The 144,179-nt window shown below is 46.9% G+C and overlaps 1 protein-coding gene, 1 long non-coding RNA gene and 2 pseudogenes across 2 annotated transcripts; all 4 read left to right on the top strand.

Annotated features, from left to right (window-relative positions):
- The first annotated feature begins 64,528 nt into the window (after positions 1 to 64,528).
- On the top strand, positions 64,529 to 113,923 carry LOC140214547 (uncharacterized). The gene is made up of 5 exons (XR_011891484.1): positions 64,529 to 64,626; positions 69,160 to 69,263; positions 80,903 to 81,038; positions 107,293 to 107,577; positions 113,820 to 113,923. It is a non-coding gene; the product is annotated as an uncharacterized lncRNA (long non-coding RNA).
- Positions 78,750 to 80,664, top strand: LOC126516587 (uncharacterized; annotated as a pseudogene).
- LOC140215507 (uncharacterized) lies at positions 101,429 to 103,742 on the top strand (annotated as a pseudogene).
- Positions 113,924 to 124,869: 10,946 nt separating the features above from the next.
- Positions 124,870 to 129,127, top strand: LOC129381214 (uncharacterized). Its single transcript, XM_055063888.2, has 2 exons — positions 124,870 to 124,959; positions 127,070 to 129,127. The coding sequence occupies exon 2, from the start codon at positions 127,244 to 127,246 to the stop codon at positions 129,047 to 129,049; it is 1,806 nt and encodes a 601-aa protein (XP_054919863.1). The 5' UTR covers positions 124,870 to 124,959; positions 127,070 to 127,243; the 3' UTR covers positions 129,050 to 129,127.
- The last annotated feature ends 15,052 nt before the right edge of the window (positions 129,128 to 144,179 follow it).

Genomic DNA, 144,179 nt, shown 5'->3' with positions numbered 1-144,179 from the left:
ATAGGTTATGTCTGTTTAATACAAACATAACTGATCGAAGCATTTGCAGGCTCTTTCACTTAATATTGCAATAGAAATTGTATGAACACTCCAGGTGCATTTTTGCGTAGTCATCGCCGTCGCCGTGATTTTCAGTGTAGACTCCAAAGGCGATAACGCTGCCGCCCCGCACCGTATGCTGTATGTGCGAGTCAAAGCGTGCGAGAGTGAGCCAACGATCACGGCTCAATCTCGCGTGCGCAAGAGGGGAAAGCGGGGAGGAAGCGCGCAGTGTTCTGTAGCGGGCAAGGAACCGGGGGGAGGGGAGGGGGCGGAGGCAGGGGAAGCGTTGTACTTCGGCAGCAGCGCGCGCTGTCGTGTGGACCTTGAAAACTTTGGGGAACTGCAGTCTAGGTGAGCCGACGGCTCGTAAGTTTTCATGTGCTGCGTTTTCGGTGCTCACTTTGCGTTAAGGCGATAGACAGCACGAAGGTCACTTCGCTCGCTGCTGCTGCCGCAGTTCCTCACGCCTGCGTTTTGGCAGCGAGTGTCCACGGTCATCGAGTGTGATGCGTGCGTGTTTGCCTATGCGCACTGACATCATTATTGGTAATTTAGTTAGTAAGCCTGTGTTTACAAGTTTACACACACACACACACACACACATATATATATATATATATATATATGTATATATATATATATATATACAGGCACGTACCCAGGCGGGGGCCCGGGGGGGCCCCGCCCCCCCCGAAATCAAGTGGCATACCCCCCCTGTCCACCCACGCCACCACTCCTCACACATTCCTAAAGCGCCGCCAGATCAATGTTGAGACTTGGCAGCTGTTCATCGGTCAGCATTATGCTGCCTTTTTCACTCCTTTTAGATCGCGGTAGTTATCGGCATCTCTTGTAATGTGAAGGACAGTTTTCTCATAGATTCCGTACCCGCGCGATTAACTCGAGATGCGTTCAATTGTCACCATCTATTCAACCGTCACGCGCATAGCTGCTGCTTTTGTTAGTTCAACCTTCTTTGTTTAGGCTGATCCTGGGACCAGGAGAGGGATGCGGCTGTTACTCAGCTGGTCTGTACTCTCATGGAACGAGTTGCTGCCGGAGAAAACGCCAATTGCGTTTAACTTTTCCCTTTGCTTCATTATTTCCTTGAGTTACGGCTCGCCGCGACGCTGGCAGATGCCCGGAACCATATACACGTGATATGGGTTAGATAAGGTGGGAAATAAAATAATGTGAAAGAGCGTCCATCATGAAACCCTGCAATGACCCTTAAACCCATAAGCAAGATGACTGTCGCCCGTTACCTCGTCTGTTTTTCCCTAATTGTATAGCACTTTTCGTGCAAAATTGGCAACTGGAAACAAAAATCGCAAGGAGTTGAGAAATTAAGCGATCTACTAAGGGAAAGAGCCAAGGCAACAACCAAACTGCAAGCAAAAGCGAATAATAAAAAGTTAACCGTTGTTTAGGAGAATATTTATGGATCAACATCTTTTTATTTAAAAAGGAAGTAGAGAAAACGCCGCCGGAAGCGGAGAACAATTACTTGTTTTGAATGACGCTTCTACAGTTATCGGTCGAACCGCCTCACGTAGCCACTTCTCTGCTCTGCTTATGTGTGTTGTGTCGGCTGGCGCTCATCTTGATAAGAGCACTCTGCGAAGTGCGCATGCGCCATTAAGTGTTAAAAAGCAGAGTGCCCCTTGCTAGCGCCCCTCTCTTTCTTGCCGAGCCTCAACCCACAAGCATGGGTTAATAAACGTCGTTCACCCGGAACTTGTCTGATCCTTTCGACACGCCTAGCGCAAAAACGTAACAAAGTGGGTGTTTTTCTAACCTTTCGCGGTGAGCGCAGTACGTCTAGAATCGCAGAGTCCGGCGCTCTACGCGGTTGTATGGGACTGGCGGCCGCACAGCGTTACGCAATTCGCGGAACTGTCAGAACTGATCAACAAGGCGAAAATAAGTGATATTCGAAACTATAACATGAGAAAGACTGAAGAAGCCGTAAAAAATGAACGCAGCCTGAAATCAGTAAAAAAGAAACCTGGCATAGGACAAACCGTGATGTATGCACTAAAAGATAAGAAGGATAATATCATCAGCAATCTCGAAGATATAGTAAAAGCAGCGGAAAAATTCTAAGCTAACCTGTATACAGTACCCAGAGGAGTCACGATACCTCACTTAGAAACAGTAATGAACAGGATACAGAAACTCCTCCTATAACTAGAGATGAGGTCAGAAGGGCCCTGCAAAACATGAAACGATGAAGAGCGGGAGGAGAAGGTTGAATAACAGTCGATATAATCAAAGATGGAGGACACATAATGCTTGGAAAACTGGCGGCTCTTCATACGAAGTGTCTATCGACTGCAAGGGTCCCAGAAAACTGGAAGAATGCAGACATTATACTAATCCACAAAAAAGGAGACGTTAAAGAATTGAAAAATTATAGAACCATTAGCTTGCTCCCAGTATTATATAACATATTTACCAAAATAATCTCCAATAAAATAAGCGCAACACTGGATTTTGTCAACCAAGGGAACAGGCTGGCTTCAGGAAGAGATACTTTACAATGGATCACATCCATGTCATCAATCAAGTTATCGCGAAATCTGCAGAGTACAATAAGCCTCTCCACGTGGCTTATATAGATTACGAAAATGCATTTGATTCAGTAGAGATACCAGCAATCATAGAGGCACTACGTAATCAAGGAGTACAGAACGCTTACGTAAAAAGCCTGGAAAATATTGCTACATGCGTGTGGTATTTGTTTGTTTAACGAGGCGCGTGGGCGCCATCACTCCAGAAAAGAGGTGGAAGAACGAACTGGGCTCGCGCTGTGAATCTAACCGGTTAGCGCTGCAACCATTGTTGTAAATATAATCTGTAAATAGTTTCTCGTCTTACTGACTCGTCCTTCGCGTAAGAATATCTACAGAGGTTCTACAGCTACCTTAATTCTACACAAGAAAAGCAGGGAGATACCTTAGAGAAAGGGGTCAGACAGGGAGACACAATTTCTCCAAAGCTATTCACTGCGTACTTAGAAGAATTCAAGCTATTAAACTGGGAAGCCTTAGGAGTAAAAATCGACGGCAAATATCTCAGCAACCTTCGGTTTGCCGATGACATTGTTCTATTCAACAACAATGCAGACGAGTTAAAACAAATGATTGGAGACCTTAACAGAAAGAGTGTAAGAGTGGGGTTGAATATTAATATGCAGAAGATGAAGATAATGATAAATAGTCGGACAAAGGAACAAGAGATCAGGATCGCCAGTTGCCCACTAGAGACTGTGAAGGAGTACGTTTACCTAGGTCAATTAATCACAGGGAACCCTGATCATGAGAAGGAAATTCACAGAAGAATAAAAATAGGTTGGATCGCATACGGCAGACATTGCCAGCTCCTGACTGGAAGCTTACCATTATAATTGAAAAGTAAGGTGTGCAATCAGTGCATTTTGCCAGTGCTGACATATGGGGCAGAGACTTGAGAGCAAGTTAAGGACCGCGCAAAGTGCGATCGAACGAATATTGCTAGGCATAACGTTGAGAGAGAGAAAGAGAGCGGTTTGGATCAGAGAGCGAACGGGTATAGATGATATTCTAATTGACATCAAGAGGAAAAAATGTAGCTGGGCAGGTCATGTAATGCGCCGGTTAGATAACCGTTGGACCATTAGGGTTACAGAATGGGTGCCAAGAGAAGGGAAACGCAGTCGAGGACGACAAAACACTAGGTGGAGCGATGAAATTAGGAAATTCGCGGGCGCTAGTTGGAATCGGTTGGCGCAGGACAGGGGTAATTGGAGATCGCAGGAAGAGGCCTTCGTCCTGCAGTGGACATAAAACAGGATGATGATGATGAGGATGATGATGATGATGATGATGATGATGATGATGATGATGATGATGGAGGTGGTGGGCCCCCCCCCGAAAAAAAATCCTGGGTACGTGCCTGTATATATATTGTTACGTGTGGAAAGACACAGACGAGAGATGCTATTTACACGCTATTTACACTGGAACCAGGCAGCCAGGCTGACACTCGCTCGTGCCGAGGGCACCGACCAACTTCGTCGTTCTCGCGGCTGCTCGTCTCTCGCGGAATCATATCGTAATATTACCCCCCGGCGGCAAAAGAACCGTCACGGTGCTGTTAAATATCCAAGGGGCATGGAGAGTTGTAGGGCTTGAGTCGGGCAACGTGGACAATGTCACTGGTTGTCACAGCGGAGGACGTCGTGGGCGTGGCTAGAACGATTTCATAGGTGACATCGGTCACTTTGCGTATCACGCGATATGGGCCTGTGTAACAGAAAAGCAGTTTTTCACAAAGGCCGACTTTACGCGATGGTGACCAAAGCAACACGAGGGCTCCGGGCACAAAATGGACATCACGGTGACGGAGGTCGTAGCGTTGTTTCTGCTTGTCTTGAGACACTTGTAGACGAGCGCGCGCAAGTTGGCGAGCATGGTCAGCATGGGCGATTGCATCACGGGCATAATCGCTAGTTGAAGCTGTGGCGGACGGAAGCACAGTGTCCAGTGGTAGCGTCGGTTCGCGGCCATACAAGAGGTAAAACGGGGAAAAGCCAGCAGTGTCGAGACGGGAAGAGTTATATGCAAAGGTAATGTAAGGTAGTGCCAGGTCCCAGTCACGGTGGTCGTCTGAAACGTATTTGGATAGCATGTCAGTAAGGGTGCGGTTCAAACGCTCAGTGAGGCCGTTCGTTTGGGGGTGGTAGGAGGTGGTAAATTTATGCTGTATTGAGCAGGCGCGCATGATGTCGTCAATGACTTTGGCCAAAAAGGTGCGGCCGCGGTCTGTAAGCAATTGACGCGGAGCACCATGCATCAATATAATATCATGTAGCAGGAAGTCCGCAACATCATTTGCACAACTGGTCGGAAGAGCATAGGTTACGGCGTAGCGGGTCGCGTAGTCCACCGCGACTGCAACCCACTTGTTTCCTGATGTAGATTCCGGAAATGGGCCTAGAAGGTCCAAGCCGATACGATGGAAGGGCTCGGCAGGGATGTCGAGCGGCTGCAGGTAACCAGCGGGGAGCTGGGAAGGCTTCTTGCGTCGTTGGCAAAGTTCACAAGCGGCGACGTAACGTCGTACGGAACGGGCAAGGCCCGGCCAGAAAAAACGGCGACGTATACGGTCATAGGTTCGAGATACGCCGAGGTGTCCTGCCGTTGGTGCGTCGTGAAGCTCTTCTAGAACGGTGGAGCGGAGGTGTTTAGGTACTACAAGCAGGAACTCAGAGCCGTCTGGATGAAGGTTACGACGGTACAGAGTACCGTCGCGGAGGAGGAAGAGGCGTAGAGTAGCATCGGCCGGAGAGTGTTCAAAACGGTCGATGAGCGCTCTGATGTAGGCGTCACGGCGTTGCTCGTCGGCGAAATGAAGCAGCTGGGATACCGAGAATACGCAAGAAGCACTGGCAATATTGGAGGAGTCAGAGTCGTCAACAGGGTAACGCGACAAACTGTCAGCGTCTTGGTGCAGGCGGCCAGACTTGTACACCACGGAATATGAAAATTCCTGTAGCCTCAAAGCCCATCGACCAAGCCGGCCTGTAGGATCCTTTAGCGATGAGAGCCAGCAAAGAGCATGATGGTCAGTGACTACGGAAAAAGGGCGACCGTAAAGGTAAGGACGAAACTTTGCAACCGCCCAGACAACAGCAAGGCATTCGCGTTCCGTAATGGAATAGTTGCGCTCCGATGGTGCTAGGAGGCGGCTCGCATAAGCAATAACGCGATCCTTGCCACGCTGACGCTGGGCTAAGACGGCACCTACGCCATGACCGCTGGCATCTGTACGTAATTCTGTAGGGGCATCAGGGTCGAAGTGGGCGAGAATGGGTGGTGAGGTTAGAAGAGTGACGAGACGAGAGAAGGCGGCGGCTTCTGCAGTACCCCACGAGAATTGTACGCCTTTCTTCAAAAGAGCAGTTAGGGGCCTAGCAATTGTCGCAAAATCTGGAACAAAACGACGAAAGTACGAGCACAGCCCTACAAAACTTCGAACGTCTGCGGCTGTCTTCGGAACCGGAAACTCTCGGACAGCGCGAGTTTTGTCGGGGTCAGGCTGTACTCCGGAAGCGTCAACGAGATGGCCCAGAAGAGTAATTTGTCGGTGGCCAAAACGACATTTCGATGAGTTAAGTTGCAGCTTCGCCTTTCGAAATACATCAAGTATGGTTGTGAGACGCTCAAGGTGAGTGTCGAACGTTGGCGAGAAGACGATGACGTCGTCGAGGTAGCAGAGGCATGTGGACCATTTGAAACCTTGGAGCAAGGAGTCCATCATACGCTCAAAGGTGGCAGGGGCGTTGCATAATCCAAACGGCATTACCTTAAATTGGTATAGGCCATCAGGTGTGATGAACGCGGTTTTTTCTTTGTCCATATCGTCAACAGCAATCTGCCAATATCCCGAACGAAGATCAATAGACGAGAAATATCTGGAACCGTGCAGGCAATCAAGGGCGTCATCTATACGTGGGAGCGGGTAGACGTCCTTTTTTGTAATGCGGTTCAGGTGACGGTAATCAACACAGAAGCGCCACGTGCCGTCCTTCTTCTTAACCAACACCACAGGTGACGCCCAGGGACTCGATGAAGGCTCAATGATGTTTTTATCGAGCATTTTGTTCACTTCATCTTGAATTACTCGGCGTTCCGACACAGAAACTCGATACGGTCGTCGGTGAATAGGCACAGCATCGCCAGTAAGAATGCGATGCTTGACCGCGAGCGTCTGGCCTAAAGGGCGATCGTCAAAGTCGAAAATATCGCGGTAGGACGATAATACTTCGCAAAGGTCTTCAGCCTGCGTAGAGGACAGGTCCGTCGCAACCATTTTCTTTATGTTGGGATCGACGCCCGAGGCTGGCGCGATGGGCATGCTAAGGTCGCGAGAACCATCGGTCGATAACGCTGCCACGTATTGGTCGCCGAGACAATCAATGGTGGCAAGGCAAATACCTTGCGGTAGAATTTGCTTTGCCAATCCAAAGTTGCAGACAGGCATTCGAGTGCGGTCCCCAGTAATATTAAGTATACTGTGAGGCACTGTAACGTCATACCTTATTGGAATGTCGGGCAGAGGAGTGACGAGGTACTCGCCACCAGGAACTGGTGGGAAAGAAAACAGTTCAATGTAGGCTATTGACTTTGGCTGCAGGCGAAGAAAACCGGTGGGACGTAAGCGGCAGTGGGGTGCGTCAGAAGGTTCTGCGAGCATCGGCAACTCAAGGCGAAGGGTACCGGAAGAGCAGTCAATAAGAGCAGAATGTGCGGAGAGAAAATCGAGGCCGAGAATGAGGTCGTGGGGGCAATTAGCAATTACGGTGAAGAGGACAGGAGTGTGGCGGCCGGCGATGCTGACGCGTGCCGTACACATGCCGATGATAGGCACAGTACCGCCATCCGCAACGCGTACGACGCGGGCCGACGCTGGGGTGAGGATCTTTTTGAGTCGTCGTCGGAAGGCAGCACTCATAATCGAAAGATGTGCTCCTGTATCGATGAGTGCCTTGACAGAATAGCCGTCAACGTCAACGTCAAGAAGGTTGCGGTTAGTAGGTAACGTGAGCAGAGGATTTGAGGGCAGGGTCGACAACGCAGCTTCACCTCCAGAAGCTGCAGTGCCTAGTTTTCCGGCTGGGTGCGGGAGGCGACAGGCGGCGAAGAAAAGCGGCGGGGTTGGGGCGAACGAGACTGGTGGCGTCGAGGTGAGGGCGAGCGGCTGTAGCGAAGGTTCGGAGCAGGGACATCAGCAGTAGTAGGTTCATGGCGGGTGGCATAGGGTACAGAAGGTCCAAAGGTGCGGGAATAAGTGGGGGCGTAAGGCCGAGGAGGTGGTGGCCATCGGTTGCGGCAGTGACGGGCGACGTGGCCGATGCGACAGCAGTGGAAGCAGATCGGCCTGTCATCAGGTGTACGCCATTCGGACGGGTTGCGGCGAGATGGGGCAGAAAAGGACTGCCGGGGACGAGGAGGGCCGCTAGATAACTGGGGAACGCTGGGTCGAGACGTGGAACACACGGTGTTCAGACCCATGTTTTCAAATTCCTGTCTGACGACAGCCTGAATCATCGCAATGGTGGTTGCTGGCGGATCGGGATGCGGCGTGGAGAAGGCTGGCAAGGAGGCGGCCTCGAGTTCGCGGCGAACAATGCGGGTGACGTCGTCACAGGTGGTGGTCTGACGTGGTCGACCCTCACATGTCGACGTAGCAGCAGTGTTGGGTAGGCGCGCAATGTGGTTTGAGATACGGCGGCTCTTAGCCTGTTCAAGGCGACGGCATTCTTTTATAATGGCATCGATAGTCGACACGTTGCCGAAAACAAGCAAATTGAAAGCGTCGTCGGCGATGCCTTTTAGCACATGTGCCACTTTATCTCCTTCGGACATATGATCGTCAGCTTTACGGCACAGAGCCAAGACGTCGAGGATGTAGGAAACGTATGGCTCTGTAGGTGACTGAACACGAGATGCAAGAGCCTTTCTCGCGGCAGCCTTGCGCGCAATGGGGTCGCCGAACAGTTCCCGCAGTTTTTCTTTGAAACTGTCCCAACTGGTTATTTCGTCATCATGTGTTTGGTGCCACACGCGTGGGGTGCCGCCGAGATAAAAGATGACATTGGCGAGCATAATCGTTGGGTCCCACCTGTTATTAGCGCTGGCATGTTCATAGAGCTTGATCCAGCCGCCGACATCCTGTCCCTCCAGGCCAGAGAACACACCTGGGTCCCGATGTGGGGCAACCGTGACGACTGGAGCAGTCGGACAAGCCGAAGCCGTTGCGGAGGCGGGTTCGTCACCGGGAAGCATGGTGACAAGCTCGGTGTGCCGACCACTTCGGAGTTCCATGGTGAGGACGGGGATCGCTGACCTCCACCAGAAATGTTACGCGTGAAAAGACACAGACGAGAGATGCTATTTACACGCTATTTACACTGGAGCCAGGCTGCCAGGCTGACACTCGCTCGTGCCGAGGGCACCGACCAACTTCTTCGTCGTTCTCGCGGCTGCTCGTCTCTCGCGGAATCATATCGTAATATTATATATATTGTGAGCGCAACACATGCCTGACTTTTAACTTCATCATCTCCACATATCATCATATATTTCACATCTGCTTCATCTGTATATATCAGCAGGAGCACAGCTTGATCCTCGTGGTAGTAGCACGAGCTCGGCTGGAACAAAGCGGTTCCTTACTACTTACAAGTGGTGGACGGTGCTTTTCGTTCCCCAAGACCTCTCGCACATTCGCACCGGAGCTCCGCTCGGGTCGCCGCATAACAGCACCGGCCATGCTCGCTTCATCGAATCCAGACACGTCCGAGGCCGCTGCTCCACTGCAGCCGTCGCCTTCCCTCGTGACCATCGACAGCCGCCAGCGCGAGCCGCAAGTCTTCGCTGGTCTACGCGTAGATTACGTAGAGGACTAGCTCCGAAACTACGACCTCGCAAGCGACTTCAACAAGTGGGACAGTTCACAGAAATTACGGAACGTCCCGTTCTACCTGCACGATGTCGCGAAAACCTGGTTTTGGAACCATGAGCCCGATCTTCCTGACTGGGCGACATTCTCGCAACAGCTTCGGCAGATTTTCGGTGCCCCAGCTGATCGCGCTTAGGCCACGAAGGACAAGCTCGGTGAGGGCATCCAATTCGCTGTGGAATCGTACACTTCATACATTGAGGATGTTTTTACATTGTGCAAGCGTATGAACGCCACCATGTCCTAAAGCGACCGAATACGCCACATTATTAACGGCATAAACACCGTCGCCTTCAATGCCCTTGCTACGCAAAATCCTGCTACCGTCCAGGATGTGATGACTACTTGCCAGTGACTTGAGGAGCTCCAGTCCCTTCGGCTATGCATCGATATCTCCGACATTCGTCTTCCTTCGTCCATGGACGCACGCTTATTCGCTACATCGTCCGTGAAGAGCTTCACGGGCGGTGCTCTTCCTGTGCTCCGCAATGTATCATCCTTTATTCACCGACCGGCTTGTGCGACACCATTCGGCAAGAGATCACGTCCGCATCTCGGCTACCGTGCTCCGACGGCCCCTGCTCCCGTCAGGTTCCAACGCATGTCGACGCTGCGGCGCTCTCTCCAGCCATCACCGCCCCTTCGCCTGCACCAGGCGACCACCCTCCAGTGGCTTTGATGTCACCGCCAGTGCGTGTACAGCGTTACTACGCTCCGCGTCTTGCCAGGCCCATTTGCTACTACTGTGGCTATCGAGTTCACATCTCCCGATTTTGTAGTAGGCGTCAACAAGATGAGCAGCGTGGCTACGCTCCCGAGGAACGTACAAGCGTCCATCCAGCATTGGGCTATCAGCGCACGTCTTACCGCTCCTCTTATCACCGGTCACCACCTCCTTCCTACCCTACTGATATGCATGTGAATTCTCGTGACAATCGCCGCAGGTCGCCGTTTACACGTCGTCGTTAGGTGTCGCCTCTCCGACCCGCTTCTCATGTCACGAACGCCCTCTCGGAAAACTCCCCCATGCAGTTTTAGGAGAGGAAACTGCATCCATTGAACAGCCTACAATTCCTCCGGAGCGACCGTCCAACTTCTTGTCAGTGTTTGTAGAAGGCGTATTCGTCGAAGCTACCGTTATTACAGGCGCTGCCATTTCGATTATTCTTCCTGACTTTTGATCCCGCCTTCGAAAAGTGACCACGCCTTACTCCGGCCCTTCTCTTCGTGCAGCGACCAACGCTATTTTTCGGCCAATCGCGCAGTGGGTGCCCACAAACGGAATTCGTCACCACATTTTTTTTACGGTATTTCGTGAGTGTACCCACGAACTCATCTTGGAGTGGGAGTTCTGATCTTCCGCGTCCGCTTCTATCTCTTGTCGTCAGCGCCTCATACAACTGGATGCCACCGGCAAATCTCTTCCTAACCATGAAGACCGCGTTCGTCTCGTCACCTCCTCCGATTACGTTCTTTGGCCATCTAGAGAAGATATTATAAGCGTAAACTCCTGCAACATTGTGAATGGCGACGTGCTCATTCTACACTACGGCCCTACCCTATCTCGAGGGATTCTGATTACCCCTGGCCTTATTCATTTCTCTCAGGGGTCTGCATTGCTTACCGCCTTAAACCAAACTCGAGCCCGAACCCCAACTGTTGCCTCGTGGATGAACTGTCACTTGCGCTGTTGACACTCATCCCGCAGCAATTGTCACACTTTCGACAGTGCCACCCGGGTCAAGATCGCCGCCAAGTAATGCCTCTTCCACACCATTGTTGGGAACCATGAGCCCTGACCTAACGTTCTCCCAGAGTCAAGAACTCCTAGCACTATTCAAAAAACACCGCTCCTTTTTCGGCGTGAATTCGCCCTTCCTCGGTATGACTACCGCCGCTACTCACCCGATACAGACTGATGGATCCCGCATTGTTCAGCGGCGCCCATATTGCGTGTCTCTTGCAGAGCGTAAGATCATCGAGGAAAACGTATCAGACATGCTTAGACGAAATATCATACGTCCTTCCTCGACTCCCTGGTCCTCCCCAGTTGTTCTAGTGCAAAAGAAAGACGGCTCAGTGCGTTTTTGCGTCGATTACCGTGCACTGAACAAAATCACCCGCAAAGACGTTTACCCCTGCCACGGATCGACGATGTAATAGATTCGCTCCACGGTGCCGAATATTTTTCCAGCCTTGACCTTAGATCAGTATACTGGCAAATAGGGATGTCCAAATCCGACAAATAAAAAACGGCGTTTGCTACCCCTGATGGACTCTACGAGTTCAATGTGACGCCTTTTGAACTCTACAATACGCCTGCCACCTTCGAACGCATGATCGATAACGTCTTGCGTGGTTTGAAAGTGGAAAACATGTCTGTGCTATCTCGACGACATTGTAGTGTTTTCAATCACGTTTTCACAACATTTGCAACGTCTTGATGAAGTGCTTGCCTGTCTTGAAAACGCTGGCCTGCAGCTCAACAGAAAAAAATGAAGTTCTGCCAGCAAGACCATCAATGTTTTGGGGCACATAGTCAGCAAAGAAGGTATTCGACCGGACTCTGAAAAGCTCGCTGCCGTCCTCGAATTTTGCCGTCCGCTGTGCCAAAAAGACCTGCGCAGTTTTCTCGGTCTTGCTTCTTAGACTTCCGTTGCTTCATACGCAACGTCGCTGCGCTTGCGGCCACGCTGCATCAACTCCTCGCCATTCATGCGCCCTTCGTTTGGTCCGACGAATGTGAACGTGCTTCCCTGGCTAACTTGCTCTGGCGTCCGACCCAGTACTGTGCCACTTCAATCCGAGCGCGCCCACCATCCTTCACACTGACGCTTGCCGTCATGGTCTCGGTCCCATTCTACTGCGACGTGACAACATCTTTCGCGAACGAATAATTGCATACGCTTGTCGTACACTAACCACTGCAGAGAAGAATTACACTATAACCGAGCAGGGGGAGTGCCTTGCTGTTGTTCTGGCAGTGCAAAAATTTCGCCCATATCTTGGTAACTGGACATGGTAACTGCAATGTGCAACAAAATTTTTGCGTTCCTGGTCCAGTTTGAAGCGTTGCAAGTAATAATTGAACCGCCGATACCCGGTGAGATCATGGCGCAGTTCGCTGAAATGTCGGTGTGATAAGTGTTCATTGAAAGGGGAACATTCCAAGTGCATTTGTTGCTTAGCATTGTAACGCTTTCGGTTACGACAAAGGAGGAAACAGAACAGACGGTACGAGCCACGTTTTCAGTCAACAAGAACAACAAGATGATTTTATGAACAGTGTCAACGACTTTGGGAACATCATCACCGTAATGAACGAAACAGGCGGCCCGTAGAACGCGTGTTGTGTCTTTTTCCCCGTTACAATGGCGCAGTCGACTAACAACGGGACTCCCAACACTTGGCCTTGAAACCTGGTGCTCCTAGAAGAGGTCGCCGCCTTCCGGACCAACATTCCCAGCCCTCAATTGTCGCAACGTCCTTGGACAGCATTCAGGTCTCCACAGCGGCATTGGTAAAGGGCGGCCGCAGCGCTGCAGACGGTGACCTTGAACAGACAGTATCCTCCATGACGCAACTAATTCCTTTACTCCACCAGCCGGTCCCGGTGCTTTGCCAACTTCTGCACAGACGCTCACTGATGTTCACGGATTCAAGGATGACTCTTCCATCTTAGTTCACAACGTGGACACTGGCCGTCTCCAATCAACGGACGGTCGCGCAGAAGAGATCCATCGCCGAAGGATGTCTCCATGGAGCTACAGTATCATGGCGTCGTTTTGAAGTACGCCAATACTCGACATGGGCAAACTGGAGCGCAGCGTTGATTTCCCAATTTGAGGAACTTCCGGGGAGCTACGATATTAGATTTATGGGGATGCGATCCTGCTGTCAGAGGGACAATGGGATGTCGCCACAAACATCTACGGGAAATCTTACCTTCTCGAAACTCTCGCCTTGCTTGGGCGTACCCTGCGTTCAGGCAGTATATCACTGGTGGTATCCGAGGTCGAGGTCCCACCCCTGCCGCCCTCCATTTCGTGCAGCCAACGAAACCCAGTCGGCAAGCCTTTGTCCGGCAGGCAGCCGGAGTACAGGATACCGCATGTCGGCGTGTGGCAGCCACAGCCCCTGAGCACACCTCTCCCCAGGTCCTGCTTAGACGGGGATGTTTTCCTTGCGGCCGCGTTGGCCACTGCTACAGGAACTGTTCGCTAGATCCAAGATAGGCCATGCAATATCAAGCCCGCCCACTACCAACAATCCGTGTCCGCGTTGTCGGCATAAATGAGCTCACGGTACTTGTTGACACGTTAGCTGAGCTCGCGGCCCTGCTGCGACGTCACGCCACACACACAGACACTTCAGTCATGGACCGAGCCACCTTTTTGAGGCCTCTGGGTAGCATGCTGCCCACTGCTGCTCTTCACCTGCGACTCCCCACAGACGATGGAAGCAAGTCTCTGGCCGCTGCTCCCGTCTTCAGATAATTACGAGCCGATCTGAACCTAGGAACCGACTACCTCCTGTCCGTTGACGTACATCTCGTCATGGAGGGCGTTGCAGTCCTTCTCCAACCAATAGCCTCGACTTCAACAGCTACTGCAGTCGCTACAGGTGAGTGTGACAGATGTATAAGTGTTTTCACAGTTCTCGAACGCTATGGAGCGATTTTCGCAGACATTACATTGTAGTTACCAGGCACTAACTCACTGGAACATCGCATTCGTATGGAGGAGCACCCACCCATATACATACCATTGCTACGTTACACTGATCGGGAACGTACCGTCATTGCCAAACAAGGGCAGGAAATGCTGGCTGCTAGCGTCATCAAATGATATTGTAGCCCCTTGGCTGCACCTGTCGTCTTTGCTATATACGAAGAACGGCAGTCTCCGGTTTTGTGTTCTTTATTTAGAGTTAAGCAGGCACACCACCTCTGATTCCTACCCACGTACCCGCATTGGCGACGCCACCGACAACTTGCGAAACTCTAGATTCTATTCAACACTTTATCTTCGTTCGGGACACTAGGAAATCAACGTTACTGTGGAAGGCAAGAATAACACAGCGTTGCGAACACCTTCCGGCCTTCACTAGTTTAACCACATGCCTTTTGGGCTGCGAACAGCGGCAAGTGCACTTTAGCGTGCCATGAGTATTTTTGTCGGCACATTGAAAGACCACGCTTGTGTCAGGTTCCTCGGCAACATATTAGTCATGGGCACAACAGAAGAAGAAATCTTTGGAACATGGACGAATTTCTACAACGACTTTTTGAGGCGGGGTTCCGATTAATCCGAGAAAATGCCAATTTCTTTCGAACAACGTGACCACAGAGAACCTCTACCCGAAAGGGTGGCAGCTGTAGCCAGCGACGTGTTTGAAGCAGCTACAGGGATTTCTGGGCCTCGCGTCACGCCTGCTGAAGTTTGTTCCAAGCCTCACATGGACAGCAGCTCCACTCACGAATATGCTTAAGAAATCCTCGAGGTTTGAGTGGGCGCCTTCACAAGACACCGCATTTGAAGCCCTCTAGCACCGCCTCACACGATTTCAAGGACCAGTAAGACAAGCAGGTGGAGCCTGATGCCAGCCAGGTCGGCCTAGGAGTAGTTCTCGTTGAGCGCTATACCGATGGGGCTAAGCAGCTTGTCGCCTGCGTCACTTATAAATTATGATACATGGAGCGCCATTACCCCTTGAACGGCCTGGAGCGCTTGACCCTTGTCTGGAGCGTTCGCGAGAAGATTCGGCACTACATCTTCGGCCTCAAGTTCTCTGTCGCGACGGGCAACGCCGCCATGCATGGGTGTTTGCCAAACAACACGTGGCGCACAAGTTCACCCGCTGGATCATTCGACTGCAAGATTAATTTACGCCTACGACGTAAAGCATCGGGTTGCGACGCGAAACCAGGTTTCTGATGCACTATCGCCAAATCCATGGGAGGAGAGCTCACCTCAAACCGAAGAAGTGTGGATCTGGTTCGCACAACTGGACGTTTCTCTCAACGGTGTGATTCAGATTTGGCATCAATAATAACCTCCCTCGGAGATAGGCAGTGCGATTCCAAATTTGTGCTGTGCCAAAAACTTTGTATCGACCCCAATCGGCCAGCAACCAAGATTAATGTCATCTTCTACTAATCCCCTCGACCATGCATTCTGAAATCCTCCACGCCATTCATGATACCCCGGAAGGTGTACACACACCCTTACGGGCTAATCTTCGTAAGATCCAGGGACGTTATGTGGCCTAGGATGGATAAGAGCATTCCGTCGTACGTCACAAGCTGCGAGATGGGTCAAAAGCATAAGTCTCGCCCGGGATGCCAGGCTATTCCGCTCCCTGACACTATTCGTCACAAAACGAGAACCCGCCGTGGTTGCTCAGTGGCTATGGTGTTGGGCTGCTGAGCACGAGGTCGCGGGATCGAATCCCGGCCACAGCGGCCGCATTTCGATGGGGGCGAAATGCGAAAACACCCGTGTACTTAGATTTAGGTGCACGTTAAAGAACCCCCGGTGGTTTAAATTTCCGGAGTCTCCCACTACGGCGTGCCTCATAATCAGAAAGTGGTTTTGGCACGTAGAACCCCATAATTTATTTTAATTTAACAAAGCGGGAGTGATCACGTCAACCAATTACCAACTACAGCAGGAGGCAAGCGGGACGTGTTAGTCGCAGCGGACTGCTTATCGAAGTTTGTGGAAGTCACTACAGTGCCTTCTCTCGCTGCTAACTTGGTCATAAATTTCTGCAGGACGGCTTTCAATGAAAACATGGCCTGTTCAAGAAATGTGGTTCCAGACAGAGGGCCCTTAAACCGCAGTCATGAACTTTGAACTTACGTCCTGAATGCTGGCGTGGAATACTACTTCACTTTAGCATAGCACCCTCAAGCGAATGGATGAAGTGAGAGTCACAAGCCGACCCCAGAGGCCCGACTCATCGCTTAATGCAAGAACAAGAAACAGAAACGGACTGGGATGAACACCTGGAAGCAGCACCTGCATACGCAAATAATGTGGCGTTTCAATCTTCTTTTGGAACTTCACCTTATGAAGATGTCTACCGACACATTACAAAACTGACCACCGTCAAAGACTTGGACACACATGTAAAAGATGGACGTACCACTACAAGACAAACCATCTGCCTCAACATTCGGGCTGAGGTACGCAAAAGGGCCCCCGACGCGCAAAAGCCTAGAAACGGTACTATGGCCGCTGGCACCGACCAGCGCCGCAAGTGCAGGTCTGGGACGATTTGTTGGTAGAGCAATACGCACAGTCACCACGCAAAAAGTTCTACGCGAACTTGGACTGTCCTTTCCTGATCGCCGAGACACTGAGCGAGAACACGTTACCTGTACGGTAACCGGCTAGTGATACCGGTGTGGACCAACGCAGGAGAAACAATTTTTTGTGCATTTGTCTCGCCTTAAGAAAAGAGACATTCAGCAGAACTGATGAGGTGTGTTAGTTGTTTGCTTATCTGTCTCCATTACAAGATATTTCTATACAAAATGAGAGTCTGCCGGGATCCGATAGTGGAAGAGGCACTTGTACGTTGAGGATGCACGTACGAAAAAAACAACGCTTCATTCCCTACATTTCGGCAGCTGACCGGCGTTGACTAAGGCCGGACCCTTGTCGAACCGTAGGAGTAAAGCATCGCTTTTCGCGAACGTGCATCCTCAACCTGCAAGCGCCCATATATATATATATATATATATATATATATATATATATATATATATATATATATATATATATATATATATATATATATATATATATATATATATTGTCGCTAGAGGGCTGTTTTTTCCTTATGTCGCAGTGAGACCGGGCACCCTGAGCGTGCGAATCAAAACCAAATGAGCAGCATAATAAGCTGTCACGTGTTCCAAGGATTTTTCTTCCGTGCTTTTGTTCACCCTTTGTTTCGACTACATGCAGTTGTGGACAGCGGCAGACGCTGTGCTTCTAACGCAGACACGTACCGACTGCTTGCCGACTTCGAAAATTATTTGGAGTGCTTAAAGCTTTATGTAAACGTGGCGGAAACTGAACATGGGAGAGTTACAGCTGCCCCTCGTGTCCCATGTGCCTACAGGCTCGGGCGGCAACCTTCCGCTACATTGTAAGCAGCACAGATGGACTGCCTTCTTCAGCAACATGTCAGTCTGTGGGAAGGCGAGGGCGCAGCAGGAAATATAGTTGACAGAAGCCTATCGCATTTCTAAACTTGGCCCCGAAAAGTGCGTAAGCACGACATCGGTGATCCTAACCAAGAATGAGCTTTAATATCTTTAGCCGTGTTGCCGTGCATAGATAATGTGATTACCGTTATCATGATATGTTGTGTCTTGCGCATGTTTAGTGCGGCTTTGGGGAAGTTGTCTTCAAGAATAAAAACAAGTTGTTTGTCCAGCCATCATCCTCTCGACTTTCTCCTTTTTCAAGTTTGCTGGCATTCTGCGACTAGGGCCGTCTACCAACTAGCCCAACAAACCATTTTCACGTTTAACTAATCATCCAAGTCTACCAAGCAACCATACGTTAAATACATAGCACGGACGAACAATGCTGACCTCGTACAAAGCACAGTGACAGTGGAATCACTCCCCCTTTCAAGCTTTATTCGGGCTGTTGTTCTTACAATTACATCCTTAAAAATTATGACTTCGTATTGTACTGTATTGCCAGAAGAACGATGTGTCTGACAGATGCGCCATGTACTATAATTTTTTTTTTTTCGAGTTTAGACACTTGTTAAAATCTTACAGGATCACTTTGTCTGTGGCCATTCTTCAACGTGAGTATATATATGCACCATGTTTTAAAGATTCAACATCGACTGTGGTGCCGCACGCTGTAATAAACCACAATCTTCAATTCAGTTGCCGAAACCACAATCTTCAATGCACACTGACACCGGTGTCGTTTTACGTACAGCTGATCCTTTCAAGTGTCATACACTGCGGACCAAGCACGACCACCCAGAGTGGTTTTGCTTTTCGACGCCACCAGACTCTATGGCGACTTGCATAGGCGCCGACTACGAAGGGGGGGTGGGGGGCTGAGCCTCCTCCGGGTGATGCTGAAGCCCCCCCCCCCCCTCACATAGACACACCTAAAGTGCCATTACCAGAGCTTTGTCACCCACAACATTTGAGGTTTCTTTTGACTTTCCTCGACCATTTCACTCGAAATTTTACTGGGGCTAATAGCTTACTGCATCATTGTTGCCGCGGACGTGCACGGCTTTTAATTCATACTTTCGCTTTATTTCTGCAAATCCTGAAAATAGGAGAGACATACGAATTAGTAGCGCTAGCAGCGGCTGCCTCATCCGTATTTTGTCACTTCAACATTGTTTTAAATTTACACTGTAAATACCATGCACATACACGATATATTTAAATATACACACAGGACAAAGTTTATTACATTTTTGAAAGGGATAGAGCTAGCCAACTAAAAATTATTTCTAATGCTACGGATGGCCTATGCCTAGAGAATGAATATCTTGCTGCTTGTTCGCCACCCTTCATATTGCTTTGCGTGCTTTTTTCACCACGAAAGAAACCTATGTATATATATATATATATATATATATATATTTATATATATATATATTGCGCTAACGTACCCTCCATGAATGCTCAGGAAAGTAAGCAAAAAGCTAACGCGTTTAACACGTACTTTCAGTCCATTTTCACCTCGATAATGGTTCCTTGCACCATTTCGTCCCTAGCCACTGCCAAGAAAGCGTTTTGGGCACCCCAAAAATATCACAAGCTGGCATATTGCCTCTCTTGTTGAATTTAGATGAAAAGAAAAGCAATGGCCCAGATCAAATTCCGAACAGCTTCTTGAAAAGGTACGCAGAACCAGTATGCAAGTTTCTTCATTTATTTTCTTAAAGTAACTCAGTGAGAGCCGCCTTCCTGCAGAGTGGAAGGTTGCAAAAATAGTTACCATACCAAAATCAGGTGACACATCTTGCTTGTCTAACCACGGGCCAATGTCTTTAATATACACGTGCTACAAACTACTAGAGCACATAATCTTGAAACACTTAACAGAATTCACGGAATCAAACAATTTAATCCATCCAAACCAGCACGGTTTTCGAAACGGTTTATCAACAGTCACCCAACTCGTGGAAACCCTTCACGACTTAACTCAAAACATTAATGAGCAACTGCAGGTAGACATAATTTTTATGGATTTCTCTAAAGCGTTTGATCGTGTTTCCCATGTTAAATTGCTTCACAAAGTTAACCGCCTGCTTGGTAACGACCCTCTTGTTCGTTGGATCAATGACTTTCAGTCAAGCCACTCCCAATACGTAGAATACAATGATCACCTTTCTGATGATGTGCCTGTTTTGTCCAGCGTTCCCCAGGGCTCTGTTCTGGCCCAACTTCTATTCTTATTGTACATAGATGGATATAACAAACCAAGTCGACGTCACCATTCGCCTCTTTGCAGACGACTGCATTCTTTATCATACTGTGCGTAACCACGAAGATCAAGCAAAACTGAACAATTCCCTAAATAAGGTAGTGCAGTGGTGTGCAGACTGGCAAATAGTGATCCGACAAAACTGTCTGCATGTCGGTCACAAACAAAAAATCAGGTCTGCAGTTCCCGTACGGTTTCAACGGCACCATTCTCCAAACCGTCACCCAGTATAAATACTGAGGCATAATCATCTCATCCGACCTCAGCTGGAATGCGCACATACAGCACGTAGCTAAAAAAGCCCTGAACGAACTGTTCTACCTCAAACGCACCTTATCGCATTCCACCAGCCAGACAAAGCAGCTTGCTTACGTCAGCCTTAACAGACCAGCACTCGAATATGCCAACATAGTGTGGTTTCCACATTCCAAAAACCGCATTCATAGGCTGGAACGCATACAAAGAAAAGCTGCCCGATTTATCTATAATTGTTTTAAACGCACAGATTCACCAACCGAACTTCTTATTCGCGCAGGTCTCGCTACCCTCGAAATTCGAGCTAAGCTTCAACGACTAAAGTTCCTATACTTAGTATTACACAGTGCGCTGAAGTTGGATTCCGCCGCTTTCCTAAAGTACAAACACACCAGACCGACTCGGCATAAGCACGCTTTCACGCTAGAAGAATTTCTTTGTAACAACAATACTTTTTTTCTTTTCATTCTTTCCGCGAGCTGTCCTAGAGTTGAACTGCCTAAACCCTGCTATTACTGCCCAGCCCGCATTAGAAACATTTGCAAGAAACATACTTTGCAAGAAACATACTCACCAAAGAGCATTTCCAACACGAGGAGATCCTAAGACTTTGCCTTCGTTCGCGTCGAAAGCACTGCTCGCACCAGCATAGTTTGCTTCTTCAAGAGGCCGGCTCTTCGCAATCGGCTCGTACATGTAGGGAGTAACGCCGAACTCCTCAGATAAACGCAGTCTCTCGAAATTTTTCATGACCGTCTCAGAAAAACAGCACCAAACTACCTGGCACCGCGCTTCATGTGTAGCGGCAGCGGTCGGTTACTAGTGTTGACGTCACGAGGCGCCCGACCAATCACAGGCGGAAACGAGACGCGGGAGCTGGGCGTGTCCGCTGCTGCACTTTTCGTCAAAATAAAATATATTTGCGCTTTCTTTCGCTCAATTTCGATAAGATATTCGAATTCGGAGGGTTGAAAACCATTATTTACAGATGTTCACTCATTTTTTCTGGAAACCCTGTTATTACTGCCCAGCCCACATTTGAAACATTTACAAATCATTTAGAAGAAACAGTCGCGATCACAACTTAGTGTTTTATTTATTTATCTTAAGTTCTTTTTTTTTTTCAAGAGCAATTTTGTGAAGACCAATGTGTTACTCAATAAATGTAAGTGCCCATGTTTCTCTATGCTAACTCCTTGTTTGTTCATTGTTTGCTCATATTGTACTTCTTTGATAACCATGTGCCCACTCCTGTAATAACCCCTATCGGGATTGACAGTATTGTGAAATAAATAAAAATCAAAATATGTCAGTCATGAAAGTGAGGCGGTAGACCAAACGCATCGACTATGATCAGAAATTATGAAACCCTGTGACAAACCGGCAGCTTTAAGAAACAGCGGCGGAGGAGTCCATCTTTGAGTCCTAGCATATGCACGGGTGTTCAAGCATTTATTGCCTCAAACCCTCAAGCTAGCGTGCGGGATGTGGCCGCCGAGGTACCAATTTCCAAGTCGTCAGTTTGGAAGGTTTTAAATGACTTGGCCTTTCACCCGTACCACCTTAAACAGCACCAATGCTTAGAAGATATGGACCAGTAGAAACGTCTAGATTTCTCGAATTGTGTCTTCACAAAAGCCGATGAGTCACCTTAAATTTTGCGTAACATCATTTGCACAGATGAAGCCAATTTTCGCAGAAACGACTAGATAAATTTGTATAATGCACACTATTGACTGGACTCCAATCTACACTGGGTAAAGCGCAATCGGCACCAGTACCAGTGGTCCCTCAATGCGTGTTTCGGAATTTCCGCCGGTGCTATAATCAGTCCCATCTACATTGATCACACAGTAACTGGACAGCGTTACGTGAACGAAACCCTTGAAGGAGTAGTGGACGAGTTTCTCATCGAAATCCCGCTGTACGTCACGTCTTCCACTTCTGTGGAACCAGCGAGATGGGGCGCCCGCACACCGCAGCAGCCGAGCACGAAACTGGCTGGATGCGACTTTTCATGCGCAATAGATTGGAACGCACAGGCCTGTAATTTGGCCTGCTAGGTCACCTGACTTCTTTCCACTCGATTTCTTTCTTTGGGGTTTCGCGAAGGATCGTACTTTGATGATCGAGACGGACGTCAGATTAGTTCAAGGCAAGGGTAACGGATGTCAGCCGTAGAGTTCCAGCGTCGGTCATCAAGAAACCCACTCAAGGTGTGATAAAGCGGACACAGTACTGCGTAGCTGCAAAAGAAGACCTATTCGAACATGTCTTCTAGGCTCGTGTTCAACGGAGCGCCTGCGTTGCTGTTCGGTTCATACTGGGACACTCTACACTTTGCCGTTGTTTTACTTTATTCCGTGTGGCCTATCATCTTGCTATTTCTCTGCTTTCGTTTTGTTTTCCTACGCTTATCGCACACGCCCAGTGTGAGAGATCAGCCAAGATGCAGATGGTGCTAGGGGAATTCGCAGCTAGTCCTGAAAGAAGTGAAAATTCTCATGAGGAAATGAATAAAATAACCTATGAACAACTAAAAAATATCCACGAAACAACTACAATTTTCCCCTCCTTCCTGAAGAGTAGGCAGGCGTTCGGCGCCTCTCGATGGCAGTGGCCAGCCTGCCTTCGCAACATTAAATTTCCATCTTTGTGGAGTGCATATGCGTTCCCACATCGAATAATAATAATAATAATAATAATAATAATAATAATAATAATAATAATAATAATAATAATAATAATAATAATAATCCTCAGGAGTGTTCAGAAGATATGTCCTCTGTTATATCGTGCATATTACTCAGTACGACAGCAATCGAGGCATTACTCATTCTCTGCCTTTATTCCATCCTCTTTTTCCTCCACCTTGGGCGGCTTCAAGCGCGCGCCTTCTCATGGCGCTGCGGTAGGCAGCGACGCCTTATATAACATCCTCGAATGCGTTCTATGCGCGTGAGTAGAAGAAAAAGAAGAACGCAGCCTGCCTCGTGCATTGCGCAGCCGCCTCCATTCTGTGGGAGCAACTAGGCGCTTTCGTGCCGCAGTGCTTCATCTGAATAATCCGGCGAGGTTTCTTGGACGCCGACCAGCGGGAACTCCTGCTTTTCCGTCGAGCGATACTCCTGCGACGCCTCCTGCCAATCAAGATGCAACGGCCTCAGTCCGACGCCACGACTTCGCACCAGGATGCAAAGACGACTGGCCACGGATTTCGCCACGTTGCTCAACAAGACGACGACTGCGGCCGCGTCCAGGCATCAGCGACGGTGTCCGCACACGGCGACCCTCGGTTTCAACCTTCTCGTGGGTGGACGAAACGCGGCATGCATCCCGGGGTCTTCCCTTCTGGCGGCCGCCACGTGTCGGCGTTCCATTTGCCCGGAGGCGCTTGCCCGCGCGTCTATAACGGAACAGCAGACAGGTGAATATTCTTAGATGTTCTCTCAGCCAAACCATAGCATTTCTGAGAGAGACAGTTTAAACGTATCCTTCATGCAGTGCTCTGGCGAGAGATCGCACTCGTGTCGGTGGCACCGTACACCAAGGCCCGCGGCAATTGTCGGGCCAAGCAATTTTAAGGCTATTTCGAATACGTCTTCTCACGTAGCGCTAATCCCAATAGAAACGTGCATGTCCTTCGTACATTGGGTGCGCAGGCTCCTTTAACCTGTTAAGCGGGCATGTCGAAACTTGCATAAATGTTTTTCATGCGCAGTAGAAGGCCAAACACAAAGAGAACACATGCGACACTGCGCTCACCTCGTGTAGACGTGTTCTCATTGTGGCAGCCTTGTTTTACTGACTGTAATCAGCAGCGAAAGTAAGGAGATACCTTTTGGTTGTAACTGGTTGTTTGGCATTGGCAGGTTGTTTCTGCTTCGTAAAACGTCGAAAATCACGTTTGGGTGACATTTGCTCTTGTGAACACTTCTAGCTTAATGAAATTTATTTTGTGTAAGCGCCCAGGAGCTAAATGCATGTTATTCGATTAGGCCTTTAATGAAATATTAAGAAAATATAAATTTCACTTAATACTATATTGTTATTTGAGCGTTTAGAATTGAAAGTAATTATGCGATAGAAAAATATTACAGAAGAGGACAAACAAACTGTGACGAACTTTTTAGGCGCAGTGATGCAAATATTCCGATTTATTGCAAAATCTTAATGTTTCAGCGGAAAGCACCACCAACGAGTCAACCCAAGAAATTCTGGTCGCGGATCTGCTGGTGCAATCTCGGCGTGGCTTCTCACTCCAGCTTCAGCAACCAAGACGACGGTTCACAGGAGGCGGAACGAGCTCGCAGCCGGTACAGCGTGTCATCCCGGGCGATCTCCACACCAGCGCCGCGTTGTCGAATCCTCCGCCCACCGTCTGACCATCGCACGGGCACCGCGCAGTCCTAGCCCCTGTTCCAGCGGTGGGGCTTGGCGCAAGGGCGACGCGTCTCGCTTCGAGTGCACCCACAGCTTTTGCGTGGCTGGAACGGCTCGTGGCGTCGAGAACCCCGCCGTCATCGCCTTCGACGCGCTGCCCTGTCCCACGTCGAGCACCACGAGACCTTCAACATACATGCGGGCAGTTGCAGTTCCGCGAGGTCGAGCACTCCGCCGCCATTCTGACTGTGGTGGAGCAGCTTTCGAAGATACTTTTCAAGCAGTACAAGGACGTCCGGGCTGTTCGTTCGGATGTTATAGGCTTCCATGAAATCGGCTCTGCAATCGCCGAGCTGGAATCCTGGCTGCCCTCGGGCAATTTTTCCGATGACGCGCCTCGAGAGAATTCGACGGATGACGCAGCGCTCCGTTGAGGCGGACATTTCTTAGTTCTTTTTTTCGTAGGGATCTGCGGTAAACTCGTACGGCGCTTTTACCTAATTATGGCGAGATCTTCAATTTCCGTCTATTTTGTAAAATATATTGTCACCTACGCAATGTTTGTAGTTGGCCTGAATATTAACTTTTTGGGGTGCATCGTCATTGCATTATCGGAATTTAAGGATTCCTTGTTATGATAACAGGCATGAGCTGGCATATCTCGACTTCATATATGCCTAAGTCACAATGAACAAAGCGATTAAAAGGAGAAGAGGGGACACATGAACCGCTGGGACCTTTGTATCCTCTTCGCTCTGTATTGTCGTCTTTGTTTTTCGTCCGCTACGTACGGGAAGTCAAGATTTAGTAACTCGCTAAAATAGCTACACCCTTCAGTTTGATTACTCATTATCTGGTAGGTGTACCATGAGAATTTATGGCTTCTAACTATATCTGCTGATTATTTTTCAGTTAGGATGTCTCATATCTGACTTGAGGAAATAGTGCAGGCTGTACACTTTTAAGGTGGTCAGTCAGATGGTCAGTCCGCCTGCAATATTTTCTGAAGTGAGACTGATTAGGCTTCCTAGAGTTGCCGCTTAAGGATTCGATTTCAATTTCTATATCTTATAAAAAATAACCCATTTCCCAGGTTGGGTCTCTAAAATATTTGGAAATTATGTATGGCAGAAAACAACGATATACATACAAAGTGTAGCGTCTAAGGCACAACGTGCTTTAGGTAAGCGCCGCTGAATGAGTAACCGACAATGTGGATTTAGTAGAGATTCCCTAACGATTTAAAAAACGTATATGCGCCCAATGTTGTAATTCGTGTGTGTATTGTTGTCAGGCGGCCCTGCTCACAAAACAAAGCCTGTGGTTCTTTTGGAGCGTGAAGCCCTGCGGCTGTGTGTGGGACTTGGTAGATTTATGGCCGATGACGTCATCTATCAAGAAGCGCGCCTACCAACATTGCCCTGCGGATTTCGCATCCTAACAATTCAAACATTTCTGAGATTTTACAGCTTGCCACTTAGACGATCTGAATACGCCTTTATTAATGATCCAAATACCTTTCTTCTTGCTAATTGGCCTCGTTTCCACACTCACAGATTGTATTTGTACAAAAACATTTAGATTGTCTAAATGTGAACATTCCAGAGGTAATTCGACCAACTGAATCGAATCACAATATTCAGATAGCATTTGATGACAATTTCCCGCGAAACCCTCAGTTGCAATCAGTGTCGTTCTTAATAAGCTGCTGCAAGATTACCTAGAACACGTACAAACTAATAACATAATAGCTACAGACGCTTCAGTGAACAACGAAAAGGCGGGGGTAGGCATTTCCTCGCTTTCGCTTGGCTGTTCATTTCCTTTGGGACTGCAAGATTTCACTCCTGTTTTTGAAGTCGAGCTTGAAGCAATGATTTTAGCGCTTCGGACATTCCCTTCGAACGCATTAAGTGCGCTTCTTATAACACGTTTCCCTTCTGTCTGTACTTCGCTTACAGCTTCATGCAATTCGTCTAATCTAAACACGTTTCTAACATTAGTTCCTTCACAGTTGAATTCTCTAAAACTAGTATAGGTACCAAGTCACTGTGGATTACATTTAAATGAAATGGCACACTCATTAGCGCGAGCATGCCTGAGTGGACCTATAATGCCGGTTCTTCTAGTAGTGGCGCACATGACAGCAATATTATATCGAAAATATTCAATTCATAGAGACGTCACTGAATCAATAATAACATGGACAGAATTTCAGCACCTAAAATTTGCGTGGAAAATCCAGTGGTGGGGGGGGGGGGGGGGGTTCATCAAGAACCCCAGAAGTACTTATCACGAGATTACGCTGCCGTGTTACTCCATTAAACTTACACAGGACACGTCTGACGTTTTTGTATGCCTTTTTTTCTTGTTTTAATCGAATATGTAGTGCTTCAAAAGGTAGTGCTTCAATATGTAGTGCTTCAAAATACTCCAGTGTCGGTATGAGCCATAATATGGGGCCATCATTACAGCCCTGGTGTTCTGATACGCGAGCACCAGCGATTACTCTGGAACCTTCGATGGCTCATGAATAAAAGCCGACGCGCTTGACCATGCCTGACCGGCAGATCAGAATTCGACGATCGCCGACCGTTTTCGCCGATATCGCTGTGTTTTGAGTGTAACTTGCTTTTGTGGGCACAAGTTCGCCCAATAAAAAGTTAGTTTCGCCATTCACAGTTTTCCCACTGTATTATTCACCGTCACTACTACGAGTGTATATATATATATATATATATATATATATATATATATATATATATATATATTCGCAACTTTTTAACGTATGCGATATAGTTAATAGAAACTGAAACGTTTGTTCCTCGGGAGAAACAGCTTCGCTGGAAATCGGGTTGTCATTCTCTGAAGTCCCACACATCTGCTGTCGTTCTTGTGAATATTGCACGTAACTTAGGTTGATTATACTTCGTTGCGTATAACCTCGACAATGCTATTACCTAGACTAGCGATACGTTTATGCTGCGAAGTTAAACACCGAGTACACTTCTTTTGTTTAGTAAATAAAATTGTTTGTCGCAAATGAGCATTGTTCATGTGCGCTGTACTGCTGCTACTGGGCGGGATCCGGGACGTCTGTGGGGCACTCATTGCTTTTTGTCCCTGTATCACCTTGCGATTTCATATAGTTGCAAGAAATAAATGCAAATTAAAATAATTTTTTGGGCCCCCGTGGCCCTATGTGTATTGATAAATAGGTTATGTCTGGTTAATACAAACATAACTGATCGAAGCATTTCCAGGCTCTTTCACTTAATATTGCGATAGAAATTATATGAACACTCCAGGTGCATTTTTGCGTAGTCATCGCCGTCGCCGTGATTTTCAGTATAAACTCCAAAGGCGATAACGCTGCCGCCCTGCACCGTATGCTGTATGTGCGAGTGAAAGCGCGCGAGAGTGAGCCAACGATCACGGTTGAATCTCGCGTGCGCAAGAGGGGAAAGCGGGGAGTAAGCTCACGTGGTGCGCTGGCCTCTGTACTCGCATGTGCCTGTGCGCTAGATCGACATAGAGCGACAAGGAAGCGCGCAGTGTTCTGTAGCATGCAAGGAACCGGGGGGGGGGGAGGGGGTTGCGGAGGCAGGGGAAGCGTTGTACTGCGGCAGCAACGCGCGCTTTCGTGTGGACCTTGAAAGCTTTGGGGCACTGCAGTCTAGGTAAGCCGACGGCTCGTAACTTTTCGTGTGCTGCGTTTTCGGTGCTCACTTTGCGTTAAGGCGATAGACAGCACGAAGGTCACTTCGCTCGCTGCTGCTGCCGCGGTTCCTCACGCTTGCGTTTTGGCAGCGAGTGTCCACGGTCGAAAAAAGGGCAGCAGTGGGTTTAAGCCACACCTGACGTGGTTCGCTCGGCTCCCGCTTTTTGCCATCGTTTGCGGATGTTTTTCGAGTGTGTACCCCTGAACTTTCCACATTTCCGGATCTGTGAAGTCACGAGGAACACGCCGATACCCGACTTTTGTGGGTGGGTGTACTTTTGTGACATTTCTTCCCGTTTTTCTTTCGACTACGCCATCACTGTGTGCTGAGCCTAACCGTGTTAGGGTTCGCGAGGCGAGGCATCGCTCGCCCACCTCTTCTCGTCAGAGGCTTTTTCCACGGAATTTGTGATGGAGTGTGAGGTGGAAGGGGAGTTTTTATCCCCCGAGGACTTCACTAAAGACTCCGGGTGGCAGCTCGTTGCCGCCAGACGTTCTTTAGGGAGCAAGAGAAATGCGGCCAATGGCAGTGCGGCCGACGTTCAGCATAACGCCGGTTCCAACGCTCGGCGTCCCGCCGACCGCGTGGGCATTAAAAGCAAGATAATTCGAGGGGCCAGGATGCCTCCGCTGCCCAAAGAAGAGGCAAAGATCGTCGTGCGGCCCAGGGGAGGCCTGTGTATCAGCAAGTGTGGACCTACCGCAGTCGCCGACGCCATATGACAGGCTGCCGGGCTCGATCCGGCGTCGCGAGACACGGACACGATGTGTCCCAACTTTCAACAAAACATAATGGTGATCAGCACACCAAACCGGGACAACGCTGCACGCTACGTCGGCATCGAAGGCATCTCCGTCGCCGGTCAACGTTTCGAGGTGAGCGCCTACGAGGCCGCCCCCCACTACACGTGCAAGGGCGTCATCCGAGGCGTCTCCCTTACCGACGGGCCCGCGGTGCTCGACAAAAAACTCGTAAACCCAAGAAATCCCACTGCGCTGGGCGCCAAAAGAATCAAGAACACCGGCACCGTGGTGGTCCTGTTCGAGGGGTACCGAGTGCCAAACTTTGTCTCCTACGGCGGCACTATCGTCAGGTGCACTTTATTTCGCAAGCAAATGGACGTGTGTTACAGCTGCGGCAGGCTCGGGCACCGCTCCGACGTCTGCCCTTCGCCTAACGACGCCATCTGCAGAGGATGCGGAGAAGCAAACCCTGACGCCCAGCATAGGTGCGATCCCAAATGCAAGCTGTGCGGTGGCGACCACCTTACCGCCGCCAAGGAGTGCAAGCGACGATTTCAGACGCCATATCTCGTCAGGCGCAGACGGGGGGAACGCTCCCGCGCCCTCAACGCCGAACATTTCCCGCCCATGGAGGGCGCGAATCAAGCCCGGCAAGCATCGCCTGAACGCCAATACGGTCGCAGCCGCTCCCGGTCCAGGGGGAGATCCAAGTCTCGTGGCCGCTCCAGGGGTCACACCAGGAGCCGCTCCGTCTCCAGGGCCAGGTCGATGTCAAGATCCCGAGTCCGATCACAATCCAGATCCGGCTCCAGGGGCCACCCAGGTTGCAGAACCCAGCCAGCATCTGGACCTCAGCCGGCCTCCACACGTTTGGGAAAGCAGCCGACCCTCCTTTGGGCCGATCTGGCACGTCCCAAGCCCGGTGCCAATATAGAAGCTGCTCAGGCACCTCGTAACGACCCACACCCAGAGCGAGCTAGGGACGCGGAAGTCATTCGCTTACGAAAAGAGAACGACGACCTCAAGAACATGATCAAGAGGCTAGTTAACGAAATGGCAGAGATTCGGAAACTCGTTACGAATGCGTCTGATAACGGTGCGCCAGGCAGGGCCACAGAGACTCCAATCCCAGCCCCAGTAGACGGTACTGCGACGTCCTCCAAACGCAGAGCAGTAGTAAAACAAACAGGTGAATCGGGAGCGATGTCCTCAGAAGTCAGCGAGATTAAGCAATCTCTCATTGGGCTGGCAGATGGCCTCAAACAGGTCACTGCTAGCGTCAATTGTCTCACCGATAACGTTCGTCAAATTCAGCTTGCACTCGGAGACCCCAACAGGGGCCTCGGAGCTCTCGCTCATCGCATAGACGCCATTGAGGCGCGAATGGCTACACCCGCCTCCGTCGTACAACCGCTCACCGTTCCCGCCATACTAAAGGAAGCTAGACTTCAATATCCAACCAGGGCGGCGTCAGGAGGTCCCAGTCTTTGCACAGCCCTAACTGCCCCGTTAGGTGGTAGTCCATCCGGTCCGCCATAATGGATAGGTCCAAAGAGAGTTTTCGCATTTGGCAATGGAACTGCAGGGGATATACTCACAAAAGAGCCCCTCTGCAACAGTTCTTCAGGTCCTTCGCTGTCAAACCTCAAGTCATTGCTCTCCAGGAAACATTAGTCTCCGCCGCCTCGCTCCAGGGCTACAGGGCCGTGTCGGGCCTGCCCGGGGGGGCGGGAGATTTGCACCTTGATTGATAAAAGGCTGACTCATCTCACCCACGACCTCAAGCTGGGGTGTGGTAGAATTGAATATGTCATGGTTGAGATCCTGCTCGACGTACCACACCAGAATCAGCGCAGAAACAGCGTGTTCGTCCTCAATATCTACAGCAACCCCAGGGACTCGCGCCAGCAGTTCAAGACCATCCTCAAGAAAGCGACCGACTTGGCCGGCCCTCGACCCTTGGTCGTCGTCGGTGGCTTCAACGCACCGTACGGCATCTGGGGTTACGTCTACGACACTACCAAGGGGCGCAACCTGTGGCAAGACGCCAACGAGATGGACCTCACTCTGGTCACTGACAAGAATTTTCCTACTCGCATCGGCAACTCCGTCACCCGGGACTCGACACCTGACCTAGCGTTCGTCAGGAACGTTGAGGACGTGGGCTGGGAGAACACCGCCATGGAGTTCGGCAGCGACCACTACATTCTCGAGACCAACTTCAAGGTGTCTCGGAGTAGGATCAAGGAATTCACGTTCATCGATTGGGACCACTTTCGCAAGATTCGCGAAGAACCCAGCAGAGCCAGGGCACCCGCCACCCTCGAAGAATGGTGCGAAGGCGTTCGGAACGACGCTTCCGCGGCTACCAAGAAAGTGGAAACCGATCTCGACGTCGAGCGGATGGACAGCAGACTTGCCCACCTGATCGAGGGCAAAAACGCCCTGCTCCGCCGATGGAAGGGTCAAAGGCTCAATCGCAGACTCCGAAAAAAGATCTCGGAGCTCAACAAGGTCATCGATGACCACTGCAAGGCGCTATGCCAGCAGCAGTGGGATGAGCTCTGCGAATCCATCGACGGACAGATGCGCAACGGCAAATCCTGGGGCATGCTGAAGCACCTTCTCGACGAAAGCGGCTCAAAGTCAAATCAGGCATACGTTGGCCAGGGCCCTTCACGAGGCCACCAGGTCTCACACGGTCGATGAGCTCGTCGCAAAACTGGTACAGAAGTACTTGCCCGTCCGTCGCGACGGAGATCCAGTGACCCAACTCCCAGACTACCGAGGCCCTCCACGCCCCGAGCTCGACGAAGACTTCTCCATTGCCGAGGTTAGACAGGCCATCTTCGCGCTCAACCGCAAGTCTGTGCCGGGTCCAGACGGAGTCACCAACAGAATGTTGAGAAACCTCGAGGACACGTCGATCGTCTTCCTGACCGACAAAATCAACGAGTCCTGGAATAGCGGCGTTGTTCCTGCAGAATGGAAGATGGCCTGCACGGTGCTCATTCCCAAGCCCGGCAAGGCCCCGAACATCGAGAACCTCAGGCCGATTTCTCTAACCTCCTGCGTCGGCAAGGTCATGGAGCGCGTCGTCCTCAACAGGGTCAACGGGTACCTCGAAGACAACGAGGTTTACACGTACAACATGATCGGCTTCCGCGCCGGACTCTCGACGCAGGATGCAATGCGCCTAATAAAGCATCAGATTGTGGATGGCCGTTCCAGAGACGTCAAGGCTTTGCTCGGTCTGGACCTCGAGAAAGCTTTCGACAACGTGCTCCACAGCTTCATCGTAAAGACCATTTCAGATCTGAGTCTCGGCTCCAGATTCCATAGCTACGTCAGTTCTTTCCTAACGGACAGGAAGGCCAAGCTTCACATTGGGGACTTCCGCTCCAACGATGTGCCCCTCGGAGGGCGGGGCACTCCTCAGGGAGCCGTCATCTCACCCACCCTGTTAGACATCTGTATGATTGGTCTTTCCGAGAGGTTGGCACGCGTAGAGGGCGTCAAGCACACCATATACGCCGACGACATCACCTTATGGTGCTCCAGCGGCTGCGAGGGCAGAGTCGAAGAATCCATGCAGGAAGCGATAGACGTGATCGAGGAGTATCTCCGCCCCACCGGACTTCGATGCTCCCCCGCCAAGTCGGAGCTTCTGCTTTACAGAAAAGAGAAGGGAGGCAGACCCAAAGATTGGAAGCCAGTCTCCGAAAGCAGCATCAGTCTTCACACTTGTGACGGGGGGGTGATACCCAGGGTTGACGTTATTCGGGTACTGGGCATGTTTGTCGAATTCAACGGCGGGAACGGAACGGCTCTCCGCAAGATCATCGCAAAGACGGACAACGCTTTCCGCCTCGTTCGCAGAATAGCAAACCGGCACCGAGGAATGAAGGAAAACAATCTCCTCAGGCTTATCAATGCATTCGTACTATGTCACTTTACGTACACAATTTCTATGCATAACTGGCTCAGAGCGGAGCGAGACAAACTCAACGCTCTCATCCGCAAAGTGGTCAAGAGGGCTTTCGGGCTACCCATCAGGACCCATACCGAGGATCTCCTTCGGCTGGGGGTGCATGACACTGCCGAGGAGATTGCCGAAGCCCAAGAACGCGCGCAACTCACTCGCTTGAGCACCACAGCGGCAGGTAGACACATCCTCGAAGAGCTGGGTTACCAACCTGCGGGATTCCCCATGGTCAGTACCACGATCCCCAGGTGCATTCGAGACAAGTTCGAAGTGGCCTCTGTGCCCCGAAACGTCCCTCCCGTCCATAACGAGGGCAGACGCAAGGCCAGAGCAGCAGCCATCCTCAAACAGATCAAGCAACGAGACATTAGAGCAGGCTTCGTCGACGCCGCGGAGTACAGCGATGGGAAGACCTTTGCCATCGTTGTGGTCGACTCCAGCGGCAAGATTTCCAACTGCGCCTCCATTCGCACTTCAGACCCCGGTGTCGCCGAGCAAGCCGCCATCGCCCTCGCCCTGCTAGACGGTCGTGGATCCGAGATATATAGCGATTCCAAAACAGCAGTTAGGGCTTTTCAGAAGGGTTGCATCGCCAAGCAAGCTGCTCGTCTTCTTAGCAGCTCGAGTCGAGATGCTCTCACGCATCATTCAATCCACTGGTTTCCAGCTCACGTAGGGTCGGTCGAGGGTGCTCCCCCGAACCTCAATGAGTCTGCTCACGAGGTTGCGCGTGACCTCACCGACCGCGCTTCCTCTACAAGAAGCACCGACTCCCCTCCTCCCTACGGCCACAGGGACGCTCCCGCTACTCACAACGAGATTATTAAATTCTTCTACATGTCTAGAAGGGTCTTTCCACCCCCTCACCCCAAGTTGAATAGGGCGCAAGCTGTTTCGCTTAGGCTTCTGCAGACCAGTACGTATCCGTGTCTGTCCGTTCTCCACGAGGCTTACCCGGACGTGTATCGCAACGACGCCTGCCCCTCCTGCGGGCAGACCTCCACTCTAGCGCACATGCTGTGGGAGTGTGGGTCGACATACCCCAAGTTCATCAAGGAGGAGTGGGACTCGCTTTTGCGTAGCCCCGCTCTAGAAAAGCAAATCCTGGCCGTCCAGCGTGCCCGCGACCGGGCCGGTGGGCTAGACCTGCCGGTCCCGACGTGGGACTAGCCGGGTGCGCGACGAGTTCGCGTCCTCGCCGGACCTACAATAAAGTTTATTCACTCACTCACTCAGTGTCCACGGCCATCGAGTGTGATGCGTGCGTGTTTGCCTATGCGCACTGACATCATTATTGGTAAATTAGTTAGTAAGCCTGTGTTTACAAGTTTACACACAGATACACACACACACACACACACACACACACACACACACACACACACACACACACATATATATATATATATATATATATATATATATATATATATATATATATATACAGGCACGTATATATGCCCCCCGAAATCAAGTGGCATACCCCCCTGTCCACCCACGCCACCACTCCTCACACATTCCTAAAGCGCCGCCAGACCAATGTTGAGACTTGGCAGCTGTTCATCGGTCAGCATTATGCTGCCTTTTTCACTCCTTTTAGATGGCGGTAGTTATCGGCATCACTTGTAATGTGAAGGACAGTTTTCTCATAGATTCCGTACCCGCGCGATTAACTCGAGATGCGTTCAATTGTCACCATCTATTCAACCGTCACGCGCATAGCTGCTGCTTTTGTTAGTTCAACCTTCTTTGTTTAGGCTGATCCTGGGACCAGGAGAGGGATGCGGCTGTTACTCAGCTGGTCTGTACTCTCATGGAACGAGTTGCTGCCGGAGAAAACGCCAATTGCGTTTAACTTTTCCCTTTGCTTCATTATTTCCTTGAGTTACGGCTCGCCGCGACGCTGGCAGATGCCCGGAACCATATACACGTGATATGGGTTAGATAAGGTGGGAAATAAAATAATGTGAAAGAGCGTCCATCATGAAACCCTGCAATGACCCTTAAACCCATAAGCAAGATGACTGTCGCCCGTTACCTCGTCTGTTTTTCCCTAATTGTATAGCACTTTTCGTGCAAAATTGGCAACTGGAAACAAAAATCGCAAGGAGTTGAGAAATTAAGCGATCTACTAAGGGAAAGAGCCAAGGCAACAACCAAACTGCAAGCAAAAGCGAATAATAAAAAGTTAACCGTTGTTTATGAGAATATTTATGGATCAATATCTTTTTATTTAAAAATGAAGTAGAGAAAACGCCGCCGGAAGCGGAGAACAATTACTTGTTTTGAATGACGCTTCTACAGTTATCGGTCGAACCGCCTCACGTAGCCACTTCTCTGCTCTGCTTATGTGGGTGTTTTTCTAACCTTTCGCGGTGAGCGCAGTACGTCTTGAATCGCAGAGCCCTGCGCTCTACGCGGTTGTATGGGACTGGCGGCCGCACAGCGTTACGCAATTCGCGGAACTGTCAGAACTGATCAACAAGGCGAAAATAACTGATATTCGAAACTATAACATGAGAAAGACTGAAGAAGCCGTAAAAAAAGAACGCAGCCTGAAATCAGTAAAAAAGAAACCTGGCATAGGACAAACCGTGATGTATGCACTAAAAGATAAGAAGGATAATATCATCAGCAATCTCGAAGATATAGTAAAAGCAGCGGAAAAATTATAAGCTGACCTGTATACAGTACCCAGAGGAGTCACGATACCTCACTTAGAAACAGTAATGAACAGGATACAGAAACTCCTCCTATAACTAGAGATGAGGTCAGAAGGGCCCTCGAAGACATGAAACGATGAAGAGTGGGAGGAGAAGGTTGAATAACAGTCAATTTAATCAAAGATGGAGGAGACATAATGCTTGGAAAACTGGCGGCTCTTCATACGAAGTGTCTATCGACTGCAAGGGTCCCAGAAAACTGGAAGAATGCAGACATTATACTAATCCACAAAAAAGGAGACTTTAAAGAATTGAAAAATTATAGAACCATTAGCTTGCTCCCAGTATTATGTAACATATTTACCAAAATAATCTCCAATAGAATAAGGGCAACACTGGATTTTGTCAACCAAGGGAACAGGCTGGCTTCAGAAAGAGATACTTTACAATAGATCACATCCATGTCATCAATCACGTTATCGCGAAATCTGCAGAGTATAATAAGCCTCTCCACGTGGCTTATATAGATTACGAAAATGCATTTGATTCAGTAGAGATACCAGCAGTCATAGAGGCACTACGTAATCAAGGAGTACAGAACGCTTACGTAAAAAGCCTGGAAAATATTGCTACATGTGTGTGGTATTTGTTTGTTTGAACGAGGCGCGTGGGCGCCATCACTCCAGAAAAGAGGAGGAAGAACGAACTGGGCTCGCGCTGTGAATCTAACCGGTTAGCGCTGCAACCGTTGTTGTAAATATAATCTGTAAATAGTTTCTCGTCTTACTGACTCGTCCTTCGCGTAAGAATATCTACAGAGGTTCTACAGCTACCTTATTTCTACACAAGAAAAGCAGGGAGATACCTATAGAGAAAGGGGTCAGACAGGGAGACACAATTTCTCCAAAGCTATTCACTGCGTGCTTAGAAGAATTCAAGCTATTAAACTGGGAAGCCTTAGGAGTAAAAATCGACGGCAAATATCTCAGCAACCTTCGGTTTGCCGATGACATTGTTCTATTCAACAACAATGCAGACGAGTTAAAACAAATGATTGGAGACCTTAACAGAAAGAGTGTAAGAGTGGGGTTGAATATTAATATGCAGAAGATGAAGATAATGATAAATAGCCGGACAAAGGAACAAGAGATCAGGATCGCCAGTTGGCCACTAGAGACTGTGAAGGAGTACGTTTACCTAGGTCAATTAATCACAGGGAACCCTGATCATGAGAAGGAAATTCACAGAAGAATAAACATAGGTTGGATCGCATACGGCAGACATTGCCAGCTCCTGACTGGAAGCTTACCAATATAATTGAAAAGTAAGGTGTGCAATCAGTGCATTTTGCCAGTGCTGACATATGGGGCAGAGACTTGAGAGCAAGTTAAGGACCGCGCAAAGTGCGATCGAACGAAGATTGCTAGGCATAACGTTGAGAGAGAGAAAGAGAGCGGTTTGGATCAGAGAGCGAACGGGTATAGATGATATTCTAATTGACATCAAGAGGAAAAAATGTAGCTGGGCAGGTCATGTAATGCGCCGGTTAGATAACCGTTGGACCATTAGGGTTACAGAATGGGTGCCAAGAGAAGGGAAACGCAGTAGAGGACGACAAAACACTAGGTGGAACGATGAAATTAGGAAATTCGCGGGCGCTAGTTGGAATCGGTTGGCGCAGGACAGGGGTAATTGGAGATCGCAGGGAGAGGCCTTCGTCCTGCAGTGGACATAAAACAGGCTGATGATGATGATGATGATGATGATGATGATGATGATGATGATGATGATGATGATGGTGGAGGTGGTGGGCCCCCCCCGAAAAAAAATCCTGGGTACGTGCCTGTATATCTATATATATATATATATATATATATATATGTATTGTGAGCGCAACACATGCCTGACATTTAACTTCATCATCTCCCCATATCATCATATATTGTACATCTGCTTCATCTGTATATATCAGCATCAGCACAGCTTGATCCTCGTGGTAGTAGCACGAGCTCGGCTGGAACAAAGCGGTTCCTTACTACTTACAAGTGGTGGACGGTGCTTTTCGTTCCCCAAGACCTCCCGCACATTCGCACCGGAGCTCTGCTCGGGTCGCCGCATAACAGCACCGGCCACGCTCGCTTCATCGAATCCAGACACGTCCGAGGCCGCTGCTCCACTGCAGCCTTCGCCTTCCCTCGTGACCATCGACAGCCGCCAGCGCGAGCCGCAAGTCTTTGCTGGTCTACGCGTAGATGACGTAGAGGACCAGCTCCGAAACTACGACCTCGCAAGCAACTTCAACAAATGGGACAGTTCACAGAAATTACGGAACGTCCCGTTCTACCTGTATGATGTCGCGAAAACCTGGTTTTGGAACCATGAGCCCGATCTTCCTGACTGGGCGACATTCTCGCAACAGCTTCGGCAGATTTTCGGTGCCCCAGCTGATCGCGCTTAGGCCACGAAGGAGAAGCTCGGTGAGGGCATCCAATTCGCTGTGGAATCGTACACTTCATACATTGAGGATGTTTTTACATTGTGCAAGCGTATGAACGCCACCATGTCCTAAAGCGACCGAATACGCCACATTATTAACGGCATAAACACCGTCGCCTTCAATGCCCTTGCTACGTAAAATCCTGCTACCATCCAGGATGTGATGACTACTTGCCAGGGACTTGAGGAGCTCCAGTCCCTTCGGCTATGCATCGATATCTCCGACATTCGTCTTCCTTCGTCCATGGACGCACGCTTATTCGCGACATCGTCCGGGAAGAGCTTCACGGGCGGTGCTCTTCCTGTGCTCCGCAATGTATCATCCTTTATTCACCGACCGGCTTGTGCGACATCATTCGGCAAGAGATCACGTCCGCATCTCGGCTACCGTGCTCCGACGGCCCCTGCTCCCATCAGGTTCCAACGCATGTCGACGTTGCGGCGCTCTCTCCAGCCATCACCGCCCCTTCGCCTGCACCAGGTGACCACCCTCCAGTGTCTTTGTTGTCGCCGCCAGTGCGTGTACAGCGTTACTACGCTCCGCGTCCTGCCAGGCCCATTTGCTACTACTGTGGCTATCGAGGGCACACCTCCCGATATTGTAGTAGGCGTCAGCAAGATGAGCAACGTGGCTACGCTCCCGAGGAACGTACAAGCGTCCATCCAGCATTGGGCTATCAGCGCACGTCTTACCGCTCCTCTTATCACCGGTCACCACCTCCTTCCTACCCTACTGATATGCATGTGAATTCTCGTGACAATCGCCGCAGGTCGCCGTTTACACGTCGTCGTTAGGTGTCGCCCCTCCGACCCGCTTCTCATGTCACGAACGCCCTCTCGGAAAACTCCCCGATGCAGTTTTAGGAGAGGAAACTGCATCCATTGGACAGCCTACAATTCCTCCAGAGCGACCGTCCAACTTGTTGTCAGTGTTTGTAGAAGGTGTATTCGTCGAAGCTACCGCTATTACAGGCGCTGCCATTTCGATTATTCGTCCTGACTTTTGATCCCGCCTTCGAAAAGTGACCACGCCTTACTCCGGCCCTTCTCTTTGTGCAGCGACCAGCGCTATTATTCGGCCAATCGCGCAGTGGGTGCCCACAAACGGAATTCGTCACCACATTTTTTACGGTATTTCGTGAGTGTACCCACGAACTCATCTTGGAGTGGGAGTTCTTATCTTCCGCCTCCGCTTCTGTCTCTTGTCGTCAGCGCCTCATACAACTGGATGCCACCGGCAAATCTATTCCTAACCATGAAGACCGCGTTCGTCTCGTCACCTCCTCCGATTACGTTCTTTGGCCATATAGAGAAGCTATAAGCGTCAACTCCTGCAACATTGTGAATGGCGACGTGCTCATTCTACTCTACGGCCCTACCCTATCTCGAGAGATTCTGGTTACCCCTGGCCTTATTCATTTCTATCAGGGGTTTGTATTGCTTACCGCCTTAAACCAAACTCGAGCCCGAACCCCAACTGTTGCCTTGTGGATGAACTGTCACTTGCGCTGTCACTCATACCGCTGCAATTGTCACACTTTCGAGAGTGCCACCGGGGTCAAGATCGCCGCCAAGTAATGCCTCTTCCACACCATTTTTGGCAACCATGGGCCCTGACTTAACGTTCGCCCAGAGTCAAGATCTCCTCGCACTATTGAACAAACACCGCTCCTTGTTCGGCGTGAATTCGCCCTTCCTCGGTATCACTACCACCGCTACTCACCCCGTACAGACTGATGGATTTCGCATTGTTCAGCGGCGCCCATATCGCGTGTCTCTTGCAGAGCGTAAGATCATCGAGGTAAACGTATCAGACATGCTTAGACGAAATATCATACGTCCTTCCTCGAGTCCCTGGTCCTCCCCAGTTGTTCTAGTGCAAAAGAAAGACGGGTCAGTGCGTTTTTGCGTCGATTACCGTGCACTGAACAAAATTACCCGCAAAGACGTTTACCCCTGCCACGGATCGATGATGTACTAGATTCGCTCCACGGTGCCGAATATTTTTCCAGCCTTGACCTTAGATCAGTATACTGGCAAATAGGGATGTCCAAATCCGACAAAGAAAAAACGGCGTTTGCTACCCCTGATGGACTCTACGAGTTCAATGTGACATCTTTTGGACTCTACAATACTCCTGCCACCTTCGAACGCATGATCGATAACGTCTTGCGTGGTTTGAAAATGGAAAGCATGTCAGTGCTATCTCGACGATATTGTAGTGTTTTCAACCGCGTTTTCACAACATTTGCAACGTCTTGATGAAGTGCTTGCCTGTCTTGAAAACGCTGGCCTTCAGCTCAACAGAAAAAATGAAGTTCCGCCAGCAAGACCATCAAAGTTCTGGGGCACATAATCAGCAGAGAAGGTATTCGACCGGGCCCTGAAAAGCTCGCTGCCGTCCTCGAATTTTCCCGTCCGCTGCGCCAAAAGACCTGCGCTGTTTTCTCGGACTTGCTTCTTATACTTCCGTTGCTTCATACGCAACGTCGCTGCGCTTGCGGCCCCGCTGCATCAACTCCTCGCCATTCATGCGCCCTTCGTTTGGTCCGACGAATGTGAACGTGCTTTCTTGGCTAACTTGCTCTGGCGTCGGACCCAGTACTGTGCCACTTCAATCCGAGCGCGCGCACCATCCTTCACACTGACGCTGGCAGTCATGGTCTCGGTCCCATTCTACTGCAACGTGACAACATCTTCCGCGAATGAGTAATTGCATACGCTAGTCGTACACGAACCACTGCAGAGAAGAATTACACTATAACCGAGCAGGGGGAGTGCCTTGCTGTTGTTCTGGCAGTGCAAAAATTTCGCCCATTTGTTCACGGCCGCTATTTCACAGTCGTTACCGACCACGACGCACTCTGCTGGCTTTCATCGCTAAAGAATTTATCAGGTCGCCTAGGTCGCTGGGTGCTTCGCCTACAGGAGTACCATTTCGATGTCACCTACAGGGCTGGAAAAAAGCATCAAGACGCCGATGCTCTATCTCGTTACCCTCTGCCAGGATCATGACGATTCACCCTCTCCTCTCCGTACTAGCGTACGTCGCGAGTCCCCTTCATCGGCTTTGCCCATCGCATTTACCCATCGCTTTACCCATTGGCTAAGACCCCACAGCCCATCTGTTCTTGTGTCCCACCAACGTATCGACCCATACTGCTGAACTATTCTCCAACGCATGGAAGGTTCTTCGTCAACTCCGAACGCCCGACTTCGTCGACAATTTGATTGATTCAAGCTGCGCAATGGGGCTTTACATCGCTACATTTATCACGTCGATGGCAACAAATGGGTTTCGATCATACCACGTTCTCTGCAACGTGAGGTGCTCGAAGCTTTTCGCGATCATCCGACGGCTGGTCATCTAGGCTACCACAAGGCTTACGACAGAATACGAAGTCGCTGCTCCTGGCCTGGCCTGTCTTCAGTCGTTGCGAAGTACGTTGAATCCTGCGTTCGTTGTCAAAGCCGCAAACTACTGACAACAGTTCCTTCTGGCTCTTTACAACTTCTGCCTTATCCCCATTCTACTGCAACGTGACAACATCTTCCGCGAACGAGTAATTGCATACGCTAGTCGTACACTAACCACTGCAGAGAAGAATTACACTATAACCGAGCAGGGGGAGTGCCTTGCTGTTGTTCTGGCAGTGCAAAAATTTCGCCCATATCTTGGTAACTGGACATGGTAACTGCAATGTGCAACAAAATTTTTGCGTTCCTGGTCCAGTTTGAAGCGTTGCAAGTAATTACTGAACCGCCGATACCCGGTGAGATCATGGCGCGGTTCGCTGAAATGTCGGTGTGATAAGTGTTCATTGAAAGCGGAACATTCCAAGTGCATTTGTTGCGTAGCATGGTAACGCTTTCGGTTACGACAAACGAGGAAACAGAACAGTTGGTACGAGCCACGTTTTCAGTCAACAAGAACAACAAGATGATTTTATGAACAGTGTCAAGGACTTTAGCAACATCATCACCGTAATGAACGAAACAGGCAGCCCGTAGAACGGGTGTTGTGTCTTTTTCCCCGTTACAATGGCGCAGTCGACTAACAACGGGACTCCCAACACCTGGCCGTGAAACATGGTGCTCCTAGAAGAGGTCGCCGCCTTCCGAACCAACATTCCCAGCCCTCAATTGCCGCAACGCTCTTGGACAGCATTCAGGTCTCCACAGCGGCATTGGTAAAGGGCTGCCGTAGCGCTGCTGACGGTGACCTTGAACAGACAGTCTCCGCGACGCGACTAATTCCTTTACTCCACCAGTCGGTCCCGGTGGTTTGGCAACTTCTGCACAGACGCTCACTGATGTTCACGGGTTCAAGGATGACTCTTCCATCTTAGTTCACAACGTGGACACTTGCCGTCTCCAATCAATGGACGGACGCGCAGAAGAGATCCATCTCCGAAGGATGTCTCCATGGAGCTACAGTATCATGGCGTCGTTTTGAAGTACGCCAATACTCGACATGGGCAAAGTGGAGCGCAGCGTTGATTTCCCAATTTGAGGAACTTCCGGGGAGCTACGATATTAGATTTATGGGGATGCGATCCTGCTGTCAGAGGGACAGTGGGATGTCGCCACAAACATCAACGGGAAATCATACCTTCTCGAAACTCTCCCCTTGCTTGGGCGTACCCTGCGTTCAGGCAGTATATCACTGGTGGTATCCGAGGTCCCACCCCTGCCGCCCTCCATTTCGTGCAGCCAACGAAACCCAGTCGGCAAGCTTTTGTCCGGAATGCAGCCGAAGCACAGGATACCGCAAGTCGGCGTGTGGCAGGCACAGCCCCTGAGCACACCTCTCCCCAGGTCCTGCTTAGACGGGGATGTTTTCCTTGCGGCAGCGTGGGCCACTGCTACAGGAACTGTTCGCTAGATCCAAGATAGACCATGCAATATCAAACCCGCCCACTACCAACACTCCGTGTCCGCGTTGTCGGCATAAATGAGCTCACGGTACTTATTGACACGTTAGCTGAGCGCGCGGCCCTGCTGCGACGTCACGCCACACACTCACACACTTCAGCCATGGACCGAGCCACCTCTTTGAGGCCTCTGGGTAGCGTGCTGCAAACTGCTGCTCTTCACTTGCGACTCCCCACAGACGATGGAAGCAAGTCTCTGGCCGCTGCTCTCGTCTTCAAATAATTACGAGCCGATCTGAACCTAGTAACCGACTACCTCCTGTCCGTTGACGTACATCTCGTCATCGAGGGCGTTGCAGTCCTTCTCCACCCAATAGCCTAGACTTCAACAGCTACTGCAGTCGCTACAGGTGAGCCTGACAGATGTATAACAGTTTTCACCGTTCTCGAACGCTATGGAGCGATTTTCGCAGACATTACATTGTAGTTACCAGGCACTAACTCACTGGAACATCGCATTCGTATGGAGGAGCACCCACCCATATACATACCATTGCTACGTTACACTGATCAGGAACGTACCGTCATTGCCAAACAAGGGCAGAAAATGCTGGCCGCTAGCGTCATCAAATGATCTTGTAGCCCCTTGGCCGCACCTGTAGTCTTTGCAACGAAGAACGGCAGTCTCCGGTTTTGTGTTCATTATTGAGAGTTAAGCAGGCCTACCACCTCTGATTCCTACCCACGTACCCGCATTGACAACGCCACCGACAACTTGCGAAACTCTAGATTCTATTAATGACTTTATCTTCGTTCGGGGCACTAGGAAATCAACGTTACTGTGGAAGGCAAGAATAACACAGCGTTGCGAACACCTTCCGGCCTTCACTAGTTTAACCACATGCCTTTCGGGCTGCGAACAGCGGGAAGTGCATTTTAGCGTGGCATGAGTATTTTTTTTGGCACATTGAAAGACCATGCTTGTGTCAGGCTCCTCTACAACATATTAGTCATGGGCACAACAGACGAAGAAATCTTTGGAACATGGACGAATTTCTACAACGACTTTTTGATGCGGGGTTCCGACTAATCCGAGAAAATGCCAATTTCTTTCGAACAACGTGGCCGCAGGGAACCTCTACCCGAAAGGGTGGCAGCTGTAGCCAGCTTTCCTACTCCGACGTGTTTGAAGCAGCTACAGGCATTTATGGGCCTCGCGTCGTGCCTGCTGAAGTTTGTTCCAAGCCTCACATGGACCGCAGTTCCACTCACGAATATGCTTAAGAAAGCCTCGGGGTTTGAGTGGGCGCCTTCACAAGACACCGCATTTGAAGCCCTCTAGCACCGGCTGACACGATTTCAAGGACCAGTAAGACAAACAGGTGGAGCCTGATGTCAGCCAGGTCGGCCTAGGAGTAGTTCTCGTTGAGCGCTATCCCGATGGGGTTAAGCAGCTTGTCGCCTGCGTCACTTATAAATTATGATACATGGAGCGCCATTACCCCTCGAATGGCCTGGAGGGCTTGGCCGTTGTCTGGAGCGTTCACGAGAAGTTTCGGCACTACATCTTCGGCCGCAAGTTTCCTGTCACGACGGGCAAAGCCGCCATGCATGGGTGTTTGCCAAACAACACCTGAAGCACAAGTTCACCCGCTGGATCATTCGACTGCAAGATTAATTTACGCCTACGACGTAAAGCATCGGGTTGCGACGCGAAACCAGGTTTCTGATGCACTATCGCGAAATCCATGGGAGTAGAGCTCACCTCAAATCGAAGAAGGGTGGATCTGGTTCGCACAACTGGACGTTTCTCTCAACGGTGTGATTCAGATTTGGCATCAATAATAACCTCCCTCGGAGACAGGCAGTGCGATTCCAAATTTGTGCTGTGCCAAAAACTTTGTATCGACCCCAATCGGCCAGCAACCAAGATTAATGTCATGTTCTACTAATCCCCTCGACCATGCGTTCTGAAATCCTCCACGCCATTCATGATACCCCGGAAGGTAGACACACGCCCTTAAGGGCTAATCTTCGTAAGATCCAGGGACGTTATGTGGCCTAGGATGGATAAGAGCATTCCGTCGTACGTCACAAGCTGCGAGATGGGTCAAAAGCATAAGTCTCGCCCGGGATGCCAGGCTATTCCGCTCCCTGACACTATTCGTCACAAAACGAGAACCCGCCGTGGTTGCTCAGTGGCTATGGTGTTGGGCTGCTGAGCACGAGGTCGCGGGATCGAATCCCGGCCACAGCGGCCGCATTTCGATGGGGGCGAAATGCGAAAACACCCGTGTACTTAGATTTAGGTGCACGTTAAAGAACCCCCGGTGGTTTAAATTTCCGGAGTCTCCCACTACGGCGTGCCTCATAATCAGAAAGTGGTTTTGGCACGTAGAACCCCATAATTTAATTTAACAAAACGGGAGTGATCACGTCGACCAATTACCAACTACAGCAGCAGGCATGCGGAACGTGTTAGTCGCAGTGGACTGCTTATCGAAGTTTGTGGAAGTCACTGCAGTGCCTTCTCTCGCTGCTAACTTGGTCATAAATTTCTGCAGGACCGCTTTCAATGAAAGCACGGTCTGCTCAAGAAACGTGGTTCCAGAGAGGGTGCCCTTTAACCGCAGTCGTGAACTTTGAACTTACGTCCTGAATGCTGGCGTGGATTTCTACTTCACTTTAGCATAGCATCCTCAAGCGAACGGATTAACTGAGAGTCACAACCCGACCCTACAGGCCCGACTCATCGCTTAGTGCAAGAACAAGAAACCGAAACGGACTGGGATGACCACCTGGAAGCAGCACTTCCATGCGCAATTAATGCGGCGTTTTAATCTTCTTTTGGAACTTCACCTTATGAAGATGTCTACCGACACATTACAAAACTGACCGCCGTCAAAAGCTTGGACGTATACTACTACAAGACAAACCATCTGCCTCAACATTCGGGCTGAGGTACGCAAAAGGGCCCCCGACGCGCAAAAGCCCAGAAACGGTACTATGGCCGCTGGCACCGACCAGCGCCGCAAGTGCAGGTCTGGGACGAGTTGTTGGTAGAGCAATACGCACAGTCACCACGCAAGAAGTTGTACGCAAAGTTGGACTCTCCTTTCCTGATCGCCGAGACACTCAGTTAGAACACGTGGCCTGTACGGTAACCGGCTAGTGATATCGGTGTGGACCAACGCAGGAGAAACAATTTTTTGTGCTTTGTCTCGCCTTAATAAAAGATACTTTCAGCAGAACTGATGAGGTGCGTTTGTTGTTTGCTTATCTGTCTCCATTACAATATATATCTATACAAAATGAGAGTGTGCCGAGATCCGATAGTGGAAGAGGCACTTGTACATTGAGGATGCACGTACGAAAAACACAATGCGTTGTTCCCTACATTTCGGCGACTGACCGGCGCTGACGAAGGCCAGACCCTTGTCGAACCGTAGGAGTAAAGCATCGCTTTTCGCGAACGTGCATCCTCAACCTGCAAGCGCCCATATATATATATATATATATATATATATATATATATATATATATATATATATATATATATATATATATGTATATATAAACGAGAAACAAGGGGGTTAACCAAGTGGCCCGATTTTTATTAGTCATATCATAAGAAGCCAACAAACAATGACACCAACGGCAACATAGAGGAAATTACTTGTGCTTAATAAAGGAAATAAAGAAACGATAAATTAATGGAAATTAAAGCGGCTGACAAAACAACTTGCCGCAGGTGGGAACCGAACCCACAACCTTCACATTTCGCGTGCGATGCTCTACCAATTGAGCTATTTGAAATCCGGCAACATTGATGCCTTCAGGTAGCATATGTGGGTTTATTGACCAGTTGCCTTCACTCAAAAAGATCACGTTCTCGTGACTCCTGCGGCAAAAAGGACGTTCCACGTCCACCGCCAAGGTCTGTGAGTGGTGGCGCTGGCTAACACCCCAGGGTTCTACTAGGACACATAAATACCCAAGAAAGTGAATGGGAAGCGGCGCCGTGGTAGCTCAATTGGTAGAGCATCGCACGCGAAATGCGAAGGTTCTGGGTTCGGTTCCCGCCTGTTGCAAGTTGTTTTTTCATCCACTTTAATTTCTATTCATTTATCGTTTCTTTGTTTCCGTTATTAAGCACAAGTAATTTCCTCTATGTTGTCGTTGGTGTCATTGTTTGTTGGCTTCTTATGATATGACTATATATATATATATATATATACACGCTGATTTGTAGCTAGAGGGCAGTTTTTTCCTTATGTCGCAGTGAGACCGGGCACCCTGAGCGTGCGGATCAAAAACAAATGAGCGGCATAATAAGCTGTCACGTGTCAAGGATTTTTCTTCCGTGCTTTTCTTCACCCTTTGTTTCGACTACATGAAGTTTTCGACAGCGGCAGACGCTGTGCTTCTCACGCAGACACGTACCGACTGCTTGCCGACTTCGAAAATTATTTGGAGTGCTTAAAGCTTTATGTAAACGTGGCGGCAAACTGAACATGGGAGAGCGACAGCTGCCCCTCGTGTCCCGTGTGCCTGCAAGCTCGGGCGGCAACCTTCCGCAACATTGTAAGCAGCACAGATGGACTGCCTTCTTCAGCAACATGTCAGTCTGTGGGAAGGCGAGGACGCAGCAGGAAAGAGAGTTGACAGAAGCCTATCGCATTTCTAAACTTGGCCCCGAAAAGTGCGTAAGCACGACATCGGTGGTCCTAACCAAGAATGAGCTTCAATATCTTTAGCCGTGTTGCCGTGCATAGATAATGTGATTACCGTTATTATGATATGTTGTGCCTTGCGCATGTTTAGTGCGTCTTTGGGGAAGTTGTCTTCAAGAATAAAAACCAGTTGTTTGTCCAACCATCATCCTCTCGACTTTCTCCTTTTTCAAGTTTGCTGGCATTCTGCGACTAGGGCCGTCTACCAACTAGCCCAACAAACCATTTTCACGTTTAACTAATCATCGAAGTCTACCAAGCAACCATACGTTAAATACATAGCACGGACAAACAATGCTGACCTCGTACAAAGCACAGTGACAGTGGAATCACTCCCCCCTTTGAAGTTTTATTCGGGCTGTTGTTCTTACAATTATACTAGTATTATACAATTATACTCCCTGCCACCAGCGAGATTAAAAACATCCTTAAAAATTATGACTTCGTATTGTACTTAGAACGCCAGAAGAACGATGTGTCTGGCAGATGCGCCATGTACTATAACTTTTTCTCTTTTTTTGCGACTTTAGACACTTGTTAAAATCTTGCAGGATCGCTTTGTCTGTGGCCATTCGTCAACGTGAGTATATATATGCACCATGTTTTAAAGATTCAACATCGACTGTGGTGCCGCACGCTGTAATAAACCACAATCTTCTATTCAGTTGCCAAAACCACAATGTTCAATGCACAGTGACACCGGTGTCGTTTTACGTACAGCCGATCCTTTCAAGTGTCGTACACTGCGGACCAAGCACGACCACCCAGAGTGGTTTTGCTTTTCGACGCCACCAGACTCCATGGCGACTTGCATAGGCGCAGACTACGAAGGGGGGGGGGGGGGGGGGCTGAGCCTCCTCCCGGAGATGCTGAAGCCGCCCCCCCCACATAGACACACCTAAAGTGCCATTACCAGAGCTTTGTCACCCACAATATTTGAGGTTTCTTTTAACTTTCCTCGACCATTTCACTCGAAATTTTACTGGGGCTAATAGCTTACTGCATCATTGTTGGCGGGGACGTGCACGGCTTTTAATTCATACTTTCGCTTTATTTCTGCAAATCCTGACAATAGGAGGGACATACGCATTAGTAGCGCTAGCAGCGGCTGCCTCATCCGTATTTTCTCACTTCAACATTGTTTTAAATTTACACTGTAAATACCATACACATACACGATATATTTAAATATACACACAGGACAAAGTTTATTACGTTTTTGAAAGGGATAGAGCTAGCCAACTAAAAATTATTTCTAATGCTACGGATGGCCTATGCCTAGAGAATGAATATATTGCTGTTTGTTCGCCACCCTTCATATTGCTTTGCATGCTTTTTTGACCACGAAAGAAACCTATAGCAATATATATATATATATATATATATATATATATATATTGCGCTAACGTACCCTCCATGAATGCACAGGAAAGTAAGCAAAAAGCTAACGCGTTTAACAAGTACTTTCAATCCATTTTGACCTCGATAATGGTTCCTTGCACCATTTCGTCCCTAGCCACTGCCAGGAAAGCGTTTTGGGCACCCCAAAAATATCACAAGCTGGCATATTACCTCTCTTGTTGAATTTAGACGAAAAGAAAAGCAATGGCGCAGATCAAATTCCGAACAGCTTCTTGAAAAGGTACGCAGAACCAGTATGCAAGTTTCTTCATTTAATTTTCTTGAAGTAACTCAGTGAGAGCCGCCTTCCTGCAGAGTGGAAGGTTGCAAAAATAGTTATCATACCAAAATCAGGTGACACATCTTGCCTGTCTAACCACCGGCCGATGTCTTTAATATGCACGTGCTACAAACTACTACAGCACATAATCTTGAAACACTTAACAGAATTCACGGAATCAAACAATTTAATCCATCCAAACCAGCACGGTTTTCGAAATGGTTTATCAACAGTCACCCAACTCGTGGAAACCCTTCACGACTTAACTCAAAACATTAATGAGCAACTGCAGGTAGACATAATTTTTATGGATTTCTCTAAAGCGTTTGATCGTGTTTCCCATGTTAAATTGCTTCACAAAGTTAACCGCCTGCTTGGTAACGGCCCTCTTGTTCGTTGGATCAATGACTTTCTGTCTAACCGCTCCCAATACGTAGAATACAATGATCACCTTTCTGATGATGTCCCTGTTTTGTCCAGCGTTCCCCAGGGCTCTGTTCTGGCCCTACTTCTATTCTTATTGTACATGGATGGATATAACAAACCAAGTCGACGTCACCATTCGCCTCTTTGCAGACGACTGCATTCTTTATCATACTGTGCGTAACCACGAAGATCAAGCAAAACTGAACAATTCCCTAATCAAGGTAGTGCAGTGGTGTGCAGACTGGCAAATGGTGATAAATTCCGACAAAACTGTCTGCATGTCGGTCACAAACAAAAAATCAAGTCTGCAGTTCCCGTACGGTTTCAACGGCACCATTCTCCAAAGCGTCACCCAGTGTAAGTACTTAGGCATATTCATCTCATCCGACCTCAGCTGGAATGCGCACATACAGTATGTAGCTAAAAAAGCCCTGAACGAACTGTTCTACCTCAAACGCACCTTATCGCATTCCACCAGCCAGACAAAGCAGCTTGCTTACGTCAGCCTTATCAGACCGGCACTCGAATATTCCAACATAGTGTGGTTTCCACATTCCAAAAACCACATTCATAGGCTGGAACGCATACAAAGAAAAGCTGCCCGGTTTATCTATAATTGTTTTAAACGCACAGATTCACCAACCGAACTTCTTTCTCGCGCAGGTCTCGCTACCCTCGAAATTCGAGCTAAGGTTGAACGACTAAAGTTCCTATACTTAGTATTACACAGTGCGCTGAAGTTGGATTCCACCGCCTTTCTAAAGTACAAACACACCAGACCGACTCGGCATAAGCATGCTTTCACGCTAGAAGAATTTCTTTGTAACAACCATACTTTTTTCTTTTCATTCTTACCGCGCGCAGTGCGAGAGTGGAACTGCTTAAAGGGAAGCTGAAGAGTCTGTCGAATTCAATAAGACGCTCATATACGGATGCGGGAACCTTATAAACCATGTAGGTAAAATTTTGGGTTTTTTTTTCAATTAGGAGCGACGTAATCGTCGGTTGAAATTGCGCTGTAGCTCCGCCCCCCGTCGAATGCCGCGCGCTGCTGCTGACGCTGACGCTGACGATGCGAGCGGAGACCGGAAACCGCGGTGTTGTGACGTCAACTCTAGTGTTTCGTTCCTTCGCAGCGTCCGCGACCGTGCCTGACCGCGCTTGTTTCTGCGTGCGTGCCATCGCAATCTGCTTCGATCGACCCTGCATTCCTTTGTTGGTGCGTCCGCGTGTATGTAGAGTGGTAGTCAACGTGCGTGGTAGTCAACGTGAGTGGTAATCAACGTGAGTGGTAGTCAACGTGGTAGTCAACAGATGAAGGTCACTACACGTACTGCATGAACCGGGAAGCTATTCACGCGTTTAAACCGTCTTTGTAGATTGCCGACAGCTTTGGACAGCGCACAAATGCCGACGATCGCATCCCCGCTTACGTTCCACGAGGAGGCATGCAGGAACACAACGCTACAGTTGTTTGACCGGAAACGAGCTCACTAGATCGGCGAAAGATCGGCGAGATCACTAGATCGCTTTGCAAGAAACATACTCACCAAAGAGCATTTCCAACACGAGGAGATCCCAAGACTTTGCTTTCCTTCTCGTCGTAAGCACTGCTCGCACCAGCATCGTTTGCTTCTTCGAGAGGCCGGCTCTTCGCAATCGGCTCGTACATGTAGGTAGTAACGCCGAACTCCTCAGAAAAACGCAGTCTCTCTAAATTTTCCATTACCGTCTCAGAAAAACAGCACCAAACTACCTGGCACCGCGCTTCATGTGTAGCGGCAGCGGTCGGTTACTAGTGTTGACGTCACGAGGCGCCCGACCAATCACAAGCGGAAACGAGACGCGCGAGCTGGGCGTGTCCGCTGCTGCACTTTTCGTCGAAATAAAATATATTTGCGCTTTATTTCTTTCAATTTCGATACGATATTCGAATTCGGAGGGTTGAAAACCATTATGTACAGATGTTCACTGATTTTTTCTGGAAACCCTACTATTACTGCCCTGCCCACATTTGAAACATTTACAAATCATTTAGAAGAAACAGTCGCGATCACAACTTAGTGTTTTATTTATTTATATTAAGTTCTTTTTTTTTTTTGCAAGAGCAATTGTGTGAAGACCAATTTGTTACTCAATAAATGTAAGTGCCCATCTTTCTCTATGCTAACTCCTTCTTTGTTCAGTGTTTACTCATATTGTACTTTTTTGATAACCATGTGCCCACTCCTGTAATAATCCCTATCGGGATTGACAGTATTGTGAAATCAATAAAAATAAAAATATGTCAGTCATGAAAGTGAGACGGTAGACCAAACGCATCGACTATCATCAGAAATTATGAAAACCTGTGACAAACCGGCAGCTTCAAGAAACAGCGGCGGAGGAGTCCATCTTTGAGTCCTAGCATATGCACGGGTGTTCTAGCATTTACTGCCTCCAACCCTCATGCTAGCGTGCGGGATATGGCGGACCAGGTACCAATTTCCAAGTCATGAGTTTGGAAGATGTTAAATCACTCGGCCTTTCACCTGTACCACCTTAAACAGCACCAATGCTTAGAAGATATGGACCAGTAGAATCATCTAGATTTCTCGAATGGTGTCCTCACAAAAGCCGATGAGTCACCTTACTTTTTGCGTAACATCATGTGCACAGATGAAGCCTATTTTCGCAGAAATGCCTAGGCAAATTTGCCTAATGCACACTATTGCAGGGACTCCAATCTACACTGGGCGCAATCGGCGCCAGTACCAGTGGTCCCTCAATGTGTGTTTCGGAATTTACGCCGGTGCTATAATCGGTCCCATCTACTTTGATCACACACTGACTGTACAGCGCTACGTGAACGAAACCCTTGAAGGAGTGGTGGACGAGTGTCTCATCGAAATCCCGCTGTACGGCACGTCTTCCACTTCTGTGGTATCAGCGAGATGGGGCGCCCGCACACCGCAGCAGCCGAGCACGAAACTGGCTGGATGCGACTTTTCATGCGCAATAGACTGGAAGGCACAGGCCTGTAATTTGGCCGGTTAGGTCACCTGACTTCTCTCCACTCGATTTCTTTCTTTGGGGTTACGCGAAAGATCGTACTTGGATGATCGAGACGGACGTCAGATTAGTTCAAGGCAAGGGTAACGGATGTCTGCCGTAGAGTTCCAGCGTCGGTCATCAAGAAACCCACTGAAGGTGTGATAAAGCGGACACAGTACTGCGTAGCTGCAAAAGAAGACCTATTCGAACATGTCTTCTAGGCTGGTGTTCAACGGAGCGCCTGCGTTGCTGTTCTGTTCATACTGGGACACTCTATACATTGCCCTTGCTTAACTTTAGTCCGTGTGGCCGGTCATCTTGCTATTTCTCTGTTTTCGTTTTGTTTTCCTACGCTTATGGCGCACGCCCAGTGTGAGAGATCAGCCAAGATGCAGATGGTGTTAGGGAAATTTGCAGCTACTCCTGAAGAAAGTGAAAATTCTCATGAAGAAATGAATCAAAACAACCTATGAATAACTAAAAAATATCCACGAAACAACTACAATTTTCCCCTCAACTTGATTTGTTTTTCATTTTAAAATTCTTTTTATATTCCCTCCTTCCTGAAGAGTAGGCAGGCGTTCGGCGCCTCTCGATGGCAGTGGCCAGCCTGCCTTCGCAACATTAAATTTCCATCTCTGTGCAGTGCATATGCGTTCCCACATCGAATAATAATAATAATAATAATAATAATAATAATAATAATAATAATAATAATAATAAAAATAATAATAATCCTCTGGAGTGTTCAGAAGATATTTCCTCTGTTATATCGTGCATATTACTCAGTATGACAGCAATGGAGGCATTACTCATTCTCTGCCTTTATTCCATCCTCTTTTTCCTCCACCTTGGGCGGCTTCAAGCGCGCGCCTTCTCATGGCGCTGCGGTAGGCAGCGACGTCTTATATAACATCCTCGAATGCGTTCTATGCGCGTGAGTAGAAGAGAAAGAAGAACGCAGCCTGCCTCATGCATTGCGCACCCGCCTCCATTCTGTGGGAGCTACTAGGCGCTTTCGTACCGCAGTACTTCATCTAAATAATCCGGCGAGGTTTCTTGGACGCCGACCATCGGGAACTCCTGCTTTTCATTCGAGCGATACTGTTGCGACGCCTCCTGCCAATCAAGATGCAACGGCCTCAGTCCGACGCCACGACTTCGCACCAGGATGCAAAGACGACTGGCCACGGATTTCGCCACGTTGCTCAACAAGACGACGACTGCGGCCGCGTCCAGGCATCAGCGACGGTGTCCGCACACGGCGACCCTCGGTTTCAACCTTCTCGTGGGTGGACGAAACGCGGCATGCATCCCGGGGTCTTCCCTTCTGGCGGCCGCCACGTGTCGGCGTTCCATTTGCCCGGAGACGCTTTCCCGCGCGTCTATAACGGAACAGCAGACAGGTGAATATTCTTACGTGTTCTCTCAGCCAAACCATAGCATTTCTGAGAGAGATAGTTTAAACGTATCCTTCATGCAGTGCTCTGGCGAGAGGTCGCACTCCTGTCGGTGGCACCGTACTCCAAGGCCCGCGGCAATTGTCGCGCCAAGCAATTTTAAGGCTATTTCGAATACGTCTTCTCACGTAGCGCTAATGCCAATAGAAACGTGCATGTCCTTCGTACATTGGGTGCGCAGGCTTCTTTAACCTGTTAAGCGGGCATGTTGAAACTTGCATAAATGTTTTTCGTGCACAGCAGAAGGCCAAACACAAAGAGAACACATGCGACAATGCGCTCACCTCGTGTGGACGTGTTCTCATTGTGGCAGCCTTGTTTTATTGACTTTAATCAGCAGCGAAAGTAAGGAGATACCTTTTGATTGTAACTGGTTGTTTGGCATTGGCAGGTTGTTTCTGCTTCGTAAAACGTCGAAAATCACGTTTGGGTGACATTTGCTCTTGTGAACACTTCTAGCTTAATGAAATTTATTTTGTGTAAGCGCCCAGGAGCTAAATGCATGTTATTCGATTAGGCCTTTAATGAAAGATTAATTAAGAAAAGAGAACTTTCACTTGATACTTATTGTTATTTGAGCGTTTAGTATTGAAAGTAACTATGTGTAAGATAAATATTATAGGAGAGGACAAACAAACTGCGACGAACTTTTTAGGCACAGTGATGCAAATATTCTGATTTATTGCAAAAATCTTAATGTTTCAGCGGAAAGCACCACCAACGAGTCAACCCAAGAAATTCTGGTCGCGGATCTGCTGGTGCAATCTCGGCGTGGCTTCTCACTCCAGCTTCAGCAACCAAGACGACGGTTCACAGGAGGCGGAACGAGCTCGCAGCCGGTACAGCGTGTCATCCCGGGCGATCTCCACACCAGCGCCGCGTTGTCGAATCCTCCGCCCACCGTCTGACCATCGCACGGGCACCGCGCAGTCCTAGCCCCTGTTCCAGCGGTGGGGCTTGGCGCAAGGGCGACGCGTCTCGCTTCGAGTGCACCCACAGCTTTTGCGTGGCTGGCTCCGCGCGTGGATTCGAGAACCCCGCCGTCATCGCCTTCGACGCGCTGCCCTGTCCCACGTCGAGCACCACGAGACCTTCAACATACGTGCGGGCAGTTGCAGTTCTGCGAGGGCGAGCACTCCGCCGCCATTCTGACTGCGGCGGAGCAGTTTTCGAAGATACTTTTCAAGCAGTACAAGGACGTCCGGGCTGTTCGTTCGGATTTTATAGGCTTCCATAAAATCGGCTCTGCAATCGCCGAGCTGGAATCCTGGCTGCCCTCTGGCAATTTTTCCGATGACGCGCCTCCAGAGAATTCGGCGGATGCCGCAGCGCTCCGTTCAAGCGGACATTTCTGATTTCTTTTTTTCGTAGGGATCTGCGGTAACTCGTACGGCGCTTTTAGCTAATTACGGCGAGACCTTCCATTTTTTCTATGTTGTAAAAATATATTGTCACCTATGCGATGTTTGTAGTTGGCCTGAATATTTACTTTTTGGGGTGCATCGATCGTCATTGCATTGTCGGAATTTAAGGATTCCTTGTTATGATAACATGCATGAGCTGGCATATCTCGACTTCATATATGCCTAAGTCACAATGAACAAAGCGATTAAAAGGAGAAGAGGAGACATATGAACCGCTGGGACCTTTGTCTCCTCTTCGCTCTGTATTGTCGTCTTTGTTTTTCGTGCGCAACGTGCGGGAAGTCAAGATGTAATAACTCGCTGAAATAGCTACACCCTTCAGTTTGATTACTCATTACCTGGTAGGTGTACCATGAGAATTATTAGTTTTCAGTTAAGACGTCTCATATCTCTGACTTGAGGAAATAGTGCAGGCTGTACACTTTTAAGGTGGTCAGTCAGATGCTCAGTCCGCCTGCAATATTTTCTGAAGTGAGACTGATTAGGCTTCCTAGAGTTTCCGCTTACGGATTCGATTTCAATTTCTATATCTTATAAAAAAGAACCCATTCCCCAGGTTGAGTCTCTAAAATATTTGGGAATTATGTATGGCAGAAAACAACTGGAGTCCACACATAGAAAGTGTAGCGTCTAAGGCACAACGTGCTTTAGGTAAGCGCCGCTGAATGAGTAACCGACAATGTGGACTTAGTAGAGATTCCCTAACGATTTAAAAAACGCATATGCGCCCAATATTGTAATTCGGGTGTGTATTGTTGTCAGGCGGCCCTGCTTACAAAACAAAGCCTGTGGTTCTTTTGGAGCGTGAAGCCCTGCGGCTGTGTGTGGGACTGGGTAGATTTGTGGCTGATAATGTTATCTATCAAGAAGCGCGCCTACCAACATTGCCCTGTGGATTTCGCATCCTAACAATTCAAACATTTCTGAGATTTTACAGCTTGCCACTTAGACGATTTGAATACGCCTTTATTAATGATCCAAATTCCTTTTTTCTTGCTAATTGGCCTCGTTACCACACTCCAAAGATTGTATTTGTACAAAAACATTTAGATTGTCTAAATGTGAACATTCCAGAGGTAATTCGACCAACTGAATCGAATCACAATATTCAGATAGCATTTGATGACAATTTCCCGTGAAACCCTCAGTTGCAATCAGTGTCGTTCTTAATAAGCTGCTGCAAGATTACCTAGAACACGTACAAACTAATAGCATAATAGCTACAGACGCTTCAGTGAACAACGAAAAGGCGGGGGTAGGCATTCATTCCCTCGCTTTCGCTTGGCTGTTCATTCTCCTTGGGACTGCAAGATTTCATTCCTGTTTTTGATGTCGAGCTTGAAGCAATGATTTTAGCGCTCCGGAAATTCCCTTCGAACGCATTAAGTGCGCTTCTTATAACACGTTTCCCTTCTGTCTGTACTTCGCTTACAGCTTCATGCAATTCGTCAAATCTAAACACGTTTCTAACATTAGTTCCTTCAGAGTTGAATTCTCTAAAACTAGTATAGGTACCAAGTCACTGTGGATTAGATTTAAGTGAAATGGCACACTCATTAGCGCGAGCATGCCTGAGTGAACATATAATGCCGGTTCTTCCAGTAGTGGCGCACATAACAGCAATATTATATCGAAAATATTCAATTCATAGAGACGTCACTGAATCAATAACATGGACAGAATTTCAGCACCTAAAATTTCCGTGGAAAATTCAGTGGTGTCCATCAAGACAGTCAGAAGTACTGATCACGAGATTACGCTGCCGTGTTCCTCCATTAAACTTACATTTACACAGGACTCGTCTGACGTTTTTGTATGTCTTTTTTTTTTCTTGTTTTAATCGAATATGTAGTGCTTCAAAAGATTAAGTAAGCGTGTCAGCACACAATTCTTGGCAAATACCCCAGTGTCGGTATGAGGCATATATATGGGGCCATCATTATCGATCTGAAGTTCTGACACCCGGGTTCTGGCTGTCCGGCGTGCCCCCGACCGGGCCGGTGGGCTAGACCTGCCGGTCTCGACGTGGGACTAGCCAGGTGCGCGACGAGTTCGCGCCCTCGCCGGACCTGCAATAAAAGTTGCTTCACTCACTCACTCACTCACTCTGACACGCGGGCACCAGCGATTACTCTGGAACCTTTGATGGCTGCTACGTTTCGCCTACGACGCGCGGTATAGCCGGCGCGGATGCAACGGACGCCGGGGCTTCGTTTAAAGCGGCGGACATTTTGGCCCGTTCGGAGCTCCCGCAAAGCCTCCCCGCCAAGCGCGTCCAGGCGTGTTTCAGTGCCACGTGTCTTCGTGTGTGCGTGTGTGTGTGTGTGCCCACGCTTGTCAAAGCGCGGCAGCCGGGGAGAGGAGCTCCCCAAGTGTGAAGCGAGGAGGTCTGACAGGCGCCGGCTTGGCGGATGCGTCACTACACTCGTCTCAACGTGTCTCTCAGCCTGTCCGTGCCCGCCGTCACGTGGTCTCGACACGAGGCCTTCCTCTTGCCCTCAACTCCGAGAGTATAAGAGCAGCTCCCCCCGGACGCCAAGAGAGAGGCTCCGATTTCTTCTGCTGAGTTACATGCTCTCCCGTCTCTCCACTTCGGTCGACCTGACCGGCCGCTCTTTTGCGATGCTAGAATAAACAAGTTGTTCTGTTACCAGTCGACTCATGCTTTGCCGGGACCTTCGGATGCTTCCAGTTATGCCCCAGGCCGCCAGGCCAACGCTACCCTTGGGGCTTGCGACCCGATTGCAACAACGAGCGTCAGCGCTGAGTTCCCAACAACTCGTGCCAGCGGTGCGATTCCAACAGGCTCATGTATAAAAGCCGACGCGCTTGACCATGCCTGACCGGCAGATCACATTTCGACGATCATCGACTGTTTTCGCCGCTATCGCTGTGTTTTGAGTGTAACTTGCTTTTGTGGGCAGAATTTCGCCCAATAAAAAAGTTTCGTCATTCACAGTTTTCCCACTGTATTATCCACCATCACTACTACGCGACTATATATATATATATATCATGGCAACTTTTTAAAGTATGCGATATAATTAATAGAAACTGAAACGTTCATTCCAAATTGTTCGAGAGAAACAGCTTCGCTGGAAATCGGGTTGTAATTCTGTAAGGTCGCACACATCTGCTGTCTTTCTTGTGAATATTGCAAATAATTTACGTTGATTATACTTCGTTGCGTATAACCTCGACAATGCTATTACCTAGACTAGCGATACGTTTATGCTGCGAAGTTAAACACCGAGTACACTTCTTTTGTTTAATAAATAAAATTGTTTGTCGCAAATGAGCATTGTTCATGTGCGCTGTACTGCTGCTACTGGGCGGGATCCGGGACGTCTGTGGGGCACTCATTGCTTTTTGTCCGTGTATCACCTTGCGATTTCATATAGTTGCAAGAAATAAATGCAAATTAAAATAATTTTTCGGGCCCCCGTGGCCCTATGTGTATTGATAAATAGGTTATGTCTGTTTAATACAAACATAACTGATCGAAGCATTTCCAGGCTCTTTCACTTAATATTGCGATAGAAATTATATGAACACTCCAGGTGCATTTTTGCGCAGTCATCGCCGTCGCCGTGATTTTCAGTATAAACTCCAAAGGCGATAACACTACCGCCCCGCACCGTATGCTGTATGTGCGAGTGAAAGCGTGCGAGAGTGAGCCAACGACCACGGCTCAATCTCGCGTGCGCAAGAGGGGAAAGCGGGGAGGAAGCGCGCAGTGTTCTGTAGCATGCAAGTAAACGGGCCTGGGGAGGGGGGGGGTTTGCGTAGGCAGGGGAAGCGTTGTACTTTGGCAGCAGCGCGCGCTGTCATGGGGACCTTGAAAGCTTTGGGGCACTGCAGTCTAGGTGGGCCGACGGCTCGTAACTTTTCGTGTGGCGCGTTTTCGGCGCTCACTTTGCGTTAAGGCGATAGACAACACGAAGGTCACTTCGCTCGCTGCTGCTGCCGCGGTTACTCACGCCAGGGTTTCGGCAGCGAGTGTCCACGGTCATCGAGTGTGATGCGTGCGTGTTTCCCAATGCGCGCTGACATCATTATTGGTAATTTAATTAGTAAGCCTGTGTTTACAAGTTTACACACACACAGACACACACACACACACACACACATATATATATATATATATATATATATATATATATATATATATATATATATATATATATATGTATATATATATATATATATATATATATATATATATATATATATATATATATATATGTCCTTATGTCGCAGTGAGACCGGGCACCCTGGGCGTGCGAATCAAAACCAAATGAGCAGCATAATAAACTGTCACGTGTTCCAAGGATTTTCGTTGACAACTAAATCAATTGAAGCTGCACAATGGGGCTTTACATCGCTACATTTATTACCTCGATGGTAACAAATGGGTCCCGATCATACTACGTTCTCTGCAACGTGAGGTGCTCGAAGACTTTCACAGTCATCCGACGGCCGGTCGTCTAGGCTAACGAAGTCTAATACGTAGTCGTTGCTCCTGGTCTGGCCTGTCTTGAGCCGTTGCGAAGTACGTTACATCCTGCGTTCATTGTCAAAGCCGCAAACGGCCGACAACAGCTCCTTTTGGCTCTTTACAACCTCTACCTTGTCCCGCTTCGCCTTTCGAAGCAGTTGAAATAGACTTGTACGGTCCTCTTCCCACGACTTCACATGGCAATCGTTGGATTGTAACGGACGTAGACCATCGAACACGCTACGCAGAGACAGCATCTCTACTATCCGGGACTGCTGTTGAAGTCGCCGATTTATTTCTGCACAACATTTTCTTACGCCATGGCCCTCCGCGTGTTCTCCTCAGCGAACGCGGCAGAGTCTTTCTCTCTCCTATCTTTACCGAAGATCTGCGCGCCTCTAACACAATTCACAAGACGACTTCCAGTTACCATCCGCAGACGAACGGCTTGAGGGAGCGTTTTCATCGTACCCTCTCCGACATGATTGCGATGTACTTACATCCGCCCGGCCACACGAATTGGGATGCAATCCTGCCGTTCGTGACATCGCGCCTATAACACGGCTACGCAATGTACCACCGTCGTTTCACATTTTTTCCTCGTCTATGGCCGTTCACCAAATTTCGTTCTTGATGTGTCGTTCCTTCAGACTGCTGTACCCCCAGCGGCTCCTTTCTCGGAACAGCTTCTGTCACGCCTCGCGGACTGCCGTCGCCTCGCCCGCCTTAACACCGGCATATCGCAGGACGGACGCAAGTTTCGTTGCGACTCGACCCACCGTGCGGTGACTTTTTCTCCTGGCGACGAAGTTCTTCTTTGGACTCCTGTGCACGTTCCCGGCTTATGCGAAAAATTTCTCGCGCGATTGATTGGACCTTACAGGTAATTGAGCAGACATCACCTGTCAATTACCGCGCCTCGCCCCTTAGAACGCCATCCGATTCTCGTTGCCGTGGGACAGATAGCACATGTTTCTCGCTTAAAACGCAACCTGCCCTTCTCGACGCATTTCAGAATACTTCCGCGCGGCCAGGCGGCCGCTTACACAGAGAGAGGGAATTAGTGTGAGCACAACACATGCCTGACTTTCAACTTCATCATCTCCACATATCATCATACATTGCACATCATATCATCACCAGTAGCACAGCTTGATCCTGGTGGTAAGCACGAGCTGAGCTGGAATAAAGCGGAATTCCTTACAATATATATATATATATATATATATATATATATATATATATATATATATATATATGCGAAATGTATATATATTGTGTGAAATGCGGAGGTTGTGGGTTCGGTTCTCACCTGCGGCAAGTTGTTTTTTCATGCACTATAATTTCCATTAATTTATCGTTTCTTTAGTTCATTTATTGAGCGCAAGTAATTTCCCCGTCCTTGGTGTCAGTGTTTGTTGGCTTCTTATGATATGATATGATAAGCTTCGCATTGGGGACTTCCGCTCCAACGATGTGCCCCTCGGAGGGCGGGGCACTCCTCAGGGCGCCGTCATCTCACCCACCCTGTTCAACATCTGTATGATTGGCCTTTCCGAGAGGTTGGCACGCGTGGAGCTCGTCAAGCACACCATATACGCCGACGACATCACTTTATGGTGCTCCGAAGGCTGCGAGGGCAGAGTTGAAGAATCCATGCAGGAGGCGATCGACGTGATCGAGGAGTATCTCCGCCCCACCGGACTTCGATGCTCCCCCGCCAAGTCGGAGCTTCTGCTTTACAGAAAAGAGAAGGGAGGCAGACCCAAAGATTGAAAGCCAGACTCCGAAAGCAGCATCAGTCGTCGCACTTGTGACGGGGGGGTGATACCCAGGGTCGACGTTATTCGGGTCCTGGGCATGTTTGTCGAATTCAACGGCGGGAACGGAACGGCTCTCCGCAAGATCATCGCAAAGACGGACAACGCTTTCCGCCTCGTTCGCAGAATAGCAAACCGGCACCGAGGAATGAAGGAAAACAATCTCCTCAGGCTTATCAATGCCTTCGTACTATGTCACTTTACGTACACAATATATATATGCACAACTGGCTCAGAGCGGAGCGAGACAAGCTCAATGCTCTCATCCGCAAAGTGGTCAAGAGGGCTCTCGGGCTACCCATCAGGACCCATACCGAGGATCTCCTCAAGCTGGGGGTGCATAACACTGCCGAGGAGATTGCCGAAGCCCAAGAACGCGCGCAACTCACTCGCCTGAGCACCACAGAGGCAGGTAAACACATCCTCGAAGAGCTGGGTTACCAACCTGCGGGATTCCCGATGGTCACTACCCCGATCCCTAGGTGCATTCGAGACAAGTTCGAAGTGGCCCCTGTGCCCCGAAATGTCCATCCCGTCCATAACGAGGGCAGGCGCAAGGCCAGAGCAGCAGCCATCCTGAAACATATCAAGCAACGAGACATTACAGCAAGCTTCGTCGACGCCGCGGAGTACAGCGATGGGAAGACCTTTGCCATCGTTGTGGTCGACTCTAGCGGCAAGATTTCCAATTGCGCCTCCATTCGCACTTCAGACCCCGGAGTCGCCGAGCAAGCCGCCATCGCCCTCGCCCTGCTAGACGGTCGTGGGTCCGAGATATATAGCGATTCCAAAACGGCAGTTAGGGCTTTTCAGAAGGGTTGCATTGCCAAGCAAGCTGCTCGTCTTCTTAGCAGCTCGAGTCGATATGCTCTCTTATCATTCAATCCACTGGTTTCCAGCTCACGTAGGGTCGGCCGAGGGTGCTCCCCCGAACCTCAATGAGTCTGCTCACGGGGCTGCGCGTGAACTCACCGACCGCGCTTCCTCTGCAAGAAGCACCGACTCCCCTCCTCCCTACGGCCACAGGGACGCTCCCGCTACTCACAACGAGATTATTAAATTCTTCTACATGTCTAGAAGGGTCTTTCCACCCCCTCACCCCAAGCTGAATAGGGCGCAAGCCGTTTCGCTTAGGCTTCTGCAGACCAGTACGTATCTGTGTCTGTCCGTTCTTCACGAGGCTTACCCGGACGTGTATCGCGACGACGCCTGCCCCTCCTGCGGGCAGACCTCCACTCTAGCGCACATGCTGTGGGAGTGCGGGTCGACATACCCCAAGTTCATCAAGGAGGAGTGGGACTCGCTTCTGCGTAGCCTCGCTCTAGAAAAACAAATCCTGGCTGTCCGGCGTGCCCGCGACCGGTCCCGACGTGGGACTAGCCAGGTGCGCGACGAGTTCGCGTCCTCGCCGGACCTGCAATAAAGGTTTCTTCACTCACTTATGATATGACTACATATATATATATATATATATATATATATATATATATATATATATAGAGAGAGAGAGAGAGAGAGAGAGAGAGAGAGATATCAGATCGTTTGCTGTTTTAACACAACCTGCTGCATGGATGGAAACAACTTTATTTTGAATCCGGCAAATTTGACGACCCGGGCTCAGGTCTCCCATGAGGGGACTTCGAGGCCTTGCCTCGTCGCCGCCTCTCGGGCTTGCTGGACAGCCCACTCTTGTGTCTTGAGGTTGGAGCTGCGCAGAGCGGCGGCCCACTTCGACGCAAAAGCCTCCAGAGCTACTGCCATTGTAGCTGATGTAACCCGACACTCCCACAACATGTCTGACAGCGTCGCTCTAGTTTCCTGACATAATTTGCAAAGAGCAGTCGGGTATTGCGCGGGGAAAATGTGCTGCAATCGCACCGGACTGGGGAATGTTTGTGTTTGCAATTGTCGCCTCAAAATACTACGCCGTCACCATCCATGCGATCGGTGGCGGCCTCCAGGGGGCGGCACCAGTAGCGCCGGTAAAATTACAAATGATCTTATTTTCTCATCTTCAGTTATCGCTGCACGTGCGTGCGCTTTAATCCTGTGTACACTGTGCCGAGAAAAAATGTGGTGCATTTAGTGTGCACTGAGGATGACAACACCCTTTGGACCGCGTAATGTAGCTCGCAGTATCTTTCGTGTGGTGCGCCGATGTCGATTATCGTAGTTATGGCCCGTTCACGCTTTCTTTGTGCCCAGCTCATGAAAAGCCTTTGGTACTCTCGCATCGGATCACAGTGCGCGGAAGAATTTGTTGAAAGTTGTGCTATCACGTGCTGCAGTTAATCCGCAATTCAACAGTGTTTACGCCGGAAGGACCGTCGGCGCAGTCGATGTCGCGGCACCTGTGACACGAAGGAACGTTTGCTGAGTACGCCTAGAAAGGTAAGTCCGGTGATTGTGCTCATTCTTCTAGTCTATGGTTCGTGAAGTGTGCGTTGTTGTACGGATCACGAGATAATTAGTAAAGCAACAAAAATTCTAAATTTTCTTTTTGAATGTTCAATGTTCATGTCGCAGTGCCCATTTAGCAGAGTTTCATGAAAATTGCCCAAAAGCGTATTGATGTTGCCAAGAGCTTTCTCTATCGTTTATTAGCTTTCTGCTATGAAGCATGCTAGCACAGGTGATTGTTTGATCTAAATGGGCACAAAAATTCAAGCAAGGAAAATTGCTGTTTGTGTACGTAATTTCTCGGCGAGAAATCGTAGAGGCATTTCTAGGAGTACGTCGATGTGTCGTCTTCACAGCTACGGCTGCCCGAGAGGGCCGATAAACCGATTACTGTGTCTGACGCATGGCCAGATGTTTAGCTTGTATGCAAATTCTTATGTTTATAAGTGTCCTGCGACAGCCTGTGTTAGTGTGCTGTGTGTTTTCGTATATTTGTAAAGGTTTCTGATCTTGCAGAGGCGGCGAGATTACAAGAGCAATGTTACTTTTTAATTGAAAAATCTTTATTATTATTATTATTATTATTATTATTATTATTATCATCATCATCATCATCATAATCACCTCCTGAAAAACAGGTGGTCTGTTGTAATTTTCAGCGCATCGTCCTTTGGGACAGTGCTTTGTTCCACCGCAAAAACAAATTAGGTTTTGGAACGCTTTCCATGTGCCAAGAAATTCATAGTACAATTAACATTTCACTTTCTACAGATGTGTGTTTGTGTGAAGCTTTTGATAGTAGATCCATATTTGCTGCAGTTCCATTTACATGTTATATAACCGCCTGTGATGTAACAATCAGGTAATTGTACAACCAGATGCAGCTTCATGTAGCTGGTTGTACAAGACTTGTCAAAATGTAATGTGATCTTGTTATATCACAAGTTCGCAGTTTCATCATCATCATCAGCCTAGTTACGCCCACTGCAGGGCAAAGGCCTCTCCCATACTTCTCCAACTACCCTGGTCATGTACTAATTGTGGCCATGTTGTCCCTGCAAACGTCTTAATGTCATCCGCCCACCTAACTTTCTGCCGCCCCCTACTACGCTTGCCTTCCCTTGGAATTCAGTCCGTAACCCTTAATGACCATCGGTTATCTTCCCTCCTCATTACATGTCCGGCCCATGCCCATTTCTTTTTCTTGATTTCAACTAAGATGTCATTTACCCGCGTTTGTTCCCTCACCCAATCTGCTCTTTTCTTATCCCTTAACGTTACACCTATCATTCTTCTTTCCATAGCTCGTTGCGTCGTCCTCAATTTCAGCAGAACCCTTTTCGTAAGCCTCCAGGTTTCTGTCCCATACGTGAGTACTGGTAACACACAGCTGTTATACACTTTCCTCTTGAGGGATAGTGGCAACCTGCTGTTCATTATTTCAGAATGCCTGCCAAACGCACCCCAGCCCATTCTTATTCGTCTGGTTATTTCAGTCTCATGATCCGGATCCCTGGTCACTACCTGCCCTAAGTAGATGCATTCCCTTACCACTTCCAGTGCCTAGCTACCTATCGTAAACTGCTGTTCTCTTCCGAGACTGTTAAATATTACTTTAGTTTTCTGTAGATTAATTTTCAGACCCATCCTTCTGCTTTGCCTCTCCAGGTCAGTGAGCATGCATTGCAATTGGTCTCCTGAGTTACTAAGCAAGGCAATATCATCAGCGAATCGCAAGTTGCTAAGGTATTCACCATCAACTTTTATCCCCAATTCTTCCCACTCCAGGTCTCTGAATACCTCCTGTAAACATGCTGTGAATAGCATTGGAGAGATCGTATCTCCCTGTCTGACGCCTTTCTTTATTGGAATTTTGTTGCTTTCTTTGTGGAGGACTACGGTGGCTGTGGAACCGCTATAGATATCTTCCAGTATCTTTACATATGGCTCATCTACACCCTGATTCCATAGTGCCTTCATGACTGCTGAGGTTTCGACTGAATCAAATGCTTTTTCGTAATCAATGAAGGCTATATATAAGGGTTGGTTATATTCCGCACATTTCTCTATCACCTGATTGATAGTGTGAATATGGTCTATTGTTGAGTAGCCTTTACGGAATCCTGCCTGGTCCTTTGATTGACAGAGGTCTAAGGTATTCCTGATTCTATTTGCGATTACCTTAGTAAATACTTTGTAGGCAACGGACAGTAAGCTGATCGGTCTATAATTTTTCAAGTCATTGGCGTCCCCTTTCTTATGAATTAGGATTATGTTAGCGTTCTTCCAAGATTCCGGTACGTTCGACGTCATGAGGCATTGTGTATATAGGGCGGCCAATCTTTCTAGGACAGTGTTCCCTCCATCCTTCAACAAATCTGCTGTTACCTGATCCTCCCCAGCTGCCTTCCCCCCTTGCATAGCTCCCAAGGCGTTCTTTACCTCTTCCGGCGTTACTTGTGGGATTTCAAGTTCCTCTAGACTATTCTCTCTCACCTTATCGTCGTGGGTGTTACTGGTACTGTATAAATCTCTATAAAACTCTTCAGCCACTTGAACTATCTCATCCATATTAGTAACGATATTGCCGGCTTTGTCTCTTAACGCACACATCTGATTCTTGCCTATTCCTAGTTTCTTCTTCACTGCTTTTAGGCTTCCTCCGTTCTTGAGAGCCTGTTCAATTCTATCCATATTATAGTTCCTTATGTCCGCTGTCTTAAGCTTGTTGATTAACTTAGAAAGTTCTGCAAATTCTATTCTAGCTGCAGGGTTAGAGGCTTTCATACATTGGCGTTTCTTGATCAGATCTTTTGTCTCCTGCGATAGCTTACTGGTTTCCTGTTTAACGGCGTTACCATCGACTTCGATTGCGCACTCCTTAATGATGCCCATAAGATTGTCGTTCATTGCTTCAACACTATGGTCCTCTTCCTGGGTTAAAGCCGAATACCTGTTCTGTAGCTTGATCTGGAATTCCTCTAGTTTCCCTCTTACCGCTAATTCATTGATTGGCTTCTTATGTACCAGTTTCTTCCATTCCCTCCTCAAGTCAAGGCTAATTCGAGTTCTTACCATCCTATGGTCACTGCAGCGCACCTTGCCGAGCACGTCTACATCTTGTATGATGTCAGGGTTCGCGCAGAGTATCAAGTCGATTTCATTTCTAGTCTCACCAGTTTCTCACCAGTTTCAGCAGGGATTATAATAAATTGAGCATTTCTTATTGTTTAGAGATGTCACGATTTTGTAAGCCAAAGGCACCTATACACCACATACCTGTGGCATGTCTGCAGCCTAAACAGCACTGCAATGCATCTGATCTGCGTCCTGCGACAAGGTGTGTACAAAGCAGTAACTGCCACTTACACGAGCTGTAGGTTTTGTTGGTATAATTAATACCTAGTGACCCTCCTGAATTTTTCATGAATTTACAAATTTGGGCTCATTCTACAATTTTACGTATGTTGCATTAGAAAGAGAATGAAGTTCTGTTGGTTAAGAAGTTTTAAAGCTGTTGAGAGATCAGTGGCATGACATTGTTAAAGTGCATGTAAAAAAATTAATTGTAACGGTACTTGTACTGCTTTCTTATTAGCAACAAAATATCTCTAACGAGTATACCAGAGGGGCACTTGCTTTAGGAAAGTTGTTCAGATAAATTCCTGAAGCAGCCTAAATCTGCAGCACCAAAAGCACTAAAAAAGCTCTGTGATCTAAAGAACAATGTGGTCAGCTCTGTGTACTGCTTGTCAAGTTAAACTGGTTAATAATGTATGTATGTATTAACAATGTGGGGGCTGAGAGCAGGCTTTAGAAATATGTGAGCTATCTCTCCAACAAAGAATTTGGTGTCTGCAGCATTTTTACAAAATATAAAGTTCACAGGTTGGCAAGTGTGACGTAATGTACAACACTTTTGCTGTAGATGCCATATTCGTAACTTACATTTTCGGTTTACTTGAATCATATATTTAGAACCTGGCCCACCTATATAACTTGATTTGATTAGTTATGTAGGTAGCCTCCTCTGGGTTAAGTATAATTTGGGGCTATTGTAGATATGCATCATATACTTACTGAGTGTATTGTGACAGGTATTTTTTAGGGTCTGTGTTGTGAGGCATGCATATCCTTTAATGTCTTGCTATGAATTGCCTGACAAAAGCGGACGGGCTTTAGTTACCTTCAATATTAGAGAGTTTTAGTTTAGGGGACGCAAGCGGCTTGCATTCCCTAAACTAAAACTCTATTATGCTTCCTTGTAGACTTCTAACATCCATGCCCGCACAGATTCTGTGTTCTTAATTATATTTTCCTAAGTAGTCATTACTGTGTATTACATATTTTCCTTTGGAGGGAGGGGGGTTATTCATTTCTATTATACTACAGAGAAAGGGGCCTCAAAACAAAAAGCCACAAAAGATGGCTTAAAAGTGTTCGAAGCTCGGAATTCAACATTCTGTCTCCTAAAGCACTACTAGTATGAAAACGTTTCTAATTTGAATTTGAATTTATTTTCAGCAAACACCAACAAAAGCAATGCTGCGAGTGACCAGGAAAAAAGCTGTTTATGACAGCCTGAGGAGACCTGGCCACCACAACACTGTGCAGCTCATGGACAATTGGTGAAGAGTGCAATTACTATACAACACACAATACACCTTTCATCTTGCATATTCTAGAATTTAGACATCTGCTTAAATATAGGGAAACAAAAAAGAAAAACAACTTCAAATCAGACATTAGGTTGTAACAGATCCATAAACAGTACAATACCATGGAATACCTAAAAAAATAGTTTATTATTTATTTAAGTAAATACTGCCAGTCTGAATGCTAGATTTTAGGCAGGACTGAGCGATACATTGGAATTAACATAGCACAGAAAATAAAGAACAGAATGAAATGTAGAGCTAATCTTACTGCGGTAGAAAAACAAAAAAGAAGAAAAGGAATAGCCATGTAGAATGAAAGCCCGAATGATACACAAATCAAAACAAAGTTATATAATAATACAGCAATATCAACTAACACCACCTAAGCACCATAGGAGTAGCAACTAGCACTTATGTAACATAATAATAATGGACGAACCGATACACATACCGTACGAAAAACATAATATCCAATAACAAGTAAAAGAACTTCGTACAACCTCGCAGACAAAAGCGACGCACAGGTGCCACAGATAATGCAGCAAATGTTGAGAGCAATAATATAAGCAAACGCAAGCATATTTATTACTAAAGCGACAATAAGTTAAATGGGAATTAAAGCAGTCACTCTGAGTGCATGGGGGTATGAACAAAGTAAACAGTAGAAATAAACCAAAGTAGAATTGTCAGTAAGACGGTGCAGGCAACGCAAGAATGAACGATTTTAGATCAGTGCTTTCGAGAACCTCGGGTGGTAAATTATTCCAGTCGTACGAGCCAAGAACGAATACCCGTGTTCAATGCACACAAAACAGAATTATATCACACGTTAACAGGAATTCACTGCCAGTGGGCTCCTATTTATAAATATGCTTCTCACTTGGCTTAATGAAGTATTAGTCAAGTCGGTGTTCTGTATTGTAGGAAATAAGAACTGCAGACTTTGTTTACCATAATTTGTGTGACATTTTAAAACATTCCACTGTTCCGGTCTTCGTGTATTATATGTGGTTACGTCTTCTACTAGCCTGGATAACTTAATTAAAGCCTGGATAACTTAATTAATGTGTCATCATTGTTTTTTGTTGCAAGTTTGTTCTGTCGGAATAGTTTATAACTGTGAATTGAATGAACCAGAATAAGATTATGCTTCTGAAAATAAGATCATGCTTCTGAAAAAGGCCCGCTGTATGCGCAAGGAAAGGAGCTTTGGTTATTAGGCGGACTATTCTTTTTTTGTAAACGTGTAATTCTATTCAGGTTTTCGCTTGTAGTTCACCAGAAAAGAAGTCAATAGTTAATTTGGGGGCAGAAGAGGGCATTGTATAGCAACATGTTGACTGATATAGGAAAATGAAAAGAGTAGTGACCCACTCTGCCCTTGATTCTAGACAGTTCACTGACAATATAGTACTTAACATGGTCGTCCCAAGTCATGTGTTCGCCAAAGAATACTCCCAGCGTATTTACTGATGGCACTATATCTATCTCGCTATCATTTATCGGAGGGACCTTAACAAATTTGTTGCTTGGACGGAAGAGGATGGCTTTGGTTTTATTCACATTAATTTTTAGGTAATTATGAGTTGCCCAGCCATTTATTTTAGTTAGTGCATTATTAGCTCTTAATACTAAGTCAGCATCTGATTTACCGGCAACAAACAAACTCGTGTTTTCCACGTGTACTATTATATTATGTATTTAGCAGCCGTATCTACATTAGTTATTTCATTTATGTAAAGTGTAAAAAGAAAGGGTACCGAGATACCCTGAGGAATGCACTATGTCACCTCTTTTTTTTTTTTACTTTCACCTGCAGTGGTTACAAGTTGTGACCTATTTTGCAAATAAGAATAAATTAAAGAATTTGCTACTACACTTATACCATGATATTCAAGTTTCTTTAATAAAATGCCATGATATTAATAAGGTTAAATGCCTTCGTGAAGTTCAAAAACAACCCAAGTGCCATGTTCTGGGATTCAAAATTTTCCGCTATGTACTACTTTTGTTGTAGGAGAGCAAACTTAGTCTGGTAGTTTTTTACGAAAACAATATTGGGCCAGGATCATGAGATTCTGGCAGCCAACAAAATCTGTCAGACGTCTTAAAATAGCCTTTTCCAAGCCTTTAGAGAAAATAGGCAAAATTGATATTGGCCTGTAGTTAGCTTGGCCATTTTTATCTCCTTATTTATATATTGCTGTCACTTTTGCAATCTCCATATTCCTTGGAAAAATTCCTGTAAGCAAACATAAGTTAAATATGTGCGTGAAAGAAAGTGCTAGAATATCAATGGCGTGTTTCACAGGTTTTATTTGGAATCCTGATGTATCAGTTGCCTTACTATTGCTTGACTCCAGAAATAAGCCATAACTTTGCTTTCTGAAATAGGTTTGAGAAAAACAGTCTGATCAGTACAAGTGTTGATGTAGCTTAAGGCAGCATCAGTGTTTGGACCTGGGCAATTGCCTTTTTATAAGCTAGCTGCTGGATACATAGTCACATTATAAGACAGTATGGTTTTTTCTTCTTTTGTTTGACTTGTTTTGTTAAATGTTCTCCTTTTTAGTTTAGAATTTGTTTTTGTACCACCTCACACAATACTCCAACTGGAGCCTATGAGCTATATGTCTAAATAAATAAGTGAATTCCTGAAGCATGCAACAAACCATGCAGTATAACATTTAAATGGTGCCAGTTTATGATGTTTCCTGAGTGCAGTACAGCATGAAGCTTGAGGCTGATCTCTTCAATGTCACGAAAATTGCAGCTTATGAAAATGTGGTCCCACAAACTGCTGGTTACGCACGTCAGTCATCCTGTTGCAGTGGTCACGAGTGAGAGCGTAACCGAAAGCTGGGCATGATTGGCCCTTCCACATATGACACAGGATAAAGCTTCAACTCTGCTATTGCCCCTCTTACAGCAGGAGCATCCCTCTTGCCTAACCCTCCTTATAATATGCATAACTTATGAAGACTTGGTTATGAGGTTGGCTGCTGAACTTGGCTGATATGTGCCTGAGTATTTATATAGTGGTACCCTTGAAGCCATGCTGTACATTGCATGCATCTTAATATGGTTAACTTAAAATATGCAATTGTCTGTGAAATTATTAGGGAAACAATGTTTTGTGCTGTGAATAATGCGTAAGCAATTCCTTAAAGAGGACCGGAAACAATATTTTCTCACCTAAGAAAAGTGGTTTAGGCACGCAGTGCTCAAGACATGCTTTCTTTAAAAAAATGATAGCGTGTTATGTTGACAAAGCTGCACACTATTAAATATGGCAAACAAAGATCATGTGTGTGACCACCTAACTTCTAGCCTTAGCCCCTTTTGGCATAGACACACCATTGTGGTAAAAGGGAGGTCTTTATCATTAGCTAGCTTCTGGGATAAGTACAGATTGAATAGGCACTTGTTAAGATTTTGATGTACCATAATGAGCCCCATTCGAAGATTTCTTTTTTCTTTTAGGCCTTGATACCACTTTTGTCTTAAAGGGAAAGACAACCATTCAGAACATAAATTGAAATAGCCTCACTGGTGGAAAGCTTGTGTCTCGTATGGTCTGAAACGAGCATTGTTTTTCTCATTAGACGAGGATTTGTATTTTTAATACTTGACAAATAGCGAAAAATGACCTTTGGCACCCTCATGCGGCAAAGGCATGACCAACAGTAGGATGTCCTATTATGTGACCTTCTATTAGTGTGAGCGGCTACTCGGCTTTCTTAAATATTGAAATGTAGTACATTTCTTTTCTAATGTAAGTTCTTTCTGTAACTTGCCATGCTCAGCTAAGTCATCAGTTGTTATGACTAGAAAAATTTTGCCACAGTCTCGGAGGTCGGGTGGTGCACACTTTAGCCCATTCTAGGAGGCCATAGTGGCATTGTGAGAACTTGCACATATCGCTGAAATAGGGCACTGCATTGTCACTAGCTAGCACTAGGAATTGCAGTAACTATTATGGCAGCATTTTATTTTTGGAAAGGGTTTTTGCGGATGGCTAATGAAAGTTTTGCAGCATATCACTAACGTGCATATGCTGCAAAATGATGGAACATATTATTGCATCTCATATTTACCAACATCTAGAATCGAACAACTTCTTTTTTCATAATCAACATGGTTTCAGGAGAGGTTTGTCGTGCGAAACGCAACTGCTTGAATTTACGACAGATTTACATTTTAACATGGACTCAAACCTTCAAACTGACAGCATCTTTCTAGATTTTTCTAAAGCTTTTGACCGCGTAGCTCATTGTCGCCTGTTTTTGAAGTTATCATCATTAAAACTTAATTCACTAACACTATCCTGGCTTCGAAATTTTCTTTCTAACAGGCAGCAGTTTACTTTCGCTAACAGCTTCTCCTCGCCCCTTTCAGATGTTTCATCCGGTGTACCACAAGGAAGCGTTCTTGGTCCCTTACTCTTTCTGATATACAATAATGACATACCCAATAACTTATCATCATGCATGCGCATTTTCGCTGACGACTGCATTATCTATCGTTCTATTAACACCTCCGATGACCACCTGATCCTCCAAAATGATCTTAACGAAATCACTAATTGGTGTGACACCTGGCTAATGACTCTAAACTCATCAAAATGTAAAGTGATGTCCTTCACCCGCAAACGCAATAACTTGGACTATTCTTACTGTATTAAAAATGTCCCATTATCTCGGACCTCATCATTTAAATATCTAGGCGTTAATCTTTCAACAAACCTCTCCTGGACTTCTCACATTACTACCATCTGTGCCAGTGCTTCTCGATCACTGGGTTACCTGCGACGTAACCTTCGGTACTCACCTCCACTTATCCGCAAACTGGCATATCAAACATTTGTTCGCCCTCGACTTGAGTTCGCCGCTCCAATCTGGTCTCCCCATCAAAATTACCTAATTACGATGCTGGAATCAATCCAAAACAGAGCCGCACGTTTCATTTCCCGAAATTATAACTACCGTTCTAGCGTAACTCAAATAAAGATTCACCTATCACTTCAGCTACTAAGTAATCGTCGCGACATAGCCCTTTTGTCATTATTTCATAAATACGCCCACCACACTAACAAACATTCCTTACACCTAGAAACGCCATCGCACACGTCGCACAGATTATACAATCATCATAGCTTCACGCGCATCTATGGTAACACAGAAGCATTTAACTCGTCTGCAATTCCACGTGCCATTCGGCTCTGGAACAACCTCCCCGACAACATAGTTTTGGAAACTGACCGTGATAAATTCAAGAGCTCACTGAACTCGCTTAACCCATGTTAACCATTAATATCACACTCACTGCTCTGTATTATTTCTTGGCCTTTTTCTTGCAGTGTTATACGTTGTTACTAACTTATATTGTTCCTTTTTATTGTAATCATATGCAGCTTTATGTAGCTAATATGTTTCATGACTTTTAGGCTGTGCACTTGGCTGCTGTTTTCATTTGTTATTGTTGTTAATTGTATGTACTTGATTGTATGCCCTCCTTACTCAATCCCCAAGAAGGGGCCTTGTAAGGTATTTTACAAATAAATAAATAAATAATAAATAAATTCCTGCGAAAGCCACCCATCATTCTGCTTTTCCAATTAGTGAGGTAGGCTATAGGCATTGCTCTCACTTCTCGGTGTTGCTGATGTCAGGGCTCCTATTTTGGGGGGAATTGCTGATCACAAAATTTCTACATGCTTTTGGAACCGCTGCAGGTATAACCACTTCCGAGGATGAGCATTTCATTGTACCATAAAGGACTCAGCTCTTTAAAAATCTGTTGTCAGTCCCTTTAAGCCTGTACTGTTGTGTCACACTAGTAGCATCCCGTTTGTTTCTTCCTTTACGGTGACTCCTGTTATTCAGTTTTATGTTGCATGGAATACAAAGGCACTTTAAGTGAAGCCAAGGATAAGTGAATTGAATGTGGATAAGATGACTGGGGTCACATAGCTCGTGAACAGACTTGTAGGCATGGCTTTCGCTCTTTCCCTACCATGGGGAAAATAGGTGTTTTTTGTAGGTTATGCCAGATTTTCTTTCTGGATAAAATACTGCACTAAATATTTTATGTAATACATAGACAAAAAGCAGAATGAATGCACTTTTCACACATAAAGCTTTTATTAACAAGATGTATGTCATAAAAAAGACATAAATTGGCAGAACCAAGGTTGTGGGATGAACTTGAACAAAGTTTGTAAAGACACGCTTGTATCTGTTAAAAAAATATGTAAAAAAAATTTTGAGATATACAAAATGTATTACTATCTAATAGGCACTATCTCCGAAAAAATCAAAATTTCTCATTGAACAGGTATTGCACTACAAAAATTTAACTGAAAGCACTACAGTAGGGCATGCCGGGTTAATGAGGCCCCTAGCAGGCTGTGTCAAAATTCAAGGCATCATGGCGAACTGGTATGGGAATTTCATTTTAGTTTCACCGTCCATCTTTCATTCTTTCTTTTATGGCCTATGAAGCCTCCTCCCTTGGTAACTGTAGTATTTCTTTCTTTTTTTGGTATTGTGGCAGAGCAATTTAATAATGCAGCTCAAATAATTATGTTTCTGTTTAGTGTCCCTTTATAAAGTTTTTGTCTGGATCATATGGCATAAGATGACACTGCCCGAAGGTTCAGTTGCATGTCAGCAGTTTGTGACATTATATAATCGCCATCACTGCCTTTGAGGTGCTCAGAGATGCCGCATCAATTGCTCCTCATTGTAATGATTCCCGAAAAAGCCATTAAGAGGATCTATTTATTATGTCCAGCGGTAAGCTCAATCATACGGGAGCAGTGGCAAACCATTACAGCAGAAAAGCACTGCTCTAAACATTTGCTCTTGAACATTTTTAATTCTTATACGCTGTCTTCTCCAAAACATGTTGAGTGTGTCGGGAAGGTTTCAGCACTTGTTTTTACCTCAGCAGTCATGCAAAGATCAGTTCACCACTTTCACTGTTGCATATTTATACCTAGCCTGATATCTGGAGTTTAGTGTATGCTTATTTTTTACACAAAAGTTAATGCAGTTTTCTCAATACTGCATAACCTCCATTTTGTCAAAATAATTGAACAAATCCCATTTTCTGTAAAGGAAACTTATCTTGCACAGCAAATCTAATAAGCTTCTTTCAGCACAGTGGCAAGTCTAGGATGTTGGTAGAAAACTGCGTTGCATAAAGATGTGCTATATTAGAAGGTATGTTTCTTGCTCATTCTATCCAACGTAGCATTATCTGGTCTCTGTGTTCCTTTCAATTCTATTCACACTTCATACATACTAAAGATATAAAGGACAGACAGATGTGGCGGTCACAGTGCACACATACCAAGGAAATAATGGTCAGGCAGAGAGTGAAAGAGTACAGTGCTCTTTCACGCTGTCTGACAGCGCTCTTTTGCTCTCTGTCTGTCACTTATTTCCTTGGCATGTGTCCATCATGAGCACCATCAAAATGAACTCTTACCAACTGGTCCAAGCTTCAACTCTTGTGCTTGGTGTTTTTTGTCTACAAAATTTCCATATGCAAATCATAGCGCTGGTGATTTTTTAATGTATGAAGAAGGCTTATGCAGTTCCAGAACAATTTCACTTGTTCTAAACATATTATGGAATTTAGCACAGTTTATTATAAAGGCTGAATTGGGTAGGAAGCTATTGTATTCTTTATGGTGCACTGGTACATTAAGCTTGTGCAGTTGCTTAAAGCTTGTACTATGGTGATGAAAATTGGGTTGAAGTTATAGAAGGATAATTGTCAAAGTGTAATGATGGCCTCCGGGTAGACACGCTGAGTTATGCTTCTGGGGACACTTATTATTTAACCTTATCAAGCAATACCATTAGCCTTATGGGTGCTATAATTTTGCAGTACCTGCAGGATGGCCTGCATTACAAATCACGTTAAAATAATTGTACATGTCATGCAATAGTATGAGGATTGGCCCACCAAGTGACAGCCTTTGCTTACACTATGTCTGGGATCAGCCCAGTTTACTCAGCCAGAGAGCCATCCATGCATAGGGGGAGGGGAGTGGCAAAAAAAGGGGCTTTCGATTAATCTTTTTCACATAGATGACTCATACATCACATCTTTCTTACCTTGCATGCTTTGATGCTCAAAGTGAAGTTAGCTATGGACACATTGTCTGCATTTTATTCCTATTTGTGCTTAATGAAGGTTGCTTTGTTCACATTGCCACTTTTTATATTGTTTCCAGGGGTGGAAGTGGTGCGCCATTTGCGCCATCCTGCTCCAAACTGCTTTCCCTGCGCCATCCTGCTCTAAAACACAATTTTGCGCCATAACTCCGCCGCGCCGGCCACTTCGATGTTTTACCGTCAAATTTAGCGAAGCCTATGGGTTATTTTTCCTCTCACTGTGGGCTAGCCGATCTGATCCAATCCGATCCGATACTTCGTGCGAAGCTGTTTGGTGTTGTGTTTGTAAGCTGCTGCCGTTGGATGCTGGTCGCCTGCAAGCCTGGACATGAGCAAAAGTAAGTGTATTGAAGCTACCGAATCTAGAAAATGCTACATTATAGCAGTTATGTAACTTAAATGCTCAGCCTTGAGGGCAGCGCAGACAGGATTGTCTAAAAGCGAAGCTGGGTGGTCATGCTGCAGTGGACGAAAATGTGGTGCCATTGTTTGATTTTTCGTGATATATGGTATGCAGTAGGAAACAAGCTAGTGCCACTTGTATTTGTTGGTCCTCGCTTGTCATCAGGTCAGGTTGTCGAGCATACTAAATTCTCGATTATTTGACCCCCGTTTTCTCATATAATTCGAAATAGCAGCGCAAATGGATCCGACATAGAAAATGGAATGTTGAGAATACGCCCCTGGGCAGTATTTAGCTGTCTCGTGTGCAGTCTAAACTTTCGAGAAAAAAAAAAACCGCTGCAAAGTATTCTACAAACACATTTTAGACATAAATATTTATTCATGATCCTAGTATAGTTGTGGAACTCAAGTGCCTGAAAATTCTTTCGTAGACCACAGTTCCAGGAGCAACTTTTTTTTATCTTTTTCAGAACGATGCACCAAATTCAACGCAGACGTCCTGACCAAAAAGGATGGCAATTGGGAACTCATATCCCTCTGGTGTCGGCCAAGTGCAAAAGGCAGTGATGGCTTTTGTGTGCTTTGTAATGTTACAGTGCACTGCGCGCAACATGGAAGCTCAGCAATAATGCGCCATGCAATGTCTCTTAAGCACATCGAACATGCAAAAAAACATCGGAACAAAGACGGGGTCCTAACCAACAGCACTATCCTCCAAAGCACCCTAGATTTCACGAAGAATGCAGTGTCACTGTCCCTGCAAGGAAATGTTACAAGAGCTGAAACAGTTTTTGCTCTTTCTGTGGTATCCAACTCACTCCCATACACTTTGGGAGATGTGGCAACAGCAACATACCGCAATATGTTCCCTGATTCACAGATAGCAAAAGCCTTCCAATGTGGCCGCAAGAAAGTATCTTACATCATATCTGATGGCTTAGGACCATACTTTAAAGCCAAAGTGCTTTAAGAACTTGCAAAGCCTGGGGTATTCTATACCGTAATGATCGACGAGACCCTAGTGCCCGAGATGAAGGTGCAGCAGCTGGATGTGCTCATCCGGTATTTCTCTGTTAATGCACAAGATGTCGTTGTAGAGCACCTTCAGTCATTTCACATGGGGCATGCCACTGCAGATGAGCTCTTCTCCTGTGTTGAAGATGCACTTAACGAACTTCCAAAAAATAACATGCTCTGCTTCTTCTCTGATGGGCCAAATGTTATGAAGAGCTTGAAGGGTAAAATAAAAGCAGAACTTAGCCCCAACATGATTGACATTGGGGAGTGCAGTCTTCATAAAATGCATAACGCATTTGCCACTGGTCTCAACACTTTCTGCTCTGAGATTGAATGTATTGTCACTGATATCCATCAGTACTTCAGATATGCCACAAGACATGCGGACATCAAGGATCTCCAACAGAAACTTGGATTGGCACAGCTGGAGTTCCTGCGGCACGTAAGCAGCAGGTGGCTGACACTATTACCAAGTATACAGCGTGTGCTTAAGCTGTATGATGCTTTGAAGTCTTTCTTTTCCAAGGCTGCAGAACCAAGAAAATCCTCATCTATAAGGCACAATCGCCTCGCATCTGCATTTTCTGACAACACGCTCCGAGCACGACTCCTTTTTGTTCAGAATGCCGCCCAGCTCTTTGACAAGTCTCAAACCTTGTTTCAGAGCAAAGAGCCTCTTCTTCATTTATTTTATGATGAAATAGTTGCTGTGGTCAAACAGCTGATGGGCAGATTTTTGCGGCAGGAGTCGTTTGTAGATGTAACTGGTTTCCATTTGAAGAATGTTCAAGTTGAATCGCAAGCTAACTGGAAAGTGAAACCTGAGCTTGTCTTAGATACTGAGAAAGAAATGGAGCTTTGGACACCAACTCAGAAAAAGGCTTTCTATGTCAAGACCAGAGCTTTCTATATATCCTGCACAAAGTACCTCGTCTCAAGGTTACCTTTGGACAACAAAGTGCTGTTCCACAGTAGATTTTTGAAGCCTGGTGTAGTAGGAGACCACTACACAACGTCACTGCGCTACATCGCGAATGCCCTGCCACAAGTCATGCCACCCAGCGAAGTATCATCTCTAACTGATGAGTGGTTGCGCCTTTGCTGCGAAATTTCTGACTGGGATGTTTCAACAAATGTTGTTGAACACTGGGTTAATGTGTTTGCACTAAAAATGCCCACTGGCGAACCCAAATACCCAAGACTGGGAAGGCTCGTAAGGGCTGTTCTTTCCTTGCCGCATGGCAACGCAGACTGCGAGAGAGGATTCAGCGAAAACAAGCAGGCGCTTCACCATCGAGCCTCTTTGTCAATAACAAGTGTGTCAAGCCTTCGTCAAACGAAAGCATACTTGAAGCGTTATGGGGGTGACGTCACAAAGGTGCCAATCACTAGAGATCTCCTGAAGTGTGTTGGAAAGTCGTACAGTGGTTATCGCAAACGCGTTGAAATGGAAGAATCAAAATCACGCAAACGGAAATGTGACGAGCCACTGACAGAAAGCAGCGAAGAAAAAAAGCTGAAAGAGGAAAAGGCCACCCTGCAGTGCCGTCTATCCACCCTGAAGGCATTACTTACCAGTGCTGAGGAACTCATCAGCACAGGAGTAAAATCGAAGGACATGGACAAAGTGGAAACTGGAAACGTTTTGCTCGTTGATGTGAATTCCAAATTGCCGGCGGTGCTTGAGCGCATTAGAATGATAGATTCCACGCTGGAATCTAACAAGTAATTCTAACAAGCAAATTGAATGCTGAATAAAATGATTTTATTTGCGTTTTTTTGTATGTCAGTGTGAAGTTGCAATTATTACAAGTACTTTACTCTAGAAACATGCTCCAAAACACAATTTTTGTGCTCCTAAACATAACTTTCGTGCTCCAAAGCTGCTCTGGAATGGCATTATTACTGCTCCATGAGCTGCTCCAAAATGCTCAAGCCTGCTTCCACCCCTGTGTTTCTCTTGTGACACTAAGCTCATTTGTTTTAATGCTGTTATAGGTATGGCTGGGCCTGGAGAAGAAGTGTAAGCAGACCATGCTATGCTGCTGATCGGCGCCGATCTCCACATCCAAGTCGGTCCTGCAACAGTTAGGCACCACTGTACCTTGCTTCATTGACAAGGTGATATAATATGGTGAGCTTGCACCTTAATATTGGTATTGAAATATATGTTAAGGAAAAAAACAAGGGTTGGCCTTTATAATAGATGTACTCATGTTCTTTCTTTTAAGTGCTCGTTTGACACTGTTCTTCATGGACATATTTTCAGAGGATGCTAACATTCCTTTATTGCAAACAGCCATGAAGCTAGTTCATGTGTTAAACTAGCACTCTTTCACTAAGAAAAAGCTTTATTTAACACACAGTTCACAAGGAGGGAAAGGAGGCAGGACAGAGCGCTGCTAACAGTCAAGTTTTATCATTCGCACAGCGATATCGTGCGAAAGATGAAAGGGGGAGAACAGATAAATCTGAATGCATGTTGCTTGCATAAAAATGAAAAGGCCACATAGCATGGCTAGCCTGACACTTGTTTTACAATGATAATAAGCAGACTCACCATCTACTAATCTTCAAGATGGGGAGCTGACACGCTGGTTCCATACATATAAGAAAAACCTCACACATCTCTCCAGCGCTCTGGTCCTTATATTTTGCTACAACCAAGCAGTTTTCAAACTTGGTTGCATGGACACCGAGAGCAGCGCACTACCACTGCCAACTGACCCGCGCATCAAGTCTGTGTGGTCATGTAGCCAATCATTTATACATTGGCCGGTTTAGCTGATGTACAGTAAAAGCTCAGTAATTCACAACTCGTTAATTTGAAATTTAGGATAATTCGAAGTAGCCCCCGCGGTCCATACAACAATGTATTGAAAGCAATATGTAACGCTTCCCGATAATTCACTTTGAAATCAGCACCGATAATTTGAACTTAATGCTATCGTGGATGGGGAGAGTGCTTATGCGCGGGAGCACATTGGCGATGCTGGCGTCACCGCGCAGCTTTGCTCTTTCCATCTGCGGCACTTTGTTTAAGCCTGACTGGGGAGAGACGCGTGTGCGCCAGGCCAGGCATGGCCAACGCCTCGGTTGCAGGTCGGTTCTCTTCCTCTCTAAAGACCTTCAAGATAAAAACGCAGAGGCTGCACTGCACGTTTCTTTTTTTAATTTTCTTCCTTTTCATCTTTCTGTTACATCTTGGAGGCTATGCTCTTTCTCTACAAGTTGTTCTTCTGAGAAGTGGCACCTGGTAATGTCTGAAACATGGCGGCCGTGACATCTCAGTACCAAAAAGCACAGCCTTTGAGATTCATGGCCATTAGCTGTGATACATGTTTGGCCACCGCCAATACATATAGTGGAACTCGGCAGTGTACGGCCGATGCAACTACGAAAGTACAACGGAGACCAGAGTCGCAGCAGGTTGCGATGTGTTTCGCGTGTGCATCTTAGAACGCAGCTCTTGTTTCTGCGGCAAATGTAGGCTGACTCTGCACCATTCTTCCCAGTCACAACAATGTGACAATATTTCTAATTTAGATTTTTCAATTATACTTTGCACGCCTAATTCTTGCATAGTTGGCTGTGCAGTGAGCTACCAAAAATGAAATCGTACAACAATTGATATAACATTGCATGGTCTTGCAGGTGTTTGCAATGTGATCTTGTAGACAGACGGCGATGCGAGCGCAAGTGCTGATGTCGATATTTTGTGCACTATTGTTACTGCAAAGGTAAAAAGAAACCGTTGCTGCAGGCATACATTCATTGATCAAACCCGTTCTTTATATCTAAAAGAGCATACAGATCACTAACCTATTGTTTCAAGCTTAGTTTAGAGCAGGCTGTTTTAGGCCGAACTTTGACATATGAAGATAATATTGTCCAGGAACAGTGCGCCGCAGCCAAGGAGGGAGCGTCGGCGCGCATTAGAGCTTGTGTCCAGTGGTTGTGTGCCCTTTTCCTATTACTTATGTGAAGCGACATGTTCACTGGTTGGCGCGTGCCAAAGCATACCAATGCATGCCAGTGGTTTGGCCTTAAGAGGAAGCTTTAGCTCGGGCCCAACTCCGACGCGGCCTATTCTAATACATGTAAAACGCAAAAACGTTTTTCTGAGATAACCCCTGGACTGATTTTAATGAAATTTGTTGCATTTGAGAGAGAAAGGTAGGTTCTAGTGACTGTTGGTTGCGGAATTTCTATTTAGGCCCTGAATATTGTTAAAAAGATTTTCAAAAATTCGAAAGTTTGAAAAATATAGAAGTACCAAGTTTACAGATTCATAGCTCTGCATAAAAAACAGATATCTCAGTTCTGTAAACATGATCCATTAGATCATTGAAAGCGGACAAATTCGGTACGTCATTTTATATCTTATGTGAATTTATTACGTTTCTTACAAGAGTTCTGCAAAAGCTATATTTCCATATTACTAAATTTTTTGAGATTGATGTGTAACAAATAAATTTTGTCCGCTTTAGATGTACTATTACACGCAATTCACGGAATTGTACTATCAATTTTCGTTGTTGAGTTACAAAGCTGTAAACTTCATAGTTTCATTTCTTTAAAATTTTCAATTTTTGCCAATATTTAATAAAAAATACACGGCCTAAATCAAAAATCCGAAAGCAACAGTCATTAGATTTTAAGTTTTTCTTTTAACTGCAACAAACCTTGTCAAATTTGGTGCGGTGGTTGCCGAGAAAAACGAATTCTCCTTTTACGTGTATTTAGATAGGAGCGCCCGAGCTAAAGCTTCCTCTTAAGTCCGACGTTTCAGGCGTGCATCGCTTGCTGCCAGTCGCGCTTAATGCCCCTAACTCACCCTGCACCACTTGCGCTGCTCCAGCTGAAATACCATCCCATGGAGGGCTTCGACGACGCGCCATCGGCTGCTCTCTTTGGAGCATGCGCAGAACTATCCCCAACCAGCGCGCAGCTTTGAACACTTTGAACGGTTGTTCGTGGCCGTCGGCGAAGCGGCATGAGCACCTTTTTTCTCCGCACCATACATTGCGGGCCGGCACAACAAGCGCACAGATGGAGCAAGAGCCATCTTGACGGCGGTCATTTTGGACCGCGTTGGTCGCATCCGGCTATGTTGGCTGCGCCAGTGCTTCAAGCTATAGACGTTGTTCTCACCAACGTGACGTAGCATGTGCATGCACGCGCTCGTGCTACGTTGTACTATATACCTGCCTTGACCGAGCAATTTCTTTCTTACTTTTATTAGTTCTAATTTTGTATAATTCGAATTTTTGTAGCATCCCCACGGAATTCGAATTAACAAGCTTTTACTGTAGCGTTTATTGCACGATAGTGGTATGTAATAGACACTACACCTGTGTACTCTACATGCTTTTTGCATGCTTTCTTTTTTTCATAGGTAGTGATGCAGGCCTTTTCATTACTTACATGCCTACACAATAAACCAAGCTTGTTCTGTGCCGAAAAAGAGTTGTAGGAAAAGCCAATGTGAGGCAACTTTTCTCGGCATGAAACAAGCTTGGTTTGTTGGTTTCGGTTCATTGGTTTGATGGATTTTGGAGCCCATACAGGTTCCTTGCTCACAATAAGGCAGACAAGCTTGTAGGCGGTGCTTTTGAAATATGTGCAGCACACTGATAGCAAAGGTATAAAGCTGACAGGAATGAAGAGTTATTCTGCACTCTGATACCTTAGGAAAAGAAATTAGGCTAAAAATTAAAGTAGCAAAAGATTCGTTTTTTTTCATCATTGGGAAACAAGCTCTAGCAAAATCCCAAAGAGATGTGGAAGTTTGTTAAGTCAAATGGCAAAGAGGAAGGTTCAATACCAACAATATCAGGTCCCCAAGTGACATCACTGATGATATTGAGAAGGTTAATCATTTCAATGACTTCTTTAAGTCAATATTTTCTGCAGCTATTACCAACGTCCATGCTTTGCCCGATCATAACTTTAACCAGGAAATGCCTGAAATCTCAGTGTCCTATGAAGGCGTGCATAAACTTCTGTGTAACCTAAAGCCAAACTCTGCTACTGGATCTGACCTTATACCACCCTATGTCCTCAAAACATGTGCATCCGTTATTTCTAAATACCTTGTCACTTTGTTTAGATTGTCCCTCTGTTCTGGTGAACTTCCTTGGGACTGGAAGACTTCAAATGTCACACGAGTTCATAAAGCAGGTACCCATAAGCATGCACAAAATTACAGACCCATATCTCTTACTAGTGTGTGTTGCAAAACACTGGAACATGTGTTATACTCGATCATTTTTCACCACTTAGAGGAGAACAACTTTTTCAACAGTACCCAGCATAGATTCGGTGCAGGCTTTTCATGTGTCACCTAGCTGCTTGAATTCTCCCATGATATTTTTTCGTCATTTGATGCTGGAAAGCAAGTGCACTACATATTATTACACTTAAAAAAAACCTTCGATACTGTTCCCCATTCTCTCTTACTCCTTAAGACGTCTTACCTTGGTCTTCCTGATTCCGTGCTTAACTGGGTGCAGAATTATTTGTTGGGTCGCTCACAAAAGGTGGTTATAAATGGCTATGAATCCGAACCTGCTGCTGTCACTTTTGGGGTACCACAAGGGTCTGTTTTAGGGCCGCTTTTATTCCTCATATACATCAATGACATCACCTCGTATGTTACATCGAAAATATGGTTATATGTGGACGATTGCATGGTTTACATGGACATAGACAGTCACGTTGATGCTTTGTCCCTGCAGGGTGACCTTGACCGAATACTTGCTTGGTGCTGTAAATGGCACGTGAACCTCAATCCCAGTAAGTGAAGGGATATTAACTTTAGCAGAAAGCGGGTTAACATTCTCCACAACTATAATTTAGACGTTTTAATCGAAAAAAGTAGATCAGGCAAACTATCTGGGTATTTTCTTTTCTTCAGATCTTTCATGGAATAAACATGTGGACTACATCACCTTAAAAGCCGGACGTGTTCTTAATTTCATTAGAAGGAATTTCAAAAAAGCCCCTCAAGATGTCAAACAACTTCTGTACTTTTCTAATGTTTGGTCAATTCTAGAGTACACTGCAGTGGTCTGGGACCCGAACACTAAAATTCTTTTGAACAAGTTGGAGGCAATACAAAATCATGCTGTGTGGTTTGTTACTAACAAGTATAGTCATGATGTTAGCGTTACAGGTCTTAAGCACACTGTCTCGTGGGACACTCTGAAACACCGGCGCACTTTTTCTAGGTATTTATTTTTGAAACAGATTGTATGTGAAGAGGTGGCAATAAATCTACATGTGTACTTTCAGCCCCCTACGTACATATCCTGACGAAGGGACAACAGGAGGAGGAGGAGGAAAGAACTTTATTGTGTGCCCTCCGAGTTGGTGAGGAGGGCCAAAGGCCCCGCCTAGGTGACGGCCAGGAGTTCGTGGGTCCTGGCGGCATCCTTGGCCCGCTGGACGGCCCATAGTTGATCCTCGAGGGCGGGGCTGAGCAGCGCGGCTTCCCAGCGCTTGCGAAGGCTGCTGCTAGAGGCCGCGTTTTGTTTATTGTTATTTATCCCTCGGCATTCCCATAATATATGCTCCAGAGTGGCTCTGGATTCACATGTTTTGCATTTGTCCGTAGGATACATTCCGGATATATGATGTGCGAGAGCACAGGATTCGGATACGTCCTAGTTTGTAACTGCCGCCATGCGACAGACTGCTTTTTTGTCAATTTTGCGAGGTCACGTGAATGTGCACCTCTGTAACCCATAATATTTTGTAATGTCATTATATGTTGTCATTCTGTCCTCCCACTCCCACTCAGTTACCGCACCGTCACGTCCGGAGGGTGTTGGGGCGTCACTTGCGACTGCGGCTCGGTCAGTAAGCCCTCGAGCCGCATCGTGTGCCGCCTCGTTGTTGCCGTCCTCTGCGAGGGTGTGAGCGGGTGTCCAGGTGATGTATATCTTTCTTTTGTAATTTTGGCCTCCTGCAAGAAGAATGCGCAGTGCCTCCGGGGAGATTCGGCCGTTGGCAAAGTTTCTTATTGCCGTCTGAGAGTCGCTGACTATCACGGTTGCGTTAGTCTGAGCTACTGCGAGCGCTATGGCTACTTCTTCAGCTATCTCGTTACTTGTGGTGTGTATCGTCGCGCACGTCTTGCACCGTTTCTCCCTGTCGATTACGGCTGCCATAAACCCCCGTCTGCGACTGTATCGAGCCGCGTCTACGAACACTGTGTCCTTGTCGCTGCCGAATTTCTTCTGTATTTGCTTCGCTCTGTTCTCTCATCTGTCCTTATTGTGTTCTGGGTGCATGCTCTTTGGTATGGGAGGTATTACCAATCTTTCCTTCATCTCTCTCGGGATGTCCACCTTGACACCGTGCTGTGTTTTGTAACCTATGTCTAATCTCTCTAGGATGTGTCTGCCTGCTCTAGTCTTAGAGAGGCGTTCATATTGTGCCGTACATTGCGCTTCAATGAGCTTGTCTATCGTGTTGTGTAGGCCTAATTGCAGCAACTTGTCCGTGCTGGTGCTGATCGGTAGTCCTATGGCTAGTTTGTATATTTTCCGAATGAGGCATTCTAGTTTGATCTTTTCCGCGACCTGCCATTTTAAGTACGGCGCTACGTATACTGTTCTACTTATTACGAAGGCCTGTATTAACCTGATCATGTTTTCCTCTTTCATCCCGCTATGTTTATTTGTTATCCTTCTGATTAGCCTCATGATTTGCGCTGCAGTTCCCTCCAGTCTTCTGAGGGTTTCTCCGTTGTTGCCCTTGGCTTCAATGAGGAGTCCCAATACCCTGATCCTATCGACCTTGGGTATGGGTTTCCCATCGGCCGTCTTTAACTGTATCTCCTCTCTGTTGGTGAGATCTTCCCTGTAGTTGCCTGGTTTGCGACCTCTGCGAGTTGGTCTGTACAACAACAGCTCCGATTTCTCTGCCGAGCATGTTAACCCTGTCCCCTCTAGATATTTTTCGATTGTTTCGATCGCTGTTTGAAGCGTTTGTTCTATCTGCCCGTCACTTCCGTTTCTCACCCATAGGGTGATATCGTCAGCATATAAGGTATGATTTAGACCCTCAATTTCTTGTAGCTTGGCTGGCAGCCCGATTAGCGCCAGATTGAATAGCATCGGTGATAAGACCGAGCCCTGTGGCGTACCTGCGCTGCCTATCTCGATCTCCTCCGAAACTAGGTCCGCTATCGTAATCTTTGCCTTTCTGCCCGTTAGAAAATTGCGTACATAATCGTACGTGCGTTTTCTCAGTCCTAGTTCGCCTACTCTATCTAGTATCGTTGCATGTGTTACGTTATCGAAGGCCTTTTTTAGGTCCAACCCGAGAATTGCCTTTGTCGATCTGCCCGAATCGTCTATGATCTGATGTTTTAGTTGTAACAGAGCGTCCTGCGCTGAGAGGTTTCTCCTGAATCCTATCATCATGGGCGGGAGCGCATCGCAGTCTTCGAGGTAGGTGGTTATCCTCGCTAGGACCACGTGCTCCATGAGTTTGCCCACGCAAGAAGTGAGAGATATGGGTCTCAAGTTCTCAATTTGCAGTTGCTTGCCCGGTTTAGGTATTAATACGATTTGTGCCGTCTTCCATTGCTGCGGAATCTGCCCTGCGTCCCAGAATTCGTTAATATATTCGGTTAACTTAGCTATAGACTCACCGTCCAAGTTCCTTATCGTTTTATTCGTTACACCATCTAGTCCGGGTGCCGACTTGGTATTGAGTTTCTGTAGGGCTGCCCTGACCTCTGACTCGCCGATTTTGCTGTCTCATTTGTCATTTACCTGCCCTGTGTAGTCAGGGTGTATGACGGGCAGTGCTTGCGAGATGTATCTTTTCTCGATTTCCTTGAGGAAGTCCTGCTCTGTCCCTCGGTACGTTAGTATTAGCCGATTTATATTTTGCCTATGTGCCGACTTTGTCCAGTCCGGGTCTAACAAATCTCGAAGGATGTTCCACGTTTTTGCCATTCCTATCTGACTGTCCATGTTGTTGTATTTTTCTTCCAACGTTTGCATAGCTGCTGCGCATACTGTTCTATGTCCCTGTTCAAATTGGCTATCTTTCTACGAAGCGTCCGGTTGTGTTTTTGTTTTTTCCATCTCCGTTGCAACCCTGCCTTAGCTTCCCACATGTGTAGAAGCTTACTGTCTACGTTCTCTAAATGCGCCTCCGGCGGGACCGTTTTCGTAGCTGCCACCACATCTCCCTTTAGTTTTTCGGTCCATTCCTCAATACCTTGTGTCATGTCGTCGGCCTCCTCCCTTATTTTCCTGAATTTGTCCCAGTCAATAATCTTAAGTGGTCTACCCTTTGTCTTGCGCGGTCCTGCCCTTACCGTTATTTCTAGTATATTGTGATCGCTCCCAAAGTCGTGTTGCGTATTTGTCCACTGCGTGTCCCGTATGTTCTTGGTGAATGTTAAATCTGGCGTAGTATCCGCACAAACGCTGGTACCTATTCTCGTGGGAACTGATGGGTCGGTCACGAGGGTCAGGCCTTCCTGTTGCAAGGGACAACAGCAAAAAAAAAAAAATTGGCGAATATTCACGCCATACATCTGCGTTCCAAGCATCATTTTTTCCCCAAACTATTAAAGAGTGGAACGCCCTTCCCGACACTGTTGTTACCGCCCCTACTGAAATGTTTTCTGCTGCGCTCTGGCAGCATTTGTGCATGAGTGCAACGCGAGATCAATAGTTTTAATTGAGTGTGCTGGTGTCACCTGCTGGTTCCACTGTAATCTGTTTCCACTGCTGTAATTACGCCAAACATTTTTGTATGCCGTGCTTGTAACTTTTTACGTTGACTCATGTATAACACCGCCCTACAACAATGCCTCAGGGCGAATTTAGGTAAGTTAATAAATAAATAAAATAAATAAAAGGTGCAGGCCTTATCTTTGGAAGGAGGCTGACTGATGGCACCTTCCACAGCACAGATGACTTGGGTTGTGCTAGGCACCAGTGTTGATGTTTGTTCCCTTGTGCACGACAGTAGCTTTAGGCTTAGAGAAGTTCTAGGAAGGCAAGTTAAACATAACTTCCGTGGCTTGAGTGGGCTCATTTCTTATGGGGCAACAAGCTTTTTTTTTCTTTATTCTTTTTTTTTTTTGCAACTGTGCATGAGTGCTTCCCTAGCATTGACGTGAAGGGAACTCCTGAACAATGACCTGCTTTAGTTAGCATTTTGCGAAGAATGCATCGTCTGCCAAGCCATTGATTTTCTATTTGTGTGCTTGTACTTATTCTGTCAGTAATTTCTCCACTTGCCGAATTATCTTGAGGCCTTACGCTGATGCTACTGATGTGAAGTCTTCCAAGTGCAGACTTTTCGGGATGAGGTTTTTCGCTTTGCAAGTGTGGTTGAAGGGTAGGTGGCACTTACAGGTAGCTATTCTAGATATTAGTGAAACGAACTGACCAATCTTGGTTACGTCTTGTCCATATTTCTGTAGGGGTTAGTCAAAGGTTTAGAAAATTGATCTCACTAGTAACAGGATGATAGTCACTTGGTCAATGACCACAGCTTTATCATTATGTTACTTGACTAGATGAATTTTCGTCAGACCTTTGACAAAATCTCCTACAGAACTTTGGAATAAGGTATGTTAAGCGGGACCCACTGGTTTGTCTTACTCGCATCCAGAATAGCCCCTTGTAAGTGCCACCTTTCCTTCAACTAGACTAACAAAGCAAAGAACCTTGCACCAAGAAGTGCTCTTGAAAACATCGGTAGTGTCAGTGTGGGGCCTCAAGATAATTCAGTGAGCCAGGAATAAATTACTTGAATCACAAGTTCAAGACTGTTGATAGAAAATCAAGGGCTTGAAAACTGATGCATTCTTCGCAAGGTACCAACTAGAGCAGACCATTGTTCATGTCTCCCAGGTCATACAGCTCCATATCAACTTCATGGCAACGCTAAGGGACCAACTGTCCGAACAGTCGCAAATCAAATCAAAAGAGCCCGTTTAAACCAAGAAGTTATCTTCAGCTTGTCATTATGCAAAAAAGAGGTGAGGCGTGCAGACAGGACACAAGAGAAGAGAAGGGGACAACACGAACGCCGTCCTGTCTGCACGCCTCACCTCTTCTTGCATAATGAATCCTTACCAACTAGCTCAGCTTTCTGTCGTTCAGCTTGTCTTCTACAAGCCCACTAAACCTGAAACTGCCATTTTGTGCAAAGGCCTGAACTTGTACACTGCAGAATGCTTCACCCAATCCTGGCAAAAGTAACCTCCACTGTGGAACATGTCTTCAGTCAACTCCTTCTGAAGGAAAAAGAAAAGGCCCACAAGTTTACCTGCCGTGCGTGGTATAACCAGAGGCCTCTCAAATTTCCTGTCCCGAAGCTCTGCCGTCAGGCTATGGAAGATGTTCATATGCTGCTCAAAGCTGCCCCGACGCGGTGACACTGTGCCACAGAGGGCATCGTTCGCATACTGAAACGCTTGCGTGGTGCAAGACGAGCTGATTGATATGGTGCGTTCTATGCATGTGCTACGCTATTTTTCATGTTATGGGCTGTTTAGCTGAAGTGGTAGGGTAAGACAACGCTGCCAAACATGTGTTGCATGCCAGGGTGCCATTCTGGCTACAAGGGAATGCCCAAAAAGGTGTCATGCTTTGTTTACAGAGTGACAAGGAGCAGCGCGAGAAGTGGAAGTGGGCCATACTGCAGGAAAGTGGTGATTGTTTTAAGGGGAGACGCGGGTCAAAAAGTCACAGTTTCCTAAATAAAAATAGCTTTTTTTTTGTTTTAAGCTGCATTGTCATCTTCGGTCTGTAAATATTTATTTGTGTAAATATCAAACCGAAATTCGCATGAGAAGTCACGTAAAAATGCACCTAAGCCATCATCATCATCAGCCTGTTTTATGTCTACTGCAGGACGAAGGCCTCTCCCTGCGATCAACCAATTACCCCTGTCCTGCGCCAACCGATTCCAACTAGCACCCACGAATTTCCTCATTTCATCGCTTCACCAAGTCTTTTGTCGTCCTCGATTGCATTTCCCTTCTCTTGGTACCCATTCTGTAACCCTAATAGTCCAACGGTTATCTAACCGGCGCATTGCATGACCTGCCCAGCTCCATTTTTTTCTCTTGATGTCAATTACAATATCGTCTATACCCGTTTGCTCTCTGATCCAAAACACTCTCTTTCTGTCTCTCAACGTTATCCCTAGCAATCTTCGTTCCATCGCTCTTTGCGCGGTCCTTAACTTGTTCTCAAGCTTCTTTGTCAGTCTCCAAGCCTCTACCCCATATGTCAGCACTGGTAAAATGCACCGATTGTACACCTTCCTTTTCAATGATAATGGTAAGCTTCTAGTCAGGAGCTGGTAATGTCTGCCGTATGCGATCAAACCCATTTTTATTCTTCTGTGAATTTCCTTCTCATGATCAGGGTTCCCTGTGAGTAATTGACCTAGGTAAACGTACTCCTTCACAGACTCTAGAGGCCGACTGGTGATCCTGAACTCTTGTTCCTTTGCCCGGCTATTTATCATTACCTTTGTCAGCAGGCGTTTGGTGTGTTGCGACACCACGTACCCGAGCACACGACGGTTGGCCCCTCCCGCGTGTAGCCGTGTCTGGGGAAAGGGGGATCCTGGGGGTTGAGCCGATGCTGAGTGTTTGGACCTTTAGGCCCCCCAGCGGAGGCAACACACCTCTTTGGCCTCGGCTTCACATAGACGGCACCTCCAGACTAACCCACCTGAAGGAAATCGGCAGTCGCCTTTTCCTATCCTCCTCTCCAATCTTCGTCTTTATCTCCCACTTTTCCATCTTTCCTATCTTCTCTTCACTTCTTATTACTTCCAAATTTCGTGGCGGCAAGAGTTAACCGTGTGTAATATACCCAGCCTTGGGTATGTATATTAGGTTATAGCGGCGATGCATGGCTGGCGTCTTCAGGTATTCTTCCAACCTTGTAGCATCCCCTTGTTGGGCTCGGTGGTGGGTGGCCACCATCGCTGCCGAAATTTCCAACGCTATATGGTAAACAACTTTCCACCATTACCTGATCGCTCCCTCAAGAGGGGGCACACCGATGAAACTTTCACGTTTTTCATTAAATCAAAGCAATCTTTTCGAAAGTACCACGTTGCACACAGCAGCACGATACCAAAACAGTCAGAATGATCTCACCATTTGTTGTAGCAAAATCTCTCACGGAAGCAATTGGCTCCGGCTATAAGGTAACGAAGATGGGAAGTGGCAATCTTCTTCTCGAACTTCGCGACAAAGCACAATATGACAAACTCCCGAAAGTTGTAGCATTTGGGGAAATTCCAGTCTCAGTGGGCTCGCACAGATCCATGAACACAGTGCACGGGGTCGTCTCAGAAGATGACCTTCCCGAACTGAGTGAAAGCGAACTACTTGAAGAATGGCAAGACCAGAATGTAGTGAAAGTACAAAGGATAACATTGAGGCGAGACGACAAGCAAATACCTACCAAACACATAATCATTACTTTTGGAACTTGCAACTTACCTGAAATAATAGAAACTGGTTGCTGTAAACTTCACGTCAGGCCGTATATTCTAAATACGCATCGATGCTTCAAGTGTCAGCGCTTTAGGCATGGGTCGCAGAACTGCAGAGGACGTGTTACTTGTGCTAAGTGTAGTTCTTCTGAACACGCTTCAGGCATCTGTACTTCATCTGTAACTGTGTCAACTGTGAAGATCACCCCGCCTACTCGTGATCGTGCCCCTCGTGGAAAAAAGAGAAACAAATCATAGAACTGAAAGTAAAACTCAACCTCTTTTCCAGAGGCACGTAAGCGTTTCTCACTCCACAATCAGTCAAGTCCCTCCTACACTGATGTGGCGCGCCGGGGGGCAGCACTACATCATTCGGCGGCCGCCTAAGTCACACGGAGTGTGATGGCGGTCACGCCATCAGCCCCTCCGGCTTGGACAGCCAGTGCTGTTCCGGTCCCCGCAAAGTAGGACCAGCAGACCCCAGGGCCTGTTGGACCCAGGGCCACTGCCCTTGCAGATCGGCCCAACATTCCCGCGGAAGTGCCCGCCGCATGTGCAGTATCCACCACCTCGGACGAGGTGATGGATACCAGCACAACTCCAGCGTCTCAGACTCCCAAGGAACAGCGCAGCTCCCTCGAGCGCGCCGGGCAGAAAGAGAGATCTCGTATCATGGGGCCTGGAAAGGTCTCGTGAGCTAATATAATCTATATTTCTTAGACACACAGCACAAAACACATACATTATGGATACACAGATAATACAATGGAATGTCAGGGGTTTACTCCACAACCTAGACGACATTAAGGAACTTTTACGTAGGTACACTCCAAAGGTGCTGTGTGTCCAAGAAACGCATCTTAAGCCTTCACAAACAAACTTTCTCCGGCAGTATGCCATTTTCCGAAAAGACCGAAACAAGGCCCTTGCCTCGTCGGGCGGTGTGGCAATAATAGTAGATAAGAGTGTTGCTTGCCGGCAATTACAACTTAAAACGCTCCCAGAGGCAGTTGCAGTCAGAGCAGTGCTCTTTAGTAAGCTGCTGACTATTGCATCTTTATACATTCCTCCCAACTGTCAACTTTCCAAAACTGAATTTGAAAGCTTTATTGTGCAACTACCGACACTGTCGTTGGAGACCTGAATGCTCATCATACCTTGTGGGGCGACTCTCGATGTGATGCCAGAGGGCGTCTGATTGAAAACTTCCTTTTAAGTACAGATGCGTGTTTGCTAAATAAGAAGGAGCCAACTTTTTACAGCGTTGCAAACAAGACATTTTCATCTATAGATTTAACCAATGTTTCAAGTACAGTTGTGCCATACTTGGAGTGGAAGGTACATAAGAATCCATACGGGAGTGATCATTTCCCGATTGTTTTAAAATTAAAGAAACGGGACGAATGTTCTCCACATGTGCCTCAGTGGAAAGCTGACTCAGCGAACTGGCAGCGATACAGAGAGCTGACATATATTACCTGGGATGATATTCGAGCACTTAGTATTGACGATGCAGTGTCATATTTAACCGCATTTATTGTCCATGTAGCGTCAATATGTATCCCGCAAACAAATGCATCGCCTATTAAACGACGTGTTCCCTGGTGGAACGACGAATGTAAGGAAGCGCGAAAGAAACAGAATAAGGCTTGGAATCAGCTCCTTGACTCTCCGACTTCCGAAAACCCTATCAGCTTTAACAAAATAAAATCGGAAGGTAGAAGGACGCGCCGCCGTGCCAAAAGGGACAGTTGGCAAAAATACATTTCCGGCATTAATTCGCATACAGACGAAAGAAGAGCCTGGAACAGGGTAAACAAAATAAAAGGCTGCGAAACTCATCCTCTACCATTAGTAAACACGCAAACAGGTACTCTTGAGGGCCAGGTTGACTGTCTAGGAGCACATTTCGAGCACATTTCCAGTACATCTCATTACACATATACATTCCTAAAATACCGGCGACAAGGAGAACAGATGACTCTGGGTCGGATATGCGCATCCAATGAAGTATACAATCGTCCATTTCGTATGGCTGAATTCCAGACCTCACTGAACTGTTCCAACAAGTCCGCTCCAGGAAGTGACAGAATAATGTACGAGATGATCAGACACTTACACCCTGAAACCCAAGAAACACTACTGTCACTCTTCAAATCCATGTTCTCTGCCGGCTACATTCCTTCCATCTGGAAAGAAGCAATCGTAATCCCTATTCTCAAAGAGGGCAAGGACCCCTCCTCACCCAACACTTATAGGCCTATAGCTCTGACAAGTTGTCTATGCAAACTGTATGAGAAAATGATTAACCGTCGCCTCATCTATTTTCTTGAACGCAACAGGATACTCAATCCCTCACAGTGCGGTTTTAGGGAAGGTAGATCCACAACAGATCACCTTGTCTGCATCGAGACAAATATCCGTGATGCCTTTATCCACAAACGGTTTTTCTTGTCAGTATTTTTAGATGGAGAAGGCATACGACACAACCTGGCGCTTTGGAATTCTCCATGATTTGTCTGAAATGGGAGTTCGAGCCAACTTGCTGAACGTGATTCAGAGTTACCTCCCCAATCGCATGTTTCGGGTTAGAGTTGGTAACGTTCTGTCTCGCCCATTTACGCAAGAGGCTGGTGTTCTACAAAGAGGTGTGCTGAGCTGCACTCTTTTTATTGTCAAAATGAACTCGATCCAGACTGCCATACCACCATACTATGTTTTATTCTGTATATGTGGATGACATCCAGATATGTTTCAAATCATGTAATCTAAGTATCTGCGAGCGACAAGTACAGCTTTGCATAAATAAATTATCTAAGTGGGCGGACAAAAACGTTTTCAAGCTAAACCCCACAAAAAAGTACATGCGTCCTGTTTTCTAACAAGAGAGGCATACTTGTGGACCCCGCAATAGGTCTAAATGGAGAACGGCTATCTGTGAGCCATGAACACAAATTTCTAGGAATCCTTTTAGACAGTAAGCTGACTTTTGTACCACACCTGAAGTATCTGAAATCAAAGTGCCTCAGGACTATGAATCTGCTGAAGCTCTTGTCACGCACATCTTGGGGAAGCGACAGGCGGTGCCTTTTAAAACTGTACAAAAGTCTAATATTAACACGGCTTGACTATGGAGCGATGGTCTATAGTTCTGCTGCACCTAGCGCTTTGAAAATGCTAGATCCTATTCACCACTTAGGTATCCGCCTTGCTACAGGCGCCTTTAGGACTAGGCCTGTGCAAAGCCTCTACGTTGAATCAAACGAATGGTCATTGTACTACCAAAGGACATATTTAACTTTCTCCTGCGCCCTGAAAGTTAGCTCAGATATGAAACATCCTTGTCATTCTACTATATGCGACTTGTCCACTGCTAGGCTGTTTCGTAACCGCCCAGCCACTAGGCCTCCTCTGTCCCTCCAGTTGGAAGCACTCTCAGAAAAAACAGAGGTCCCTCTTTTACACAATGTCCTAAAGGCTCCTACATGGCTTCCACTGCCTTGGGAGTGGCAGACTATCCAATGTGACATCTCTTTCTCGGAAATATCAAAACGAGCCCCGGAGGCACACATATATTCGCATTTTCTGGAACTTAAGGAGAAGTACTCCTGTGATGAATTTTATACAGATGCTTTGAAGTCTCCTGCTGGTGTTGCTTACGCAGCTCTAGGACCCTCATTTTTAATGTCTTGAGCACTAAGCCCACACACCAGTATCTTTACAGCGGAAGCATACGCTATACTTAAGGCTATTCAACACATACGGCTCACAAATATCGCTAAGGCTATTGTCTTTATAGACTGATTAAGTGTAGTGAGAGCCCTAATTAGCCTACGAAAACACAAGAACCCTGTTTTGAATGAACTATATACCTTGTTGTGCTCTGAAAATATGTGCAACCAAGTGATCGTCTTATGCTGGGTACCTGGCCACAGGGGTATAGAAGGCAATGTGGCTTCTGACGAAATGGCTACGTCAGTGAGTTTTAGCGACAAAGATGGAAATACCCCCATCCCTGCCACAGACCTAAAGCCTTTTCTGCACCGTAAATTGAGGAATCATTGGCAAGGCGAGTGGGGTACACAAGTAATGAATAAGCTTCACATTCTAAAACCAAAACTGGGGAACTCGATAAGTGGAAAACAGCACGGTACAAGGAAGTACTTCTTTGCCGATTAAAGATAGGCCACAAATACGGTACTCACTCTTATCTCTTGACTGGGGGCAATCCTCCAACTTGTATTAAGTGCGGCAATAGTCTCACAGTCATCCATGTTCTTATTCAGTGCCCTGCCATAAAAACAGAGAGGAAAAAGTATTTCCCTGCTGCATATCGCGAGAATATACCCCTTCACCCTGCATTTTTTCTTAGCGATGAACCGCTTTTTAATCTACAAACAGTCTTAGATCTTTTAGCTGAAACCAACACCCTGAAAATCATTTGGCCAGGCTACTTTTAGCACATGACTAACAGCCCTGCATTCAAGGGCTCTCTTGAAACTCTGGTGTCAGTGTTATGTTTTGTTGCATCATGTTTTAACGAAAGCCCATTGCCATAGCCCACATCACATCCTAGTCACCGTCATTATTTTAGCACCTATATATTCTACGCCACTTACAGCTACAGGTTTTAGGGCCTTTTACAGCCATGTCACATCTACCATGAGGAGTTCATTGCGCACGCCATCAATAATACATCATCAACATTACCACTTGTCATGGCGCTCTTTGGCCAAACCTGGCCCTTGCGCCATAAAACACCACACATCACCATCATTTATCATTATCTTTTTCTTCTGCATATTAATCTTCAACCCCACTCTTACACTCTCTGTTAAGGTCCTCAATCATTTGTTGTAACTCATTTGCATTGTTGCTGAATAGAACATTGTCATCGGCAAACCAAAGGTTGCTGAGATATTCGCTGTTGATCTTTACTCCTAAGCCTTCCCAGTTTAATACCTTGAATACTTCTAAGCATGCAGTGAATAGCATTGGAGAGATTGTGTCTCCCTGTCTGACCCCTTTCTTTATAGGTATCTTCCTGCTTTTCTTGTGTAGAATTTCTTGTGTAGAATCCAAGGTATTTACGTAAGTGTTCAGTACTCCTCGATTACGTAATGCTGCTATGACTGTTGGTATCTCTACTGAATCAAATGGCTTTTCGTAATCTATGAAAGCCATATAGAGAGGCTTATTATTCTCACCGGATTTCTCGATAACCTGATTAATGACATGGATGTGATCCATTGTAGAGCATCCCTTCCTGAAGCCAGCCTATTCCCTTGGTTGACTAAAGTCCAGTGTTGCCCTTATTCTATTGGAGATTATTGTGGTAAATATTTTATATAATACTGGGAGTGAGCTAATGGGCCTATAATTTTTCAATTCTTTAACATCCCTCTTTTTGTGGATTAACCCTTTCGCTGTCGGACCTTTCTGGCCGTGACGCACCCCCAGTGTCGGCTTGGTTTCAGGAAGCGAGCATAACAGGGAATGAACATAGCAATTTATTTTTGATTATGATTGGTATACAAATAACATAGTCAATGCAATATGCACATTTTAATGTTCTGCAGCTGTTATTAGTAAACATCATCATCATCATCAGCCTGACTATAACATCCGTTCAACATCCGAATCTGACGATGCGGAACTCATCTCTTCGTCGCGTTAGACGCTGTCCGAGTCCAAATCCGAGCTCGGCTCGTATTCTGAATCGTAAGAGCCACCGCTCCAATGAACAGACGAAGGTCTCGAGCTGCTCAGCTATCCGAAAGTAACCGCGCGCAGGGAGGATGCGCTTTCAGTCGCCCGCGCAACGAAGATAAATGGGACGTTGTGTGATCAAGAAGAGGGAGATGGAAAAAGGCTAAAACAAAGTTCGAAGGGCTTTACGTTTACTGCTGCAAGTTGGAAGCGAGGGTGCGGCAAGAGAGCGAAAGCAGCAATCGAGTCATTCTTTTCGGAGAGGCTACGGCGGCGCGAGCGCCTGAACTTGACGCGCCGTAGCAGACACACCAACAGAAGAAAATAAAAACCTTCAAACCGGCGGAGATGGTAGAACAACCCTTGAACCCATAACCACACGCGCGCGACGCATGATCCAGCGAACGCGGAGCCACCGCGCCACTCGGCAAAAAGAGAGGGGGGCGTGGCAGTCGCACCATACTCTTCAATACGTGTACTAACACAGGCCGGGGCGAAAATACGAACTTGTAGGAAGAGTCAACAGATGGCGTGGCCAAGTCTGGGAGCGCCAGCTTTGCGCTCAGGCGCGAAATTTTGAACGCGCGATAGAGAACGTACCGGTACGTCAGTGACACTGTGGGGGGGAAGCGCGATGACGTACCGGTACGTCAGTGACAGCGAAAGGGTTAATATAATGTTTGCATTCTTCCTGTTTTCTGGGACCCTTGCAGTCGATAGACACTTTGTATAAGGAGCCGCCATTTTTCCAAGCATTATGTCTCCTCCATCTTTGTTTAAATCAACTGTTATTCCATCTTCTCCTGCTGCTTTTCCTCGTTTCATGTCTCGCAATGCCCTTCTGACCTCATCGCTACTTATAGGAGGAGTTTCTGTATCCTGTTCATTACTGTTTCTAATTGAGGTATCCTGACTCCTGTGGGTACTGTACAGGTCAGTATAGAATTCTTCTGCAGCTTTTACTATATCTTCGAGATTGCTGATGACATTACCCTGCTTATCTTTCAGTGCATACATACATTTTGGTTTGTCCTATGCCAAGTTTCTTTCTCACTGATTTCAGGCTTGGTCCATTTTTTACAGCTTCAGTCCTTCTCACGCTATAGTTTCGAATATCACTTATTTTCACCTTGTTGATCAGTTTTGCCAGTTCCGCGAATTCTATCTTATCTCTTGAGTTGGACACTTTCATTTTTTTCGTTTCTTATTAGGTCCTTTGTTACTTGGCAGAGCTTGCCTACAGGTTGCCTTGGTGCCTTGCCTCCCACTTCAATTGCTGCCCCCGAAGCCAACCTGGGTACTGTTTCATTCACTAGCTCTTTGTCATCATCATCTCACTGTTCTAAGGTTGCATATTTGTTTGCAAGTACCAGCTTGAATTTACCTGCTTTTACGATTACTGGCTCTAGGTTGACCTGTTTCTTCTTGACCAATTTTGCTCTTTCTCTGTTCAAATTGAGGTGAATCCTAGCCCTCACTAACCTCTGATCACTGCACTTTACCCTACCTATCACTTCTACATCCTGCACTATGCTGGGATCAGCAGAAAGTATGAAGTCACTTTCATTTCTTGTTGCACCATTAGGGCTTTTGCAGGTCCACTTTCTGTTGCTACGTTTCCTGAAAAAGGTGTTTATTATTCGAAGCTTATTTCTTTCTGCGAATTATTCAGCAATGTATAAGCCTCACCAGTTCTTCTAATCTCACTAAGGCCGACGATATGCAGCTAAGTGAGTGGCCGTAACTCTGTAATCCACCAAAAGCCTAGAAAGTCCGTGCCGTTTGCATTGTTCTCACGCAGTTGAGCAGCGCCACCCGCCATTTGCAACCATCGGGGTGCGCAGCATCAGCCCTTTCCTCCAAGGTTCAGTAGCTTTCAGTCTCGTATGTTTGCGGAGATAAAAGAAAAACAAGAAAGAAGACACAACTGTCGCATGTATTGAATTGCGCACCATGCAGCGCGGTGCCGCCATAGGACGGCGGTGCTCCTTTTGTGCAGTAAAGCTGAACCACCACCGCCACACATTCTCGCTAGCCGCGCAGTTTTTCATGTTATCTCCTTGTTTTCTTGAGATGACTACCCAAAAAAGTGCAGTTTTGACGCCCGGAAGTATAGAACGCGAGACAAGTATACCGAGGAAAACGGCGTAAGATAGTTAAAAAAACTACAGCCGGGAACACGCCCACAATGCCCCAACGTCTGTTAGGCCAACCACTGACACCAGTCACCGCGGCAGTGGTGAAATTGATGCTACTGTGGATTTCGTCAGTGCATCCCAGAAGAAAATGGAATTCTTCAAAAGGGAATAAAAATCGGTCGGTGCATTGATGGCACTAGTGGAAGGTTTGGCTTGCCCCACTTGCTGCGAACAGAAACTTGCTGTCCGAGACGCAGCTGAGGAGTGCAAAGGACTTTTGTCATACCTAGAGCTATGCTCAAAAATGCTGAGTGCTCTGTATCTGTGCTTTCATTCACGTGTATATTGAAGCGGATCATCTTAGCCAGTGAGTGCGGTGACCCCGGGGTGAACATTCGCTACGACAGTGGGTGCTCGCGTGACGGCTTCGCCTTAAACATGAAGGTTGTTTTGGCAGCGCGTACTGTAGGTGCCAGACATGACCAGCTTTCGCAATTTTGTGCGAACATCGGCCTGCCAAAAGCGCTGCATCCAATACCATTCTATGGTATCTCTAAGAAGCTCCATGGTGCTGCAATGGAGGCTGTTAGCCAAAACATTGAACAGGCACAAAAGGCCACGAAGGACGGGCAATATGCGGTCATGTTTGATGGCACTTGGAAAAAAGGGACCATAAAAGCCACAATGGAATGGCCACAGCCTTTGTCCCTGGACACAGGTCTCTCTCTGCCTGGGCTTTGAGGTCCTTTCAAATTATTGTGTTGCTTGCAGTATCCACAAGGACATGGGTGATGATGATGATATATTGGAAGCCTTTCATCTTCCTGTATGTGACAAAAACACCGCGTGTTCGTCCATGCAATGGAACCTGAAGCAGCAGTGCACATATGGCAGAGGACTTTGTCATATGAGACCCTACTGCGCTTCAGAAATTTCTTGAGCAATGCACTGTGGCATAATGGGTAATGAACAGGCCGATGAAGCAGCTCGATTTGCTCGTGAAGATGGCGTGCAGGAGCCAATCTCGCTGTCAAGAACAGATGCAGCAGCGCAACTTCGACTGCTTGCATATGATGCCCTGCAATCGTTATGGAACACACCTAGTTTCCAGCACACACGTCTACATCGACTGGACCCCTTTCTGCAACTTCAGCCTCCACCTAGACCATCCTGACCCGATACAACAGTACTTTACCGATTGTGGCTTGGTGTCGCATTTATGAAGTCGTTTTCATTCCGTATTGGGTGGGAGGATGGTGCTGCCTGTGACCACTGTGGTGACAAGGCAACTATCGAACACATTCTTTGACATTGTCCCCGATACAGCTCTCACACAGGCAGTTGCTCGCGACCGCGCTGGCACGTCTTGATGACTGGCCGTTTTTGGAGCAGACAGTCCTAGAACGCTGACCTATACGGTCGTCACACCACAAGACAGTGAAGGTACTCTTGAAATTTTTACGTTCGAGTGGTCTATTGGAGAGACTGTAATTCTCATGGACATTCACGACCTTCCCTACATTTTTTTCCGTTAGTTTACTTTTTCTCTTCGCTGTTTTTTCCATCTTTAATTTCCCCTTACCCTTCCCCCAGTGCAGGCTAGCAAACCAGAATCTCATCTGGTTAACTTTCCTGCCTTTCCCATCCCGTTTCTCTCTCTCTCTTGAACGATGGCGACAGGAAAGCCTATACTGCCGTCTGTGGGGCAGAGGTGTATGGCGACGCCGTCATCGAAAAAGAAGAGTGCACCAACCATTACGTTGCAAAACGCCTAGGCACTGCTCTGTGAAAAATTACAATGCCACTGCCACGAGGTGAAAAGCTAAATATCACAGCCACAGCCACCCAGGAACTGCAGACGTATTACCAAATAACCATCACAAATAACAAGGACAGCATCTGTAGCACGTTTGCCGCTATATGGGCCTCCTATTTTCATTGTTGCTCCAGTGATGGTGCCAGCAGCCGCGAATTTGCCCTGCTGAACCACATTTCTTGTGTAAACATAGGCGTACTGAAGCACTAGGGGAGCCTACACCATGCCACACACCCTTGTTGAAAAAAGCTCAGGGTTTGGCAGTTATGCCTATTTACAAGCGCTTTACTGACGAGAAGCTCCTGGGTCGGTGCCTTCATGACAAGACGCAGAACGCAGCGGAGTCACCCAGCAGTAAAATATGGCTGCTGTATCCAAAGACGAAATTCGCTTCCGGGACATCTGTGGAGACATCCACGGCTATTGCCGTACTTTGGTATAAGAAGGCCATGCCGGCTTTGAAGAAGTCCTACAAGAGATTGGAGTACTTCCCCCAGAAGAGTTGGCCACGCGCAGCGACTGTTGCAATGGCATGCGCATAAAGAAAATGAACTCGAAGCGAACTGCATAAGCAAGGGCACACCGTCGGAGCACAGTGAAAAGGGCTCGCACCGAGGAGGCCAGCCATAGGAGCAGTGAAGGGCCATACTACAGCGCAGGAGCATTCTAGAAACTTTATCAGCTTTCTGTAAAAGCTTCTCTTCAATGTCACCAAGATTCACATGGAAACAATTGCATTTTGAAGAATAGAAGGTTTTGAAACTTTCAAACCTCTTCTTCTCATTTTTGTATTTTTGGATATTTTTGTGTTTTCCGGGAAGGCTTTTGTACATTTAGAATTGGTGTATACTAACGAAATTTGGCATACATACATAAGGTATGTAGAATGCCGATATCTACTGTAAATTGCAATATCTCTCGTCAATAATTACAATAGTACAAAGCTACGTTTCAGCGAACTGAAAAAGACAGTGGTTGAAGTGCCATAATTTCTTTTGTCCTACTTCCAATAAGTGAACATCTATTTTTTAACTAGATATTGGCACTCTGCGATCCACAAAGAGCTAAATAAGCTACAGCACAATACGTTTTGTGAAAGTTTAGTGCATAAAAAAGTGCCTGTAAAGATCGCTATAATTTGTCATTGAGTATGATATAACTCGAGTACTATAGCAGCTACACAAAAACTAATTGCATATTTGAAATCTGCGTAAATATCTCTCTAGTTGGCTGAATATTCAAGTCTCTGGTACAAACAATAAAAAAGAAAGAGTTGTTTTGAAGAGCCTCTCCCCTTAACTTTAAATGCAAATATACGCGTTTGTGCGCGAAACACTTCGGTGCCTGGGATATCATCACTGCCTGCAATGTTGATATGAATTGTGCCGTTGTGTCCCTGGAGTGTGAAAAGCCGACGCTGAAGCCCGACGCCTTCATAAGGATTTTTGAAGGCCTTCTAGCGTATCTCGCGAAACCCATACCTTGGTCCCACTCATCAGCAGCTCGACCCCCAAGCAAACAACTACTTAAGTCATTGGGTACGATTGAAGAGCGCCAATTTTTGTTTTTTAAAAATTGTCTGAGTAAGAAAAAACTGCAGTATTGGTGCTGTAGCTACTTGTGTATAAGAGTTGTTTGCCTTGTGTTACGAAATGTTTGCTTTACGCTTTCTTGTGTATAGAAACAATCCATTATGCATTCTGTGTTTATTGCCATTTGTTTACTGGTGTTTCCTGCATCTCAGTGCACATCTGCCATGTTTTGATGTTCCTTCTTTTTGCTTCTTATATCAGCGCCATGCTTTTAACAAACTTCTTGCATTGTGAATGGTGGAGCATTCGTGCTCGGATGCCTATTTGTGTTTTCTGTATGTCGCTTATTTTGCATAATAAATCAATGGTCGTGTTTGTATGATGTTTCTGCACCAACACATTGTATTTATTTTTCTGAATAAATTATAAAATTGTATTTTCTTCCCCATTTTTCAACCCTGACAAAAATATCAGGACCAGTGATTAGAATAGTATAACTTCTTGCAGATAGTTGCACATTAAGAACCAAAACACCCAGTTTTGTCGTTTCTGCATTGAAACTAGGAGTAATGCTAATACGTGCTGGGCTTACTGACGCTTCTAAACGACTGTTTGGTAAGGAAATTGCCTAGTTACAATGCAGTTTAAACTGTACAGGTCCTAACACTTCACATTTGCCCTACTAAAAGCCACACCAAAGACATTTGTGAGGTTTGTCTTACATTTATTCTCCCTAAGTCTCGTTCAAAAATGGCATCGCTTTGCCGAGAAATCTGAAGCACACGGAGCACCTCAGTTTCCTTTTCTTTGGAATTAAATGAAGTCATTATTATGGAAGCAGCCCTTACAATGATGACTTCATTTTTTTTTATCTCCTGATAACATATTGCTCACGGTTTACAGAAAGTGAACAGCTGTTTTGCTGAACAACCTGGCGCTGTGCACAACCGAGAGCTTACGAGCGGGTGGGAATGCAACAGTCCAGATGTTTGCCTCTGTTTACAAGTGGCACCACTGGCACTTTGTTGCGAATGCGCAATGTTTAAGTTCAGACAACTATTAAAAAAGCCAAACCTATCAAAGTGTTCAGACAAACGGTGCTGAGAAAGAAATCTGGACTGAGACCACCCAGCCATGGCAGCCGGATTTCGATGGGGACAAAATGCAAATGCACCCGTTTATTTAGATTTAGGTGTACGTTAAAGGACCCCAGGTAGTCAAAGTTAATCTGGAGTCCCCCACTAAAGTGTGCCTCATAATCATGTCGTTTTGGCACGTGAAATCCCAGAAATTTTTATTCTTTTTTTTTTATTTACAGACCACGGCAAGCTGCATGCTTTGAGCGCCAATTTTTTTTTTCCCTGGCACTCGTTTCATGGCAGAAGACGCACTCAGGCAGTTATTGACGAATGTGAAATGTTGAAAGCAGTTATATGGAAGTAAAGTGGTGGTCGCGGCAGTTTACAAAGCTAGAATACCGACATTGCCCCACACACAACCACGGCGGTAGCGGCATTCGCATGCCCTCTTATTGCACAGTTACACCTCTAGCGGCAGGCGCTGGCTTTATATGAAACTGAGGCGGCAGTTTCTTCACCAGAAAAAAACATGGAAGGACTGTACACACGGGAACGATCCCCCAGGATCTTTCCCGTCTGTAGACACAAAATCACGAAGATAGTACAATACTGGGCCGACCCGCGGTGGAAGTAAAGAAGGCACTAAGAACTCCACAAACGTCGGCCGATCCTGAGGATAGTGCAATACTGGGCCGACCTGCGGTGGAGCTGCAGTTCGCCGTTAAGGGGCCCACATACACAGCCTCACTGATCATCATTCACAGAGTGGAAGGGCACTGAGTTTTTTCTAGTGAAATGCCTGTTGAATGAAAATTTATGATTTGTGGGGGGGCTAGTACCCATTAGACGGCAATACATTTTTGTTATATATTTTTTTTAGTAGATACAAGCGTCTTTACGAACATTGCTCAATTTTATTCCACAATCTTGACTCTGGCAATTTATATCTTCTTTTATTACATACATCTCGTCAATAAAGCTTTTATGTGTCATAAGTGCACTCATTCTGCTTTTTGTTGATGCATTACCTAAAATATTAAGTGCAGTAGTTCCTCGAGAACAAAAAGTGTGATGTAACCTACAAAAAAAACCTATTTTCCCTATGGTAGGGAGAGAGTCAAACACTTGTTAACTCAAACTCTGATATCTCAATGTCGGTTAAGTAAAATTTTTTTCCTGGCTCGGTGTCAACTCTGTATATTTCACCTCTTATCCCGAAATGCTTTTGCACTTTGCTCCCGATATCTCAAAATCTTGACTGCGAAAATGTAGGGAAAAAGTCGGCACCTAAAGGTTTCCATACTTTGTGCACAAGTTCAATATCGCCAAAAAGCGACAGGATCGCAAGTTTGTAGCAAATTCTGATTCATTCTACGCCACTCTTATCTACTGTTCACGTCTAGCTGCGATCTCATTGATGATCTGGGCGGATTGTACCTCTGACTCCTGACAAAGCGCAATGAGCACAAGAAGGCACTCATGACATCGACAACCTGCATGCTCACATGTGCACGGAGAGTTGTTAGCTTGCTTATTTGCTTGATTTTGGCAGCAGCAGTGGCAGCGAGCGGACACTCGTATAATTGAGTATTTTCTACTGTCGTTACAGTGTGCAGTCATCGCATCGTGTTTAAGTTATCAGCAGCCCGGAACTCCACTTCGCCGCACACTGCACGTGTGCGAATTGGATTTCGAGCGCACCAAGGCCCACCCCACCTACCGATCCTGCTGCTGGTATCTGCTCACCGCAGATAGCCACGTCACGACAACGGAAGTGGAAGGCGCCACCGTCGTCTACAAATACGGGCGTCTCTGCAATGACCTCCTCATTTGGCAGCAGCAGTGGCGACGAGCGGACACTCGTCTAATCGAGGATTTTCTACTGTCGTTACAGGTTGGTGTTTGCCGTCCCTGTTTTAGTTAGCCACCTAAGGATAGTCTGCCACTGCTGCTGCCTATTGTTCTAGTTTCCTGTCGATATTGTTCACTTGTTACCGCATCATTTTTACCAACCACCCTCCAGTACGCCCGTCAGAATGTCTAACTCTGTGACGAATGTGATGTGGCCATTAAGGTAAATGATGACTGTCTGCTTTGCTGCGAATGCTCGGGACATTTTCACATCAGTCATAATTGTTCGGGAGTTACCAAGAAAAAATTTCGGTCCAATGATGTTGAATTTAGGAAGTCCTGGCGCTGCTCTTCGTGCCGCAGTAGTAAGGCCAGCTCCGCCGTTTGTAAGGTGCCGGATGCCTCGATCGCCACCATGCTCCTGGAAATCAACAAAAAACTTGGATGAGCTGCTCCCACTCAAGCAAACTGTTGGTGAAATCAAGGCATCAGTAAAGCTGCTATCGGAGAAGTACGATGATGTCCTTGTGAACCTTGCCAAGCATGATGGTGAAATAAAGACGCTCGCTGCCAAAGTGACTAAAATTGAGGCATCGTGCGCAATCACTGATATGCAGGCCTTCCGCGCCGCGGTTAACGACCTGGAATATCATAGTAGAAAGCTTAACCTCGAAATTTGTGGCATCAAGCAAGACAAAGACGAATCGCTCATGGACAAGCTAAACGTCATAGCTTCTAAACTGGAACTTGCTCCCCTAACCGATGAAACTGTCTCCGCCATCCATAGACTAAAATCAAGAAACACGACACCGGGCATAATCATTCGCTTTACTCGCCAGTCAACAAAGGACAAATGGCTTGCCAAAAAGTAACTCCTTCCAGGTATCGTGCCTGATGCATTCATGCTGGAAAATCTGACGACACAGGATCGAATGCTTCTGAAGACGGCGAAGGAATGGGCACGTGTCAATAATTTCCGCTTTGCATGGTACCGTAATGGCAAAGTCCTCGTGAGGAAAGAAGAGGGTCAGAATGCTTGCCTAATAAAGTGCGCGGCAGACCCTGATATGCTGGTCTTTTAGGTCCAAGTAACAACACATTTTTTTTTCTTTCATATCATAATGGCATCCATATGTGAACCTTATGTTTTTCCTTCCGAATTAAAGGCGTTGATTGGACCTGGGCACAATGGATCAGTTCGTTGTATTCATGTAAACTGTCAGTCGGCGAGAAACAAGACAGCTGAACTTGACGTCATGTTTAGCAGCCTGGATCTGGAGTTTGATTTTATTATGCTGTCAGAAACTTGGTACCACCAGAGCTCGTTTCCCTGGCTGCTCCCGAACTATGATTATATTATTCGATCCAGAACTGCTTCACGTGGTGGTGATCTCTGCATGCTAGTGCGAAACTGCCTCAACGTGAAGTGTGTTGAGGAATTCTCGTGTGTCACTAATGATCATGAAGGGCTGTCAATCCTTCACGCGCGTACGGTTTACTCTGTTTTTTATCGTCCACCAAATGGAAATTCTGATTGTTTTTTGCTCTTCCTTCAAACGCTTCTCGAATACACTTCCGATTTCCAGTACAATATCATCATCGGTGGTGACTTTAATATAGATCTTTGTGTTAACACTGTCCTGAGGCGTGATTTTGAGCTATTGTTGCACTCTTTTGCCTGACGTAATGTCATACGTTCTCCTACTAGAGTGGCTTCTGATACTTAAACATGCCTTGATTTGTTCATCACGAATTGCGGTCAGGCTGATATCAAATCTGGTGTTCTTTCATATCACATCAGCGACCACATGCCAATATTTTTTAGCTGGAAACGTAAATCAAAAAATAAAAATATATGTCTTCCTGTATTTCAAACCATCACCAGCGATAACCTTGACCATTTTCGCAAAGAACTGTGTAAAGTTGACTGGAGTTGTGTTTATGATTCTCAATGAGCTGTTCATTGACACCTTTAGCATATGTTATCAGAAACATTTTCCGTTCCATTCACGAAAGCCTCGCGCTTCCCGAATTCGCAAACCGTGGGTGACGAATGACCTTTTTAAAAAATTAAAGAGAAAAATAGGCTTTTTAACAGGTTTATTAATTCCAAAGATCCTGGTGATTTGAAAACTTTTAGGTCCTTCCGTAACCGGATTACAAAACAGCTACGTATGGCTCGTACCTCATATTTTGAAAATAACTTTTTAACATGCCAGAATGATGTCCGTAAAATCTGGCAGAAGTTAAACACATTAACAAACAGAGAACCGTGTCATACACCTGAGACGCACATAGTCATTAACGGTGAGAAAATCGGTAGTGATGCGCTTCCTGGTTGTTTTAATGATCATTTCACCAGTACATGTCACCAAACTGCCAGCCCGAGTGCCTGTCAATTTATAGATACTCACTGCACGGAATCAATATTTTTGAACCCTACAAATAAACATGAAATAACACTGCTTTTCCGTAACCTCAGTAACAGTAGTGCCTGTGATGCTGATGGCCTGCAAATCAGGCCTGTCAGCTATATTCTTGATATTATTTCACCTGTTCTTGCTCATATCTACAATATCTGTCTCTCCCAAGGCCAATTCCCAAAAAGAATGCAGGTGGCAAAGGTGCTTCCCATTTTCAAAAAAGGTGACAAAACACTTATTTCGAACTACAGACCCATCTCCATACTCCCAATTTTTTCCAAAGGACTAGAGAAGATAATATTTTGTAGGTTATCCTGTTTTCTTGACAAACATAACTTATTAACCCCACATCAACATGCTTTCCGCAGATTCATGTCGACTGAACTAGCACTCCTTAAGCAGAAAGAACTAATCCTTGAAAATTTTGAGGCACGTTTATTAACCTTAGGTGTTTTTGTCGACTTATCTAAAGCCTTCAATTCTATTGATCATAAACTTCTGGTTCGTAAACTAACTTATTATGGCATCCTTGGCATTGCCCTCAGCTTACTTGAATCTTACTTGAGTCACAGGAAGCAATTTGTGCATGTAAATGGATTATCATCCAGTGTCCTTCCTGTTCATGTAGGTGTCCCACAAGGAAGCACCTTGGGCCCTCTGTTGTTCAATATTTTCGTCAATGACTTTATTAACATTGATTCTGGCACAATGTACGTTATGTATGCCGATGACACCACACTTCTTTTTTCATCCAAATCCCTGGATGACTTGGTCTTACGTGCTAACAGTGTGTTCTCCAAAGTACACCAGTGGTCCCTCGAAAATGGTCTAACAATCAACTCCTCAAAAACCAAAGTCTTGCTCTTTCATCCAAGAAATATGAATGTCAAGCTACCTGGAGATATTCTGCTTAACTCCAGTACTATTGAAGTTGTCCAATCAATCAAATGTCTGGGTGTGCACTTTGATCATGATATGACATGGCGCTCTCATGTAGATTTCCTCACCGGCAAACTGTCACAGGTGTTCGGTGTTGTCTATTCCTTTAGATACCTGCCACAATCCGTGAAATTGCTGATTTACAACTCACTTTTTTTCAGTCACCTAAATTACTGCTGCCTCATATGGGGGACAACTTCAGCCACAAATATTCACAAGCTGTTTGTAATCCAGAAGAAATTTCTTTGTGTTATTTGTAATAAGCCTCGTGATTTTCATTCTGCTCCTCTTTTCAGCGCGCTTGGAGCCCTTAAATTGCCTGCCCTAATAAACCTGCCCTTGTTGTCAACCTACAGAAGATATGAGAAAAATATTGGCGCCCTCAGCTCTCTCGTTAATCTCACAAAACGAGAAATCCCTTACACAACTCGAGCTCCTGAGACTTGGTGGGTTCCTCAACTTTGAACTAATTATGGCCAGCAAATGTTATGCCACTGGCTGCCCAATTTACTCAATGATCTCACCAGATGCAGTATCGATGTGCTCACTTGTTCTGCAAAAAAATCTGCATGAAATGTTTCTGCGATCTTGACTGTGTACGGTTGTACTTTGTGATTTTTGCCCTTGGTGTTTTCCTCTTCTTTCTTTTTTTCCCCTCTTTTTCCCCTAAAATGTTTCCCACCTGCCCTGCTGCTGCCATTGTACATGGAACCTGGGGCCAGTCAAGCTGCTTCTTCCGCAGCTTTTTTTCCCCTTGTTTTTTCGCCACAACCATGTACCTCCTTGCTTGTGGAAACAAATAAATAAATAAAAAAAAATTTGTTGTGCTCTGTATGGATCGGTGTGCTAGGCCATGCTGTGCCAAAAGTTTGGTATGCTATAGGTATTTTCCTTATTAACAAATTTAGGGCAGCAATATTGTAACAATGCCTTCTTTGATGCCGTTTGTAATTACACTTCGTCAGTGGTTATGATGATGCTCCACCTGCGTTATCAGTACAGGACAAGCCAGCCAAGAACGGTGGAAGAAAGAGCGGCACATAATCAAGCGGAAGACAGGACTGCAAAATCTCGGCCCTGGGGCAGTAATGCCGGTTGATTACTTTTTTGGCATGCAAGCACTTTCACTATACAGTCTATGCTTGTTACAACGGACCCGCATACAACAAACTTTTGGATATGACAGACGATATTTCAGCCTTAGTTTGTTCTACCTATTGTATTAATGCAACGAAGTTCGTGTTTAACAAACCGTGCTACAATGGACCATCGGCTACAGTGGACGAAATTAGTGGCAATTTTTTTTAAAATCGGGCCCATAGAACATACTTTTGCCGTGTTGACACAGGCTAACAACTGACTTGCGAGGGTCAGCCGACGATCGCAGCTCAATATCGCACGTGCAAGGAAGGAAGGCGGGGTGGAAACGCGCTGTCTTCTTTTGCGCATGAGGCGAGAGAGAGCGAGGGCTGGTTCGACTAGGCGGCTGCTGCTTACGGTACGGCCGCCATATCTTGAAAGTGATCTGCGATGTGGACAAAGTGCTCACCTGCGTGGGCACCATGTATTGAAAGCAATCTGTGATGTGGACGAAGTGCATGGGCGCTACATCTTGAAAGCGATCTGCGATGTGGACAAATTGCGCGCCCGTGTGGGCACCGTACCTTAAAGTGATCTGAACAAAGTGCATGCCTGCGCGGCCACCATCTTCAAAGCGATCTGCGATGTGGGCAAAGTGTGCCCAGTGCCGGTAGCTTCGTATGTCCTGTGCTTTCGCCATTTAGTTTGCATTGAAGCGAGAGACAGCACGAAGGTCAATTTTCTCGCTGCTGCTGCCGCGCTTATCTTGCTGAATTTGCTGTCGGAATCGATGCTTTGCCTTTCGGGCGAAACTGCAACTTCTTTTGTTGTTTCTTACTTTGGAAGTTCGTCACTCACTCTTTGTAATAAAGTTGTTAGACATCGCGACAAAAGCTTCGGAAGCGAGGCATTTCACATATTACAGACTTCGGATACAGCAAATGTTTTTTGTTGGATTATCAGGGATCATTGTAATGAGAGTCGACTGTATTCTGTGTGGCTAGGCTTTGGATATGTCAACGCCTACATGCAACAGTGTTTTCTACAATCTGTGCAAGAATCGCTGTTGCCCGTTGATGCCCGACATGTCGGGTGCCAAATTGTAGAATGTCTTACAAAAGTGATCTGACAAAAATACCGCACCTGCTATATTTCGCTTTTGTGAGAAATTTTGTGGCTGCTGGTGCCTACTTTGAAAGGCTCTATATGGTCTTCGTGCGGGCCTTCTGCTTTTGTGAATTCGCTTATCTCGAAATTTTGCCCAGTTTTTACAACTTCGAGTTAACGGGGTTTTGCGGCATTTTGATCACTTAGTCTTCTTTAACGTGTACCCAATGCACCTTACGTGGGTGGTTTTGCATTTCCCCGCCATCGAAATTCAGCCATTGTGCCCAGGATTCGATCCCATGCCCTCTGGCTGAGCAGTGCAGTGCCAAAGCCATTACACTACAGTATTTACTTTGCTGGCAGAAGGGTAATTTCTGAGTTATTTATTAGCTCAACCGGTCTATGCTGCTTTTCAGGGGTACATTTTATACATGTATTACTTCTGTTGCTTCAATACTAGTAATTCTTGTTAGTCAAACAATGTGTCCATCTTTTTTTATAACACTTCTTTCAGTGACCTGCTAATTATGACAGCTTATTCTACCACAGTATTGCATGTTCCCTTGAATCAAAGGCATTGCATGAAACCACATATTTTTCAATAAGATTTGTTCATTATCTCCTATGATCTGAATGCTGAACCATTCTTATCTGTGTGAACATATGCGAAACTGATTTTGTCTATGCGTTAACCTATTGCATGAGTGAAAAGAAATTATTGGCTTTACTTTTTCAGGTGCCCTACAAGCTCTCGCCCAAGAAACGCAATCCAACGGTCTTCTCTCAGTAGACTAGGTGCATCGAAGTACCATTAGAAGGTCCAATAAACAGTGCTTGTGAGATGTGTGACATGCTTTGGATTGAACCAGAGGACTTCAGGATTAATGAAAGCTGAAGTGGGTGTACAGAAAAACCTACGTAAAGTATACTTCCCTTTCATTTAAAATTGCAAGTCATTACTTCTGATATTTTCCACCTCAATATTATGCTTTACTTTAGATTTGTGAACAAACCATTACAGCAACACAACACTGCAGTAAGATCAGTACAAGTGATCAAACAGGTAGTACACTTGCAAGAATTACATTCATATACTTGTAGTAAATATGAAAATGAGGTACCAATCATTTTCAGGGTGCATTTTCCCATAGGTCATACATGATGAACGTGTTCATAGGTCATACAAAACTCATTCATGATGTATCATATGTGTTGGTAGTGCTAATCAATTTATGCAGAAAATTGTGTTCAGCTTTGTATCAAGCAATGTACCAGGCAAACCTATATATGACAGTGGCATACTTGGAGCAAACATAATGCAGACCTACTTGTCTTAATGCTGATTGCAAATACTCAAGTGTACCAAATAGGTTTAAAGAGTAAGTTATATTAAGCGACATAAAACCATTCTGAAATAACCTGGTTCGAATGGGGCAATAAAGAAATTTGGACAGGGGCAGACAGGACAGGCATAAACAGAATCAAACAGGACTATATTAAACAGGGCAGAACTGAACAGGAATAGACGGGATCAAATGGGTCTGGACTAAATGGGTTCAAATGGGACTGAACTAAATGGGTTCAAATGGAAACAAACTGGACCTGGTACAAATGGGTCCCATTGCGTAATCCTATTTGATGAGACCTGTTTGAAAACAAAGTTTTTTAGTAGGGTAATTATGACCTTATGAAAGTGTAGGAAGACGTATTTAAAGAAAATGGCGAATTTTAATAACCCTCAACACAGGTAAACAAAAATAAAAAGCTGAGCATGGTGGCAACTGCCATCACCCCGTTTCAAAGGGGACGCTCCTACCTGCCATCCATCCATCCAACGAACACCGTAGCAAAACTGAATGGCGAAATTTAACTATTTATTGGGCGAACGTGTGACCAGGCTACACTCAAAGCACAACGATCGATAGCGGCGAACAGTCGGCGATAGTCGAAAATTTGATCCGCTGGTCAAGCACGTCGGCTTTTATACATGAGCGATCGAAGGTTCCAGAGTAATCGCTGGTGCCCCCGTGTCTTCCAGAAAGTGCTACACAATTCGCGTCGTGCATACAATCAGATTACACTAGCTTCGGTGACAACAGACAACGGATAGAACCATCGATAACATTCCAATCATGCAGGCGCGTTTTGTGCTGCGCGATAGCTTGAAGTTGTTACTGGGTGAAATGCAGTCGCGGAGAAAAGGATAGAAAAATGGTAGGCGACCCTAATCATTGACACGGGTGTCTCAGCGGTACTCGCACCTTGGGGTTGGTGTTCTTTAGAATAACTTTTGGCGAACGCAACGCACGAACCGAACTCGGAGGCAACTGTTTTCCATTAAAATCATGCCACCTTTTTGTGACGTCATTACTACCGCTTTCTACTTCAGGGTTTCCACGAATTTCGCTAAGGTCGTGCTCACGTGCCAGGTCTCCAATGTCTACGATTCCGTGCTTTGGTGTGCGGTAATCAGTGATTTCTAATTCTAACTATTCCAGACACTTCAGTAACTCAAACTCTGATGTCATATCTATAATGAAACCCATGAATTTCGTACTAAACTATTTTTTTTTTCAATTTTGTTTATGTATTTTGAGTTCATCTCGACGATTTGTAATTGCAATTATTTCAGACACTTCGGGAACTCAACTTGTAACTAAACTTATGACCTGATATCAAATCTATAATGAAACCCATAAATATTGTACTGTACAATTGTTTTAATTTTTTTTTCTGATTTGAATTTCATCCCGGTCGTCTCAGGAGGTGAACAGGAAGTGCTGCGCAAGAAACGAGTGTCCCTCGATGCTCGTGTCACTAATAAGTATAAGTGTCAATATGCTTTCCTAAGTAAAACCAAATGAAAGATTTTAACCTGCTGAAGGCTTACATGGACATTGAACATGTTTTTTTTTTCTATCGAACTTCTCTCTGTAACGCCATCTGGCCTTGAGAGTACATTTGAAATAAATAGGCTTCAATATATTTGCGGCAACATGGTAGCCTTACTTGTTGTGCCGATTGTAGCGGCCTCCTTTCTTTCCGTGCTGGCTATAAATGTAGGTGTTCTATAGTCAAAATCATAAACCTCAGTAGTCGTACGTAGTCATCAGGCATCGTCATATATGCCCCTATAAGACCCCATGTATACCTATGGAGCGCATCGTGTCACGCGTTACAGACGGACAGGCGGACACATTTCCGAAGTAACCCTAAAATGCTTACGCATTAATATATTCAGAACGTAATGGCGACCAGTGGTCCCAGTAGCACATATCGGCCCACATTTTTTAGGCTTCACTGTCTTCGGGAACGGCCCACGTTAAGAGGCTAGAAACATGCCCGATACGGAAAAGTAGCGGCAACTTGCTAATGAACAATTTGTGTTGAATACAACCATGTTTTTAAAAAAATACTCATTATATCGCGAATAAGCATTAGCAGGTAAGGAATTGAATTGTTCGCCGTTTTACAATTTTACAAAATTTAAAGATAACAGCTTTAGCAATTTTTATATACATATATGGGGAATTTGCGTCATCACAGCCCACCTGCCCCCACTTTTTTCAGTGTTTCACCTAGCAGTGTTTGAACACAGAACAACGCGGTCCGGGGCTCACACTCCCGATAGTATGGATCACGATCGAATAGTGCAGGACTAAACCTGAATATTCTCAGCGCTACAGAAATAAGGTGTAACAACATGGCAGCGCTGTTGCAGTTTTCTTTGTTCGTGCAGCTTTTCCTGTAGCGTTAGCGTACCAACTCCGCCTCTTCAGGCGGCAGTCGCCAGACTGCGCCTTGCTTTCCCTTTTCTCTCTTTCAAGCATATATATTTTCCCACACCATGTAATAATAATAATAACAACAATAATAATAATAATACACTGCCTCGAGAGCACGCCGGCTGCAGTCGATGCAGAAGAAACAAGGGCTGTGTGAACGGTGGCTTGTGTTCTTGGGCTCGGGTAGGAGGAGCGGGTAGGCACGTGATGAGGTACGCTAGCTGATCGACATAAGAGGAACTGGGTATGTGTGTTGATGTGACCACGTTGGAACAGAAGACTAACTCTGCTGGTAGTCGTAAGGAGGTGCCAAAGATGAGGTGGAAAGGTGAGCAATTGAAATCTTCGATGAAGTGGTGCATGGGCGGTGCATGGGCAAGTGGTGCATGGGCAGACGACAACGTGTTGAACACGCTTCGTCCAATCTGGAGGACCAGTAATAGACAGAAACTCTCTCAGCCAACTCATACGGCGAAGGGACGGATCGAGGCAGCGTGAAAGCGAACGGAAACTAGGTCGAGGGCTTGCCGCTGACGAAAAGGCCTACAGTAGAATCTTTCTTGTGTGCCATGTCCACCAGAAGGGGAGAGTTTGAAGTGATGTCCACTCCTAGTATGACTTGACTGACTCCCACTGCGAACAACATATAGCGAAACGAGCGCCGGGGTCGCCGGTTGACCAGCATTACGGTAGACAGGAATGTTGGAGCCGGTAACAGCCTACAGGTGGCATATGGGCGCGCAGGTGCGTCGACAGAATGGGCAGGCAGAAAGTTGACCTTGGCTCATGTGTCATTAAGGAATCGGAGGCTGCTGGCAGGGTCGGTGATGAAGAAAAGGCGAATGTCACCGGCAGTCACCAGACATCTTGGGGACCATGTGCAGAGCTGAGTACCAGCTGCTCGACAACGGCTTAGCGATGCCAATCTCCCCCATGTGCTCAAACTCCTGCCTGGTCTTCCTGAGCTTCTCTGGAGCGATCACTATCCCAAGTCGACTTAAAAATATGTTCGATAAAATAATACGTCAGTTTAACTTTACGCTGAATAGCAAATTTGTATGATAAAAACTTAGTTGGCCCGTTCGAAAAGAAAAATATCACAATCCTTTCGTCAATCAGCGGTGCACATGAAGTTGCATAAAACTATACGTTAGAAAAAGAAAGTTGTCTGCTTGGATATGGGTAACCCGGGAGTGCAGAAGTTGGTCCCTGTATTTCGAATACCATAGCATACATTAATACATAGAAAGGAAATAGCGGACACTACAAAATGTTTTAATCATAAATTATGTATTTAAAGAACCATCACAAAATTTATAATTCTCATTTAAATATTATTTGGAATACATCGTTCTTTTCTTACAAATTGTTATTTTAATTTTATGCCTTATACTTTCATTAAAGAGCGCCCCTCACAAGGCCACATAGCAAATTTTGTTTAGGCGCTGGAAGTTAGGCACTGGAAGTTACCTGCCCTTTACGGAGCGTTTTACCGTAGGAAATTTTGAAATTGGTTCATCAATAACCGAGATAAAAATATTTGAGTGCAGCGAACCCATGATTTCAGGAGGCGACGTCACCGCTAACACAAACTCTCTCCACTTACCCCCGTCTAGCCTCCGCAAGCGAAATTCCACCCCTGCGTTCTCCCATATAGGAACTGGAGGATCGCTTGACGCCCAAGTCAGAAGCCCCGCATTATTTTTTTTTTTTTTTACTGCGAAGCTGCATATGGCTAGCCGATTCATCCGTCCGTCTGTCGCCTGTACGCCGAAAACTCCTCCGGCGAAACCCCATTCGCATGCGCGAAAAAAAAAAACGAAAAAAAAAAATGAGGCGCGCAATTAACCGACACCACCTAGATAGCACAAGGCCAAAAATCACAGTTGCCTACTCGGGAGCATCCCCATTAGATTCTATGGCAGTCGGGCCAGGTAACGAGAACTCATGGATCGGAATGAAAAGCCCTTGTGCTACCTAGATGGTGTTGGATTAGCTGCGCCAGTAGTGACGTCGTTGCTCTCCATCGCGGCTGAGCGCGCGCGCAGCAGTTTCTCTCCGGCTCCGAAACGAGTAGGACACGCGTCATACGTACTCTTTAGCAGCAACGCCGCGAGCAGAACCGGGAACGAGCTCGTCTACGCCGTGCTAATGCTGCAGCCCGGGCACAAGAAGAGGCTCGTTCTGCCGCGCGCAAGCAGCAACTGCGTACCGAGGATCCAGCAGCCTAACAAGCCGTCGTTTAAAGAACCGTCGGGATTAACCCAGTGATAAGCACCGGGGCCGCACGTTTCAGCTTCTCTGGTTAACCATCTGTACGGAGTGCTTGGGCGGCGATTTTTTTTATTTACGCGTTCTTTCTGCGTGGCGCACTTACGCTGACGGTCTCCCGCGCGAGCTGTTGCGTTTCTCTCGTTTCGCGCAGCGCAAGATTTTGCGCGCTGAGCACGGGAACACATGACTATATCGCTATAAGCCAGTGCTACACGAACACTGAGGCAGACGCAAGCGGATCACAGAGCATGATCGCGCGCTGGAACACGGTAGGAAACGATACGGTTTCGCTCTCTGCGCGCGCACCTGCATGAAGTGCGAACAAACAGACGAAACAGAAGTACACCTTTCTTGCTACGGTACAAAGCAAAACAAAAATTGACCGCCCTTCCACTACTGTAAAGAGGGGTGCAAGCGAAGCTTGGGATCCGCGGCTCTTCGTTGTCGTTTTGCCTCGGCTTAGCGCTCCCTCACGGCGAGGTCCGCACGTCGACGACTCGCCGTTTCTTGGGCGATTTCCCGGCGGCTGTCATCAAACGCCGCCTCTTCTTCGGCCGAATGCATGACGCGTGGCTCGCTCCCGCTGCCTTTCCTTCAAGAGCCTGCTCTTCGGCAGAACGAACCAAACGCGGCCTCCCCATCTGACTGCCGGCCGTGGACTGGCGGGAAACGGCGGGCGCCGAGGCGAGCGAACACGCGATCACACCCTTTCCCTTCTCCAGAGGGAGGGGACGCCTGTAATTGGTTCGCCCTTTGCTCTCCGCCTACTTCTTCATGCTTATAAAACCCCGCTTGAAAGGTCGCGTATGATGAACCGACAGTGGCTGAATCGGTTGGAGTGGTGGTCTCGTAACCCGTCAAGCAATTTTTACTTTCGAGCGGCTTCGGTTTTTTCGTACAACACCGACGCCGACATGAGTGAGGCAATACAAGCTTCGCTTGAAAAACACGCAGCCATTCAATGTGTATGTTTTATTATTTCTCCAAACTTTAATTCTAGCAACAGTTTCAACTATTAACTGATGGTGCCGAGAATAATTCTCAAAGTCAGGTGTCACTATGAGTGACGTCGCAGCACTACTATCTACGTAGGCGCACTTCCTTGATCGACTCCGCGGCACGGCGCACGGCGCCCGCGAGCAGAAAGGCAAACGTAGTTTGGTTTGAAATTTAAGCTTTCCGAAGCTCGCTGGGGTGTAACAGCAGACATGATCGTGACTGCGCATTGTATGCACTGCGCTTGTGAGATCTAAATGGCCAGACCTGGTGAGGAGCCCTTTAAGGGCCATTTGCAGGTATGGAGCGTACGACCTAATTGGACACATTTTTACAGCAAGCCAGGCTCGTTCTGCCGCGCGCAAGCAGCAACTGCGTACCGAGGATCCAGCAGCCTAACAAGCCGTCGTTTAAAGAACCGTCGGGATTAATCCATACTGATAAAGGTGCGGATCACGAGTATGCGCATACCGCATGACGACGACTGCGTGAAGACTATGGGATGACACGGGAATGAAGACAACATAATGAGAATTGAATGACCACGATGGCATGACGACAACGTATGATGACGACAACGCAACCACAGTAATTGCATAACGAAGAGTGGATGACGACGGCTGAACGACGACGACGATGACGGAATGGCAATTGTATGACGATAACAGCAGGACAAGGATGGTATGACGACAATGGCGTGACGAACGTAGATGACAGTGCTGGAATGACGGTGATGGAAAAAAAAAAAACATTTTGGTGTTTTACGTGCCAAAAACACGATTTGATTACGAGATACGCCGCAGTGGAGGACTCCGGATTAATTTTGACTACTTCGGGTTCTTTAACGTGCACCCAAAGCACGGTAGTAGGGCATTTAGTGAGTTTAGCTACCAACGAAATGCGTCCGCCGTTTCCAGAATTTGATCCCGCGAACTCGTACATGGCAGCGTAACGAAATAAATAGCCACTAAGCAATCACGGCGCGTAGATATTAGAACGAACACGGCGCCATGACCACGAATGCCTCACGGCGACTGTATGACGACGACGCAATAACGACAATAACATGACAACCGCGGCATGACCATACTGCAAATAACACGACAGAATTACGACAATTCAATGCATAAGATGGCATGACGACGGCAGTATAACAATGGAATGAAGAAGGAAATATTTGGAGGGCGCTTAAGCTTCGCCTTTAATAGTGGAATGCGATAGCATTGAAAGACCCCTGATTGCTTTTCATGCTTCCCGGCAACTGAGACCACAGGTGTCAGTGAACTCACCGCTAGTTTCCTTCTTGCCCTCCCTCCTCTCTCTCCCTAGCTGTCATCTTTGTTTTCCCCTTTCCCATCCCCCGGTGTAGCGTAGCCAACCAGGCGTTATTCGGGTTAACCTCCCTGCCTTCTGCTTTTGTCTTTCCTCCCCTTTCCTCCTTCCGGCTACTGCAGCTTATGTAACCGTAACGTTTACCGGTGTTGCAAATGGGTCGCAAGCCCCAAGGGTAGCGTTGGCCTGGCGGCCTGGGGCACAGCTGGAAGCATCCGAAGGTCCTGACAAAGAATGAGTCGACTGCTAACAGAACAACTTGTTTATTTTAGCATCGCAAAAGAGCGGCCGGTCAGGTCGACCGAAGTGGAGAAACGGGAGACCACGTTGCTCGACTGAATAAATCGAAGCTTCTCTCTTGGCGTCCGGGGGCAGCTGCTTTTATACTCTCGGAGTCGAGGGCAAGAAGGAACGGCTCGCAAGAGGCGCACGGGACGGCGGCGCACGGACACGTGACAAGAAGTGACGTATCCGCCGAGCCGGCGCCGGTCAGACCTCCTCGCTTCACAGTTGGGGAGTTCCTCTCCCCGGCTGCCGCGCTTTGACAAGCGTGGGCACCAACATGCACACACACACACACGCACGAAGACACGTGGTATTGAAACATGCCTGGACGCGCTTGGCAGGAGGCGTTGGGGCAGCGCTGAACTGGCCAAAATGTCCGCCGCTGTGAACGAAGCCCCGGCGTCCGTTGCATCCGCGCCGGCTATACCACACGTCGGAGGCGAAACGTAACACCGGGCAACGCAGGCGACGAACGCTATGCACGAAGGCAAGCTTTCTGGTAGAAACGCGGTCTCTTGCGTGGGTCGATCGCGTGTTATTGTTTCGCACTTTTAATATTTCGTTCTGAGAAGAGGGAACATAAAATATATTCGCTGTCGGTGTTTTTTTATTACATTTGTTTGTGGGCTGCCGTTCTCAATATTGCGAGAAATAACTTTGTAATGAATGAAACACAAGTTATGAACAACTTTGGTGATAAAGAGCGGTTCGGAATTTGGTTAGAAATTCGTTTTGACGAAGCGGTGTTCGACGCTGGACGCGGGACGCCGGATTTTCTGCGACATGCGGCCCTTAACGCTATCGCGTTGATAATGACAGGAAGCGTGACGACACAGTCGTTGCGTGAATGGGATGGTGATGGATATACAATGACGATTGCGTAATGACGATGGCATGCCGATAATTGGATGACGAAGCTGAAATGACGATCAACGACCACGAATATAAAACGACAGTATTACGACGATGCACTTACGAAGATGACATGACAACGAAGGCATGGTAACAATGCAATGACGACGGAATGATTACGGTGGTGGGATGGTGATAATATGATGACGGCGGAACGATGGCGGGCGATGGCAGTTGGGTATGTTCCACTCCGTCTGTGCTGGTTTTTAATGAACCCCTTTGATGCCAACATGGGTTGCTGGGTATGTGCCAGTAGGCGCGTACAGCTCCTCAACGAGCTTTCTTGACGTCAACTTGGATAAATAGGTATCTACCACTGGGAATCTGCCGCTCTGCAATGATGAAAAAGAATTCCCTAAGTTTATCCGATGCTGATTGGAACCGAAACCACGTCACAAGTTTTCTTCGAGGACAAGAATCCGACGCATTAGCAGGCTGCGCCACAAATGCGCTGGGTATGTGTCGCTTTTCAATGAATCCCCTTGCATGACTACGCTTCAGCGAGCTGCACCATGAATTCACCGGACACGTTCTGTTCTTCAATGAAACTCTCGCCAAGTTGGGTCACTGAGTAGCCACGAGGGTTGCAATGTGGGCTTGTTGGTAACGCATCTTCAAGGGGTGTCCGGTAGCGCGATTAAAAGACGGGAAAAAAGAAGACACACAGGGACACACACAGTACTAACTTCCAACAATGTTTATTATCGAAAACCAGGTCGTACTTATACACGCTCAGCCGAAATGAGTCACATCCACGTGAACAAATAAACATTCAGAGTGAAACATTTGTATAAGTGATATGTTAAGCAATGCGCAAAATTTTCAGTTCTTTTTCAGAGAGAGCCAATGACTGTTTGCCGATCCAGTAATCCCCTAGGGCATCAATCTGCTCGGCTTCTATTATAAGTCTAGTCAGTTCGCATTTATTTCTACCAGTAATGGTTGTCGATTCGAAGAGAGGGGAGCACTTATGTTGCTTACAATGAAGGGAGAGAAACCTATCTGATGCAACTTTGTCGACTTTGCTTTTGTGTTCGCGCAGACTATCATTAATACATCTGCCCGACTGTCCGACGTAATACTTTCCACACGATAAGGGTATACAATATATAATTGATGCCTTACAATCTCTAAACTTTTTCCTGTGTTTAACTTGGCAGCTGGGAACACTTTCTTTCTTTTCTGGTCTTGTGGGAAGTTAGCGCTGCGTGTGTCCTCTTTTGTCCCGTCTTTTAATGGCGCTACCGTACACCCCTTGAAGTCACTGAGTAGGTGTCACTGGCTGTGCGGTAAGCGAGCGAACAAATCTCGGCGTTCCCAGGCGCCGGCGCGCCACGCTCTGTCGTCTTGGAGGCCACGCGCGGACTTCTCGGCCGCGCCAGTAGGTGGCGCAGCGTGTCCGAAGGGAGGAGCCCGGCAGCCGCATGACGCGTTTCTTAGCGCTCGCATGAAGCGGCGCGCCATGCATTTCGGAGGTCATTCGCAGGTTTTGCGGCGCCGCCGCCAGCTCGCGCCGAATATTCTTGGGGAAGTGCGAAAGAGGAGTCCCGCTTCAGTATACGCCTCATACATAAGTTGTTTCGACGGTGGCAATACGTTGTGTCGCTATATTTATTCAATACGAGACTTAAAACAGTCGACAATCATGGTAAAATCGGTTTTGCCGAACTTTGGTTCTTGTTTCGGAAAATATTGGTTCTTACTAATTACGAGGGATAAGCTAAGACGCAGAAAAATTTGGAAATGCTAGCAAGCTGATTACATTAGAATGTGTGTGTGTGTCTGTTTAAGTAAATATTACCCTATTCATGCTTATTCCGGACGGTTCGCTCGATAAATTTAAGGCTTTGTTTTCCTCGTTTTAGAGCGATGCTCATAGGCGCCCGTTCCTGGATTGAGCGTCGGCGTCCCTTGGTGTCACCGCGCGAACGCGCTCGTGCAACTGCTCGCGCGTTCGTCGTCGTCGTCTTCTTCCACAGCTGGCTCCGATGTCGCTCATCACGTCAGCGTTTTTTTATTCCTATTTATATTTGCTCACACCTTGCTTTCAAGCTAGCGGCGCTTAACCATTTCCCGTGAAAATTGAAGTCTTCCTGCGTTTCTAAATTTTATTTCGCACTAGATTCCATGAACGCAAACCGATTCTAGCTTCGCCAAACCCCCTTAGTGGGGCGGCGCCACTTCGCGCCGGAAAAATATAGACGACGACAACGACGGGCATTCGATGGACCGTGCAACAAGAAGAACAACAACCGTGAAGATCCTCCTGTCTGGACTGTTCTACGCATCAATGTAAGTGCTTCCTAGGAAAGGCAGGGTTCACTTCGGTGGGGAGTATGGTAGCGCGATTCAAAGACGGGAGAAAAGAAGACACAAAGGGACACACACAGCGCTGTGTGTGTCCCTTTGTGTCTTCTTTTGTCCCGCCTTTGAATCGCGCTACCATACTTCCCTTGAAGATGCATTACCAACAAGCCCACATTGCAACCCTCGTTCACTTCGGTGGCTCAAGCCTGCTATCATTGTCGAGGATCTCACGTTTGATATGCCAATTAGTAGTTTAACCTTAAGAAAATATAACTTTTGGCAATAATGACAAGGCCTCGCGGTAGTAAAGCTCTCTCGATTTTTACCCAAAAAGAGAAGAAAGCAAACGCAGTGCATACGAATAAACCGAAAATATGGACAAAGACCTGTGAATCAAGCCGAGAAGACGTAATGTAGTGATCTTATTTTCCGTACGATTTTGTCCATTCCAAATTACCTTCTGATGACCAGCCGACCATAGTAATAATGTATCCGGAGAGCAGCACGTACCACAGACGAATAGTGAGAAGGAAAATAAGAATTAGAATATGATCATAGGCCCATCATATCCTACCAGTGCGAACCTTTCTAAATATCTACGCATTCCCACAGAGGACATCCCAGTACACTTTCAATAATGAGTCGTACTCAGTTTTTAAATATCAGTGGCCACGTTTACGGTGACTTTAGGTTGTTTTCTTTTTGTGAAAATTATATTGGACCCATTACGTGGCCACTTTTGTCCGATAGACTTAATAAGCAGCTCTAACTCCGATAGCTAAGATTGATTTCGAGGACATTTTTGCAAATAATGCTAAACATTTGCCCCGTCAATTCCTAAATGGTATTGTATATTAAAAGATCACCTGGCACAACTAGAAACAAAAACGGTAATAGCAACTGCCGCTTCAGTTTGTAAAGAAAAGGTAGCCGTGAGCATTGTATCGCCATCTCTTAATTGGTGTTTTTGAATCCGGCTACCTGATTTTACACCTATTTTTCAAGCTGAATTATTGTTTTGCTTTACGTAGATTACCTTCACCTTTATCAGCAGCCGTAATCTAACAAAGTTTATCTCTGTTTGTTCTTCACTAACCACTCGTACTTTATCAAACGCATTAGAAGCAGTCACTTCGTTCGTCCCAAAACACTTACACCTCGTTCGTTTGGTGTGTGCTGGGAAGCAAAGGTCCAATACTAAATAAATTTGCTAAGGAACTCGCAGTAGCATCACATGGTCGCCCGGTAATCCCTATTTTACCATCATTTGCGTTTGTAACAGCCTCGCGATTTAGAATATTAGCCACTGAGAACAACTTTTAGAAACCTTCATTGTCCGCCTCCGTATATTCGCACCTAATTTTTTTCTTGGAACTACTACAAAGGCAGAAGTGTCGCTTAAGAGAGTACGTTGTCGAGTCCCCCCACTAAATTTTTACCTTCACAGCTCTGGTCTGCCGATGTCACCATTGTGTCACTTCTTCAATGAGAGTGAATCTCTAGAACATTTCATTCTAGCATGTCGCCATTTTAAGGTTCAAAGAAAACGATTGTTGGAAGAACCATTACGTAAACCTCGCTTGCCGTTGGCTTTCCCGGTGGCCCTTTCCTTTGGTGCTACCAAACTAGGTTTTAGCCACGGGAACGTTCCTGACGCCTTCTGCAATTTTCTGCGCGAGGCAATAAGAATTCAACGCTGAAATATCCCGTTTCATTTTTCTTTTGAGATTCAAATTTACGATTGTGTAGTATGTAGAGGCAATAGAGTTTAGATCTGTATGGTACACATTTTTGTCCCGATGGCTTCGCTCTCGCTGTTGTTAAATGTAAATTATTGATGAAATAAGCATTTTCTTCCTCTAAACTAACCAGAAGCTGTCATTAAGAGCACATATTGCATCCATATTGTGGCATGGTTCGGATAATGTGGCGTCCGTAAGCCTGACAAAACGTGTGTGCGTAGAAATGACAGGAGAGTTCCAATCAACCAGCTTGGCGATGTTTCACCTAAGGCACCATAAGCGCCCTGTTCACTGACATATTTCGTCTACAGGAAGTCGGTATTGATGTTAACACATATCATTTCACTTTACAGACCTGGTCTTCTTGGAAAGTGGTGTTTTCCTCCAACGAAAAGCTACCAAGTGGCACTAAGACTTCATCAGCTGCAGTTCTTTGAAAACGCGTTTGGCCGGGCCCGTCAAGTGCACCAAACTACCCCACAGTCGAGCCAAGGCAACTTTCAAGGTAGCGAGCGAAGCGTTTCACTATGGCGCAACCGTCCCCCAGTTCTGAGCTAATCGGCGGACTGCCGCTTGAAGCGTGGGAATCAATATTCGAACTCTTGGACGGCGCCTCACGTCTCGCTCTCACCAAGGCAGCAACTGAGCTGAAAGGAGTCGCCGACTGCGAGCGGGTCGTCGAGAGGGTAGCGTTCACTTCAGACACGGATGAGTGGACGCTGAATGCATACCGCGAAAAGGTAAAGATGAAGAACGTGCGCCAACTGAGATTCACCAACTGCCTGACGCTGGCCTCCGAGGTTCTTCTAGCGTTTGTCGCCAGGTGTGAGAACGTCGAGGAGCTGTGCGTTCTGAACTGCGTCGTCGAGCCTCCGGCGCTTTTTCGAATGTTGTCACAGAGGCTCAGGAAGGTGAAGAAACTAGAATGGTCTCTCTACGAGGACTGCCACTACGAGTCGTGGCTGGAGAAAGACGCTGTGGCGGGAACAAGCACGCAATGCCAGTCACAAACCCTAACCCTACAGTCCATGTACGTGGAAGTTGTAGCGACGCCGCTTACGGCCGACTTCTTGCAGCGCACCTTGAATGATTGCCAGGATCTTCAGAGTCTTCATATTCACGCCATACGTAAGGACGCTGTAGGAATGCCGATGGGTGACGCCGATATCAGGCTCAAGACACCCAGGCCTGGTCTGCGCACCTTTCAGTACACTTACGAGCGGGTACCTCCGCCCGCAGGTCGGCTCTCGCCCGAAGCCTCGTACAGCTTCGTCCGATTTGACGACGTCCGCGAGCAGAGAGCGTTGCTTCAGGGAGTGCGCCGCGCTGTCGTGGCCGTGGAAGCCGACTCTGAAGCCTCTAGCCGCTTCCTCAGAGCCGCTAAGCACCCAGAGCACTGGAGCGACGTCAGATCCCTCTCACTAGTCCTGCTACCGCCACCGCGACAGGTCCGGCTCGAGCGACTCCTGAGAGCTCCGGACTTCCTGAAACCAATGCAGGAGTTCCTCCAAATGTGCCTCACTAACATCTCCGAGCTCAGCCTGACAAAGAGCCACTTCTGGCTCGGCTGCAACTTCTGCTCAGTCGTGAGCCCTGCCCTGTCTCAACTGCGCTCGCTGGCCCTTCCACCGTGCGCTGTGAATTGTGAAGACTCGCTTCAGTGCCTGGCGCAAAGCTGCCGGTTCCTCGAGGAGCTGGACGTCAGCAACAACGAGACTCTTCCGTGCCCAGCCTGCAAAGTGGCTTTGATGCTCACAGAGCGTGACTTCGAGTGCCTGCATGCGCAGACCAGGCTTTGGCGGCTGAGCATCGGCGAAACGGCGAAAATCCTGTCCTTGAAGTTCCTCCCTAGATGCCGTGTCACCGACATTCGCTTCAGCCTCGATAGCCTGGTGAGCGACGGTGGCTCTGTCTTCGGGTCTAGCGATCTCTTCTCCGGCAATGAACGACTCTCTACGCTGACCATACAAGCACGCGACCTGAAGCTTGGGCAAAACCCTTTCTTCACAGCTAGACTCACTGCGGCTAAGAGTCTGCGCAGATTGTGCCTGCTGACCGGAGCTCAGGTAGCTGATTCCGCAGTGTCGAATTTCATCACACGTATGGTGGAAGAGTTGCCGCTCCTGCAATTGGTTCACGTGCACTACCTGGCTGCCAGCTCCTCTCTGAAGACAATGTCGTGGATCAACCAGCGTCACGCAGTTGTGAACACCCTGCCAAATGGCAAGAGGCTTCGTTGGCAAGGCCAGCTTCTGACCGACCGCCCCTGCCTGGGCCGCTACTGTTGCGCCACGTCATACATTGGTGTGGCAAGGCCGAGGAATCGCAACTGAAGAAAACGTTCCCAGCGGCACACAACGACCACCGTCAGTGAGCTGAGGATGGCGTGAAGTTTAAGTGAAATAAATTTCATGGGCACTGCTTTCTCTTTTATGTGTGTGTGTGTGTGTGTGTCAATTACGCAGTGCACGCAGCCTTACGACCTAAGTAATGTTGGGCTTTCCACAATTGGAAACATAGTTTACTTATTTCCCATAGTTGCTGTTATTGCTTAAGTAAATGTCCGCTCTGCATGTCGAAACAATTTCATGGAAACACTTAGCACTTCCATAATGAAATTTAGTGGCGTTTCAGGGGGGGTCAAGGTGTCGTGTACAGCAAAAGATGTACTCGCAAACAAGTGTTGTTTGTCCTAGCACTGTAAACAATACATCGATTTTGAATGCTTTTCATGCCTCAAGAACTGTTTTTCGAATTGTAGTATCAACCTTTAGTGTCAGGTTACAGGATTGTCAGCATAATGCTTGATTTTTTTATTGCTCATAATTCTTGTAAAAATGGTGACCCAAATAAATATGATCGCGCTACAGTGGGTAGCTTTTGCAGTTTTCCTTTAAATCCAACAAACCTCTTCACTGTTAGCGGAGTGAATGCCGAGCAAAATACTCATTTGCTTCTATATAAAATCTTATCTCCTTAACATGAACGCTACCCTTTCCTAGGAATGTAGTCCATAATAACGAATCAAGGTAAACAAAAACAAATAACATAGGCGTAAGGAAAACGCAACTACCGTTTATTCAGCCCTACATTGAAGAATTCGAAAATGACGAAATCTTGGCCTTGGGATCGGCACGACAGAGGTGAAAAGACAAGGTGAGGAGGTGAAGTGGGGGTGGGAAAGGTTTTGTAACCGCCCTGCTTCTTGATAATGGTAGCAGGCGCGTATTTCGAGCCATGTTCGTCTTCTCTGACGTAGACAGCGCTTTGTCCACGTGTCTGTCTTTTTGTCCACACCTATGCGCTGCTTCCATCAGTGTGAAGCACAGCCTATAATAAAGAGAGAACAATGCGTGAATTTTCCAATTTCTTCACTGAAAAAGCTGTCTATAGTCCGTACTGCGAGTTTTTGTATTAACGGGGCTGAAATGAATGGCCACCAACAGGTCGCTGAAAATTTCGTCCATGTTTCGGAGTGTCCATATTATGTGGGTCCACGTTAACAATACATTTGAATATATATATATATATATATATATATATATATATAAGAGCTGCCGCAGGAGTCTTAATCTAATCCAGTATGCGTTACTCCAAAGAGAGAAGTGTAAATTCATCTGCCTGAGAAAAATGCATGCCCGAGCTTTCTCAATATCTCGAAGGAATCTCTTCGCGTGATAATACACCAGCTACCGCGACCAATTCGGGCGATTTGCCAATGGTCATTTTTCTCAAGGCTTTATCTGGTTCGAAACCATAGACGTCCGCACGCCAAGTTTCATCCTAGACGCCAGCGCTCGTTTCTCCCCTGGCGGAACGATTTCACCTCCAACGGGTTTATGTTTCCGCCGCTTCCCTTCACGGTCGCGCCCGCGTTCAGTTAGCGCTGCGTGCGAAACGTCTCTTGTTTGTGACGGCGCCTCTTCGGATGACCGGAAATTATTATTGTGTTGTTAACTGTCACGACAGCATTGTAAACCCGAAAGGGTTGATGCCACCAGTGAATTTCTGCTGATTCACAAGAAAATGGTACGAAAAAAGCAGACGACAGACATGGTAGACAAGTGAACAACCAGCGAACGAAACGAGCTCGTTATGCTCCTTTAATCTTTCATTCAAACATCGTCGAGTCTCTTCGATATACTTTCTTCCGCGCTCAAGTGGAATAGAACATACCACTCTCTTAGTGCAGTCGACAAACTTTTTTCTATGTTGTGTGTCACAGCTTCGTTTCTGTGTGGCACCTGGGTTTACTTTTGCACGCATGCTCAGTAATTTTTCCGGTACGGAAAATACCACTTTGACATCGCATCTCTTACAAATTTTCTTAACTCGGTGCGCGATCGAATGGATGTACGGCATCACCACTATTTTTTCTCGTGTGCTTGGACCGCAATGCTCCTTCCCAGATAATGGTGCCCTGGTTCCGATTTCCTTGAGCAAACATTGTGCCACAGATACTAACACATGGAACGGATAACCTGCTCCCGTGAGCCAGCGCGTTTGCTCCCGAAAGCTGTCAGCAGTGCTGTGATGGCACGATTTTTGCAACGCGTTTCTGTAACATGACCTAAGTATGGCTCGTTTTACGACTTTCGAATGCGCAGATTCGAAGGGCAAGAGAGGTTTATTTGCACGCGGTTCGTATTGCCAAGAGCAATGACTGGAGCCCAGACTTAGTTTTAAGTCAAGAAACCTCCGACAACGGCGCGCTGTCGAGACGCCTAAGGTCGTTGTCCAACCTTTCACGCTCTTCCACGTATACTTAGTGTAGTCACAAAGCACATGACCTATAGTCTCAGTCACATTGCACACCTCACAGTGTGGAGACTCGGTGCGTCGTATGAGGTGCACGTATCCGCGCGTAAACGCTACCCCCAGCCTTAGTCTGTGCAGAAGACTGGCACAGCTTCGTTGAATTTTCGGTGATAGCCTAAAATTCATGGTAGGGTCCAATCTCTGGAGTCGTCTGTGGCGATTATCCGGATTGTCCCAGTGCTTTGCTGTCAATTTTCGGATGACACTGGAGAGGAGACAGTTGGCGTCCGCTCTTGAAAAAGGAATTGAAAGCAGTGACTCTCGTTCTTCGAGTGCTTTCTTCGCTTCGGCGTCGGCCAGTTCGTTGCCCTGTATACCACAGTGACTGGGAATCCACTGAAATGTGATGTGGTGGCCATTTCTTGCGCAAAAGTGTAGAGCTCGTCAGTTTGAAGAGCCAACACTCTGTAAGCGCTTTCTTTCAACACCACTCTAAGTAGTTGAAGAGCCGATTTTGCGTCACTGAAGACTGTCCATATTTGAGGAGGCTGTCGCGCAATATATTGAACGGCCTCTCTTATTGCCACTAGTTCCGTAGATGTAGTCGTCTTGTTATGCAGACGAAACCGTCGAATGACTTGATGCGCAGGCACGACAAAAGCCGCACCAGACGCATACGACGAGACCGATCCGTCTGTATACACGCTCACCGAGGAGTCATATTGTTTCGACATATATTCAAGTGTTAAATGCCTGAGGCCGACGGTAGGTATTCGCGATTTTGTAGAAATTCTGGGAATAGATAAACGTACCGGTATTTTGGACATTACCCATGGGGGCATATGTGGAAGGTCAGCAGGGGCAAAGTATGCTGGTATGGAAGATTCTTGGCATTTACCGGCTCTTGAAAAAGTGGAGTCCGGCCGTATATCGGGTAGTGTCGATAAGGGGTGGCGTACATGACGGCAAAGCAGTCGCAGGAATACTCGGAGAGGTTCGCATCGTAGATAGACAGGTAAAGGAGTCACGCGAGCCTCCTCAATTGTTCCGTGGGTTGATGTGCAACGTGGAACACCGAGACATGTTTTCAGCATCTGTGCCTGGGCACTTTCCAGCGTACGCAGACATGACGGGCTCATACTTGATAAAACTGGCAGGCTAGACCGAATGTATCCGACGTAGAGAGCCTGCTCCAGGCAATGACGTAACTACACTTTCGTACGTAAAAGAAGGACCCGCCTCGCGACTTATTTGTGTTGTTGCACGTACGTATAGTGAGGACTCCTGAACAGCAGCGCGCCTACCAGGCATGGCGAATTTCTCTTCTCTCTGGTCCACTCTTTGTAAGTGCATGAAGTAGCGGCGCAAGCCAGATCGCAGGCCATTTAAACGTAATAATTACGTAAAGTGAACGTCAATGTGGCCACGTGAATAATTTAAACCTACGTCGCAATGGGTAATCGTTCTAGCAGACGTTTACAGCTTGGCTGTACCACCAGCTTTAGAGCATGGACTGGAGCGCATTTTTTAGGTGCAAATAAAGCGCTCTCTGCAGAACTAAACCTGTGTGCTCCGAATGTTTTCCCCTCACTGTTGTACAGGTTCCGATAAGCCAGTCGTGCCACCGGCGCGTGCTTGGACTCGCATGTACCTAGTAAATGTTTTGAAATTGCGTCCTCGCAAGAAAAAAACAAAAGAATACCAAGAAAAAAAAAACGAAGCGAGTTGGTTTCTTTCCGCTCTTTCTCTCACTTCTATATATTAGAGAAAGCTCTGGAGCGAATAGAAACGCGGTTTTCACCTGGGGGAGCAGACAGCCGACGCACATACATACATGAAGGGCCCAGGTGAAAGGTGCAGCAGCGCCACCTGTGCGTTTCTGGGAAAACTGCTTCACTGCGGAGCCTTCCTACGGCCCACTACTACCCCTAATCTAGTACAGTATAGTATTACCATAGAGTTTCTCACTATAACACCTAGAGTAAAAACCGACTCCATGATTAGCGCAAGCGCACTAGTTTTGAACTTTTTCCAATCTATTAAATAACATCTCTAGCCATTTAGCACACCACGTGCAAGGAATGCACTAACCACAGACTCGAATGAAGTACAAAGTGCGAGAGTAAGGACGAAAGTGAGGAGGACGGTGCAAAGAACAATGAGTGTCGCTACCTTGTAAACTTGTTTTATCTAGGAACCTTAAGCGAACGACGTCATCACCGCTTCACGTGGCCGCTGCTTTCGGCGGTGCTTGATGGAGAGGCGCATTCGTCAGTCTCATCTGGTAACCGTTAAACCCGAAGATAAACTCGTCAGCAGGAGGTCCTTTCATCCAAACGTTGGGACTTCAAGTGGCTTTTTGCAGGTGGGCGCTGCCGAGACCCAGCGTTGAACCACGCACTGCTTTGCACCATACACAATGGTCTCAACGAGTAGAATTTCCTACTGCAGTTGGAGCTGGCACGCCAGCACCATCCACACATGAGTAGCGCACCACACTAAATGGATGCTTGCAGGATTTCAGTCGTAACGGTACGTAACATTGGGTAGGTGCCGCTCTTCAATGAACCTCTTTGGCGGCAGCTTCAGTCACTCGGCATGTGTCATAAACTGACTTTCTGACTCTTCAGTCAGAAAAAGAACTTCAAAATTTATTCGGTGTGGGGTGGAATATCATCCGCGTAACAGATATTCGGATAATCTTGTCTCAATATACATACAGACACGCACGCACTTTGCGGCAGTGCCACTAGATGGCGCAGCGTGTCCAGTGGAATGCGCGAGAGTGGAGCCCGATTGCAGTACACGGCTCATACATGACGCGTTTCGGCGCTGGCAGTCGTGGGATAAAATCCCGGCCACGGCGGCCACATTTCGGTGGGGGCGAAATGCAAATAGTCCCGTGTACTTAGATTTAGATGCACGTTGAAGAACCGCAAGGGGTCCACATTTCCGAAGTTCCCCACTAAGGTGCGCCTCATAATCAGATCAGTGTTTTGGCACGTGAGACTGCATAATTTCGTTTTCTTTTTTTATTTGCGATGACAGTATGGTGTCTGACTCCATTGCTTCCATGCTAATCGCATTAGCGTCGGCATTCATCGTAAGATGGGTATGTGCAGGAATTTTTCTTTCGTACGATTTTGTCGCTTTCATAACCTTGTCTCATGGACGACTTTGTCTCATAGGAATAATGCCTATAGAGACCAGCTCGGACCGCTGAAGAAAAAAATTAGAAAAGAAGAATCTGAATAGAATCAGCACATTATACCGGTCAGCGGGTCACGTACCAGTGTATATTTAAATGGCGAGGGGGGTTGAAACGTGGCGCTGCCAATTTCGTCCATCCAAATATTTGTTATCGTGATCGTGAAAGCGAGGCTCACTTAATCGCATTGGGAGGATGAATACTCTCAAGAATGTGGGTGGGCTCACTAATCCCTTTAACCCCCTAAGCAACAGAGCATGTGGAGGCGTGGATGCTTACACCTTTCCCCATGAGCACCTTTCAACTACAGGAAATCCGTACTTCGCCCATAATCCTAGAGAGGTTTACAAACGGGTTTCCAAGCAAGCGGGAACATCCTACATACGTAAGAAGTGATCACCACGCTCTTAATGGTGGGTAGAGAATTGGGTTTCAGCGGCTTTTTAATATGGCTGCGGTCACGGCTTCCGATTCAGTCCGAATGGTGACAAAATGCAGCGCTCACGCTATTGTTAGACGCCAATAAATAGCGAAATGAGCTTTCGCTTCCTGGTAACTCACCTGAAACTGGTTGTGAGCACGTATATCTTGCCCACTTTGTGAACTGGTTCGGAGATTCTATAGCGTCCGGAAGGACTGAATCGATTTGCCAGCAGCGAAACGGCAGCAGGGTTCCTAATGGATTATCTCAGCTATGACTGGGTTGACACAAGGCACCATAAGTGCCCCGTTAGCGAACGCTTTCTTTCGTCTACAGAAAGTCGGTACTGTCTGTAAGAGAAACTATTCCACATTCCAGAACTGGACGCCTTGGCAAGTGGTGCCTTGCAAAGAAAGGCCAGCGACCACCACCAAGACTTCATCTGGCGTAGGCGACTTCGCGCCTAGAGTCGGCATTTTGAAAATGCGTTTTGCCGGACTAGTCAAGGATAATTAGAAAGCGCGCAACTGAACCAAGGCAAACGATAAGGCAGTGATCGAAGCGATTCACTATGACGAAACCATCGCTTGGGAGTGAGCTAATCGGCGGACTCCTGCGTGTAGCGTGCGAATTGATATTCCAACTCTTGGACGGAGGCTCCCGCCACGCTCCCACCGAGGCCGCAGCTGAGCTCACGGGAGTCGCTAACCGCGAGCAAGTCGTCGAGGCCGTAACGCTCACTCCTGGAACGGATAAATGTACGCTTGGTGAATACTGCGAAAAGGTGAACATCAAGAACTTGCGCCAGCTGAGGTTCACTGACTGCCTCGCTCTACCCTACCTCCGACGTTCTTCTTGGTTTGTCGCCAGCTCTGAGAACACCGAGGAGCTGCGCGTTGTGGACTGCGTCATCGAGCCTCCGGTGCTTTTTCGACTGCTGTCACAGAGGCTGCCAAAGGTGAAGAAGTTAGAGTGGTCACTTTACGAGGACCGCGGCTACGAGTGGTGGCTGGAGAAAGATGCCGTGGGGGACGCCAGCACGTGTTGCCAGCTGAACACTCTCCAGTCCATGTACGTGGAATTTGCAGCGACGCAGCTTACAGCCGACTTCTTGGAGGGCGTCTTGAATTTGACACAGCCTGCAGAGCTTGCACGTTCATGTCATACGAAAGGACGCCGTAGAGGTGCCTATGGGCGACGCCATTACCAGGATGAAGACACCCAGGCCCGGTCTGCGCACCTTCCAGTACATTTGCGAGCGGTTACCTCCTCCCAATTCCGGCTCGTACCCAAAGCCTCACAAAGCCTCATACGACTCGAGGACCTTCGAGAGATGAGGACGTCGCTTCAGAGAGTGCGCCGCACGGTCATAGCTGTGGAAGCCGACTCGGAAGCCGTCAGCCGCTTCCTCGGAGTAACCAAGCACCCGGAGCACTGGAACGACGTCACGTCCCTCTCACTAGCTCGGCTGCCGCCGCCGCAACAGGTCCAGCTCGAACGCCTGCAGAGTGGTGCTCCCGAATTCCTAAAACCAATGTCGAAGGTCCTCCGAACGTGCCTCGCCAACTTCTCCGAGCTCAGCCTGACGAAGAGCCACTTCTTGCTCGTGTGCAAGTACTGCTCAGTCGTGGTCGCGGCCTTGTCTCAGCTGCGCTCTCTGGCCCTTCCATCATGCGCCGTGAATTGTGAAGACTCCCTAACCGAAAATAAAAAAGAAAGAGAAAAACTTCTCCGCAGTACACCGCGATGACAACCCGTTCACCGATCATGGTGTGGATTTGTTTGAGAAATAAATTCCAAATGCAGCTACTCTCTTTTTGATTTACCATTGACGTAGTTAGCGTAGCCTTCCCAGCTTTGCGTAGGTCGCCAATATAAGCAAACATCCACCGATACTCACTCAACACTATTGCCAACAGAACATAGCGAGAAGGGGGAGGGGGGGTTATGTGCGTTCATTATTAATGGTACGGAAGGAATGGCAAAAACCTTGTGATAATGCCTAACGTTGCAAGGCTTAAGTTGTGGCTTAAGTTTTTCTTGGTAGGATATTTCGGACTGATGTTTTAGTGCAAAATTTATATAATAAGACAAAGGCGCTCACACAACACAATCTCTTTTGTTGTGTTCGCCCGTAAAGCCCCGATATATCTTGCACTAAAACACCAGTTTGTTGCATAAACATCTTACACGTTCACTTTTGCATGAAATAAAAGAAATGCTGAAAAATGTCTGTCCTGAATTGTAGCCGTGGGGCAAAACGATAAGAACTTCGGAGTGAGAGGAAAGCTGCAGCCACGTCATGAGCGTGAGGCGTCAAATGTATTTTAACCGTGGAGCTATCGCTTTACCTATGCAAATGTCTCCAATGGTTTTCGCATAATTGTTGCTGTGGTCTGGAAAATTGGGTGCGCTGCAAGGCTGTTTTCATTAGAAAAACCTCGTCCAGAGACTCATTCCCGCCTTTATTTCAAAAACAAGACGTCCACTTATTGGAACCCGCTTGTGCAGTAATAGCAGTGATAGCGATTTAGGGGTGAGCACAACACGTTGCTTTCCGCCACGTTCGGGGGAGCCGGGAGTTAGAGACGAGAGAAAGAGATCAACCGGTTAGTACCGTTCAGGAAAGGGTTGGGAAACCGTCCCCCTTGTTCTCACGAAAGCATCGCCCACACACAGCTACGACCAATCTGCTGAAAAAAAAAAAGAACTGATGCATTCATTTTGCTCACCATTCATGCTCTCCTGGAAGCGCGCCCTACCTCGCGTGTTTCAATTCTCTGGAAACCCGAATGTTTCCGTAGAAAGCCACTTTCCAGGACAGCGAAACAGCGGTTCATTGTGTCTCGGGGAGAAGAGGAAGGAGTGCGGGGGGGGGGGGGGGGGGGGTGCATACAGGGTTTGTGCACAGTGCAGGAAGAGCGTTGGCAACACCATGCTTTTTTTCTATCTATAGGGTACTTTGGGCGTCTTATGCATGGCAAACGCGCGTTTTTGCATTTCGCCAGCATCGACATGCGGCCGGGATTCGAGAGTGGTAGTGATTTAGGGGTGAGCACAACACGTTGCTTTCCGCCACGTTCGGGGGAGCCGGGAGTTAGAGACGAGAAAAAGAGATCAACCGGTTAGTACCGTTCAGGAAAGGGTTGGGAAACCGTCCCCTTTGTTCTCACGAAAGCATCGCCCACACACAGCTACGACCAATCTGCTGAAAAAAAAAAAAAAAAAGAACGGATGCATTCATTTTGCTCACCATTCATGCTTTCCTGGAAGCGCGCCCTACCTCGCGTGTTTCAATTCTCTGGAAACCCGAATGTTTCGGTAGAAAGCCACTTTCCAGGACAGCGAAACAGCGGCTCATTGTGTCTCGGGGAAAAGAAGAAGGGGTGGGGGGGGGGGGTGCAGACAGGGTTTGTGCACAGTGCAGGAAGAGCGTAGGCAACACCATATTTTTTTTCTATCTATAGGGTACTTTAGGGGCGCCTTTGCATGGCAAACGCGCGGTTTTGCATTTCGCCAGCATCGACATGCGGCCGGGATTCGAGCACGCGACCTCGTGCCTAGCAGCGCAACGCCACTAAGAAACCACGGCACGTACGGCGGAATATTTAATTCGCTGGAACAAGTACTGAAGAAAAATAATGGAAACAACTATCGAGTTGGCACTATGCCGTAACACAGAAATGAACTTCCGGATGAGTGTTCTTGAAATTCTTTGCTACCACCTTATTTCTATACTCCCAGAATTTGTTTAAGATTTATATCATTTTTTTCGTTTAGCTTTAAAATTATCACGCACAGGCAGTTCAAAGTGACACATCGGTGATCCCTGCCGAAAATTCACATGCCAACGTCGGAAACGACCTGCCGAACTCCCTGATGGACAGCTTCAGCCGCTCTCCATCCCGACCGAACCCTTCTTCCGTGTTGGTTTAGACCTTCTGGGTCCTTTTCCCCGAGTCAAAATCCGGCAACAATTAAGTTCGTCGCCGTTGCCAAAGCATATGCGACCAGGCATGCAATCACTCGAGCGCTCCCCACCAGCACTATACCACGGACGTTGCCATTTTTTTACTACACGATGTTATTCTACACCACGGCACCCCTCGTCAATTTCACACAGATCGAGGCCGCGACTTTTTGTCCCGTGTAATCGACGATATTTCGCGCTCCTCCTCAACGCAGCCCAATTTGACCACCTCCTACCATCCCCAAACATATCGCCTCACTGAATGCATAAATGGCACCCTCACGGACATGTTCTCAACGTGTTTCATCTTATTAATGGGTTTTACGTGCCAAAACATGCCGTAGTAGAGGACTCCGGAAATTTTGACCACCTGGGGTTCTTTAACATGCACCTAAATCTAAGTACACAGGTGTTTTCGCATTTCGCCCCCACCGAAATGCGGCCGCCGTGGCTGGGATTCGATCCCGCGACCTCGTGCTCAGCAGCCCAACACCATAGCCACTGAGAAACCACGGCGGGTGTATGTTTCATCTGACCGCCGTGACTGGGACCTGGCCAACCTTACGTAACCTTCGCCTACAATACGTGGCGTGAAGACACCGCCCGGATATTCATAATTTTATATGCTCTATCGTCGTAAACCGACGTTACCACTGGACACCCTCCTTCCGGCTGCTACAGCGCCGCCTTTCAAATATGGACGTGATGCCATCGCTCGTGCTGATGACGCGCGTCAGATCGCCCGCACTCAGCTGTCGGCCTCGCAAGCTATCCAGAAGGGATTTTATGACAGCCGACATTCGTTTCTCACCCGGTGCCTTAGATCTAATGTGGTGTCCATTCCGTCGTGTTAGCTTGTCAGATAAGTCATTACCTCGGTACACGGGCCCTTACCGGATCGTCCGCCAGGTCACGGAGATCACCAACGAGATTGTTCCCGCCTCGCTGACTGTGCCGCCTACGATCGCTCCCAGTGACATAGTTCACGTCAGCAAACTGAAAGCATGCCGCTCTCCTTCTTAAAACCAGTGTTTAAAGTGCACTGAGACGGCGCTCTTATACCGCCGGGGGTATTGCTGTAGGAAACAAGCTCATTCCGAGAAACATCCTTCTTGGAGCAGATGAGGATGAAGACGGCCTGTCTGGTGGGCAGGCAGTCCACCATCTTGGTTGCTGCTGTGTTCCTCGTTGTAAATACACTGTAAATAGTTCGCCTCGTGCCGTTTCACGTAACAATATCTCACCGAATTTCACCTAGGCCGAAGGGGCCCGTGCGCTCAAAGAAAAAGGCTCGGATATGATCATAGATATGTTTTCCACATCGGGAGGATGCAAGATACTAGAATGAGGTGATCTGAGACGTTGTCGAAGTCCAACGCCAGAGGTCCGACGCCAGAATTGCTCTTGTTTCAGCTGTACTCTGACCATCCACAACATCCTCCTTCAGTTGTAGGATCGACTATGTCCTGCGCAGACAGACGTTGTCGATAGGCGAATACGGAAGGATTGGTTCGCTTCGAGATAAGACAGGAAGCACATAAGAACTACGTGCTCGATGCGTTTGCCGATACAGGAAGTCAGGGAAACGGGTTTGAGATTTTGGAGGGACAATGGTTTCCCGGGTTTCGAAATTAAGGTAATATCGGCGTGTCGCCAGTTGTGTGGAAGCGTTCCGTTTTCCACTTGTCGTTGTAATATGCAGTGAGTTGCCGTACAGCCTGATCGCCGAAGTTGCGTAGTAGTGCATAATGAATGCCGCCTGCTTCGGGTGGCGTGTTACGTCTTGTGCCGTGTAAGGCTGCGATTTATTCTGTCTCTGTAATATCGCCGTGCCATCGGGTTTCTTCCTCGTGTGAATAGTCTTCGTACTCTTGTCTGTGACCTGCAGTAATATGTCGTTGTTGCAGTCTTTGAAGGAGAGCGTCATCATCCATTTGTTCTTTGTGGATGATAGTGCGAACGGTATTGGGTGCGTTGGGTTGACCTGTGCTCTGAGGAGGGACCACGTTTTCTATGTACTTAGTCTGCCATTAAGGCGTTCGCAGAGGTTGCGTCTATTGTGATTAGTGAGGTTGGTGGCGTATTCTTCCGCTTCTCTTGTGATGCGGAATATTTCTTGTTTCAGCTTATGGTTGTGCCGCTGCCTCTTCCATCGTTTGGTCAGGCCTCTTCGAGCATCGCAGAGGCGGAGCAGATTTCTGTCAACATCCTGTGTCTGCGTTTTTGCAATGAGTTGCTTACTGGCAGCGCTAAATTTTCTTGCAGCTGTTGTGTCCACTCGTGTAGAAATGGCGTGACGTGTTGTTGAGACTTGGATCCGCTGCGCTGGAAAGCGTCCCAGTTGGTTACTTTAATTGCAGTTGTTGGGTGCGTATGGCCAGCAGTTGGACTTCTGTGGCTATATTGCCGTGGTCACTGCCCAGGTTCTCCATTATATTGTTCCAGGAGCGTTGAGTCAACCCTTTGACCATTGTTAGGTCGAGGCAAGTATCCCTGCTTACGCTGTTACCCGTTCTAGTTGGTGTGTCGGTTTCTGTCAGCAGAATGAATCGATGAAGGCTTGCGGCGTGGGCTAGACGGCAGCCTTTGGGAGTTTCTTGTTGGTACCCCTAGGCTGGGTGGGACGCATTGAAATCTCCCAGAATAATAAATATTCTGGCTTGTTTGCTGGCGGCCGAAACAAGATGTCCGAATGTTTCTCGTCGCGATTTAGGTGCACTGTACATATAAAGTAAAAACAAGCTGGTTCGATATCGACTCCTGCGTACACTTTCTAAGAGCACATGCTAATCGGGATATCGCGAGACGCGTGTGGGTGACGCACGGGCGCGATTCATAGCAGCCGCGGCAGACAGACCGCTGCTCATGGAGCGCTTTGTTTCCATACAGACGACGCGCGCTACTCTGGCGCCATCTCGTACCCACCGTCGCCGTGGCGATACCCTTTTGTTCTCAGCCTTTCGTTCTACGAACGACGATGCGGCCCTTCGTCGCGCGGAAATCGTGCCACCAGTGTCAGCGGTGACAACACCCAAGGGAGCCTGACATCGAGCGTTACTCGTAGCTGCATGCCATCGGCCCTTGCAGACGCAGCGATACCCGTCACACGAGCTGGTATTGTGGACTGATTGCAGACACTGACGCAGCGGACGAACCTAACCCTTCCCATCTCACGGTACCCTGCCGCCGGCACGCCGACGCTCAACGCACGAACGGGCTCCTAACAGCTGCGCTCTAAAAAGGAGTAAATACAGTAATCAGCAAACTGACGAAAACTACACAATGCCAATAACCAACTCGGCACAGAGTGCAAGACAAGAGGAGTTATAGATCCGACACATGAAAACGTTGCCGTGACAGACGTTCATTGAAAAGCGGCACATACGCAGTGCAGTTGTGGCGCGGCCTCCTGAAGCCTCGGGTTGCTGTTCTCGAGGAACATCGCGACGAGGTTCGATTCCACTCTGCATGAGAGAAATTAAGGGATATTTTTCATCATTGTAGAGCTGCACATTCGCAATTGGCACACACCTCGTTGCCCAAGTTGGCATCAAAATGCTCATAGAAGTGCGACACGCACCCATTGGTACCTACCAGAAACCAAGTTGACAACGAAGAGGTTTACTGAACATCAGCACAGACTGAGTGCTACATACCCAGTGTTCCAAATGAGCATCAAAATTTTCCTCGAACAGTGGTACCTACCTACCCACTCCCGCATCTACTGTGACTTACTTACTGTCACTTACTGACCCAGGTAGGCGGGAAAATGGTTAGATATAAACATATATAGATAGCTAGAGAGATACTTACCCCACAGAAAGCTTCATGATCCAAGCCAATAAAAATGCTCACCGATTTAAAAAGCGCAATAACAGCACCAGCTAGAGTACCACGAGCAGCACACGATAACAATGGCTTTAGAGCAGCGCTTTGTCATCCTTGGTCTTGACTTATCCTGTGTTCTTGCGCTGTTTCAACTCCAACACGTATCGTCTAGATCGTGTCAGAACCCTGATTCAGTCCATATGTCTTATAATAAGAAACTAAATTGACTGGAATACATGTATCGCTAATTATTTCCAGCCCAGTCCTTCGAGCACCTTATCAGGACCAATTTAGTCGCCAACAGCATGAATTAGTTTATTTATTTGTAATATACCTTACAAGGCCCCTACATGGGGGTTGAGTAAGGTGGGCATAGAATCACTGTAGTCACTTATTGGTACATGGATGTGATTTTCATCTGAGTCTCGGGCGGTGCTATTAACACGTGGGCCAGCTTCTCACTGGCGATCCTGTTGTCGGCGCGGTCTTCTTTCGGAGCCCGTGGACGTAGAAGTCCTTTTCACCGTCCACCCTTTTGTGTCAGCTAGGAGAGAGCGAGGGGGGGGGGGGGGCGTTCCTGCATTCCGGTTTGTCTTGCTTCGTCTCCCCTCTTGTATCAGCTGGTGGAGAGCGGTGGGGGAGGGGGCGTCTTCTTGCCTTTTAGTTTGTCTTCTTTCCTTTTTATTCAGCTATCGTCGATTCGGAGAAGAGGGCCATTATGTTGACGTGGGGAAGCCCGTTTGGGTGCTTCTCAAACCTGATAGGTCGATCCTAACGTCGGCCAAACACCAATAGTGTGTCTGCGCTACGTCGCGCACGGAAAGCAAAGAAGGCGAACACGACGGGCAATCCACGGACAGAAAGCAAGCAAGCAAGGCAGTGCAGTTCCTGCTGCTTTAAGCTCGGATTGGTCTACTCATCAATGTAAGTGCTTCCTACTAAAGGCAGGGTTCACTTCGGTGGCTCAAGCCTGCGATTTTCGTTGACTATTTCACGTTTCGATAGCCAATTAGTAGTTTAACCTGACAACGTTATCATTTTCGGCACGAATGAGAAGGCGTAGTGGTGACAAAGCTATCCCGACGATTTTTACCGCAGAAGAAAAGAAAAATAAAGAAGACGCAGTGAATACGTAAAAACCAAAATTAGGGTGGCCAACGACCTGTGAATCAAGCCTATAGTCGAGTTAATGTGGTTACCTTATTTTGCGTACGATTTTCCGTAGCTTTATCACAGCTATCCCTCGCTCAGTGAAGCTGAGCAAAACGCGTAAATAAA

The sequence above is a fragment of the Dermacentor andersoni genome, chromosome 1 (assembly GCF_023375885.2).
Source record: "Dermacentor andersoni chromosome 1, qqDerAnde1_hic_scaffold, whole genome shotgun sequence".
In the NCBI taxonomy this organism is placed as follows: Eukaryota; Metazoa; Arthropoda; class Arachnida; order Ixodida; family Ixodidae; genus Dermacentor; species Dermacentor andersoni.
This window is presented reverse-complemented; position numbering and strand designations above follow the sequence as displayed.

Excerpts from the sequence above, each read along its gene's own strand:
- LOC129381214 (XM_055063888.2), top strand. The coding sequence starts at position 127,244 with ATGGCGCAACCGTCCCCCAGTTCTGAGCTAATCGGCGGACTGCCGCTT.